General features: G+C 41.3%; 1 protein-coding gene, 1 long non-coding RNA gene and 2 pseudogenes across 2 annotated transcripts; 2 read left to right on the top strand and 2 right to left on the bottom strand.

Moving 5' to 3' along the window:
* Positions 1-9,726: 9,726 nt before the first annotated feature.
* LOC119618785 (KRAB domain-containing protein 5-like) lies at positions 9,727-11,263 on the top strand (annotated as a pseudogene).
* A 33,865-nt stretch (positions 11,264-45,128) lies between these two features.
* On the top strand, positions 45,129-54,581 carry LOC140710538 (uncharacterized; annotated as a pseudogene).
* A 14,135-nt stretch (positions 54,582-68,716) lies between these two features.
* Positions 68,717-101,292, bottom strand: ZNF732 (zinc finger protein 732). The gene is made up of 4 exons (XM_073012613.1): positions 100,605-101,292; positions 92,973-93,099; positions 92,380-92,475; positions 68,717-71,484 (listed from the first exon to the last, which is right to left on the bottom strand). Exons 1-4 carry the CDS (start codon positions 100,605-100,607, stop codon positions 69,953-69,955), a joined length of 1,758 nt encoding a protein of 585 aa, XP_072868714.1. The 5' UTR covers positions 100,608-101,292; the 3' UTR covers positions 68,717-69,952.
* A 4,379-nt stretch (positions 101,293-105,671) lies between these two features.
* LOC140710583 (uncharacterized) lies at positions 105,672-115,632 on the bottom strand. The gene is made up of 3 exons (XR_012091661.1): positions 112,172-115,632; positions 111,681-111,813; positions 105,672-108,272 (listed from the first exon to the last, which is right to left on the bottom strand). It is a non-coding gene; the product is annotated as an uncharacterized lncRNA (long non-coding RNA).
* Between the last annotated feature and the right edge of the window lie 19,032 nt (positions 115,633-134,664).

Raw genomic sequence — 134,664 nt, 5'->3', positions numbered from 1 at the left:
ATGCCAGGATGTTGTTCAGAAGGGATTTTTTCAACTTAGGTGCAGGCACAATAAATCAACCCAAATGTCCTAAACTTGACCCAGCTTATTAGAATGTCATACACATGACATTAGCATTGTTGTTTTAGCACTCCCCTACCCCCCTTTCTCCAAGTTTTTGCTTAGGCACTCATGGGTAATAACCAACATGGAGTCACTGTGGCCAACCCCAGGCATGCACAGATGCAGCACCTTTAGTGGGGAACTTACCCCTCCCATTTGGGCAGAACCCACAGAAGACTTCCTTTTTCTTGCCCCATAAAAGACCCATAACTCAGATGGGTGAGGTGACTTATGCCTGTAATCCCAGCACTTTGAGAGGTAGAGGCAGGCAGATCACCTGAGGTCAGGAATTGAAAACCAGCCTGGCCAACAACATGGTGAAACCCCATCTCTACAAAAATACAAAAAATTAGCTGGGCATATGGTGGGTGCCTGTAATCCTGGCTACTCAGGAGGCTGAGGCTGGAGAATCACTTGAACTGGGGAGGCAGAGGTTGCAGTGAGCTGAGATCAAGCCACTGCACTCCAGCATGGGAAACAGAGCAATACTCCATCTCAAAAAAAAAAAAAGAAAGAAAGAAATCAGGCCCATTTCTGGCAACCTGCTTTCAGGTCCCCTCTTGCTGTAGTAAATCCTACTCTGCCAAACTCACTGTCTGGTGTTGCCATGCTTCATTCTCCTTGGTGGTGGACGAGAGCCCGGACCTGGCTGAACTGAGGAGACCACCGCACCTCTACAAAACAGCATCTGTGAGACCGTGGTCTTCACGTGGACACTCTCAGTTTGCAGCCCCTGCTCTCTCTAGGGGTACTGTTCCACCCACCCTTGAGCCTGAGGAGAAAAGTTGGTAGGCTGTTCCCTCACTTTTAGCAGAAAAGACATGTTCAGGCCCTCACTTCCCTGAGGTCAGAGCCCTCATGCCTGCACTCAATGTGGCAGACACCTGCCATATATAGCTACTGGGTACCTGGAATGTGGCTGGTTTGAAGTAAAATGTGCTGCAAACAAAAAATGCACAGTGAGTTTAGAAGAATTATACCAGTAATATACTTTATTTCTTTTTTATTTTTTTGAGACGAGTCTCGCTCTGTTGCCCAGGATGGAATGCAGTGGTGCAATCTTGGCTCACTGCAAGCTCTGCCTCCCGGGTTCATGCCATTCTTCCTCAGTCTCCTGAGTAGCTGGGACTACAGGCACCCGCCACAACGCCTGCCTAATTTTTTTTTTTTTTTTTTTTTTTTTTTTTTTTTTTTTTTGAGATGGAGTCTTGCTCTGTCGCCCAGGCTGGAGTGCAGTGGCCAGATCTCGGCTCACTGCAAGCTCCGCCTCCCGGGTTCACGCCATTCTCCTGCCTCAGCCTCCCGAGTAGCTGGGACTACAGGCACCCGCCACCTCGCCCGGCTAGTTTTTTTTGTAATATTTAGTAGAGACGGGGTTTCACTGTGTTAGCCAGGATGGTCTCGATCTCCTGACCTCGTGATCCACCCGTCTCCGCCTCCCAAAGTGCTGGGATTACAGGCTTGAGCCACCGCGCCCGGCCATTTTTTTGTATTTTTAGTAGAAACGGGGTTTCACCATGTTAGCCAGGATGGTCTCTATCTCCCGACCTCGTGATCCACCCGCCTCAGCCTTCCAAAGTGCTGGGATTACAGGCGTGAGCCACAGCGCCTGGCAAAATATATTTTATTTCTAATTATGTGTCCGGAGTTGGTTCCTTCCTGTGAGTTCCTCCTCTCGCTGACCAAGAATGAAGCCACGGACCTTCACGGTGAGTGTTACAGCTTTTAAAGATGGCATGGCCCCAAAGAGTGAGCAGTAGCAAGGTTTATTGTGAAGAGGGAAAGAATAAAGCTTCCACAGCATAGAAGGGGACCCCAGTGGTTTGCCACTGCTCCCTGAGATAGCCAGCTTTTATTCCCCCTCCCATTTCCCCTTAATTGTCCCCTCCCATGTTCCGTTTTTGTCCTATCAGAGTGCCCTTTTTTCAATCCTCCCTGCGATTGGCTACTTTTAGTATCCTGCTGATTGGTGCATTTTACAGAGCGCTGATTGGTGCACTTTACAACACCCTTGCTTGCTACAGAGCACTGATTGGTGCATTTTTACAGAGTGTTGATGGGTGCATTTTATAATTCTCTTGTAAGATGGAAAAGTTCTCTAAATCCCCACTTGACCCAGGAAGTCCAGCTGGCTTCACCTCTCAATTCTATATTGATCACATATTAAAACAGTAATATTTTGGAGATAGCAGGCTAAAATTAACACAATTTCACTTATTATTTTTGATGTGGCTAATAAAAAATTGAAAATTCACTAATAGCTGACATTTTAGTTTTTAGAGGATTACTTCCTTCTTAAAAATCTTAGGTGTCCTACACAAAAGACCAGAGGCCAGAAAGGTTATAAAACATTAAAATAATTGTCATTATATTGTTTCCATTTGTGAACATGTGTGTGTGCAAGCATGCATGTGTACCTGTTTGTGAGTACATGGGCGTGTGTGTGCATGCATGTGTGTACAATTTATGTTATAAATGGACTTAACCTTACACACCACAAGGTTAAAAAATGACCACTGGGCTGTGCCAAGCCAAGCACAGAGATAAAACCCAGCCTGGGCCAGGCGCAGTGCCTCACACCTTTAATCCCAGCATTTTGGGAGGCCCAGGCAAACAGATAACCTGGTTTAAGACCAGCCTGGCCAACATGGTGAAACCCTGTCTCTACTAAAAATACAAATATTGGCCAGGTGTGGGGGCGGGCACCTGTAATCCAAGTTACTTGGGAGGCTGAGGCAGGACAATTGCTTAAACCCGGGAGGCAGAGGTTGCAGAAAGCCGACTTCTCGCCACTGCACTCCAGGCTGAGCCAGAAGAGCCAGACTCCCTCTCCAAACACAAAGGCAAAAACCTGCCTCAAAGTGCCTGGAGGCCAGAGCCTGTCACTCTCGCCTCATTTAGTGTAGTGTATGGTTGCAACTTCTGTCACTCAAGGCCTGAGGGCGGGGGACTTACAGCCGCGTCCAATTAGGGCGCTGGATTGACAACTGCCGAATCAGGAGCGCAGCGGAGAGGAGGGGGCGGCATCCGGGATCTGGCGGGGCCTTTGTCCGTAGCTCTAGCCAGAGCTCCGTTAGGGCCTCATCGCTCTGCTTCGGCTCCTTGGGGAGGCCTCCGTGATTCTGCCACAGCCTCAGCCTCTGTCGCTCTCTGACCTGTGGGTATTGCATGATTCATATCTAAGACTCTGGGACACTCCTGAAGTCGGGAAATGGTGAGTGTGCGGGGCAGAGGGCAGGGGGCAGCGCGTCCCGAGGTTGAGGAGGCCTCATCGGAACCGACGGGAAATGGCGGGAAATGGCGGCGGTGGGACTAGGCTGTGAGTGGAGTTCCCGCTCAGCCCTCGGTCCTCAGTCCCCTCCCATGAGGGACCGGGGCTCCTGTCAGTCCCTGCACAGTGGCTCTGCCCAGCCTGCAGCCCTCTTCGTTCAGCTCTGCGCCCGCAGCCCCGCACCTTCCCCGGGCTGTGGGGTGAGGAGCTCACCGGGAAGACGCCGGCGCGGCGTGCGCGGTGCCCGCGTGGGAGGAGCTGTGTTCCGGGGTCCTGTCCCTTCTTTACCCTTTTCGGAATGAGATCGAGGCCCCGTCAAAACACAGAGTTCATGTGAGGAAACGGGGACTCATTAACGGGACAGCGCCCCCGTGGCTCACGGTTTGGGGGCTGCCAGCTGGTCTTGAAGGAAAGGCCTTTGTGAGGTGTGTGAGGAAGGGAAGCCATTCACCCGCCCGCCCCAACTTTCCCACCGGTCCCCTTGCCCTGAGCGCCTCCTCCGCGTGGCTGTTCCTGAGTGGCATCTTTTAGAATAGGCTGGTGGCGTGTGCACAGCGCTTCGCTGAGTTCTGTGAGTGGTTCTGCCACATTATGGAACTTGAGGAAGGTGTGGGCGCCCCTGGTTTGTTGGAGACGTTCAGAAATGAAGACGGGTGTCCAGAGGCAGGGACTGGCGTCTGCAGGGGGGCAGCTGCGGGAAGAGCGCTGAGCTTGTGGGTCTGCGCTGACTCTGGGTGGGGTCGTTAGTGAGTTGCTGGACAGCCCGTTGGGGTTGGAGCATTGACGGGTGTTGAGGAAACTCCGCAGGTTTTCTGTCAGAAGAAAGACTTGGCTGAGCCTGGGCTGGAGGGAGTCGCTGGTGTCTGCGGGAGGCGCGAGTGGGTTCTGCACATGCGCGGTCCTGCTGGGCATTGTCCTGTTTCTCCAGGTCTCCTTGCGGGGAGAGAGGGGACTGAGAACTTGGAGGAAAGGAGTTCTGAGAAACATCCCTTCCCCGCACCCTGCTGCCGTCCGCCACCCGGTGCTAACCCACTCCTGAGCATGCCCACTGGGCATTCGAATGGCCACACTCCTCCCAGGACAGGGTTCTACACTCAGGAATTGTGCTCATGGCAGCTTTGCTCCTACAATTTTCTCCTAAGAACACACACAGTGCCCAGAAGACTCCTGGCTCATGTCAACCCCAGATCTGTAGCAGGAATCTGTTTTCTTCACCCACCTAGGCTTCTGGACCACCTGATCCTAATCTCCTCTGCCTTTATGGACTCAGGAATCAGTCAGAGCTTAGCCCTGCCTGGGCCTGAACTTGTAGCAAAAACCAGTCCTTTCATCAATCCTGCCTTGCCCCCACCCAAGGCTCTTGATAGCACCTTTCTCTCTTATGCTCTTTTCTTCCCCACACATCCTCTTTCCTGTGCACACAGTTTGCTCAAGTGCATCCCTCATGTGCTACAAGAATTCCAACATTAGTGAGTTCAAGACCAGACCTTTAGACCTGCCGGTTGTAGGACCAAATACAAAATAGAAGAGGCTTAATGCTTTCTCTTTAGAATGAGGGAAGAATTTTTGCTCTTCTCCCTTTTCTTAAAGCATTTAGTTTGAAAACTTTTATATTTAAATATTTTCTCTGCTTCTTTGAAAAATATGTAAATCATTTTTGTCAGTTAACTAGGTCATTTGTCTTTTTTGACTCAAAACTGTCTTTAGGACCTGGGAACTATTGCGTTGAAATGCGAATAGCAAGAATATACACCCTATGCCACAGTTTCTGTAGGTGAGTAGGAGGCTGCCTTCAGCAGGTACCTGCCTCCACATTTCAAAACTACGTCCTATCATGAAGATATGGAAAGTGGTTTTTTTGTTTGTTTGTTTTTAATGTTACCAATTAGAAAACCCAGATGACCTCCCAAATTACTAGTTGATGTTATTATAAACTGTGTATGACAAGTGGTGCTGTCATGTCTTGTACTTAAGTACTAATGGCGACGTTTTTTCTGTATTTGCAATCTACTAGATTGCCTGTGATGCACATCATATTTTGGTTTAATTAAATAACAAATCATTATCTTGCTGTTCTGTTATTGTGGAGAGTATCTTAGGATTGGAGATTATTTTGCTTTTAGTTATATTTTCCAAACACTGTCTAGAATTACTGGATGGTATACACAAAGGGCCCACCAGGCTTCTCTTTAGAAAAAACCTTCCTTCTAAGGATTCCAGTCACAATCCACAATTTTGTGGTAAAGTGCACAAAGTGCAGCAAAGTGCTCCACAAATCTGCAAACCAAAAGTTCTATTTGGGATCTACAATCACTTCTAAAGCAGTTAGACTAGATTTGTACAAAAATAACTTTTCAGGACAGCCATCAGTTATTCCACTTCCCTCCATGCTCCTGGCATCTTCAGATCTGATACTGGTTCAGACATCATGGGGCCCATACACCCAACCAGGATCACATATGTGCATTGATTAAACCTGAGAACCTCAATTCTGTCCCTTCTCCCCTTGTCCAAATGCCCACAAATGTCCATAGCTCACCAGCCCTCCAGGACCTAAATGTGTATTCCCAAATTCTGAATTTATGTCCTGGGATTTGAGAGAAAAATGACACTTTTATCTGAGAAATACAAGTTCTTTTAATTATCAGACCCAGAGACTTGTTAAAATGAGACCACAGTCCTACTGTTCCCCTCTTTGAACTATTTGTTTTTTGAAACTCCTTGCTATTGCCATCAGTGGCTATAAAGTAACCTAATAATACCACAGTGGGCACTGTAATCCACACTCTATGGCTTAACAATATACAGCCAGCCACTAACCAGTTTTACTTCTGTAAATCAATAGGAATGTCTAACAACTTTGTATCAGTCCCCTCTCTGCCTTCTTTTTTGCCTTTAAAAATACACTTATAACTGCTTCTAATTGGAGTATATATTCAGGGCAGCTTTATACTGCAAGGTCGCAGTCTTCAAGCTTTGGCCCAAATAAACTCTCTACTTATGTTTACCCCAGCTTTTTCCTTTTAGGTCAAAATATTCTTCAGAATGTGTTGAAGGAGCCTCCATGAAAGGCTGTCTCTGGTTTTACTCTGTTTGCTGTAATCTCCAGGAATGCAGAGGCACATTGATCTCACCTAGAATCGCACATAAAAGCTGGCTTCTGCCTAGGATTCACAAGATAGGGCCAGACTTTGGGTTGAAGACATAGAGAAAACTCACAGAAGGCATTTTCTGCATCATGAGAAGTCAACATAGACTTCTTAAACCCCACTTTCAGCGTGGAGCCCTTTGAGTTTTCCAGGTCTTGTCACCTGCTACAGCTGTGTGAGAAGCTTCCGGTGTGAACAGAATCCTGTGGCAGAATCTGTAAGTGTATAACAAGCACCTTAGCAGTGGGAGGTCAGGGCCACAAAATATCCAGAGCCGTAATCACAACCATAATCACTAGTATGTCATCTTGTATACTGGGGTACTGGAGAACTTTCGTCTTTCATCTTGTCTCAGAGTTAGCTGATCAGGGACAGTGCATATCACATCTGAATCTAGAATCTGCAGCTCTACCTGGGCAGTTCCATTTTCTATTTGTACTCCATGAAGTCAGTCTCAGTCTCTCTTGCCTGGATCACTGTGGGGGCTTCAGCCAGGGTCACTGAGGACACTCAGTGAGTATTTGAGACATTTGAGGATGTCTTGTGCAGACTGGGGTCAGTCTGTCAAGAAAGTCTAATTCTGGTTCCATTTCAGAGAAAGAGAAATGACTTATCCAGGGTTTGTTCCTCCCCTCACAGAAAGAATCTCATTGGTTCATAACCAGATAAGAGTTGTTCCAGTTTTCTGGTTCTGGAGACTCAAACTGATCAATAAGCTAATTGCTTCTATTTTGTATGGTCATTAGAAAAAGAGATGAAGCAGTCACAGTCCCTCCTATGAAGGAACTTGCAGTCTAGAGCACGTGAATAAATGGTTGAATTCAGCATCATGTGTTCAGTACAAAGACGGAAACTGCATGGGAAGCTTAAGCTTAATTTGGGTTACTTCCCTTTTATTGTTTTGAGTTTTGATGCCTCTACCTGAAGGGCTATTCATGGATAGAAGAGAAGTTCTTTTATTTGTATTGTTTTTAGCTTGCTAAGAATAAATATTTAGCTTCTAATATAATTGGTCCAGAAAAACATAAGGGTTTTGGTTAAATTCCTCCTTATTGTATATTGTAATATAGACAGGGAAGTGTCTAAAATAGATTAAAATTACACAAACTCTGGGAATCAAATTTCTCTTGCTCAGGCTTAGAAAAAACAAAACTGAAAATACTTAGTGGCCCAGAGAGCAGAAGCCTAGGGCCCACCTTCTATCCCAACCCTGCCCAGATCCACCCTCTGCTGAATCTTGTCCAGGTCTAATCCACACTGAAATCTCACAGAACTGCTTAGAGGAGATCTGAGTTTGGGGTGGCTACTCCTACTGCCTCTTCAGAGCTGGTGCTTCCAATTTCCTGAAACACAAAAGCAGATAAATGGGCAAAAGCAATATACTTTTGTGCTTTAAATTCTTTTTATAAAATTAAAACCAGTGTTTCTAGAGACATCCAGCAATCTGTTCTCCATCCCAACAGGTTTTTTTTTTTTTTTTTACAATTCTCAAAGTAAATACAAATACAAAAATAAATTCCTCTGAATTGCACTTAACACTTCTATTCTGTTTTTCTCCCATCTGTTTATATTGAACTATTATTCTGAACATTTTAAAAAAAAAATGATAGGGAAACAGAAAAAAAAAAAAAATAGAAATGCTGGACCCTACATTTAAATCCTGGGAATTATGGGACACTTAGTACCCACCTCCCAGGATGTTATGAGAATTAACACACATAATGTGAGCTTCCCAGCACAGTGCTCTGTGACATACTCCTGCACACACAGTACATGCTCCGTAAAGATCACATTAATGCATATGCACATGTTTTTCAAATGCAGACTTATTCAGACATTGCCACCATCTCCAACCTCTGTAACCGTTGAAGGGCTTGCAGAGAATGTCCTGTTTCAGGATGATGACTGGTAGTCTTGTCTTCAGATGAAAAGTATTTGTGTTGGGGTAAGGGACCCTGTGTGCTGTGCCTGCTTACTCTAGCTGAGTGGTACTATAATGGATCTAGGGAGAGGAATATCAGCATCAACAGGAGACTTGCTATAAGAAGCTCCTTTTCATGGACCCTTTTCAAACCTGCAGAATTTTGTTATTTACAGTGAGGCCTAGAATAGCAAATAATTTATATGCACATTGAAGCTTGAAAGCCAGTGCCTAGCTGACTCTCAGCCCAGTCTTCTAATAGGATCACATGGACTGTTTGAAGAGAAAGTCACTTGTTCCCTCCCCACAGAGCCTGTCTGTTGTTCTGGGTGGAAACATCCCTGTTTTTTAAATTAAAACATGATTCTACAGCGAGGCCAGGGTCAAGCATGAGGGTTTCCAGATATTTTAATGAGTGGTGAGTTTACCCTTTGTTCCAGGAAGTCACAGGGCCTACTCTGCTTGGTTTCGGTAGCAGCAGGTCAGTGTAGCCCATATTTCCATTGCAGCAACAATAATTGCTCGCATGCCATCCTTTTTCCTAAGAGTTATAGAATACTTTAGAGAACATTACTGTGTTGAAAGTTATTTTATCAGATAATTACAGTCAGAACTAGCTCCCTTAACTCATTTCTCCTGTGGTCAAATTGAGAACTCTGTCACTGGCCGGGCGCGGTGGCTCACACCTGTAATCCAGCACTTTGGGAGGCCGAGGCAGGCGGATCATGAGGTCAGGAGATCGAGACCATCCTGGCTAACAAGGTGAAACCTCGTCTCTACTAAAAATACAAAAAAAAAAAAATTAGGCATGGTGGCAGGCACCTGTAGTCCCAGCTGCTCGGGAGGCTGAGGCAGGAGAATGGCATGAACTCAAAAAGCGGAGTTTGCAGTGAGCTGAGATGGCGCCACTGCACTCCAGCCTGGGCAACAAAGCAAGACTCTGTCTCAAAAAAAAAAAAAAAAAAGGCCAGGCGCAGTGGCTCAAGCCTGTAATCCCAGCACTTTGGGAGGCCAAGACGGGTGGATCACGAGGTCAGGAGATCGAGACCATCCTGGCTAACACGGTGAAACTCCGTCTCTACTAAAAAAAAAAATACAAAAAATTAGCCGGACACGGTGGTGGGCACCTGTAGTCCCAGCTACTCGGGAGGCTGAGGCAGGAGAATGGCGTAAACCCCGGGGGGCGGAGCTTGCAGTGAGCTGAGATCTAGTCACTGCACTCCAGCCTGGGCGACAGAGCGAGACTCCATCTCAAAAAAAAAAAAAACTCTGTCACTTGATAAATGTGTTTTCAGGAACTCTTAACATTCAGGGATGTGGCCATAGAATTCTCCCCAGAAGAGTGGAAATGTCTAGATCCTGCCCAGCAGAAGGTATATAGAGATGTGATTTTGGAGAACTATAGAAATCTGGTCTCCCTGGGTGAGGATAACTTTCATATGTAATTACTAATATTCCCTCAGAGTTTTATTTTTTCTCTTTATAGAATGTTTCTTGGGAGCTTCTGCTTTGCGTGAATTAGTTTCAGTTTGTTTCTTCATGAAAAAATTGGGAGTTTGCTGGTGTAAAAAAAAATCTTTAAGATATTTCATCTTTACCTAAACCTTCTCTTTTCTTGAGGTAATTTGTGTCCTTCACTCTAGATTACTGGTAATTCTAGAAATTCAATGTTGTAAAATATTGTTTTCCACATCTTAAAATCCAATTTGCACCAGTTTTTTTTTGATTCAGTAGTACTGGGTAGTGGAACTTAGAAACCACAGATTTAAAATACTTAAATATTCTAAAGAACCTATCAGGAAACAATTTTTGGATTAATTTTCTAGAATCTTCCATCATTTGTCTTTTCTTCTGAGCATAGGGCTAGGTTGGTAACTGGCAAATCCTCGGCAATAGTCATGTTACTTTCTTTTTTGTTTTGTTTTTTAGTAAAACAGGTGTTGCTCTCTTTAACTCAGACCTGATCACTTGTTTGGAGCAAAGAAAAGAGCCCTTTAATGGGAAGACACATGAGACAGTAGCCACAGCCCCAGGTAGGTGAGAGTGAATGAAGGAGAGGACACAGGCAAGGGGACCAAAGGCAAAGAAGGAAGCCAGGCCTTAAAATGTAGTTTGGACAGCTCTTCTTCAAGCAAATAATTTTGGAAAGGCTGCATTTTTTTTCTCATGTTCACAAATAGGGGCATCCGCAGCCCCATGCTGTTAAATCTTCTAAGAATTCTCTTTTTTCTTTTTTTTTGAGATGGAGTCTTGCTCTGTCACCCAGGCTGGAGTGCAGTGGTGCGATCTCAGCTCACTGCAGCCTGTGCCTCCCAGGTTCCAGCGATTCTCTTACCTCAGCCTCCTAGGTAACTGGGATTACAGGCATCTGCCAGTACACCTAGCTAATTTTTGTATTTTTAGTAGAGCCAGGGTTTTGCCATGTTGGCCAGACTGGTCTCAAACTCCTGACTTTAGGTGATCCACCTGCCTCGGCCTCCCAAAGTGCTGGGATTACAGGTGTGAGCCACCACACCCAGCCCTCTCTTTTCTTTAGAGATCTCCCTTCAAGTTTACAGGGAAAGCCAGTGTCCACTTTATCACTTATAAGGGGCTGCAAGATCTGACTGCTGTTCCATTGCTTTTGGAGACATAGGAATTCTTGTGTTATTGAGGAGCTCTATGTTAACATATTTTTTTCAAATATTGATTTTGTTTCATGCCTCAATATTTAAGGCAAGTAGTGGACATATTGGAATTTGGTTCAGAAATCCCAGGAACACTAGGGACAGATGTTGCACCTTTTCTGCTTCGTGATTTTTAATCCTATTGCAAATGTAATTCTACAAAAATTCTTTCTTAGCAATTTTATAAGAACGATAAGCATTTTCCTAAATATGAAAAATGTATTGCTGATTGTACTTCAAAATGTTATTGTTTTAGTATAAACTGAGATTTGTAATTTAAACTCTATGTGTAAATTTTCAAATTATAATATAGTTTAAAGCACAGTTTTCCAACATTTTAGCTTCCCTGGGCCACACTGGAAGCAGAATTGTCTTGGGCCATACATAAAATACACTAACACTAATGATACCTGATGAGCTTTACAAAAAAAAAGTTCATGAATAATTTTTATGATATCTACCACAACAGATAAGCAAAATGTTCTTACATTCATAGGATTGAACACCACTTGATTAAAGTATCTACTCACCTTCAAGATTTCTTTTTTTCTTCCCCCTCCCCGAGAGGGAGTCTCACTCTGTCGCCCAGGCAGGAGTGCAGTGGTGCGATCTCAGCTCACGGCAAGCTCCACCTCCCTGGTTGACGCCATTCTCCTGCCTCAAGCCTCCCGAGTAGCTGGGACTACAGGCGCCCGCCACCACGCCCAGCTAATTTTTTTACATTTTTAGTAGAGACGAGGTTTCACCGTGTTAGCCAGGATGATCTCGATCTCCTGACCTCGTGATCCACCTGCCTCTGCCTCCCAAAGTGCTGGGATTACAGGCGTGAGCTGCCACACCCTGCTAAGATTTCTTAAATGCACTGTCATTAACTAGAAGACTGTTAAGTATATATTATTATTTCCTAATAACTATTATCTTATAATTTTAGTAAGAAGCCTACTGGGGACCGGGCACAGTGGCTCACGCCTGTAATCCCAGCACTTTGGGAGGCCAAAGTGGGCAGATCACCTGAGGTCAGGAGTTCGAGACCAACCTGGCCAACATGGTGAAACCCCGTCTCTACTAAAATTACAAAAATTAGCTGGGCATGTTGGCAGGCACCTGTAATCTCAGGTACTCAGGAGGCTGAGGTGGGAGAATTGCTGAACCTGGGAGGCCAAGGCTGCAGTGAGCTGAGATGGCACCATTGCACTCCAGCCTGGGCTACAGAGTGAGACTCTGTCTCAAAAAAAAAAAAAAGCCTACTGGGATTCTGTCATTGAGATCTATCTATATCTATGTAAAAATGTGGGTCTCACACATAGACACACCTATATAAGTTATATATGTGTATTGTAAATTCTCACTTAACATTGTTGATAGTTTCATGGAAACTGTAAGTGAAGCAACATATTGTTTAAGAAAACTATTACTGGCTGGGCACAGTGGCTCACACCTGTAATCCCAGAACTTTGGGAGACTGAGGCGGGTGGATCATGAGGTCAGGAGTTTGAGACCAGCATGGCCAACATGGTGAAACCCCATCTGTACTAAAGATACAAAAAATTAGCTGGCTGTGGTGGCACGCACCTGTAATCCCAGCTACTCAGGAGGCTGAGGCAGGAGAATTGTTTAAACCCAGAGGCTGAATTGCCATAGTTGAATTGATAGAAACAAGGGTTATGTTTGAATGGTATATATAGCAACATTGTTTTATTTAAAGATGCAGTTTTCAAGAACCTATTTTGAACATTGTGTACTTACTGTGACATGGATTTTTCTGATAAATAAAAATAGTATAACTATGTATTTAATGTGTACAATGCAATGATTTGATATGCATATACATTGTGAAACAAAATGCAGTCAAGTTGATGAAGATATCTAGTACCTCAATTTTTTTTTTGTAGTAAGAACACTCAAGATCTACTATTGTAGCAAATTGTAAGCATACATTACAGTATTACTAACTATAAACACAATGCTATTTGGCTAATCTAATGCTAATTTACATTAGATTTCTCAGACTTACTCAACTTCTAGCTAAAAATTTGTACTCTTTGAACATCTCATATTTCTACCCTCAGGCACTAACAACTACCTTTTTTTTTTTTTTTTTTTTTTTTTTTTTTTTTTTTTTTTTTACAACCACCATTTTACACTCTGCTTCTATGAGTTTACTTTTTTAGATTTCTCGTTTAACATGGCTAGATTTCCTTCTCTTCTGGTGGAATAGTATTCTACTGTCTATATATATATATACACACACACACACACACACCATATTTTGGCTATTGTAAACAATACTACAGTGAACAGGGCTGAAGATCTTTCTTCAAGGGACAAATTTTATTCCCTTTGGTAGGATGCTCAGAAGTGGTATTGCTGGATTATATGATATTTCCATTTTTATTCTTTACTGTTTTTTATGATGACTTTATTTACATCTCACCAACAGCATACAGATTTCCCTTATATGTATGGTTTCTCTAGTTTTGAATGGGTTATTATTATTGTTTTGCTTTGAATTGCAGAAGTGTCTTTATACATTTTGAATATTAACTTCTTATTAGATATATGGCTTGCAAATAATTTCCTATGTTGTAGAGTTTAAAAATGTTTCCTTTGCTGTGTGGAAGCTGTTCAATTTGATGCAGTTCCACTTGTTTGTATTTTTTGTTGCTGTGCTTTTCATGTCATATCAAAAAAGTTATTGCCAAGATTAATATTAACGAGGGTTTTTTAAATATATGTTCAGGAGTTTTAAGGTTTTATATCTCACATTTAAGTGTTTCATTTTGAGTTAATTTTGGGGTATGGTGTAAGAAAATGATCTACTTTTATTCTTTCACTTGTGGATACCCAGTTTTTCTGGCACTATGTATTGACAAGACTGTTTTCTGCAGTGGATATTCTTGGTGGCCTTTTCAAAGATTAGTTGACCTTGTATTCTGGTTTTGTTTCTGGGCTCCCTATTCTGTTCCATTGGCTTTTGTATCTGTTTTTATGCATATGCCATACTCTTGATTACTATAACCTTTAAATAAAATGTGAAATTAGAGAGTATGATGCCCCAGCATTGTTCTTTCTCAAGATTGCTCTAGTTATTTAAAGTTTTTTAAGGTTACACTTAAATTTTACAATTGTGTTTTCTATTACTGTGAAAAATGCTACTAAAACTTTGATAGGGATCACATTGAATCTATAGATCATTTTGGATAATATGATACTTTGACAGTGTTATCCTAATGGAATATGTTTCCATTTATTTGTGTCTACTTCAATTTCTGTCATCAATATTATTGTATTTAATGTATAATTTTTTTATTTTATTGGTTAAATTTATTTTTATACTATTGCAAATGGAAATTGTTTCTTTTTTGGAAAATTTGTTGCTACTGTATGGAAAATGCAACAAATATTTGTATGTTGGACCAGGTGCAATGTCTCATTTCTGTAATCCCTGCACTTTCAGAGTCCGAGGCAAGTGAATGGCTTGAGACAGGAGTTTGAGATGAGTCTGGGCAACACAGTGAGACCACGTCTTTAAAAAAAAAACAAAAAACAAAAAAAACAAAACAAAACCACAAGTATTTGTATGTCGATTATGTATCCTGATACTTTAACAAATACATTTATTAATTCAGACAATTTTTCTTGTTTTACTCTAGGGTTTTATATATGTATGCATGATCATATTATCTACAAACAGTAACATTTTTACTTCTTTTCCAAGCTGGAGAGCTTTGTTGTCCTTTTCCTTACCCAATTTTTCTGAAAGAAACTTCCAGGAATATGTTAAGATAGAAACTGTGGCCCTGCAGGCAGGCCTGCATATCTTGGCCTCAGCTGTGGTCTCTGAAGCAGCCCTGTGTCTGTACATTTGAAGGATCTAACAATGATTACAGTTTCTGTAAACTATTTTTGACAGGTAAAGATCTCCCATTTGTTTGGTCCACAGGCTGATGAGATAACCTCTGAGGTTGCAGAGAAGAAGGGTTGTAGCTGGGTTACAAGGATGATGCTGGGTCTGCTGTGGGGTCTGCCTTTGATGGTTGTGTTACCAGAGATTTGGACAGTCATGGATTCTTTCTGGGCCATGGAAACATTAAACATCCTTGAGGACATTAATCTATATGGCAGGCAGTAGGGTAGGGTTTGAAGTTTTTCTGCATGTGTCGGGCCAAATATCAGGTGTATGAATGGGTTTGGCTTCTGCTGACTACCTGGGAACAGTTTTCACAAGTCTCTATGTGGGTCCCTGAGTGTGTACAACTGGCCACAGACTGTGACTGTGAGGGCTAGAACTGAGTCACAGGGCTGCTTCAGGGAGCACAACTGAGGCCAAGATATACAAGGCTGCCTCCAGGGTTATGGCTGGGTGTGTCTCCCTGCAGGTCTCTTAATGGGAAGGACCACTTGTGGACTGTAGCTGAGAGGAGTTTGAGAAAGGTTGTAGAACTGCTTCATAATCTTCAGTAACACCAGGCTTGTGTGCCATTTCCTTGTCTGTAGCCATGTCTATGGGCCCTTGAGTTAGCCACCTGGGTGAGGGCCTGTTTTTTCTAAATAACCCTCCTTGATCTCCGGCTCCACTGAGGCTTCACAACCCTAACCATAGGCAAGCGTGTTTCTACTTCTGTTTCCTAGTTTACTACACAAGATATTGTATAAAAGTGGAATCATACACTGTCACTTTGTTGGTGTCTTATTTCACTTTAAATAATGGCTTTGAGATTTATCCTTATTGTAGCATCTCACAAGATATTTTCATTGGAGGCTAAAGAATATTTCATTGTATGTATAAAGCACATCTTTTTAAATCATTCATCCATTGAATGGTGTTTCAGTTTTTTCAGTTTTTGGGTTTTGAAAATGATATGGTTTGGATCTACGTTTTCATTCAAATCTCATGTCAAATTTCCATCCCTAGTGTTGGAGGTGGGCTTGGTGAGAGGTGGTTGGGTCATAGGGTTGGCTTCTCATGAATGGTTTAGCTTAGCCCCTTTGGTACTGTCTGCCATAGCGAGTGAGTTCTCCTGAGATCTCATTTTTCAAAAGTATGTGGCACCTCTTCTCTCAATCTCTCTTGCTCCTGCTCCCACCATGTAAGATGACTCACCGTCCCTTTGCTTTCTGCTATGATTGGAAGCTTTTTGAGGTCTTCCCAGAAGCAGAAGCTGCTGCACTTTCTGTACAGGCTGTAGAACTATGACCCAGTTAAACCTCCTTTTTAAAATAAATTACCCAGTCTCAGGTATTTCTTTATAGCAATGCCGGAATAAACTAATACAGTGAATATTGCTGCAGTAAACATGAATATGCAAATATTTCAGGTATACTTTGCATATTCTGAATAGATGCTCAGAAGTGGGACCGGGCACCATGGCTCACACCTGTAATCCTAGCACTTTGGGAGGCCAAGGCAGGTGGATCACTTGATGTCAGGAGTTCAAGACCAGCCTGGCCAACATGTTGAAACTCTGTCTCTATTAAAAATACAGAAGTTAGCCAGGAGTGGTAGTGTGCACCTCTAATCCCAGCTACTTGGGAGGCTGAGCCACAATAATCACTTGAACCCAGGAGGCTGAGGTTGCAGTGAACTGAGATCATGCCACTGCACTCCAGTCTGGGCAACAGAGCAAGTCTCTGTCTCAAAAAAAACAAAGAAAGAAAGGAGTGGGATTACTGGGTCATATAATAACTTCATTTTTAATTTTTGGAGGAAACTTTATACATTTTTCAGGTACAGATGACAACATTCGTCATTGTTTGCTTGATATTGGCCATCCTAATTAATGCACAATAATACCTCATTGTGGTTTTGCTTTACATTTTGCTAAAGATTGGAAATTTTTTTTCAGTAATTTACTGTGTGCATTTCATCTTTGGAGAACCATTTTTATCTTGTTCATTTGTTAATCATATTACTTACTATTTGTTGATTTTTTTGAAGTTGTTCTGGATGTTAGCTTCTGTCAAATATATGCTTTTTTATTTGTTTTCTTCTTAGATGGGACTCTTACAAAATGTTTAATATGCAGAGATAAATTTAATGTAGTACCATTTTTCTGAGTTTTTTTAATTTGTTGCTCAGATATTTGATGTTGTATGCAAGGAAACATTGCTGAGACCAAGGTCATAAATTTACTGTATTTTCTTCTAGAGATCGTATAGGTATTTTCTGACATTTAAATATTTAACTCATTCAGGACAGTTTTTGTATATGGTTCGGGGGAAGGACCCAACCTCAGTTTTTCCCATGTAGTTACAAAGTTTTCCAACACCATTTATTGAACAGACTTTTTCTTGTTGTGCGGTCATAGCAACCCTGTTGAAGATCATTTGAGCATATACACAAACATGGTTTGGCTTTAAGTTCTGGGTTCTGTTCCATTGCTATTTGTCATCTTGCAATTACCACACTGTTTTTATTTATGTAGCTTTGTAATCTGTTCTAAACAAAGGAAGCATTGTACCTCTAACTTTGTTCTTGTTTTTTAAGAATGTTCGGGCTATCAGTGGTCCTTTGATATTCCATGTAAAAGTAAGAATTTTAAAAAAGATGTCTTTAAAAAGCATCATTTGGATTTTCATCAGGATTACACTGAATTTGAGTATCACTGTGGGTAGTATTGTCATTTAAAAATATTAAATCTTCTGTTAAGTTTCACATATTTTTGGATTTGGCAATTTTGATTCTGCTTTTGATTTCTAGTTTGATTCCATGTAGTATGAAAGGATGCATTGTGTAATTCAATCTTTAATATATACCAGGCTTAATACCTTGATGACAAAATAATCTGTACAACAAACCTTCGTGACACGTTTACGTATATAACAAACCTGCACATATACCCAGATCTTACAGTTTTAAAAAATAAGAGTTATTTTGTGTTCTAACAGGTTGTCTGTGAAACAACAACTACTCATTTTCTTCTCCACTTAGCCCCTGACACAGTTTAGTCTACTTTCTGTTTCTAGGAGCTTAACTACTTTAGGTATCTTATGTAAGTAGAATTATATAGTATTTATCTTTTTGTGCCTGGCTTCTTGCACATAAATAAAGTCTCAAAAATGCATCCTTAGGCCAGGCGTGGTGGCTCACACCTGTAATCCTAGCACTTTGGGAGGCCTGGGTGGGCAGATCACCTGAGGTCAGGAGTTTGAGACCAGCCTGGCCAACATGGTGAAACCCCGTCTCTACGTAAACCACAAAAATTAGCTGGGCGTGGTGGCAGGCACCTGTAATCCCAGTTACTCAGGAGGCTGAGGCAGGAGAATTGCTTGAACCTGGGAGGTGGAGGTTGCAGTGAGCCGAGATTGTGCCATTGCACTCCATCCTGGGGGACAAGAGCGGGACTTTGTCTCCAAAAAAAAAAAAAAAAAAAATTAATCCTTATTGTGGATATAATAAATTTTTCTGCTTTTAAGAAGCTGCATAATATTTAATTATTAGTACATTCCAAATTGTCTTTATTCATTTATTAAGAAAACTTGGCCAGGCGCTGTGGCTCAAGCCTGTATTCCCAGCAGTTTGGGAGGCCAAGGTGGGTGGATCATGAGGTCAGGAGATCGAGACCATCCTGGCTAACGTGGTGAAACCCTGTCTCTAGTAAAAATACAAAAAATTAGCCGGGCGTGGTGGCAGGTGCCTGTAGTCCCAGCTACTCCTGAGGCTGAGGCAGGAGAATGGCGTCAACCCAGGAGGCGGAGCTTTCAGTGAGCCGAGATCATGCCACTGCACTCCAGTCTGGGCGACAGAGCGAGACTTCGTCTCAAAAAAAAAGAAAAAAGAAAACTTGATTCTTCCCACATATTTGCTTTTGTAGATGATGCTACAATGAATATGGATGATGGATGTGTAAATTATTCTTCATTTGATAATATATGCAAGGGATTATTTATGTACTATATTCTGTTTCACTGGTATTGTCTTTTTTTGATCCGGTTATAAAGTATTTCAATTACCATAACTTTATAATAGGTTTAAAAAATCAGGATGTATGATGCTTCTGATGTTGTTTCTCTTTTTGACAATTTTTGAGCACTTCTGGCCTCCTTCATTCTCATATGTCTTTAGGATTGCTTCTTTCAGTAATGTAAAATATGCACAGCTGCTGTCATCCAAAGTATACCACCTTTTTCTTCAGCACTCTGTGTCAGGGGAGACAAAACCCATCTTTGACAGCCCACCAAAAACCAAAAATGTGTGCAGATATTCTGCATTTATCTTTCTCTCCTGAGGAAGCACAGAGTTGGGAGTTTCTCATTGTTGACCATGCTGTACTGGCAGGAGGTAAGGCTGTGCTGGACATAATAAAATTTTAATAAAATTTTTCTTCTCTTCTACATGTTTTTGGCATTTTGCTAAAGTGAAGTAGTACACATTCTTAACTACGTTTTGGAATTCCCACAAAGGCAATGTGATCAATATGATGTTAAGGTCATATATCTATGAAGAAGTGAGGACCAGTGATTTTTATTTTTAAGCCTTGCAATTTAAATTGATATTTTTATTTATTATTTTAATTTTTAATTTTTGTGACTACACAGTAGCGCTCTCTGTCTCTCTTTCTCTATATATATATGTGTGTGTATATATATATATATATATTTTTTTTTTTTTTTGAGATGGAGTCTTGCTCTGTTGCCCAGGCTGGAGTGCAGTGGCGCAATCTTGGCTCACTGCAAGCTCCACCTTCCGGGTTGACGCCATTCTCCTGCCTCAGCCTCCCAAGTAGCTGGGACTACAGGTGCCCGCCACCATGTCCAGCTAATTTTCTAATTTTTTTTTAGTAGAGATGAGGTTTCACCATATTAGGACGGTCTTGATCTCCTGACCTCGTGATCCACCCGCCTCGGCCTCCCAAAGTGCTGGGATTACAGGCGTGAGCCACTGTGCCTGGCCTCTCTCTCTCTCTCTCTCTCTCTCTCTCTCTCTCTCTCTGGGTTACATGAGATTTTTTAAGCAGGCAAGAAATGCATAAAAATCACATCAAGGTAAATAGGTATTCATTATCTCAACTATTTGTCCTTTGTTTTACAGACGATCTGATTTCATTCTTTTAGTTTTTTAAAAATGTACAACTAAATTGCTTTTGACTATAGTCACTATGTTGTACTAGCAACTACTAAATCTTACTTTACAATTTTTTTGAATCCATTAACTTTCCTCACTTCCTCACAGCCCCCTACTATATTTTCCAACCTCTGTAACAATCCTTCTTCATGAAATTAATTTAATTTTTAGCTCCAGCAAATGTGTGAGAACATGCAAAGTTTTCCTTTATATGCCTGGATTATTTCTCTAAACATGATCTCTAGTTCCATACATGTTGTTGCAAATCACAGAATCTTATTCTTTTTTTACGGTTGAAAAGTACTCCATTGGCCGGACGTGATAGTTCACACCTCTAATCCCAGCACTTTGGGAGGCTGAGGCGGGCAGATCACCTGAAGTCAGGAGTTCGAGACCAGCCTGGCCAACATGGTGAAACCCCGTCTCTACTAAAAATAGAAAAACAAGACCGGGCGTGGTGGCTCACGCCTGTAATCCCAGCACTTTGGGAGGCTGAGGCAGGTGGATCACGAGGTCAGGAGATGGAGACCATCCTGGCTAACATGGTGAAACCCCGTCTCTATTAAAAATACAAAAAATTAACCGGGCGAGGTGGCGGGCGCCTGTAGTCCCAGCTACTCGTGAGGCTGAGGCAGGAGAATGGCGTGAACTCTGGAGGTGGAGCTTGAAGTGAGCAAAAAAAATTAGCTAGGTGTGGTGACCGGTGCCTGTAGTCCCAGCTACTTGGTAGGCTGAGACGGGAGAATGCCCTGAACCCGAGAGGCGGAGCTTGCATTAGCCGAGATCGCCCCACTGCACTCCAGCCTGGGGGAGAGAGAGCGAGACTCCATCTCAAACAAAAAAAAAAAGAAAGAAAGAAGAGTACTCTATTGTGTATATGTACCACATTTGCTTTATCCATTCATGTGTTAATAGACACTTAGGTTGCTTCTAAATCTTGGATAATGTGAACACTGCTGCAATAAAAATGGAGGTACAAATACCTCTTTGATGCCCTGATTCACTTTCTTTTATGTAGCTACTTAGGATTGGGATTGCTGGATAATACAGTAGCTCTATTTTTCATTTATTGAGGAACCTCTAAACTGTTCTCCACAGTGACTGTACTAATTTACATTCCCACCAAGACAGTGCCAGAGTTCACTTTTCTCCACATCCTCATCAGCATTTTTTATTGCCCGACTTGGGTAAGAGCTGTTGTAATTGGAGTAAGATAATATCTCATTGTTATTTGGTTTGCATTTATCTGATGATAAATGATGTTGAGCACCTCGTCATATGCCTTTTTGTCATTTGTAAAAAAAAATTTCTCATTTTTTGAGAAATGTCTATTCAAATTTTTGCCCATTTATAATCAGATTATTCAATTTTATCCTATAGAGCTGTTTGTGAACTTTACGTATGCTCATTAATTTTTTTTTTTCTGATAGGCAGTTTACACATATTTTCTCTCGTTTTATGTGCTCTCTCTTAACTTTGTTAATTGTTTCATTTGCTGTGTAGAAGCCCTTTAACTTGATGTGATTCCATTTCATTTTTGCTTTGGTTGCCTGTGCTTGTGACATCTTTGCCCAGTCTCCTGGGCAAAGCCTGTAGAGCTTCACCAATGTTTTCTTGTAGGAGTTTCATAGTTTGAGGTTTTAGATTTGTCTCTAATCCATTTTGATTTAATTTTTTTATATGGCAAGAGATGGGGTCTAGTTTCATTCTTCTGAATATGGATATTCAGTTTTTGTAGCACAATTTATTGAAGACTCCTTTTCCCAGTATATATTCTTGACACCTTTGTCAAAAATAAGTTGGTTGTAGATACATGGATATGTCTCTGCATTCTCTCTACTGTTTCACGATCAGTTTCATGCTGTTTTAATTACTGTAGCTCGGTAGTATTATTTAAAGTCAAATACTGTGATTCCTCTAGTTTATTTTTTCTTACAATGGCTTTGGGTATTCTGATTCTTTTGGTTCTGTCTACATTGTAGGTTCTGTCTACATTGTAGGATTGTTTTTTCTATTTCTGTGAAGAATGTCATTGATGTTTTTCTAGAGGTTGTATTAAATCTGTAGATTGCTTTGGGTAGTACGGACATTTTTAAAATGTTGATTCTTCCTATTCATGAACATAAAACATCACTCAGTTGTTTGTCTTTTTAAATTTCTTGCATCAGTGTTTTATAGTACTAATTGTAGAGATTTTTCACTTCTTTGCTTAATTCCTAGGTATTTAATTTTAATTTTTGACTATGTTCTCTTGTTTTTACATGGTTCACTGTTAGCATATAGACACACCTTTTTTTTTTTTTTTTTTTTTTTGAGACGGAGTCTCGCTCTGTCACCCAGGCTGGAGTACATTGGTGCAATCTCTGCTCACTGCAACTTCTGCCTTCTAGGTTCAAGCAATTCTTCTGCCTCAGCCTCCCACGTAGCTGGGACTACAGGCATGAGCCACCACACCCAGCTAATTTTTGTAGTTTTTTAGCAGAGACGAGGTTTCCCCATGTTGGCCAGGCTGGTCTCGAACTCCTGACCTCAGGTGATCCGCCCGCCTCAGCCTCCCAAAGTGCTGGGGTTACAGGCATGAGCCACTGCGTCCGACTGACTTTTAATCTTATATCTTGACCAATTCTAGTAGTGTTTTAGTGAAATAGTTTTTCCAAATGTAAGATCACATCATCTGCAAACAAAGGTAATTTGACTTCTTCCTTTCCAATTTGGATGCCTTTTTTTTCCCGCTTTCTCATTGCTCTAGCCAACACTTCTAGTACTATGTTGAATAACACTGGTGAAAGTGTGTATCCTTTGTGCCTCTTCTTTTTTCTTTTGTCTTCTTCAGATGCAGACACCTTATCAGAATGTTTTTGGGTTGAGGTTCCCAACTTTACGAGGTAATTTGTCCTCAGCCATACTGTTGTCTTTTCCTGGTGCTAGGCTTCAGAACTCTCTGGGGAAGATCCCAGATGCCCACGGCAGCCATGTCTTTTAGAGTGGTTAGGGTATAACAGTTACTGCAGCATCTCCTCATAGTGGACGGCCTGAGGGGTGGGGTGGACCCTCTCAGAAGCAGCTGGGTGCCCTGGTGCTCAGAGCACTCTCATGGTTTACGCCTCATTCAAAAAGCCACATCCTTGTGGCATTCTTTTCTTTTCTTTTTTTTTTTTTGTTGAGACAATCTTGCTTTGCTGCCCAGGCTGGAGTGCAGTAGGATGATTTCAGCTCACTGCAACCTCCACCTCCTGGGTTCAAACAATTGCCTTTCCTCAGCCTCCCAAGTAGCTGGGGCTACAAGTATGTGCCACCATGCCCGGCTAATTTTTTGTGTTTTAGTAGAGACGGGGTTTCACCATCTTGGCCAGGATGGTCTTGATCTCCTGACCTCATGATCCACCCGCCTCAGCCTCCCAAAGTACTGGGATTACAGGCGTGAGCCACCATGCCTGGCCAAGATTTTCTTTCTCCCAATCCAGTTTCCGTTTTTTTGGAGACACATTGCTGTTCAGCCAATGGAATTCTGATATTGAGGGGAAAGGCAGAAATAATTTCTATCATCTGGATTTTTTCAGAATTGTGAAGGGAGAAAAAGATAGTATCCCCAAAAACAATGAAAGTCCATTCTAGCAAGACGGTGCACAGACCTGCAAAAATAAATAAATAATAGGCACTCCAGGCACACAGAGGCACACAGTACAGAGGTTCTTGGGAGGGTGGTCATTAAGTATTTCAGTGAGAAGGATGAAAGTGGGAGGATGTACATCATAAGACATTCAGTCCGTTTTGACACTTGAGTCAGACATATCATTATTCCAGCCAGTACTGCTACTCCTTGCGTTTGTCATCTTGAAAAAATGTTTACTTATTTCAACTTCCACTTTTAGTAACTGGACAATGCATTTTATTAGTAGTGTTTGAAAAATAGGAATGTGAATTTTAAAAATGTCTAGTGACATATTTGTTTAAAATTCTTTCATTTTTCCCTTGAGAGTGTGTAATAAGTTTTTGAGATCTGTACATTTTGGGAGTGGTTTCATACAGAACCTCAGGACTTAGTTATGGGAATATTACTGGATAAACAAAAGTAGGAAACATTTCTCTTCCTTTATGGCTATGGAGAAGTGAATACATTTTTAGAAGAAATTTTGGTAGATAAATTGGTGATTTACAGAGATGTGCCAAAATATCAGTTACTCTTTTCTGCATGGTAGAGAATTTGTGATAATGAATAAGTCTGCTCTGTATCTTGTTATCTGGATGTCTGAATTTAATGTTAAATTTTATGGAATCGGACTTGACATTCCTGGTTAATGTTCATGTATGATTACCTATTTGTTATTGTGGAAATACCTGAATGACATGTTTATTGTTTGAAATAGATAGATATTTTGGCTTTTCTTGTTGAAGTATAAAATGTAAGTGCCTTACAATCTCCTTTCCTCCTATAAACATAAGCAATGAGTTTGAGGAATTTTGTTGGATTCTTTAAACACTGAGTTCTTTTATATAAAACTAAGTGAATAACCTTGACTGGGAATCAGAGACCTAAGCCTGTTAACTTCAGGGTAAGGCCAATCTTGACCCTGCCAAAGGAGGTCATCAATAGCCCAGTAGTTTCTTCCTGGGAACATTTTCTGCAGATGTCCCAGCCTGGCTCAAATTAGACATGAAAGGAGCCTTTATACTGAGAAGCCAACAGAGCCCTGGAAAGCTGGGTATCCACAGGCAGATGCAGTGAGAGTTAAGATGGGAGGAGGGTTGTGATGTCCTCTGAGAGGGAGTAATTGTTATTGTCATCAGCCTGTTTCTAGATATCATCAAATAAAATAAATTCTGATGTAAGTAAGAAGTGACTTTATTTTAAGGAGAATTGCAATGGAAAAAGCACCAAGCATAAGATCTGCAAGCATCTCCAAAATGAGGCAGATCAAGGCTATCTGTCATATGGAGGAGCAATCAACATTAGAAAGAAGATGGGAGGGAGAGGGCAGAATGGAGAACAGCAAAATCAGATTCGAGATTAGAGAATGTTTCACCCTGAAGTCAGCCCGTTCTTAGGAGGGGAATCGAGAGGGGTTATATGCTGGCTCAGACTGAAGGTGGAGCATAGTCCAGGGGCCTGGGGGAAGGAGAGAAACTTGGGCAGTTGGTTAACAAGTATTCTGTTCTGAATACTGAAGATAAAATTATTTAATTGTTTATGAGGGAAAAATGAGAATGCAGAGTCTGTGAATGTGTGATAACTAAAGAGGGAGTATCATCAAAGTCATAATGAAAAGGGCATTTCTTTGCAGTAAGCTTTTCTTGCAGAATACAAAAGATTTGAGAGATGTTAGTCATAACTGCCATGATTCACGGCCCACCTCATGCTTCCCTGCTTTCCTTTGTCCTATACATTTTTTCCTCTTGGCTTTTACTGAGTTGTATCCAATATAATAACCTGGTAAACATAGGTAAAGTCTTTTTGCCAAGTTCTGTGAGTAGTTTTATCAAATCCTTTAACTTGAGGGAGGGAGTTATGGAAGCCCATAATTTATAGACAGTTCCTCAGAAGTATAGATGGGTCCCTGGGGCTTGTGACTGGCACGTGGAGTGGAAGCAGTACTGTGGGACTGAGCCCTGAGCTGGTGGGGTCTATGCTGACCCTGGTATTTTCAGAATTGAGTTGTTGGACACCCAGTTTGTGTTGGAGGATTGGTTGGTGTTCAGCAAACTCCATATATTTGGTGTTAGAATAAAGATATGGCCGGGCGCAGTGGCTCATGCCTGTTATCCCAGCACTTTGGGAGGCCGAGGCGGGTGGATCATGAGGTCAGGAGATCGAGACCATCCTGGCTAACACGATGAAACCCCGTCTCTACTAAAAATACAAAAAATTAGCTGGGCGTGGTGGTGGGTGCCTGTAGTCCCAGCTACGTGGGAGACTGAGGCAGGAGAATGGCATGAATCCAGGAGGCAGACTGTGCAGTGAGCCAAGATTGCGCCACTGCACTCCAGCCTGGGTGACAGAGCGAGTCTCAGACTCAAATATATATATATACACACACACATATTACGCTGGGTACAGTGGCTCATGCCTGTAAACCTAGCACTTTGGGAGGCTGAGGAGGGCAGATTGCTTGAGCTCAGGAGTTCAACACCAGCCTGGGCTAATGGTGAAATCCCATCTCTGCCAAAAATCCAAAAAAATTAGTTGGGCACGGTGGCACACACCTGTATTCCCAGCTACCTGGGGGTGTGCTGAGGCAGGAGGATCGCTTGAACCCTGGGTGGTCGATGCTGCCAAGAGCCAAGATCACACCACTGCATTCCAACCTATGTGACGAAGTGAGACCCTTTCTCAAAAAAATTAAGATATCATAGCAGCCTTGGTTGGAGGCAGACACTGGGTCTGTTGTAGAATGGAGAGGCTTTTTTGTTTTGTTGTTGTGGTTTACACACAAGCTGTCACACAGTGAATTGTCCTGTGATTCTAGGTCCCCTCCAGGGGTCGAAGGGGACTGAGGACTTCAAGGGAAAGGGTTCTGAGGGCAGACTCTCCTCTCCACCCTGCTGCTACAATGTGATTTCTGCACATTCACGCACATGCATGCTAAGCAGTGGTACGGCCATGCTTCTCTCATGACAAAGCTTCACTCAGGAATTGTGCTGAGAACACCTCTGCTTCTAGAGTTTTCCACTAGTAGGCCACATAAGTGTCCAGAAGATTCATGGCTTCTTTCTACCTCCCAGATCTTGAATCTGCACCAGTAACCTCTTTCCTGCAGTAGTCTAGGCTTCTGGATCACCTGACCATCTTATCTCCCTGCACGTACACATTTATAAGTCAGAGCTGTCCTGTCTTGGCCAGTATCTGTAGCGCTAACCAGACCTTTCACCAACTGTGCACCAACCCTCACCCATGGGTTCTTGAAAGCACCTTTTCTATTCTGCATTTTCTCCCCCACAAACCCTCTTTCCTGTGAAGACAGTATGCCCAAGGTCACCCTGCAGGTGCCTAAATCCAGGCCATGCTGGAAATCAGATGTTCACGAGTTCAAAGCAGAGTTTTCAGATGTAGTTATTCTTTTTTTTTTTTTTTTTTTTTTTAAGAGAGCCTCACTCTGTCATTCAGGTTGGAGTGCAGTGGTGTGATCTCAGCTCATTGCAACCTCCGCCTTCCAGGTTCAAGCGATTCTCCTGCCTCAGCCTCCTGAGTAGCTGGGATTATAAGCGTCTGCCACCACACCTGGCTAATTTTTTGTATTTTTAGTAGAAACGGGGTTTCACCAGGTTGGCCAGGCTGGTCTCGACTTCCTGACCTCAGGTGATCCACCCACCTTGGCCTCCCAAAGTGCTGGGATTAAAGATGTGAGCCACTGTGCCAGGCCTATGCTACTTCTTTTTTTTAAAAGACTAAATAGCTTTCTGAGATCTTTATTTAATTTTATTTATGTACTTATTTAAGAGACAGGGTCCTGCTATATTGAGCAGACTAGTTTTGAACTCCTGGCCTCAAGCAAAAGTTGCGTCTATGTATAGAAAAATTAAATAATTTTACTCCCTTCAACATAGTATTTATGTCACATTCCACATCTTTTTATATTGTATACCCTTTAACAAATTATTGAAGCTATATGTAGTTTTAATAAATTTTTCTTGTAGCTTTTATACCAGAGTTAAATGTGATTAATTCATTCACCATAATTATAGTTTGTAGCCTTCTAAATTTGACTATGTATATTTGATTTTCCATGAGATTTATATTTTTGTTGTAAGTTAGGATTCCATTACAACTTAAATTCTCATTAGCATTTGTTTTAAGTCAGGTCTAGTGATTAAAATTTCAACTTTTTTTTTAATCAGAGAAGATTTTGAAACTTCATTTCTAAAGAACAACTCTGTCAGGTATAGTCTTCTTAGTTGTCAAGGTTTTTTCTTAATCTCTCTTCATTTGCACTTTAAATATATGGTTTTACTCCTATGTGGCTTGAATGGTTTTTTCTGGGCAAATCTGCTGATAACCTTGTAGGAGTTCCCTTGTATGTGAAGAATCTCTTTTCTCTTGCTTCTTTTAAGAATCTCTCTTTGTCTTTGAATTTTGGCAGTTTAATTATAATGTGTTCTTGGCAATTTTTGTTAGATTCTTCTTGCTATAGACATTTTGAGCTTTTAAATTTAATGTCTAGATTCCTTCTAAGGTTGGGAAGAATTTAAGACATTATATCTTTAAACAATTTTTAAAAAATTTTCTTACTCATGAACCTCCTAAAATATGTACATGCTTACCATTTATTATAAAATATGGGGGCCAAATGCTTTATTCACTCTTACATTCTTTTTTTAAATTCTAAGTAGGAACTTTCAAATAACTTACTTTTACATTTGCTGATTTTTTTTTCCTGTGTAATGGAGTCTCCTGTTAAAGCTTTCTCTTAAATATTTTAGATCTCCTATTGTGTACTTCAGCTCCAGCATATCTAATTGGTTCTGTTTTAATGGTTTCTCTTTCTTTATTATAATTGTGATTTTGTTCATACATTGTTGCAAAAAAATTCAGTAATTTTTTTTTTTTTGCATCTCATTGAGATTCTTTAAGATAATTCTTTTGAATTCTTAGCCATTTTTTAGATCTATGTTTTATTGTAAGTGGTTACTAAAGCATGTTTAGTTTCTTTTGGTGATGTTACATTTGCCTGATCCTTCATAATCTGTGATTCCTTGTTTTTTCAGTCATTTGGGGTGGTAAATATTTTCTCCTATTGGATCTCTGTGCTGATGAGATTTCCAGTGAGTTTGCAGTAAGGTGCATTGGATCCGGATCACAGTGAAGTTCATGCTTGGCAAACCTGTTATTAAGGCATCAAACCATTGTGGATTCTGTCTATTTTCTGGGAAGACTGAACTTTCTTCAGGATCTTGATCAGTAAGACTGGTGCTGAGAAAAAAAAGTCTCCAGTTATATATGCAGATGACAGAGCTGATACAATCCATGTGAGCAGGTGTGGCTTCTGCTGTGTGGCTCTTGCTGGGTTTTTGGAAATCTAACCCAGTCATTAGGTTCCTAGATGAGCAGTACTGACCCTTGAGCACGGCTGAGAGGGTGTGGAACTGATTCACAGGGCTGCTTCAGCATACACCGCTGAGACCAAAGTCTTCAGGTTTGTTTCCAGGTTTATGGCATTTCTCCCTCTAGATTCCTGGGTGAGCAGGACTGCTCCCAGACTTTAGCTGACAGGGACTGGAGATAGGTTTTAAGACAGCTTCAAGATTCACAGTGGGAATAAAGTCAGCCAACAAGCCTAGAGGGGCACATATAGTGTGCTTTTTGACAGGTCCCAGGTTAGCAAAAACTGCTTCTGGACTTTGGTTTCATGAACTTGAAGCCAGGTTATAGTGCCATATCAAGATCCACTATCAAATACTGGCAAGCCTACATCCAGGGGCACAGATGGATGTTTCTGTCTGTGGGTTCCTGCATGTGCAGGATTTCTTCCACACCATGATAGATGTGTGCAAGGGGCTAATTCAGAGATCACAGAGAGGATCAACATCTAAAGTCCTTTCACCTGAGACACAGGACATTATGAATCCTCCTTGGTATCTTGGCAGATGGTGCTAGTGGCATAAACAAAACCAAATGTCCTACAGCTATATTTACAATGAGAATTAATCATATTTTATTTTGTAGCTGGGACTATGATGGGCAAGCATGCCACTCAAGCAAGGTCACGCCCTCTCAATACAGCCCTCCTGTCTTGGGTTTACACCCTTGACCTGGATTCCAAAGTTCCCATAAAGGTTCTTTTTTCCAGGGCATAACTGCTGCATTTTTTTATAACCATAGAGGATTTAGGTAGAGAACCTCCTATTCTGCCATCTTGCTATGTCACTCCCCTTGTATGTTTTACTTTGCTATGTTCTATGTCAAATATTTTTTATTTCAAATTCAAAGTGTCTGAAATAAAATGCTTAAATTTTCAAATTGTGGAATAAATGTAATGAAATGCCTCATTCTCATCACAGCATTTTATTAATTATTGAGATAAATTTTCTTTCACTGCTGTACCTTGAATGCCAAAGATTCAAAATGCCAGCTCTTCATAAGTACATAGTCACAGTTGAAAACTGTGAAAGATTGTTTTTATGATACATCTATATGATATTCAATATTTTAAAGGTCAGAATTTTTTATTCTTGTTTTCGACCCCATTTTAGTGGTTTGTTTTTAATCTTCATATTTGTATGGTAATTTTAAACCCTGTACCTTCACCAGGCACAGTGGCTCATGCCTGTAATCCCAGCACTTTGGGAACCCAAGGCGGGCAGATCATAAGGCCGGGAGTTCAAGACCAGCCTGACCAACGTGGAGAAACCTCTACTAAAAATACAAAATTAGCCAGGCATAGTGGCGCATGCCTGTAATCCCATCTACTTGGGAGGCTGAGGCAGGAGAATCACTTGAACCCGGGAGGCAGAGGTTTCAGTGAGCCGAGATTGTGCCATCACACACGAGCCTGGGCAACAAGAGTGAAACAACGTCTCAAAACAACAACAACCTCTGTACCTTTTATGACCATGTGGTGTTTAATTTGAATAAACATCATTGGGTTTCACCTCGAGCAAATTAAAAAACATATATAAAAATCAGACATTTCTCTTGCCAAGAAAGTTATATATGTGGTATTTGCCTGTATAAATATTGTCCCTATGCTGTTTATAAGTTATTTCTTGGTTGGGCACAGTGGCTCACGCCTCTAATCCCAGCACTTTGGGAGGCCGAGGCGGGCACATCACAAGGTCAGGAGATCAAGACCATCCTGGCTAACACGGCAAAACCCCATTTCTACTAAAAATACAAAAACAAAATTGGCTAGGCGTGATGGCGGGCACCTGTAGTCCCAGCTACTCAGGAGGCTGAAGCAGGAGAATGGCGTGAACCCGGGAGGCAGAGCTTGCAGTGCGCCAAGATCGCGCCACTGCACTCCAGCCTGGGTGACAGAGCAAGACTCCATCTCAAAAAAAAATAAATACTTATTTATTTACTGGCTTTTCATCATTGTTTTCTTGTGTAGGTGAGTAATCAAAGAAACAGTGTAAAATTACAATCTATTTATTGTTTGATTATGTTATTCTGTGAGAGAAACACTTTTCTTACTTGAAGGTGATTTTTAAAGACTGTAATCTTTTTAGGTAGATCTAGATATTAATTGTGATGAAAAACATGAAAATGCCAGGGAAAAGAGAGATCAGACTGTTACTGTGTCTATATAGTAAAGGAAGACATAAGAAACTCCATTTTGATCTGTATTTTGAACAATTGTTTTGCCTTGAGATGCTGTTAATCTGTAACTTTAGCCCCAACCCTGTGCTCACAAAAATATGCTGTATGGAATCAAGGTTTAAGGGATCTCAGGCTGCGCAGGCTGTGCCTTGTTAACAGTATGTTTACACGCCATGTGCTTGGTAAAAATCATCACCATTCTGCATTCTCAATTAACCAAGGGCACAATGCATTGCGGAAAGCTGCAAGGACCTCTGCCCAAGAAAGCCTGGATATTGTTCAAGGTTTCCCCCTACTGAGACAGCCTGAGATATGGCCTCGTGGAAAGGGAAAGACCTGACCATCCCCCAGCCCGACACCCATAAAGGGTCTGTGCTGAGGAGGATTAGTAAAAGAGGAAGGCCTCCGTCTCCTGCATGCCCCGGGAACGGAATGTTTCAGCGTAAAACCCAATCATACATTTGTTCTATTCTGAGATAGGAGAAAACCGCCCTGTGGCTGGAGGCGAGAGATGCTGGCAGCAATGCTGCTCTGTTATTCTTTGCTACACTGAGATGTTTGGGTGGAGAGAAGCATAAATCTGTCCTGTGTGCACATCCAGGCATAGTACCTCCCCTTGAACTTATCTGTGACACAGATTCCTTTGCTCAAATGTTTTCTTGCTGACCTTCTCCCGATTGTCACCCTGTTTTCCTGCCACATTCCCCTCACTGAGATAGTGAAAATAGTAATTTATAAATACTGAGGAAACTCGGAGACCAGTGCCAGTGCAGGTCCTCCGTATGCTGATTGCCGGTCTCCTGGGCCCACTGTTCTTTCTCTATACTTTGTCTTATTTCTTTTCTCAGTCTCTCTTACCACCTGATGAGAAATACCCACAGGTGTGGAGGGGCAGGCCACCCCTTCGCCTGCCGCCCAACATGGGTTCCTTTCTCTAGGGTGAAGGTATGCTAAGAATGTGACCATTGAGGACAAGTCAAGGAGAGATTCCTGAGTACATCCACTGTCAGCCTTGCGGTAAGCTTGTGCGCTCAGGAACCCCGGGTAACAATGGGACAAACTGAAAGTAAATACACGTCTTATCTCAGCTTCATTAAAATTCTTTTAAGAAGAGGGGGAGTTAGAGCTTCTACAGAAAATCTAATTATGCTATTTCAAACAATAGAACAATTCTGCCCATGGTTTCCAGAACAGGGAACTTTAGATCTAAAAGATTGGGGGGGAAAATGGCAAAAAATTAAAACAAGCAAATAGGGAAGGTAAAATCCCGCTTGCAGTATGGAATGATTGGACCATTATTAAAGCAGGTTTAGAACTGTTTCAAACAAGAGAAGATAGCGTTTCAGTTTCTGATGCCCCTGAAAGCTGTGTAATAGATTGTGAAGAAGAGGCACGGACAGAGTTCAAGAAAGGAATGAAAAGTTCACATTGTAAAAATGTAGCAGAGTCTGTAATGGGCCAGTCAATGCAAAATGTTGACTACAGTCAATTACAGGAGGTAATATATCCTGAATCATCAAAACTGGGGGAAGGAGATCCAGAATCATTGGGGCCATCAGACCCTAAACGACAATGGCCATCAACTCCTCCTCCCACGGTTCAGATGTCTGTAACATTACAACCTAAAATGCAGGTTAGACAAGTACAAACTCTAAGAGAATATCAAGTAGAAAAGGATAGAGTCTCTATCCCAGCAATGCCAATCCAGACATGGTATCCACAATATCAGCCAGTAGAAAATAAGACCCAACTGCTGGTAGCTTATCAATATCGGCCGCCAGCCGAGCTTCAGTATTGGCCGCCTCCAGAGGTTCAATACAGACCTCAAGCAGTGTGTCCCATGCCAAATAGCACGGCACCATACCAGCAACCCATGACAGTGGCGCTTGATCCTACAGCACCACCTAGTGGATAATATAGCACACTGCATGAAATCATTGATAAAGCTAGAAAACAGGGACATCTTGAGGCATGGCACTTCCTGGTAAGTTTACAACCAGTACCGGCCGGGGAAGAGACTCAAGTAGGAGCGCCTACCCAAGCTGAGGCTAGATATGAATCTTTCACCATGAAAATGTTTAAAAATATGAAGAAAGGAGTTAAAAACAATATGGACCCAACTCACCTTACATGAGAACATTATTAGATTCCATTGCTCATGGAAATAGATTTATTCCTTATGATTGGGAAATTTTGGCTAAATCTTCCTTTTCACTCTCTCAGTTTCTACAGTTTAAAACCTGGTGGATTGATGGAGTGGAGTACAAGAACAGGTATGAAAAAATCAGGCTACTAATCCCACTGTTAATATAGATGTAGACCAATTGTTAGGAACAGGTCCAAATTGGAGTACCATTAACCAAAAATCAGTAATGCAGAATGAAGCTATTGAACAAGTAAGGGCTATTTGCCTCAGGGCCTGGGAAAAAATTCAGGACCCAGGAACCGCCTGCTCTTCTTTTAATTCAATTAGACAAGAGGAGCCATATCCTGACTTTGTGGCAAGATTGCAAAATGCTGCTCAAAAATCTATTACAGATGATAATGCCCAAAAAGTTACTGTAGAATTAATGGCCTATCAAATGCAAATCCAGAATGTCAATCGGCCATAAAGCCATTAAAAGGAAAAGTTCCAGCAGGAGTTGATGTAATTACAGAATTTGTGAAGGCTTGTGATGGGGTTGGAGAAGCTATGCATAAGGCAATGCTAATGGCTCAAGCAATGACGGGGGTCACTTTAGGAGGACAAGTTAGAACATTTGGGGGAAAATGTTATAATTGTGGTCAAATCGGTCATCTAAAAAAGAATTGCCCAGTCCTAAATGAACAGAATATAGTATGTCAAGCTATTACAGCAAAATATAAAGAGCCACCTGGCCTGTGTCCAAGATGTGGAAAAGAAAAACATTGGGCTAATCAATGACATTCTAAGTTTGATAAAAATCAGCAACCATTGTTGGAAAACAGGAAGAGGGGCCAGTCTCAGGCCCCACAACAAACCGGTGCATTCCCAAATCAGCCATTTGTTCCTCAGGGTTTTCAGGGACAACAACCCCCTGCAGCAAATACCACCACTTCAGGGAGTCAACCAATTACAACAATACAACAGCTGTCCCCTGCCACAGCAGGCAGCACAGCAGTAGATTTATGTTCCACTCAAATGGTCTCTTTACTCCCTGGAGAGCTCCAACGAAAGATTCCTACAGGGGTATATGGCCCACTGCCAGAAGGGACGGTAGACCTTATTTTAGGGAGATTGAGTCTAAATTTGAAGGGAGTCCAAATTCATACTGGGGTAATTGATTCAGATTATAAAGGGGAAATTAAGTTAGTGATCAGCTCCACTCTTCCCTGGAGTGACAATCGAAGTGATAGAATTGCTCAAATACTGCCTTTGCCTTATATTACAATTGGGGAAAAGAAAACAGAAAGAACAGGAGGGTTTAGAAGTATTAACCCTGCCGGAAAAGCTGCTTCTTGGGATAATCCCATCTCAGAGGATAGACCCATGTGTACAGTTGTAGGAACCTAGTGTTTAGATTCCTTCCTGGGCTGGGGTCACCGCGAGAGACCACTCGACACGGAAATCACAGCGGAGAGATTTATTGCTAGCGCGCTAGGGTCCTATGTCCGAAGCTGGCCACAGGACCCCGAATGCTTGTTACAGACAGTTTATAAAGGCAAAAACTACAAAAATTCACAAAGCTTGAGGCGCAAGATGATTGGAGCAGGTTATGGCCTGAGCAAGATGTCTTACTCTAATTGGTTGGTTTGAACCTGGTTTGAACCCGCGTGAGGCATTTCCCGGACTTGTTCTTCTGTTTGAGTTCCAGGAATATGGGTGGGTGTTTTAGATAGCCACACGGACATCAGGCGGGTGCTTTAGATGGCCACCTGGTCGTTGGGTGGGTGCTTTTAGATAGCCACCTGGTGTGGCTTTTCTAAGCTCCTAAGTTTCTAAGTCTCTGAGCTTCTAAGTCTATAAGTTTCTAAGCTTCTAAGTTTCTAAGTTCCTAGGTCTCTAAGTTTCTAAATCTATTTTCATTCCCTCCTCTTTTTGTGACCAAGAGGCTCAATCTTGAGCCTCCTCTTCTGTCCTGAGGGCTCGGTACTGTTGGGTCAGGACCATAGCCTGCACAATGTTTAACTTATCTTTAATAAAGGCGAGCAAGCGGTTAAGTATACACGGCCCGAAAGTCAGGATGAGCATGAGTAGGATAAGGGGGCCTAAGATCGTGGAGACTAAGGTGCTGAACCAAGGAGACTGGTTGTACCAGCTTTCAAACCAATTTTGTTGAGACTCTCTTTCCTTTTTTCGTTTGTCTAATCTTTCTCTTAGTTTTGCCATAGAATCTTTAACCACTCCTGAATGGTCTGCGTAAAAGCAACATTGTTCTTTGAGGGCTGCACAGAGCCCGCCTTCCTTTAAGAAGACAATTTCTAGTCCTCGTCGGTTTTGCAATACAACTTCAGACAGAGAGGTTAGAGATTCTTCAAGTTTTGAAATAGAGTGTTCTATGGCTCTAAGGTCCTCATCCATGGCTGCCCTAAGTTGTTGCAGATGGTAGCTACCACGTACTAAAGCTGCTGTTCCGGTCCCAACTCCAGCTGCTACCCCCACTCCTAGCATTATAGCGAGGGTGAGTGAGACAGGTTCCCTTTTGGGTCTACTATAAGCTTTCTGTTCATACTGGAGGTCAAAGGAGTCTCCAGAGTGATAGTATACTCGGGGAACAACCTGTACTAACACGCAGTAGTCTGTGCTGCGGTTAAACGCTGCTGTGGATACACAGGGAGTGAGTCCAGTGTTGCAAGCCCACCAGTCTGTCCCGGAAGGGACCAAATAGTGATTGGAGCTAGGCACTGTCAGAGTCTTGTCACAGAGATGCTGATGGCTAGTGGGCACCTTTCCTATACAGATTCCTGACCCGGAAACTTCAGCCAAGGTCAGCTTTTTATGCTGATCCCATGCACATCCAGTAGGATTACTGGAGTTGGTGAAATTATTAGTGGAGGCAATGCCCTCATAATAAGGGGGGGCTGTCGCTAGGCACAGCCAACAAGAGGAGGATTCTGGCCTGGTCTGGTTCAAGGCAAAGTAAGAGCCCTTTATGAGATTAAGGAGCCTGTCACCTAAGCCCGGAGAACTCAAGGGCAGGGTAGTGCCTTGAGGGGCCTTTGGCTGAGGGCCTTGAGGGGCCTCCAGCTGAGGGCCCTGAGGGGCCTCCGGCTGGGGGCCCTGAGGGGCCTCCGGCTGAGGAGGCCTTGCTTCTGGTAAAACTGGGTTTTGCCCTATTGAGACAGGAGCTGAGGCAGGGCTGACTGCTAGCCTAATTTGGATGGGGATCCCAAACAGTGGCTTTTGGTGTAAATATAGGCCCCATATTAACCCTGACATCCAGCGGCCATCAGATTTCGCCGCTTTTTTGAATTTGATGCAGACCAGATTACAATCGGCCGAATACCGGGTTCTGGTGCAGGGCTTAACAAAGGACATGGATATGTACCATGGTGTTGTGGCCCATTTCCATTCTCCAGCAGTAGTAGTTACACAAGTCCAGCTAGCACAATACAGGGAAGTTATATCCCCGCAAGTTTGTTTCATTTTTCCTGTCCGGAATCCGGGGCAGGCATAGAACCCATTCCGGCTTATGGACACCCTTCTAGCCTGTTTCCTCCATGCTCCCCCTTCCATGTTATCTACCCCTGCTACTTTATCTAGGTTGAGATAGAGGTCAGGGAACCAAGTTCCCACAGGGGCAATTTGTGAAGTCTCATATAGGACTTCATGGGTATTAAAATTAGTTACTCTCCAGGTTAGGTTAAAAGGTTGGTGGGGGTTTTTGGTGTCAGCGACGCGGGGAAGGAGGGCTAGTAGTGAGTAAAGGGTTAGGTACGAGTGAGTCTTATCTTGAGGGGGTCCTCGGAGCGACGGAGTCTCCATGTCCCAGGTGGTCCGGGCGTCTCTGGAGCAGCCTTGGCGTGGGATGCGTGGATCCAAGTGGCGATTCCGTCAACCTTTATGGCTGTGGGTGTGGTCAGGAGAACAATGTAGGGTCCTTTCCACCGAGGCTCCAGTCCTTGAGAACGGTGTCGTCTAACGTAGACGGAGTCCCCCACCTGGAAGGGGTGGCTGGTCTGCGAATGTCCTGGCCGGTACAGTTCTGCCAAGGGGGCCCAGATTTGGGCCTGTACTGCTTGTAGTCCTTTTAGCCGGGCCTGCAGGTCAGTCTTAGAGTTGGAGGGAGAAAAGGAGTCAAGTAGGGTCGACAAAGGGGGAGGTCCTCCGTAGAGGATTTCATATGGAGTGAGCCCAAAGCAGTTAGGCGTATTCCGGGCTCTTAATAGAGCTAGAGATAGGAGGCGTCTCCAATCTTTTAAGCCAGTCTCTAAGGTCAATTTAGTAAGGGTCTCTTTTATTGTTCTATTCATTCTTTCTACCTGTCCTGAGCTCTGGGGTCTATAAGCACAATGCAATTTCCAATTAATCCCCAGTATCCTGGCTAGCCCCTGACTTACCTGGGAAATGAAGGCCGGCCCGTTGTCTGACCCAATTACCTTGGGAAGTCCAAACCTAGGAAAGATTTCTTCCAGAATCTTCTTGGCTACTATGTGTGCCGTTTCTTGCCGGGTGGGGTAGGCTTCTACCCATCCTGAAAAGGTATCTACAAACACTAGTAAGTACTTATACCCAGCATAGTGAGGTTTTACTTCAGTGAAGTCTACCTCCCAATAAGCCCCCGGGCGGCTGCCACGGGTTCGTATTCCTGCTGGCACTCGAGTAGCCCCAGCGTTCACCTGCTGACAGACCTTGCAGGCAGAAGTCACCTGTTCTATTAGAGTACTTGCCTTAGGAATTAGAAAGTCAGTTTTTTCAATTAACATTTTTAACTTCCGACTACCTAAGTGTGTCCAGGCGTGCATCTGCTGGATCATAGCCACGGCTTCTTTTTGTGGGAGGACTGTCTTTCCTTCTTTTTCCCAGTTCTTGGTGTCCTTGTTTTCTATAGCTCCTATGGCTCTTGCCTCTTCTTGGTCTTCTGGGGTGTAGGTGTGTCCATCCTGGTTGGTTTTGTTGGGTTCTGAGGCTAAGGTTAGTACTTTTGCCATGGCTGCCTGCTTGGCCACGTGGTCCGCCTGTCTGTTTCCCACTGCAACTGGATCCTGTCCTTTCTGATGTCCGGGACAGTGGATTATGGCTACTTCTTGTGGGAGGAAGAGGGCTTTTAATAAGGCAATTATTTCAGCTTTGTTCTTGATTTCTTTCCCCTCTGATGTTAGGAGACCTCTTCTTTCATAAATACTTCCATGGGTATGAGCCGTTGCAAAAGCATATCGGCTATCTGTATAAATATTAGCCTTTTTCCCCTTGGACAGCTCTAGGGCCTTTGTTAGTGCTATTAGCTCAGCCTTTTGTGCAGACGTGCCAGGGGGCAGTGACTGTGCCCAAATGGTGGTGTGGCCATCTACCACTGCAGCTCCCGCCCTCCGGGTACCTGAGTCAAGATAGCTGCTGCCGTCTGTATACCATGTGTGGTCCGCATCTGGGAGTTCTGTGTCCTTGAGGTCCTCCCGCGTTCCGTGGGTTTCTGCCAACACCTGCCGACAGTCGTGAGGGCTCAGTTGGTCTCCTGGTAGCGGCAGCAGCGTTGCAGGGTTCAGGGTGACCGGAGGGCCAAACCGGACGCGGTCTGTGTCCAGTAGGAGGGCCTGGTAGTGGGTCAAGCGTGCATTGGTAATCCACCGGTCCGGGGGCTGTCGCACTATGGCCTCTAGAGCATGTGGAGTAATAACAGTCAATGGCTGCCCAAGGGTTAACTTAGCAGAGTCTTTGACTAACATGGCAGTGGCTGCCATGATGCAGAGACACGGGGGCCAACCGGCTGCTACAGGATCTAGCTTTTTAGACAGATACGCTACCGGTCTCTTCCAGGGCCCTAATTTCTGGGTTAAGACTCCTTTTGCAATTCCTTGCCTCTCATCTAAGAAGAGGGTGAAAGGTTTTGAGGTATCCGGTAACCCAAGGGCTGGGGCAGAGAGGAGTGCTTTCTTTAGAGTCTCAAAAGCCAATTGATGTTCCTCCTGCCAGGTAAAAGGGGTGCTTCCCTTGGTGAGGGTATAAAGGGGGGCAGCCAGTTCAGCGAAACCGGGTATCCACAAGCGACAGAACCCAGCAGTTCCCAGGAATTCACGCACCTCTCTGGGATTCCGGGGCGGTGGAATGCAAGCTACAGTCTCTATGCGCCCAGGGGTGAGCCACCTTTTCCCCTCACTCAGTATGTACCCCAGGTAGGTTACCTTGGTCTGACAAATTTGTGCCTTCTTGGCGGATGCCCGGTATCCTTTTTCACCCAGTTCCTGGAGTAGATGCTTAGTACCTTGCATGCAGGCTTCCTTTGTGGGGGCCGCCAGGAGGAGGTCATCTACATACTGGAGCAAGGTCACTTCTGGATGCTGGGTCCGGAAGTCGGTTAGGTCCCGGTGGAGAGCCTCATCGAAGAGAGTAGGAGAGTTCTTGAACCCTTGGGGAAGTCGGGTCCAGGTCAATTGGCCTGAGATTCCTCTCTCAGGGTCTTTCCACTCGAAGGCAAAGAGTTCCTGGCTTTGGGGGGCCAGGGGTAAACAAAAGAAGGCATCTTTTAAGTCCAGTACTGTATACCAGCTGTAGTCTGGTTTTAAGGTACTGAGCAAGTTGTAAGGATTGGGGACCGTGGGATGGATATCCACAGTTCTTTTGTTAATTTCTCTCAAATCTTGGACGGTCCTGTAATCCTGGGTACCAGGCTTTTTTACTGGCAGAAGAGGAGTATTCCAGGGTGAGCGACAAGGTCGCAAAACTCCAAGTTCTAGAAATTTGATAATGTGCTGCCGAATACCCATATGAGCCTCTAGGCTCATGGGGTATTGTTTGATAGACACAGGCACCGCCGTGGGCTTTAGATCAATTATAATTGGGGCTTGACACTTGGCCCGCCCAAGTCCTCCCGTTTCCCCCCAAGCTTGGGGAAAATCTTGTAACCAAACATCAGGGAGGCTGGTGGTGACTGGGGTGTCAAAAAGCCGGTGTTCATCTTGCAGAGACACAGTCAAAATTTGGATGGGCTGGCCGTCTCGGTCTAACACTTGGGCCCCTGCCTCGGAAAAGTGGATCTGAGCTCCAAGTTTGGTTAGGAGATCTCGTCCCAGAAGGGGGTATGGACATTCGGGTACCACCAAGAAGGAATGTGTCACCATTCCTTGCCCAAGGTTAACTGTCCGGTGGTTAGTCCATTTGTGCATTTTTCCTCCTGTTGCCCCCTGGACCCAAGATGTACGAGAGGACAAGGGCCCGTTTGCCTTGGTCAAAACCGAGTGTTGGGCGCCTGTGTCCACCAAGAAGGTGGTGGGATGCCCCCCTACAGATAGAGTTAGCCGGGGCTCGGGGGGGGGCTCCAGAGCCTTGACACCCCTATTCGCTGTCCTCACCTAAGGTGAGGCAGGAGCAGGTTTCTTCTGGTCTCTAGGACGCTTGGGGCAGTCCTTGATCCAATGCCCTCGTTCTTTGCAGTAGGCGCACTGGTCCTTATCTACTTTAGGCCGCCTCCGCTTTTCCCCCTGTCTCCCTGACCCTTTCTCCGTTACTACTGCTGCCAGGATTTTTGTCAAGTGCTTATCTCTCTTTCGGTCTCTTCGATCCTCCCGTTCCTCTTGTTCCTTTGCTAGCCTGGCCTCCCTTTCCTCGGGGGTTTCTCTCTTATTATACACTTTTTCTGCCTCTCTGACTAATTCCTGTAATTCATAGGTCTGGATCCCATCTAATCTTTGGAGTTTCCCTTTAATATCTGATGCTGCTTCGTCTATGAACGACATGGCCACGGTAGCCTTATGTTCTAGAGCCTCTGGATCAAATGGGGTATACATTTGGAACCCTTCCAGAAGTCTTTCCATAAAGGCTGCCGGGTTTTCGTCCTTTCCCTGAATTATGGTCCTTACCTTGGCCAAATTGGTGGGGCGTTTCCCTGCCCCCTTGAGACTCGCCAACAGAGCCTGGCGATAGATTCGGAGACTCTCCCTACCTGGTGCTGTCTCATAATCCCAGTCCGGGCGGGTGAGGGGAAATCCCTCGTCTATTTCGTTGGGGAGCTGGGTTGGAAGACCTCCTGGCCCCGGCACATTTTTCCGGGCCTCCAGGAGGACTCGTTGCCTTTCTTCGGTGGTCAGAAGGACCTGCAAAAGCTGTTGACAATCATCCCAGGTAGGCTGGTGGGTGAGGAGAATTGATTCTATCAATGAGGTTAAGGCCTGAGGGTCTTGGGAAAAGGGGGGGTTGTGAGTTTTCCAATTGTAGAGGTCGGAGGCAGAAAAGGGCCAGTACTGGATTGCGCGGTTGACCGTGCGAAGGGGGAAAAGGGAAGACTGCCAGGTGGGAGTGCCATCCGGGTCTTCAGTCCGCCGCAAGCAGAGACGAGGTGTTGGTGGCGGCGTTCTAGGGGTTAATTCAGGCGGGGTTGGAGAGGGAGGCGAGGTCGAGGGAGGGACCGATGAGGGGGCTGGAGAAAGAGTAGGGGCCGAGGGAGTAGTGGGAGGGATTGGGGATAGGGTAAGGGACGAGGGTGAAGCGTAAGGTGGAGGCCTCAGGATGGGGTCGTGAGAAGGAGGAGGAGGCGGAGGGTCGAACAGGAGGAGGTCTTGCTGAGTTCCATCAGGGAGGACTGGCTTAGGAGGATCCGGAGTCTGATTCTTTGGGGCTTCCACGGCAAGGAGGGTAGATTGGGACGGGGAGGGGGAATGAAAGAAGGGTTTCACCCAGGAAGGGGGGTTTTGGACCAAATCTTCCCAGGTGATTATGTAGGCCACTTGGTCCTGGTGTCCTTGTGGCCCAGGATTCATCACTTTTGCTTTAACCTGTAAGATAATGGAGAGGTCAAATGTTCCGTCTTGGGGCCACCCAACCTGGAGGGTTGGCCATTCAGATGAACAGAAAGTTTGCCATCGTCCTTTACGGACTTCCACGGAGAGATCGCGGGCTCGCGCCCGGACGTCAGGGAAGTGGGTCAAAGTCAAGGCTAAAGGAGTTGTTAGTGTCTGTCCCATAGTTTCGTCCAGAAAGTCACGCACACACAAGGACAAAATGACAACAATAAACACAGTGACCAAACAAACACAGAGGAGCCGTGCAGCCAGAGAGTGGCGCCACAAGATTACAAAAGATTCAGATGGCAGGGACGACCTGCCTACGGAGTCGTCTGCTTTCCTTCCGAAAACCGCCAGGGCGTCCCCCGGGGCGCAAGGGGGAAGGTGCCGGACACGTCTGTCCCCCTCCCCACTTGATTATTCAGACGGAGTACTCCTCAGAGCTAGCCGGCAAGACAAACAGAGCACAGAGCGAAACGAAAGTACCTGACAGAGTCCGTTCGTCCGGTCAGCAGTCGGTGGCCCGGGCCAATTGAGTCTCCACCGGAGGGGTCGAGGGTCCTCGGGCGACCCCCTTTCCCGGCCAATGCACCAAATGTAGGAACCTAGTGTTTAGATTCCTTCCTGGGCTGGGGTCACCGCGAGAGACCACTCGACACGGAAATCACAGCGGAGAGATTTATTGCTAGCGCGCTAGGGTCCTATGTCCGAAGCTGGCCACAGGACCCCGAATGCTTGTTACAGACAGTTTATAAAGGCAAAAACTACAAAAATTCACAAAGCTTGAGGCACAAGATGATTGGAGCAGGTTATGGCCTGAGCAAGATGTCTTACTCTAATTGGTTGGTTTGAACCTGGTTTGAACCCGCGCGGGGTATTTCCCGGACTTGTTCTTCTGTTTGAGTTCCAGGAATATGGGTGGGTGTTTTAGATAGCCACACGGACATCGGGCGGGTGCTTTAGATGGCCACCTGGTCGTTGGGTGGGTGCTTTTAGATAGCCACCTGGTGTGGCTTTTCTAAGCTCCTAAGTTTCTAAGTCTCTAAGTCTCTGAGCTTCTAAGTCTATAAGTTTCTAAGCTTCTAAGTTTCTAAGTTTCTAAGTTCCTAGGTCTCTAAGTTTCTAAATCTATTTTCATAGTCACTATTCAGGAAAGCAGTTTGAAGGATTAGTGGATACCGGGGCTGATGTCTCTATCATCACCTTAAATCAGTGGATGGCCAAAAAATTGGCCTAAACAAAACCCTGTTACAGGATTCGTTGGCATAGGCACTGAAGGGGTGGCCTGCCCCTCCACACCTGTGGGTGTTTCTCGTTAGGTGGAACAAGAGACTTGAGAAAAGAAATGAGACACAGAGACAAAGTATAGAGAAAGAAAAGGTGGGCCCAGGGGACCAGCACTCAGCATACAGAGGCCCCACGCCAGCACTGGTCTCTTGAGTTCCCTCAGTATTTACTGACCATTATCTTTACCATCTTAGAAAAAGGGAAGTGGCAGGATAATAGGATCATCGTAGGGAGAAGGTCAGCAGTAAGACATATGAATAAAGATCTCTGTGACTTGAGTAAGTTTAAGGAAAAGTGCTGTGCCTTGATATGCATCTGCAAACATCTCCATAAACCTTTTTAGTGCATAAAGAGCAGCATTGCCGCTAGCACATCCCACCTTCAGCCCTAAGGCGGTTTTCTCCTTTCTCAGTAAATAGAACATACAGTCGTCCATCGCCCAGGGACCAGCAGGAGACAGATGCTTTTCTCTATCTCAACTGCCAAGAGGCCTTATCTCCTCTTATACTAGTCCTTCTCAGCACAGACCCTTCACGGGTGTCAGGCTGGGGAATGATCTTTCCCTTCCCACGAGGCCATGTTTCAGACTATCACATGGGGAGAGACCTTGGACAATACCTAGCTTTCCTAGGCAGAGGTCCCTGCGACCTTCTGCAGTGTATGTGTCCCTGGGTAATTGAGATTAAGAGAATGGTGATGACTTTTAACCAGCAAGCTGCCTTCAGGCACTTGTTTAACAAAGCACACCCTGCACAGCCCAAATCTGTTAAACCTTGAGTCACCACAACACATGTCTCTTACAAGGACAAGGTTGGGGGTAGGGTCACAGATTAACAGCATCTCAAATACAGAACAAAATGGAGTCTCTTGTGTCTACTTCTTTCTATATAGACCCAGTAACAGTCTGATCTCTCTTTCTTTTCCCCACAAGGCACCACCTCACAAGTGTATCAAAGTGCCATGATTTTACCTTGTCTAGGACCTGATAATCAAGAAAGTACAGTTCAACCTATGATCACTTCTATTCCGATCAATTTATGGGGCCAAGACTTGTTACAACAATGCCATGCAGAGATTACTATCCCAGTCTCCCTATACAGCCCCGTGAGTCAAAAAATAATGAGTAAAATGGGATATCTCCCTAAAAAGGGACTAGGGAAGCATGGAGACGCTATTAAAGTCCCAATTGAGGCTGAGGGAAATCAAGAAAGAAAAGGAATAGGGTATCATTTTTAGGAGTGGCCGCTGTAGAGCCTCCAAAACCCATTCCATTAACTTGGAAAACAGAAAAACATGTATGGGTAAATCAGTGGCCGCTACCGAAACAAAAGCTGGAGGCTTTACACTTATTAGCAAAGGAACAATTAGAAAAGGGACATATTGAGCCTTCATTTCTGCCTTGGAATTCTCCTGGTTGTAATTTAGAAAAAATCCAGCAGATGGTGCATGCTGACTGACTTAACAGCTGTTAATACTGTAATTCAACCCATGGGGGCTCGCGAACCCAGGTTGCCCTATCCGGCCATGATCCCCAAAGGTTGGCCTTTGGCAAAACAGGATTTTGAAAAATTTGCTTTTACTATACCAACCACAAATAATAAAGAACCAGCCACCAGGTTTCAGTGGAAAGTGTTGCCTCAGGGAATGCTTAATAGTCCAACTATTTGTCAGACTTTTACAGCTCAAGCTCTTCAACCAGTTAGAGACAGGTTTTTAGACTATTATGTCATTCATTATGTTGATGATATTTTGTGTGCTGCAGAAATGAGAGACAAATTAATTGACTGTTACACATTTCTGCAGACAGAGGTTGCCAACCCAGGACTGACAATAGCATCTGGTAAGATTCAAACCTTTATTCCTTTCCATTACTTGGGGATGCAGGTAGAGAAAAGGAAAATTAAACCACAAAAAAAATAGAAATAAGAAAAGATACACTAAAACATTAAAAGGGTTTCCTTTTTTTTTTTTTTTTTTTTTTTTTTTTTTTTTGAGATGGAGTCTTGCTCTTGTCACCCAGGCTGGAGTGCAGTGGCGTGATCTTGGCTCACTGCAAAAACATTAAATGACTTTCAAAAAGTTGCTAGGAGATATTAATTAATTTCGGCCAACTCTAGGCATCCGTACTTATGCCATGTCAAATTTGTTCTCTATCTTAAGAGGGGATCCGAAATTGAATAGTAAAAGAACATTAACTCCAGAGGCAACTTAAAAAATTAGTTGAAGAAAAAATTCAGTCAGCACAAGTAAATAGATCACTTGGCCCCACTCCAACTTTTGATTTTTGCTACTGTACGTTCTCCAACAGACATCATTGTTCAAAATGCAGATCAAAATGGAGTTTCTTATGTCTTCCTTTTCTACATAGACACAGTAATAGTCTTATCTCTCTTACTTTTCCCTACATTAAACATTTTCAAGTGTACAGTCTAGTGGTATTAAGTACATTTACTTTTTTTTGCAATGGATCTCTAGATTAAATATCTTACAAAAGTAAAATTTAATACGTTATAAACAATAAACTGCCCTTTTTTCCTTTTTCTTCAGCTACTGAAGAACACCGTTTTACTTCCTGTTTCTATAATTTTGGCTGATTTCCATATTCTTATTAGTGTAATTATATAATGTCTGTTTCTTTTTGACTGTTTTATATAATGTTATGTTCTCAGGCCTTGTTTTTGTAAAATGTGTCAGAATATCTTTGTTTTAAAATGAAATATTCCATTGTATGTATATGTCACATTTAAAAAATCTAATACTGATCTCTAAAGGGACATTTGTGTTGTTTCCAGGAATTGTCTTGTGTAAATAATAATGAAGAAAATGCATATGTAAATATCTATTTAAAGTCCTGCTTTAAATATTCTTGGAATAGTTTGGATACAGTGATGTAGTACTATGTGTATGTCCATATTTTTGTTTCCTGAGCCTTTGATGTCATATCCAAAAAGCGATTACTAAGAACAGTTGCATGAAACCTTCACCATCTATGTTTTTATTACATTCCACATATGTGTAACATCATGTGGAATTTGTCTCAGTGTATCTGGTTTATTTCTGTAACATATGATCTAGCAATTTGAATTCTTTTTTTCTTACATGGTCATCAACGTTTTATTGTCTTAGAATCAAAAAAATCTTAAATTATGATGTTTATTGCTTAAATATATGGCACCCTGTGATACATTTTTTTCTATAATAGCTGTACTAACTTACAATCTTACCAGCCTTATATGTTAAGTTTTCTGTACATTCTCACTAACCTTTTTTTTTTTTTGCCTTTCTAATTACAGTCATTCTAACTGCACTGAAGTCGTATCTTATTGTGGCTTTGATTTGCATATCTCTGATAATTAGTGATGTTAAGCATCTTTGCATGTTCTTCTTGGCCTTTTGTATTTCTTGTTTTGAAAAATGCCTCTTAGTCCAGGCACAGTGGCTCATGCCTGTAATCCCAGCACTTTGGGAGGCTGAGGTGGGCGGATCACCTGAGGTCAGGAGTTCAAGAGCAGCCTGGCCAACATGGTGAAACCCCTTCTCTACTAGCTATGCATGGTGGCAGGCGCCTGTAATCCCACCTACTCAGGGGGCTGAGGCAGGAGAATCGCTTGTACCCAGGAGGCGGAGGTTGCAGTGAGCTATCGGGGGAACCAGCCCCCAATATTTCAATATAGTTTCTTTTCTGTTTTCCCTAAGTGTCGGCCAGTCTGAGAAATAAAAGTAAAGAGTACAAAAGAGACATTTTAAAGCTGAGTGTCCAGGGGAGACATCACATGTCGGCAGGTTGCGTGATGTCCCCCGCAAGCCGCGAAACTAGCAATATTTTATTAGCGATTTTCAAAGGGGAGGGAATGTACAAATAGGGTGTGGGTCACAGAGATCACATGCTTCAAAAGGTAATAAAATATCACAAGGCAGATGGGCAAGGCAAGGTCACAAGGCCGGGGCAAAACTAGAATTGCTGATGAAGTTTCTTGTCCCACTGTGCACGTGTTGTCATTGATAAACATCTTAACAGGAATCAGGGTTCAAGAGCAGAGAACCAGTCTTGACTAGAATTCGCTGGGCTGGAATTTCCTAATCCTAGCAAGCCTGGGGGTGCTGCGGGAGACCAGGACATGTTTCATCCCTATCTACAACTGCATAAGGCAGACACTCCCAGAGTGGCCATTTTAGAGGCCTCCCCCTGGGAATGCATTCTTTTCCCAGGACTGTTAATTAATATTCCTTACTGGGGAAAGAATTCAGCGATATTTCTCTTGCCCGTTTTCAGCAATAAGAGAAATACGACTCTCATGCCCGGCTCCCAGGCATGGTTATCTCCCTTGTTCCCTGAACATCACTGTTATCCTGTTCTTTTTTCAAGGTGCCCAGATTTCATATTGTTCAAATACACATGCTTTATGAACAATTTGTGCAGTTAACGCAATCATCACAGGGTCCTGAGTCAACACACATCCTCAGCTTACAAAGATGACAGGATTAAAAGATTAAAGACAGGAATAGGAAATTATAGGAGTATTGATTGAGGAAGTGATAAATGTCCATGAAATCTTCACAGTTTATGTTTAGAGACTGCAGTAAAGACGGGAGTAAAAAATTATAAAAGTATTAATTTGGGGAACTAATACATTTCCATGAAATCTTCACAATTTATATTATTCTGCCATGGCTTCAGCCAGTCCCTCCGTTTGGGGTCCCTGACTTTCCTGCAACAGTGAGCCTAGACAGCATCATTGCACTCCAGCCTGGGCAACAAGAGTGAAACTCCATCTCAAAAGAAAAATGTCTCTTACTGTCTCTTCCCTATTTTCAAATTATGTGTTATATTTGTTGTTAAGTTTGTTATATATTCTGTAAGTTTTCCTCTCGTCATGTATATTTTGCAAATATTTTCTTTCATTCTATAGGTTATCTCTTCACTCTGTTAATTGTTTTCTTTGCTGTGCAAAGCATTCTTAGTTTGTTGTAATCCTATTTGCATATTTTTGTGTATGTTTTGAAGTCTTAAAAATTCTTTGTTCTGCAATATGTCATAAAGCATTCCTCTATGTTTACTTCAAATAGCTTTATAGGTTTAGGTTTCCTATTTAAATCTTTATTTGTGATTGAGTTTATATCATAAGAGGTAGGGGCCTAGTGTCTTTTTTTTATATGTAGATAATCAATTTTTCTAGCACCATTTATTGAAAAGACAGTCTTATTCCAAATGTGTGTTCTTGGCATCTTTGTTGAAAATCACGTGGCTCTAGGTTCACGAATTTATTACTGGGCTCACTGGATACTTTGACCTGTTTATCTGTTTTTATGTCAGTATCATCCTGTTTTGCTCATTATAATTTTATAGTATGTTTTGCAGCCAGGTAATGAGATGCTTCCAGCTTTGTTCTTTTTGCTCAGGATTACTTTTGCCATTTGTGGGTCTTTGGTGGTTCCCCATACATTTTAAGCTTTTTTTTTTTTTTTTTTTCCATTTCTGTGAAAAACTCATTGGTATTTTGGTAGAGATTACATAATCTGTAGATCACCTTGGGTAATATAGCCACTTTTATATTTTTTTTCAATTCATAAGCAAAAAAATCTCAATTTCTCATGTCTTTTTCATTTTTTATCGATGTTACAATAATTTTCAGTGTAGAGAGTGTTTACCTTTTTAATTAGGTTTGCTGCTAGACATCTAGATATCTTTATTTTTATTGTGTATGTAGAAGGAGTATTTGGCAAAATTCAACATTCAACATGCCTTTTAGGAACTCAACAAATTAGGTATAGATGGTATGTACCTCAACACAAGAAAGGCCATATATGACAAATCAATGACTGATATCATCCTAAACAGGAAAGAGCAGAGCACTTTTTTTCTGACATCTCAGACAAGACAAGGATGTTTTCATTGTGTATGACAATATTCAGCTGTGTACGCCATAAGACTGGAGCATGGCTGGGCATGGTGGCTCACACTTGTAATCCCAGCACTTTGGAATGCTGCAGTGGGTGGATCACTTGATGTTAGGAGTTCAAGACCAGCCTGGCCAACATGGTGAAACGCTGTCTCTACTAAAAATACAAAAATTAGCCAGGTGTGGTGGTGAACACCTGTAATCCCAGCTAGTCAGGAGGCTGAGGCAGGAGAATAACTTGAACCAAGGAGGCGAAGGTTGCAGTGAGCCAAGATCCTGCCATGGCACTCCAGCCTGGGTGACAGAGCAAGACATTATCTCAAAAAATAAAAATAAAAAATAAAAAGACTATCAAGCACAAGTCAAATATGGATCAGTTATATGTCTGTTTTTATTATAAGAGTCTCTGGGTTTATCTATATGCATATTGTTCCTGTAGTGTTTGAGTTGTATACTTGTTTGGTTTATGTGTATACAATGGTGGTTTTACCCTGCCTAGCTGAGTAGTCCTTGAAATTCTCCTAATTTTACCCTCTATTTATTTGTAAATCTATGTTTTTGTGTATGGGGAAGAAATCCTTGTGATTTGAAGATTCCAAAAACTGTCATACTTCTGTGTCTATTTTAGATATTATTTTAATTGTCAAAACACAAACTTTACCATCTTAAATCTTTTTAAATATTGAGTTCAGTCATATTAATTATATTGACATTGTTATGTACTATATCTTTAGAATATGTTTATCTTGCAAAGCCAACACTCAAAACACATTAAACAACTAACTACATTTTCTGTTTTCTGGTCCTTTACAAAAACAATTCTGTTTTCTATTTTAGAGTCAAACTGCTTTAGATATCTCAAGTGAGTTGATTCACACAGTTTGTGTCTTCATGGCTGACTTATTTCATGTCACACAATGTCATCAAGATTTATCTTTATTACACTTGTTAGAGTTTTTTGCTTTTTACAAACTCAGTAGTATTTCATTATTTTAATGTTACAAATTTATCCATTCATTTGGTGAGAAATTTGCATTGCTTTCATTTATTTGCTTTCAGTAACAGTACTACAATAATTATGTGTACAAATTAGTCTTCATTCAACCATATGTGTGATAGTGTATATTTATGCCAGATTTTATTTTATTAATCTAGCTGTTCAGCTTTATACCCATATCAAATTGTTTTAATTCTTTTGCTTTGTATGTGCTTTGAAATCGTGAGCTGTGGTGCCTCCAACGTTTTTTTTAATTGTTGGGTGCTTTATTGTCCCTTGAAATTCTATATAACTTTGGGGTTGCTGTTTCTATTTCTGCAAGAAATTGATTAGAAATTTGACAGGGATTTCGTTTAATCTGTAGATTACATTGAGCAGTCTAGACATCTTCATAATATTTCAAAATTTGAACAAGAGCATGCTGAAGACTGTATTTTTTAATTTCTATAAATATGTCAGTGTTAGTTTTATTAATTTCTACTCTCATTCCAGTTTGGTCATTAAAAGCTATCTGTAAAATTTCTATTTAAAAACAAATTTTAAGACTTTTTTTGTGGCCTAACAGGTGGTTTATCAAGGAGAACATTGTATGAGCTGTTGAGAAGTGTGTATATCCTGCTGTTGTTGAGGAGTATTCTCTACAGTTCTCTTAGGCATAACTGCCATACACTGCTTCAAGTCTTCTGTTTTCTTATGAATATTCTTTTTTGATTATTCATTACAGAAATTGGGGTATTGAAATATTCTACTACAGGCCAAGCGCGGTGGCTCACACCTGTAATCCCAGCACTCTGGGAGGCCAAGGTGGGCGGATCACGAGGTCAGGAGATTGAGACCATCCTAGCTAACATGGTGAAACTGCATCTCTACTAAAAATACAAAAAATTAGCCAGGCATGTTGGCGGGTGCCTGTAGTGTCAGCTACTCGGGAGGCTGAGGCAGGAGAATGGCGTGAACCCGGGATGCAGAGCTTGCAGTGAGCCAAGATCCTTCTTGGTCTCTTGTGCTTTTAAAGTATATTTTATGAAATATTACAGTTTTGACTTAAGATGTACTTTGCATAAGATAATCTTGACCTCTTTTTTTTGGTTATTTGCATGAAATGTTTTCTTTCATCTTGCCTTTTTCAGTCTCCTTTAATCATTAGATCTCAAGTGATTCTTGTTGAAAAGCAAATTGTATCTTGCTTTTTAATTTTTTAAATCCCTTTATTTGGTGGCATCTATTTTGAATCGAAAGTTTACTTCAAAAATACTTAAATAATTTGCTTAATTAGAAAGACTTAGTCATCTTTTGTTTTACTTGATTATTATACCTTTGTCCCTTATTTCCTTTCTCTGTCTTCCTTTGTGTCTTTTCTATTTTTATATTGATAGGACTTCTTATACTTTTGTGTATCTATACAGATACTTTGTGGTATCTTGGGAATTACATAAAATTTCATAAAGTTAAAATCATATATCTTAAACTGGTAAGAACTTCATTTGCATTTGAACATTCTTCTTCATACATTTGCCCTCAACTTTGTTATTGATGTATCATATTTTATGTTGTATATTAACAGATTATTAAGTTTGATTATTTTTATGCTTTTATCTTTAAAACTTTAGAGAATAATTAAAATGTTTTCTGCAATATTATAATGGTACAGAACCTTATATTTGTGTATGTGCATATCTTTTTCAGAAAGTTATGTATTTTCATATGATCATGTTTTGTTTTCTTGCATTGTTATTTCCAGTGGAAGATACTTTCTTCAGAAATTTTTTTTTAAGGGAGATGTGCTAATATACTTTTTCAGCATTTGGTTATTTTGAAAGGTCTTTACTTTTTTTTCATTTTAAAGACATGGTTGTATTATTCCCACTTAGAAGCTATTTTTCTTTCAGCACTTTTTATCACAATTCCTTCTGGTCTGAAAAAAATTTATTGACAGATTTACTGGTTATCTCATAAGACCACACTTATAAATGACACATCACTTTTATCTCGCAGCTCCTAAGATTCTTTTCCTGTCTTTGACTTTTGAAACTTTGCTTATATATGTGCCTTGCTATAAATCTGTGTGTGTGTATCCTAGTTGAAGTCTGTTGAGCTGCTTAATTTTTTATATCCTTTTTTTACTTCTGAAAATTTCTCAGTCATTATTTTTGTATTTTTCACCTCCATGATGTCTGTTATTTATGTTTTTAATGTTTTCATTGATTCTCATTTTTCTGATTTTATTTAGTTTTATGTATTCCCATTTAGCTCATTGAGAAATTATTCAGGTTAAATTTTAAAAATTTGCACATCTTCATTTTTTATGGTTGTTTTCTGAAAACCTTTAAATTTTTTCATTTGGCCATGTCACCCTAATATTTTGTATGCATTGTAATATTTGCTTATTTGAAGATTAACAAAAAGCCATTTGTCACAATCTTTACAATGTTGCTTTGTCCTGCCATAGTCTGAAACCAATTGTCTTCGATAAAGATTATGGGAGCCGCCCATACATGTTTTAAGGATGTGTCTTGTCTGGAATTTCATGTTTTTCAGTTAAAAGAGTTTGTTCATATTTCTTCTTAACAGTCTGTAATCACTTGCTCTACCTACTTTCTGTATTTAACACTGTAATCTGCTCCTGAAACATTTACAGTTTGTCTCAGCAAACCCAAGCTGTCCTTTCCAAGTATACCACTGTTTCTTTCAGCACTGTATTACTGGAGACAGGAACTAGATTTTGTAAAGACCACCAAAAGCCAGAAGTTAAGAATATGTGCATTAGTATTTTTCTTCTTTTTAAAGACAGAAACCGGTAATTGGCAGTTTACTCCTAAAGACATAATGCTATATTAGGGAGGAGGAAGAGCTGTGTAAATGTAACAAATTTTCCTTTCTGTTCTATGTGGGCTCTTGGCATTGTTCTTACCTGAGGCATTACATAAAATTAACTCATTTAGAGATTTTGCACAAAAGCATTTTGATCAGTAAAGTAAGTATATTCATATGCAAAGTATATTCATATGAATCTAGTAAGTGGGATAATTTGTTATTTTTATTTCTTTCAGGTGTGTGTTCTCATTTTACCCAAGACCTTTGGCCAGCGCAGGGCAAAGAAGATTCATTCACAAATTTATACTGAGAAGATATGAGAAATGTGGACAGAAGAATTTACAATTAAGGAAGGGCTGTAAAAGTGTGAATAAGAGTAAGGTGCAGAAAGGAGGTTATAATGGACTTTACCAATGCTTGTCAACTACCCAGAGCAAAATAATTCAATGTAATACATGTGTCAAAGTTTTTCATAAATTTTCAAATTCAAACAAACATAAGACATATTGGAGATAAATCATTTAAACGTAAAAAATGTAGCAGATAATTTCCCAAGTTCCTCCAACTAAATTAACATAACGGAATACATGCTGGAGGGATACAAATGTGAAGAATGTGGCAAAATCTTTACCTCGCCTCAAACTTTGACAAACATGACAATTCATACCAGAGAGAAACCCTACACATGTGAAGAATGTGGCAAAGCCTTTAATAGGTCCACAACCCTTATTAAACATAAGAGAAATCATACTGGAGAGAAACTCTACACATGTGAACAATGTGGCAAAGCCTTTAGACAGTCTGCAACACTGAACATAAGAAAATTCCTACTGGAGAGAAACCCTACAAATGTAACGAACGTGGCAAAGCCTTTAGATGGTCCACAAGCATGAATGAATATAAGAAAATTCATACTGGAGAGAAATCCTACAAATGTGAAGAATGTGGCAAGGCCTTTTATAGATATTCACACCTTACTAAACATAAGATAATTCATTCTGGGCAAAAACCCTACACATGTGAAGAATGTGGCAAAGCCTTTAGACAGTCCTCTGCACTGAATGAACATGAGAAAACTCATACTGGAGAGAACCCCTACAAATGTAAATATGCAAAGCCTTTAGACGGTCCAGAAGCCTGAATGAACATATGAATATTCATACTGGGGAGAAACCCTACACATATGAAGAATGCGGCAAAGATTTTACTTGGTCCTCAACCCTTACTGTACACTAGAAAATTCATACAGGTGAGAAACATAGTTGATAACATAGTTGAATGACATTTCTAGTAATATGTTTCCTTTGGCTTTAAACAAATAAATTGAAGAATATTGTTCCATGTTCTTTTTATTTAAATTTCTTAAAATTTTTGTAGGCACATAGTATGTGTATATATTTCTGGCATATATCAGTTATTTGAATACAGGCATACACCATGTAATAATCCATCAGAGTAGGCTGGGCATGGTGGCTCATGCCTGTAATCCCAGCACTATGGGAGGCTGAGGCAGGAGGATCACGAGTTCAGGAGATCAACACCATCCTGGCTAGCACGGTGAAACCCCATCTCTACTAAAAATACAAAAAATTAGCTGGGCGTGGTGGTGGACGCCTGTAGTCCCAGCTACTCAGGAGGCTGAGGCAGGAGGATGGCATGAACCCAGGAGGTGGAGCTTGCAGTGAGCCGAGATAGCACCACTGCACTCTAGCCTGGGTGACACAGCAAGACTCTATCTCAAAAAAAAAAAAAAAAAAAAATCCATCAGAGTAAATGAGTTATTAATCACCTTAAGTATTTATCCTTTGTATTACACAGTCCAGTTACACACTTTATTTTTAAATGTACGATTATTTTTTACTACAGATCATTTTATGATTGTAATATATCAAAGTATAATTTATCCATTTCTGAGTCCTGAATGAATACTTTAAAAAATGTCTCATATTTATCTTTGAACATGTAGCGTCTTGTCCTGCAAACACATACGGACTTTTCATTTTTATTTACATCAAGTTAAATATATAAATGTATTGCTCTAAAAATAAACCTTTAGGTATAAAAAAATTATGGAGCAAGCAATAGTGTTTGTGTAAGAGTTTGTACCTATTTTCCAAAGAAAAGATCAATATTGGAACAAAGAAGATTCTAAAGTGGATAATTTACTAGAAATTTAGAAACCTAAAACATTCTGAAATCAAATCTATATTTCTTTGGATTTAATTACTGTAAAATCTAATTGTTGAGACTCTCCCCATGTAAATTGTTTTCATTTGTCTGGTACTCATGTTAGAGCTATAATTTACTTATTTCTTTTGTTTTTACTTCATTATTTATGATGTGAGCTGGTGAGAAATTATAATGATTTTTATAAAATTTAGCAGTGCACAGAAAAGTTTTAGATGCAAGTTCACAATTTGTGTATTGTTTATATTTTATCTGGTTAGAAAATTTCATTTTGTTGCTTTAACTGGAGAACCCTATATGAACTGTTTTCTTTAGTTGTTGCTTTCACTTTTTACTTGACATAAATGAGTTTATGTATTGTGTGCCAATTTGTTCAGGTAAGTGCTGGGAAATCTTTAAGTCATGGAGATGTTTTAATATATAATTGTAGTGAACAAACATAAGAAAGTGCCGAGTGTGTAATAGATGCTCCATAATTAGCCATATTCTTTCTGGAGTCAGTTTGTAGTTGCAAGTAAGAGACTGAATATATCTATAGTGAAGAAATGGCATTAATTCTGCATGTGGAGAGAACATCTGTTCCCAGGCTACAAAACTGAGTCGTTCTGAATTTAAAGAGGGTTTTTTTGTTTTGTTTTGTGTTCATTTAAAAGTAAACTTTAATGTCAAAAATGCAGACTTAGGGAGGGCATAAAGATCACACACAAGGCTGCCACTTCACACTTGAAGGGTTGCACAGCAGCTGGGCAAAGGCTCTCCTCACTTCCCAGACCATGCAGCAGCCAGACAGAGATGATCCTCACTTCCCAGATGGTGGGGCAACCAGGGAGAGGCGCTCCTCACTTTTTAGTGCAGCCGCCAGGCAGAGGCGCGCCTCATATCCAAGGTGTGGCAGCCGGGCAGAGGCGCTCCTCATGTCCAAGACCGTGCAGTGGCCTCGGACGGTGCAGTGGCCGGGCAAAGGCTCTCCTCATTCCCAGAAGGTGCAGGGAGCTAGGCAGAGGCGCTCCTTAAAGAGGATTTCTGTTTTACGTTTATCCATAGCTATGTATGCCTCACAGCTCCTCTCCTTTTGTTGTGGCACAGTTTTCTCACTGTTCTCTTCATGCCATGTAATTTCACAGGGACATTCTAGGTTGTGATAACTTTGAATTTTTTTAATGTGGTAAATTGTTCCTAATTGGACTTTTTGATATTATAGCTTCTTCATGCAGCATTTAGGTCACTTAATTGAGGTAAGTCTTTTAGTGTTCACAGGTAAGAGAATTAAGTTAGCATTGTTTTTCTGCTTATGAAAGAAAATTTTTGAGGTTCTAACACAAACTGTCTTAAGCATAACACTGTTAGAATAGGTAAAGCATTAATATGGGTGGGTTGCATATTGTCAGCACCATATGAAGAAAATATCAGAATTTTGAAATTTCTTCAGAGAAAATATTACCTTAGAGATAAATTTTTTAGGAGACTTAATGGTAAGAGAAGTTTTCTATGACATACTTATACCAAAACTTATTTTTTCATGCAGAATCTTCTATTTTTGAATGTGAATCTTAAGTGTTGGAAAATAATAGAATGCTCTCTGTAGATTCAAAATTTGGAATGATCTTTTTTGTCCAGATTGATACTGCAATCCTGAAGAACTTCTCTTTTCATTCTTAGTCACCTAATTTTAACCAAGTCCTTGGTCACCTTCTCTGGAAAAACTCTGGAGAGTATGGCAGCTGTTAATCTCAGTGATTTTTTATGCAAATTCATTTACTTTGTTCACGGAATGGCCAATTATGGGACCTTTAGCAAGTTACCCTTTTAATGTCTTCCCTATAATTACCGTCAGCATGGCAGGGCGCGGTGGCTCAAGCCTGTAATCCCAGCACTATGGGAGGCCGAGACGGGCAGATCACGAGGTCAGGAGATCGAGACCATCCTGGCGAACACGGTGAAACCCCGTCTCTACTAAAAAATACAAAAACTAGTCGGGCGAGGTGGCCGGCGCCTGTAGTCCCAGCTACTCGGGAGGCTGAGGCAGGAGAATGGCTAAACCCGGGAGGCGGAGTTTGCAGTAAGCTGAGATCCAGCCACTGCACTCCAGCCCAGCCTCCATCTCAAAAAAAAAAAAAAAAAAAAAAAATTACCATCAGTACTAAAAACTCCAGGTGCTTCAAACTTAAAGCAAAAGCCCTAGAGTATATCATCTTGTCTTATGTAGTGTTCTGGGTCTCAAATATGCTGGTAAAAGAGTTTCTGTGGTTATTTTATTACAAAAACAGCACAAAAACTACGTGTTTTTGATAACATTCAAAGACAGACCAGCATTTGAAACGGTATTCTACAATGGTTTTTAAAATGCATTTTTAATTGACAGATAAAATATGTATTTATCTTGTAGAACATGGTGTTTTGAAGTACATAGATGCTGTTAAAGGCTTACTTCTAGGTAATTCACATAGTAATTATTTTTGTGATGAGAGCACATAACATTGACCGTCTTAGCATTTTTCAAAAATACAATTCATTATAGTCACCATGCTGTACAACAGATTTCTTGAACTTATTCCACCTAGACATCTGTAATTATGTATTATTTTACAGACATCTCTCCAAATGCTTTTTTTCTAAATACCCAAATATCTGGTAAGCAGCATTCTATTGTCTGGCTTATTTTCATTTAGTATACTGTCCCCCAATTTGTTCATATTGTTTTAAGCGACAAGATTTCCTCACTTTTAATCCTGAATTGCATTTCCTTGTGTATACCATATTTTGAAAAAATGAATTGAAATATGCATCCATTTATTGGTTGAGCAATTCATGTAATGAAAAGATATTTGTGTTAAAGCATGTATTAATGAAATTCAGCTTTTACACACTTTATTTTTGAGACTGAATCTCGCTCTGTCACCCAGGCTGGAGTGCAATGGTGCAATCTTGGCTCGCTGCAACCTGCACCACCTGGGTTCAAGCAATTCTTCTGCCTCAGCCTCCTGAGTAGCTGGGACTATAGGCGTAAGCCACCAAGCCTAGCTAATTTTTGTATTTTTAGTAGAGACGGGCTTTCACCATATTGACTAGGCTGGTCTCGAACTCCTGACCTCATGATCTGCCCACCTTAGTCTCCCAAAGTGTTAGGATTACAGGTGTGAGCCACCGCCCACCCCCAGCCTACACATTTTACTAATAGTTAATTTGTACTAGACACTAATCGTAACACTATACATGTGTTAATAAATTTAATTCTCACAGTTACTCCATAGCATAGGCATTATTATCCTTATTTTAAAGAGAAACAGAGCCACAGAGAAAAATTACTTGCTCACAACAGTGCAGCCAGTTTTAAAACACAGGCAACTTTGACTCCAGAGAAAACACTCTTTATTATAGTAAACACCCTCTTCAAAGAAAATAAATGACTATCTTCAACACCCATTCTTAGTAAATATTTAATGAAATTAAATCAATTGATACTTTTTTGTTATATGTGGGTGCAAATGTATAAATTATGATACATAAAGGAGAAATATTTCCTCTATTTAACAAAACTATATAAACTCTAGAAATTGCTCTTTGCTACTGACATGTACTTGGGAACAACCTTTCTTTCAACTGTCCTTCCCCACCCCTCCACATTTCAGAATATTTATAGCATGATTTTTACGTAAACCCATAGTCAGCAAATGCTGTAATTAATATTTACTACAAATGCAAGCAGTACACTATGATTTTATTACTTTCTTAATACAAATTTTGAGTTAAATATTTCACTCTACTTTGTGCCTCTTTCTCAGTTTTGCCTAATACTACCAATTATCTTACTTTTAAACTATTTGTTTATAAAACTTTAAATTATCTCTGGGAACCTCAGCTCAGCAGTCAGAGTGCATGGCCCTGACCAGAGCCCTAGAACTAGAAAAGAACCACGGAGTTAGGTACTTTTTATACAGATTCCAAATATGCCATTTTAGTATTCCACAATTATGCTACCATTTGGAAAGAAATGATTGTTGACAACAAAGGATAACCCTATTAAATATAAGTCACAGATTTTTTGCCCTACTCTAGGCTATCCACCTATCACAGAAAGCTGTAGTTCATTGCTGGGGCTGCCAGAAGTGCCAAGATGAGATTACCTAGAGAAACAAGAGGGTTGGCCAAGCAGGAAGGGCCACCACCCTTTCTGGGGAACTCCTTATGGCCTTTATCCCAACTTTGCCTAACAACCTGCCGACCCTGCAATGGGGTATCAAATGTGAGTATACCCTAGGATCTGAAAGAATGTATAACTTGGGAGAGGTTCTTTATTTTCCCCAGGTTCTCCAGCAGAAAGCAATAAGGGCACTCCATAATTCTTGTCTCTTTAGGAGAGACCATCTCCATCAGCTGTAACTAAACAACCAAAAAAACTCCTCTTTTTGACAAGGTTGTAAAGCCTGTCCCTCTGGGTCTATAATAATCCTCCAGGCCCTAAGCCACTCCCCTTAATTCAGCCAGTTCAGCAACAAGAAACCTAGCCAGTGGGAAGAATGGTAGGTAGACTTTAATTAATTGCCAGCCTATTGAGGCTACAAATACCTCCTGATCTTGGGGATGCCTTTACTGCCTGGGTTGAAGCCTCTCATACTAGAATGGAAAAGATTCAGGTAGTTGCCAAGATCATTCTGAAAGAAATTTTCTCTTTGAGCCTGCACAGTCTTCACAAAGTAACAATGGCCTATATTTTATTTCACAAACTACTCAAACAGTAGCAAAAGCCCTAGGGATGAAATACTTCTCACACTCCTCCTGAAAGCCACAATCTCCCAGGAAGGTAGAAAGGACTAATCAAGCTATTAAAAGGACCTTGAGCAAATGATGCCAGGAAACCTCTTTACCATGGCTAGAACTTCTGCCCATGGCAATTCTCCAGATCAGAACAGCCCCTAAATTACATCTATGTCTTAGTTTATTTGAAGTCCTATATTGGAGACCCTTTCTACATGCAAACCTAATATTACACCCAGAGGTCACCAAATAACCCAGTACATAAAATCCCCGACTCAATTTCAAGAGGTCATCCAGGAGTTTGGACAGACGATTCTGAGTCTGACTCCCCACCCCTCCCAAAACCCTTATAACCAGACAGGATAACAAGTCCTCATTAAAGTCTGGAGAGATGGATCTCTCTGATCTCAACTAACCCCCTCACAAAAGAACAATGTTACTATCATACTTTCCACCCCAATAGCTATCAAGTTTCCTGGCATCTCTAGCTGGACATATTACTTTTGAATACAACTGAAAACACATTAAGGAACCAAAGATGGAACCAACACTCAGCTACTATTGTGACCCACAGAAGGACTTACAAATTTCTCTCTAAATGAAGTAATGCTGTCCCTCCTTAAACCTCAAAGTAGGGTAATCCCAATAACGGCAATCTTATTTGTGGTGGTACTATTGATTCATTCTTTCATCCTAACTTGTGCACCACCAGGAGTTCCATTAAGAGCTTGTCTTTTGTTTTGTTTTGTTTTGTTTTGAGATGGGAGCCTCATTCTGTCACCCAGCTTGGAGTACAGTGGCACTATCTCGGCTCACTGCAAGCTCTGCCTCCCAGGTTCACACCATTCTCCTGCCTCAGCCTCCCGAGTAGGTGGGACTACAGGCGCCTGCCACCACACCGAGCTAATTTTTTTGTATTTTTAGTAGAGATGAGTTTCACTGTGTTAGTGAGGATGATCTCGATCTCCTGACCTCATGATCCACCTGCCTCAGACTCCCAAAGTGCTGGGATTACAGGTGTGAGCCACCGCGCCCAGACATCTAATACTAATTTTTTAACCTAATTTATTTTACTTTTGACTGCTTTAGTCCATCAACAATGTTAGTAATATTTTGGTGTTTATATTACAAGTCATAATACTCTTTGCAAATTTACTAATACACTTCTGTTACTGTAAACCAACACCCCCTCCAGGGAAGATTTCCTATGTCCCTCCTACATTTAAACATCAAAGCCATAATCTGAGGAGTGAGTAGTGATCTCTCTAATAGTCATTGTGTTAACAGTCTCTCTTAATCCACAAGCATCCCAATTTCACCCTATTCTGAATCATGCAGCCTAATGTTCTCTGGTCATTACTCATACATTTTTTTTTTCCCCACTCTGCAGGCAACTCCACAACGACTAAACTCTACCAATTCTTCCTATGCCTCAATTAGCAAGTCATGAATTCCTCTTCATTCAGGATAGGAATAGCCTACTTAGCCACAATACAAGAATGGGCAACTTCTCAAGCCCAACTTAGCTTCAACTATCAGAGACCTCTCTATACAAAAACCTTCCCTCTGTTAACATTTTTTTTTTTTTTTTCCTGAGACGGAGTCTCGCTCTGTCGCCCAGGCTGGAGTTGGCTCACTGCAAGCTCCGCCTCCTGGGTTCACGCCATTCTCCTGCCTCAGCCTCCAGAGTAGCTGGGACTACAGGCGCCCGCCACCATGCCCGGCTAATTTATTGTATTTTTAGTAGAGACGGGGTTTCACCGTGTTAGCCAGGATGGTCTCGATCTCCTGACCTCCTGATCCACTCGCCTCGGCCTCCCAAAGTGCTGGGATTGCAGGCGTGAGCCACCGCGCCCGGCAACATAATATTTTTAAAACAATCTAAAACAGCTTTTAAAGATTTTCTTAAACCCACCGCCATTGATTCAAGCCCCTTGTTCTCCCCTGCTACTCTCACTGGCCAGGCACTCCTATGCATCCGTGCTGATGTAAATTCCAGAACCATTGTGGGTGATTTTGACCCAGCACAATGCAACACAACCAGCATCATTATTGATAGTTCTCAAACTCTTTTGTTTCACTAAATATTCTCAATATCAAATGAGATTTTCTGTTCTCCCCCAAATGTTTTAACTGCTGGACGATTCATCCAAAATGATGCCTCCGACTTCTGCGTCAGTCACCCTTCTTGGAGTCAGCCCAGTCCATGGTGTTGACCAAGCTAGTATAAATTATGCAAAAGGTTTCAAGTCTTTAATTTCTTTCAGAAAACTCTTTTCTTTGATACTACTAGAAACATGACCATGTTTAAAAAAAAAAAAAAAAAAAAAAGGACCCATGTCTGGCTCCCCTGGCAGCAGCAACTTTAGTGGCAGGATCTCATATATTGGGTAGCCAACAAGGACTCTGGTCAATGTTTGGACCTGACCTCACCTTCTGCATCCATTTTTATCAACTACAGAACTTTACTTCCTACGTGAAATGCAGGCTTATCTCTCCCTCTCTGGAAACTGGACCAGCACATGCACTCTGGCTTCCTTCACCCCTAAAATTTCCATTGTCCCGGGTGATGCTTCCTTGCAGTTACCCTTTACTGCCTCACACCAGATCGACTGAACAGTTTATCTTCCCGCCCTCCCCCGCCCCCGAATGAGTTTGGCATTTCAAGTGCCACTACAGGAATTGCTGACATAGTTATTGCCTCCTCAACTTAACACAACCTGTCTCTGGAACTGACTCACAAAATAGAAACCACTGCTCAGACTGTTACAGAGTGACAGCAACAAGTTGGTTATTTCGTGGATGCAGTTCAAAATTGTAGAGGTCTTGCCACACCAGCTGCAGCTCAGGAAAGAATCTGCCTTGTGCTAGGAGAAAAATGCTGTTTCTGGGTTAACAGATTAGGAAAAGTCCAGGACCATGTTAGAGATTTTACAAACCAGGCCTCTCACCATCAGAAACATGCCACTGAGAGCTAGTTCTCCTGGGATGCCACCTGGTTCCAATTCTCATGACATCCTTTTTTGGGGGATCCCTAGCTTTTGTCTTCCTTTCTCTCTTTTGTGAGCCTTGCTCACTGAATCTAGTAACCAGGTTTGTTTCCTATCACCCAGAAACTCTCAGACTTAAAATGGTCCTGCAACAGGAATATCGACCTATTTTCCCCGTCTGGACAGCCATATCCCTACACATTCCCTCTGCACACTGCAAATCCAACCTTCTGGGAGAACATGGAGGGAATCTTTTTCTGACAAAGAGCAAGAGAATGAGACACTGATGAATTCTTTATCTCATATTACCAGGAAGTAGTTACAAGAGACCCACAGTGCCCCTAGACTCAAATATTTTAGAGTCTCAATCTATTGAGGAGGGAATGTTAGTCAGACATGAGCAGAAAAAGCCCCTGGGGAAGAAAAACATCATGCTCCAAAGACAACCCAAAATATGTATGCTAAATTTGAGCAGAGAGGACAGGATATACCTATGAAGAAAGAATACTCAGAAACACCCCTTAAGACACCCAGTAATTGCTCGTACTGTGATTAAACTGTCAGAATGTAGCTAGCTATATGCTGATAAAAAGGGGGGAAAGGGCAAAAGGAAACTTCCTAAGAGATATGCTGGCATAGTAAGTACAGATTTGACTGCTATATGATTTTCCTAGGGTAGTGGTAATAAGCAATTCTGCCATTAAGACTCATTGATCACTGGAACTCACACATGTACATCAACTGACAGTAAGGAAGCATCTCATAGACCTAGACAGAAACTCGGTGAGGATAAAAGAAGAGATTTACCAGGAAGCAGGAAACTCCACAAAGACAGAGGCAGACACTTAAGACAGAGGTGGGAATTTTTTTAAAGTCTATGATAATAAAAACTGCAATGTGTAAATCTCAAGGCTGTTTCCAGCTGGGCCAATCCACTCCTCCTTCGGTGTGTTATATTCCTTTAATGAACTCCCTGCTTGCTTCACTAATTGTCTCTGGGCTGAATTGTTTCTCTCAAGAGAACAAGAAACAAGGATCTTATATATGCTGAATTACATTAATGTAATTAATGAATGTTTGAATTCAATAGTTGCCATAATGTCCAAATTTTTTTCAGAGAAGGTGACCAAGAACTTGGATAAAGTTAGATGACTGAAAATAAAAACTGTACCCCATGAACTGCATCCTCTAAAACAAATCTCAAATTCCTCAAGACTGCAATATGAATCTCAACAAAAAAAGATAATTGCAGATTTTGAATCTACACAGATCATTCTAATATTTTTCCAACACTTAACATTTACCCTCAAAAATAGAAGATTTAGCATAAAAAATAAGTTTTGCTAAGTCGTAGAAAACTATATGTAAAATTCTTCTTCTACCATTAAGTCTTTAAAATTTTATTTTGAAGGTATGTTTTAAGAGATTTCAAAATTCTGATGTGTTTCTTCATATGGTGCTTACAATATGCAACCCACTTATATTTATGCTTTAATATATATTAAGGTATGTTACATTTAACACACTTTGTGTTCCAATCTCATACAATTTTTCTTCAACAGAAAAACAATGCTTACTTAATCATCTTACATAAGAACAGTGAATTACTCTTACGTCAATTAAGTGATCTGAATGTTGCATTGATAAGCTATAATCTCAAACACCCCAGTTAAAAACAATTTATTACATTAAAAATTCCAAATATCTCATCAGAGCCTAGAAAGTCCAAGTGAAATTACATGGCATGAAGAGAACACTGGGAAACTGTAGCCATAACACAAAGAAGAGGAGTGAAGCATACATAGCTGGGGATAAACACATGAAGACATCAGAAAACTAAACATAATTAGAAAATAAAAACAGGCCAGGCACAGTGGCTGATGCCTGTAATCCCAGTACTTTTGGAAGCCAAGGTGGGTGGACCACGAGGTCAAGAGATTGAGACCATTCTGGCCAACATGGTGAAACCCTGCCTCTGCTAAAACCACAAAAATTAGCTGGGCATGGTGGTGTGCACTTGTAGTCCCAGCTACTTGGGAGGCTGAGGCAGGAGAATCGCTTGAACCCGGGAGGTGGAGATTGCAGTGAGCCAAGATCGTCCCATTGCACTTCAGCCTGGCGACCAAGTGAGACTCCGTCTCAAAAAAAAAAAAAAAAATTATATATATTTTTATATATATGGAAAATGAAATGTTCCAATAAAATATAACTTTATACACATTGTGAAATTACATCTAAAAAGTATTTTCTGTGCACTAGTTTTTTTAAAAAAATTCTTATAATTTCTGACCAGCTCACATACTTTATGAAGTTTTAAAAAAAAGAATCAGAAACAAGAAAAGTATACCTCTAGCATGAGCACCACATAAAAACAGGGACTTTTCATGAGGAGATTCTCAACAATGATCCATTAGATTTTACAGTAATTACATAAAAATAAGAAAATATAGATTTTAATTCAGCATGTTTTAGGTTTCTAGATTTCTAGTAAATTATCCACAGTATTAATAGAAACTTCTTTGTTCCAATATTGCTATTTTCTTTGGAAAATAGGTACAAACTCTCATGCAAACACAATTGCTTGCTTCATAATTTTCTTACACCCAAGGTTTATCTTTAGAGCACAACATTTATATATTTAACTCCATGTAAATTAAAACTAGAAGTCTGTATGTTTGCAGACATGATGCATGTTCAAAGATAAATAGGAAACATTTTTGAAAACCATTCAGGACTCAGGAATGTATGAATTATAATTATATTCTGATATAACTATTACAATCATAAAATGACCTGTAGTAGAAAAAAATTGTACATTTGAAAATAATTGAAGTGTATAATTAGATTGTAGGTAATATAAAAGATAAATGCTGGAGAAACCCCATCTCTACTAAAAATACAAAATTAGCCAGGCATGGTGGCACATGCCTGTGATCCCAGCTACTCGAGAGGCTGATTTAGGAGAATTGCTTGAACCTGGGAGGCGGAGATTGCAGTGAGCCAAGATTGCGCCACTGCACTCTGGCCTGGGCAACGAGAGCGAAACTTTGTCTCCAAAAAAAAAAAAAAAAAAAAGCTTAAGACAATGAATAACTCATTTACTCTAATATCATTATTACATATTGTATGCCTGTATCAAAATAACCCAATATACCATAAATATATACTTATACTATGTAGCCACAAAAAAATTTAAAAAATTTAAATAAAATAAAAATGCAACATGGGAACAATATTCATTTTACTTGCTGTTTAAAGCCATTGGAAAAAGAGACAGAAATGTCATTCAGCTATGTTACCAGATAGTACATTGTTAGCATCTCTTACCTACACCCTTGAGTAAGGTGGGATAGGTGAAAGTTGCTGGCATAATACATCATTCAAGGCACAATAACTTCTACACATTAACAAATTTATTTAAAAAACTAAGGCTGGGTGCGATGGCTCATGCCTGCAATCCCAGCATGTTGGGAAACTGAAGTGGGTGGATCACAAGGTCAAGAGCTCAAGACCAGCCTGGTTAATATGCTGAAACCCGCTCTCTACTAATAATACAACAATTAGCGGGGCGTGGTGGTGTATGCCTGTAATCCCAGCTACTCGGAAAGCTGAGGCAAGAGAATCACTTGAACCTGGGAGGTGGAGGTTGCAATGAGCCAAGATCATGCCACTGCACTCCAACCTGGGCAATAAGTGAGACTCTGTCACGAAAAAAAATTAAGTTCGCACATGATCTTAAAAGAGAATTTTAAAATTTACAGCATTTTATTAATTTATTACATAAATGTACAATTGGTAAAACAATTTACTACTAAAATTGAGATTGTTTCTCACTATAATGCAAAATGTTACTCTGAACACCTACCTCATGCATATCACTCTAAGTTAATCACAAAAAGCCTCACTGCTTAGATTTTCCTCAGGCATCTTTCATGTCTGTTCTTTCTCTTTCATTTTCATGTAAAAGTTCATGAATACTGCCCACCTAATGGAATTTCTAATATCTCTGATGCAGCAATAATTCATCACATGCTTTCACATAAATGAGAACGTTGAAATACTATAATTTTGGATTTGAATTATTTGCTTTTCAAAAAATCTATATTTTTTCAAGTAAAAAAATACTTTGAATGAAATGTCTTCAAAAATCTTCTTTTCAACTTACATATGCAGATTTTTTTTTTTTTTTTTTTTTTTTTTTTTTAGGTAGAGTCTTCCTCTGTTGCCCAGGCTGGAGTGCGGTGGTGTAATCTCAGCTCACTGCAAGCTCTGCCTCCTGGGTTCAAGTCATTCTCCTGCCTCAGCCTCCTGAGTAGCTGGGACTACAGGCGCCCGCCACCACGCCCAGCTAATTTTTGTATTTTTAGTAGAGATGGGGTTTCACTGTGTTAGCCAGGATGGTCTCGGTCTCCTGACCTCGTGATCCGCCTGCCTCAGCCTCCCAAAGTGCTGGGATTACAGGCATGAGTCACCGCACTCGGCCCACCAAGAAAGTTTCTAACAGGTTCAACTTTGGATTTTTGTACACTTAATATTCTGATTCCTTGTAAAGTGTTAGTTCCTTAGTTCTTTCTCCAGTAAATCCTCTGATGTTTAGTCTTAATTTTAGCCTAAATATTTCTCCACATTTATTGCATCTACAAATTATCTTCTAATATAAACTCTCTAGTGTTTCTTAAGCTGCAGTTTTTGAGCAGATGTTTTTCTACATTTATAGGATTTCGCTCCAATATAAATTCTCTGATGTTGAACAAAGTTTGAGCAACTGCTTCTGTGTCTTCTGCTAGTAAAAAAAAAAAAAAAAAAAAAAATGTATACAGTAAGATCCAAGATACAAGTACAGGCACTACAACCGTCTTTATCTTTGTATTGTCTGTCTGAAGAATACTCTTCTTCGCTTTAATGGCCTATACTTTCTAAAAGGCCTTTCAACAGAAATTATACTTATAATGCTTTTGTTAACTGTAAATTCTGATGTCTGGTAAGATGTGAGTAGACATTAATGGCTTTTGTATTTTTATATTTGTACAATTACTCTCACGTGTAAATGCTATCACATGCAAAAAGATATGAACATTGGTAAAAAGTTCTGCCACATTTTTTGTATTTCTAGTTTTCTTTAGTAGTAATTATACACAGTAAGATGTGATGAGAATTTGAAGTCTGCCGGGCACAGTGGCTCACGCCTGTAATCCCAGCACTTGGTGAGGCCGAGACAGGTGGATCACAAGGTCAGGAGATCGAGACCATCCTGGCTAACATGGTGGAACCTTGTCTCTACTAAAAATACAAAAAATTAGCCTGGTGTGGTGGCAGGCGCTTGTAGTCCAGCTACTCAGGAGGCTGAGGCAGGAGAATGGCATGAACCCAGGAGGCGGAGCTTGCAGTGAGCTGAGATCATGACACTGCACTCCAGCCTGGGGGAGAGAAGGAGACTCCATCTCAAAAAAAAAAAAAAAGCCAGACACGGTGGCTCACGCCTGTAATCCCAGCACTTTGGGAGGCTGGGCAGGTGGATCACGAGGTCAGGAGATCGAGACCATCCTGGCTACACAGTGAAACCCCATCTCTACTACAAATACAAAAAATTAGCCAGGCATGGTGGCGGGTGCCTGTAGTCCCACCTACTCCAGAGGCTAAGGCAGGAGAATAGCGTGAACCCGGGAGGCGGAGCTTGCAGTGAGCCGAGATTGCGCCACAGCACTCCAGCCTGGGCAACAGAGTGAGACCCCATCTCAAAAAAAAAAAAAAGAATTTGAAGTCTTTGCCACATTTTAAATTTTCATATGGCTTCTCACCAATGTCATATATCTTATGTTTAGAACAGAGAGATATGGTTAAAAGCTTTCCCACATTTTTCACATTTGTAGAGTTTCTCTCCATTATGAATTATCTTATGATTAGAAAGGATTGAGGAGCATTTAAAGACTGCCACGTTTTTCATATTGGTAAGACATTCCTCCAGTACGAGTTCTCTTATGTTTAAGAATGCTGGAGTACAGCATAAAGGCTTTTCCACATCCTTTACATTTGTATGATTTCATCTCTAGTATGAATTCTCCTATGTACATAAAGGATTCCGGACTGTCTAAAGGCTTTGCCACATTCTTCACATGTGTAGGATTTCTCTCCAGTATGAATTGTCCTATGTTTAATTAGGGTTGTGAAGCTATTAAAGGTTTTATGACATTCTAAATATTTATATGGTTTCTCGCCAGTATGAATTCTCTTACGTTTAGCAGAGTTTGAGGATGACGTAATGACTTTGCCACATTCCTTACATTTGTAGGGGTTCTCTCCATTATGAATTTTCTCATGTTTATTCATGGGTGAGGGCTGTTTATAGGCTTTCCCACATTCTTTGCATTTGTAGGGTTTGTCTCCCATATGAATTTTGTTATGTTCATTCAGGATTGTGGACCATCCAAAAGCTTTGCCACATTCTTCACATTTGTAGGGTTGCTCTCCAGCATGAATTAACTTATGTTGATTCAGGTATGAGGACTGTTTGAAGGTTTTCCCACATTCTTTACATTTGTAGGTTTTTTCTCCAGTATGAATTCTCTTATTTTCATTCAGGATTGTGGACCATCCAAAAGCTTTGCCACATTCTTCATATTTGTAGAGTTTATTTCCAGTACAAATGTTCTTATGTTCATTCAGGTTTGTGGATCATTCAAAGGCTTTGCCACATTCTTCCTATTTCTAGAGTTTCTCTCCAGTAAAAATTTTATTATGTTGATTAAGATATAAGGGCCACTTAAAGGCTTTACCACATCCTTTACATTTGGGGGTTTTATCTCCAGTATGAATTATCTTACGTTTATTCAGGACTCTGGAATGTCTAAAGGCTTTGCCACACTCTTCACATTTATAAGGTTTCTGTCCAGTATGAATTTTCTTATGTTTACTCAGGTATGTGGACCATCCAAAGGCTTTGCCACACTCTTCACATTTGTAAGGTTTCTCTCCAGTATGAATTGTCTTATGTTTATTCAGGGCTCTGGAACATATAAAGGCTTTGCCACACTCTTCACATTTATAAGGTTTCTCTCCAGTATGAATTTTCTTATGTTTACTCAGGTATGCGGACCATCCAAAGGCTTTGCCACACTCTTCACATTTGTAAGGTTTCTCTCCAGTATGAATTATCTTATGTTTATTCAGGTCTGTGGACCATATAAAGGCTTTGCCACACTCTTCACATTTGTGGGGCTTCTCTCCAGTATGAATTCTCTTATGTTCATTCAGGGTAGTGAACCGACTAAAGGCTTTGCCACATTCTTCACATGGGTAGGGTTTCTCTCCAGTATGAATTCTGTTATGTTTATTAAGGGTTGCAGATTGTCTAAAGGCTTTGCCACATTGTTCACATTTGTAGGGCTTCTCTCCAGTATGAATTCTCTTATGTTCATTCAGAACTGAGGACCTGCTAAAGGCTTTGCCACATTCTTCACATGTGTAGGGTTTCTCTCCAGTATGAATTCTCTTATGTTTAGTAAGGGTTGTGGACCTATTAAAAGCTTTGCCACATTCCTGACATTTGTAGAGTTTCTCTCTGGTATGAATTTTCTTATGTTTCGCAATGTTTGAGGATGAGGTAATGATTTTGCCACATTCTTCACATGTGAAGGGTTTCTCTTCAGCATGAATTCTCTTATGCTTAATAAGGGTTGAGGACCTATTAAAGGCTTTGCCACATTCTTCATATTTGAAAGATTTCTCTTCAGTATGAACTTTATGTTTAGCAAAGTTTGAGAATGTGGTAAAGATGTTGCCACATTGTTCACATATGAAGGGTTTCTCTCCAGTATGAATTACCTTATATTCATTAAAGACTAAATACCATTTAAAGTCTTTGCCACTTTCTTCACATGTGTAGGGTTTCTCTCCAGCCTGAATTCCTTTATGCTGAGTTAGGTCTGAGAACTTCTGAGATGACTTGCCACATTCTTTAAAGTGTTTCTCTCCAGTATGTCTTGTCTTATGTTGGTTTGAATTTGAAAATTTACTAAACACTATGACATGTGCATTACAGTGAAATATTTTGCTCTGGGTAGTTGACAAGCATTGACTAAATTCATTATAACCTGCTTTCTGCACCTTCCTTTTACAGCCTTTTCTTAATTGTAAATTCTCATGTCCACATTTCTCATATCCTCTCAATATAAGTTTGTGGAATGAATCTTCTATCTCCTGCACTGGCAAAAAGTCTTGGGTGAAATGAGAACACATAGCTGAAAGAAATAAAAATAAACTATCCTGCTTACTAGATTCATATGAATATACTTTAAAAATCTAATATGTAAACTTATACAAAGTATATTAGTAAGATGGCATAACAAAATACCACAGGCCATAATTTCTTCATACACATGTAACAAACATATACTGATCAAAATGCCTTTTAGTGAAATCTACAAATGAGTTACATGCAATGCCTCAGGTAAGCACAATGCCAAGAGCCACATAGAACAGGAAGGAAGGTTTGTTACATTTACCAACCACAGTTCTTCCTCCTCTCCAATATAGCACTGTGCCATTAGAAGTAAACTGTCAACTCCTGTCTTCTTACTTAAAAGAGAAGAAAAATACTGACACGTATCCTTACTTCTGGCTTTTGGGGATCTTTCAAAAACTGGTTTCTGCCTCCAATAACAAAAGAGTGCTGAAAGAAATGGTGATATACTTTGGAAGGACAGCTTGGGTCTGCTAAGACCAAATGTACATGTTTCAAGAGCAGACTGAAGTGCTAAATACAGACAACAGAGCAAGTGATTAAAGACTCTTAAGAGGAAACATGAACAAACCCTTTCAGCTAAAAAGTAAACACAAAATTCTAGACAAGACACATCCTTCCAACATGTATGAGAGGTTCCCATAATCTGTATCAAAGACAACTGGCTTCAGACTATGTCAGGACAAAGCAACATTATAAAGGTTGTGATAAATAGCTTTTTGTTAATGTTCAAATAACAAGCAAATATTATAATGTATACAAAATATTAGAACATGGTCTGATTAAACAATTTTAAATTTTTCAGAAAACAACATAAAAACAAAGATATACAAATTTTTTAAATGTAACCTGAATAATGCTGAATAAGCTAAATGGAAACACAACAAAATGTAATCAGAAAAATGAGAACATCAATGTAAACGTTAAAAACACAAAAAACAAATCATGAAGGTGAAAAATGCAAAATAAAGACTAAGAAATTTTCAAGTTAAAAAAAGCATGTAGAAAAGGAAGCTCAACAAACTTCAACTAGGTTACACACAGATTTACAGCAAAGCACATATATAAGCAAAGTTTCAAAAATCAAACTCAAAAAGGGCATCTTAGAAGCTGCAAAATAAAAGTGATGTGTCATTTATAACTGTGGTCTTCATATAACCAGCAAAACTGTCCTAAAAATGAAGAATAAAGACCTTTCAAGATAACCAAATGCTGAAAAAGTACATTAGCACAACACGTCTTACCAAAACAATGCTCAAGAAAGTACTTCCCATGAAAATAACATAATGCAAGAAAACCAAACATAATCATATGAAAATACATAACTTTCTGAAAAAGATACACACATACACAGTTATGTACCACTATAATATTACAGAAAATATTGTAATCTCTAAAATTGTAGAAAGCATAAAAATAATCATAAACTGTTCATCATAATCTGTTAATATATAACAACAATATGATTACTGACATTAATAATGAAGTTGAGGGCAGATGTAATGAGGAAGAATTTTCAAATTCAACTTAAGTTTTTACCAGTTTAAAATATATTATTTTAAAGAAACTTTATGTAATTCTCAAGATACCAGAAAAAAAGTATCTGTATAGATACACCAAAAAATAAGAAGTAAAGGTATAGCAATACAAAAATAAAAAAGACACTAAGGAAGACAGAAAAAGAAAATAATGGACAAAAATAAAATAATCCAGTAAAACAACAAGATGAGTAAGTCTATTTCAGCAAATTATTCAAATATTTATGAAATAAAGTTTCCATTCAAAATACATGCACCAAATAAGGGGATTGATTGCAAAAATTAAAACACAAGATCCAACTTGCTTTTCTACAGGAGTCACTTGAGATGTAATGATTTTAAAAAGACTGAAAAAGGCAAAATGAAAAGATATTTCATGCAAATAACCAAATAAGAGGTCCAAATTATGTAATACAAAGTACATCTTAAGTCAAAACTGTCCTGTTTCGTAAAATATACTTTAAAAAGTCCTAAGGAGGACATTAAACAATAATAAAATAATAAAAAGGTTCATTTACTGGGAACTAATGACAAATATGTGTACACATATGTTAATATGTGTGTGTGTCTCTCCAACATTGAGTTCCAAATATACAAAGTCAACACTGACAGAATTAAAGCAAGACAAAGAGAGCAATATAATTATAGTAGGATATTTAAATACCCCAGTTTCTGTAAGGAATAATGGAATGAGATAAAATATTCATAAGGAAACAGGAGACTTGAAAGCAGTATCAAACAATTATGCCTAACAGAACTGTAGAGTACACGGCTCGGCAACAACTAAATACACACCCTTCTGAATAGCTCATAGAATATTCTCCTTGATAGACTGCATGTCAGGGCACAAAAAAAGTCTTACAGTTTTTAAAATTGAAATTTTACAGATTACTTTTAATGACCAAACTGGAATCAGAGTAGAAATAAAGAAAAGTAAACAATTTACATATTTATAGAATTTAAACAACATACACTTAAGCATGCTCTTGTTCAAAGTTTGAAATAATGAGGTTGCCAGGCGCGGTGGCTCAAGCCTGTAATCCCAGCATTTTGGGAGGTCAAGACGGGCAGATCACGAGGTCAGGAGATTGAGACCATCCTGGCTAAGGCGGTGAAACCCCATCTCTACCAAAAAAATACAAAAAACTAGCTGGGCGAGGTGGCGGGCACCTGTAGTCCCAGCTACTCCGGAGGCTGAGGCAGGAGAATGGCGTAAACCCGGGAAGCGGAGCTTGCAGTGAGCTGAGATCCAGCCACTGCACTCCAGCCTGGGTGACACAGTGAGACTCCGTCTCAAAAAAAAAAAAAAAAAAGAAAGAAATAATGAGGTCTAGACTGCTCAATATAATCTACAGATTAAATGCAATCCCTGGCAAATTTGTAATTAAATTCTTATAATAATAGAAACAGCAACCCCCATATTATATGGAATTAAGAAACAGTGAAGTACCAAACAATCTTCAAAAACAGAAGCAATCTCAGAGGCTTCACAGCTCCTGATTTCAAAACACATGCAAATCTAAAGAATTAAAACAATTTGGGATGGGTATAAAGCTGAACAGCTAGATCAACTAAATAAAATCTGGCAAAAAATATGAACTCTCACACATGGTCATATGAAGAGTAATTTAGACACTCATAATTATTGCAGCATTGTTCCTGAAAGCAAATAAAAGCAATGCAGATTTCTCTCATTAAATTGATAAATATAATTTCAATTATTAAAATAATGAAATATTAGTTTGTAAAAAGCAAAAAATATTCAAACAAGTACAATAAAGATAAATCTTGATGACATTATACCACAAAAAATCACAAAGAGACAAATTGAATCAACTTACATGAGATATCTAAAGCAGTTTGACTTTAAAAATAAAAAATAGAATTGTTTGTATAAAGGGCGAGAAAATAGAAAAAGTACATAATTAAGATATATTGAGTGTTAGCTTTGCAAGATAAACATTCTAAAAATATAGTGCATAAAACTTAATAAAATGTGACTAAGATGAGTATTTAAAAATATACAAAATTTTAAATATTATACATTTTTTAAAACAAAAATATCTAAAAGAGGTATGAGTTTTGGAAATTATCTTCAAATCACAAAAGTGTTTCTCACACACACAAATATAGATTTACAAATAAATAGAGGGTAAAATTAGGAGAATTTCAATGACTACTCACATAGGCAGGGTAAAACCACCATTGTTACACACAAACAAAATAAGTATACAACTTAAAAACAATATAGACATACACATGGTACCACATCACAATATCCAAAATATTCCAAAAATACTCAAGGAAGGACTTTAAATACATATTTACACATGCATGGTAATTACTATTTATAGAAGACAATTCCTGGAAGCAACACAAATGTCCCTTTAGAGATCAATATTTTTAAATGTGACATACATACAATATTTATTTTAAAACAGATATTCTGACACATCTTTGTGGAGGAGAAGTTAAATATTAAATTTGAACTCAACTGAACATGACATAAACAATGGTCACCAAATCCCAGAATGGGTTATGTGAGCCCCTTGAGATGTTCATCCAGCACTGTTTCAAAGGAATTTCTACTTCAATCTATTTCTATGTGTTAGTTATTGAAAAACAATAGACAATCACAAAAACAAATTGACCTTTTTGTGTTCCTTGAGTCCAGTCACAAAGGGCCCTGACTGGGCCTCGTGCCAAACAACTCATTACAAAAAGAGCTAGGGTCCCAGACCACGCCGAAGCAAATGAGACCTCTCTTCATCTGTGCACGGATGGGTGGCGAACTCTGGAGCCCAAGCTGTTGCTTCCTGGTCTGGTGGTGAATCTTCCATAGTCCGAGTATGGTGCCTGACTCTGGAGCCCAGGCTATTGCTTCCTGGTCTAGTGGTGAATCCTCCATAGTCTGGTGAATGTAAATATATGTATCTCCTTTTTCTTCTCCCCTTCCCATTGTAATTTGTTTATTATATCATTTGCTTATATATCTTCATTGCCGTTTACATGGGATAAAGGCTGTTTACCCTTAAAGGTATTGTGTGTGTGTGTGTGTGTGTATGTGTGTGTCTTTTCTTCTCCCCTCACGCATTTCCCACGCAGGACAATCTTACAAAAACAAAGCCTAAGAACATTATCTGAAGTAAAATGAGATAGTGAAAAAAAACAGACATGGGGGCCTGGCACGGAGGCTCACGCTTGTAATCCCAGCATTTTGGGAGGCCAAGGAGGGCGGATCACGAGGTCAGAAGATTGAGACCATCCTGGCTAACATGGTGAAACCCCATCTCTATTAAAGATACAAAAAAAAAAATTAGCAGGGCATGGTGGCAGGTGCCTGTAGTCCCAGCTACTAGGGAGGCTGAGGCAGGAGAATGGCATGAACCCGGGAGGCGGAGCTTGCAGTGAGCCGAGATCACCCCACTGCACTCAAGCCTGGGCAACAGAGCGAGATTCCATCTCAAAAAACAACATAATATAATTACACCAATAAGAATATAAAAATCAGTCAAAATTATAGAAATAGTAAAATGGTGTTTGTCAGGAGCTGAAGAGAAAAAAATGGCAGTTTATTGTCTATAGGGTATTAAACTTTACTTTGATAAAATTAATCTAGAGATCCATTTCAAAATAATGTAAATGTACTTAACTCCACTAGACTGTACACTTGAAAACCTTTAAGCAATGTTATGTTTTTAATCACAACTAAATATTTATATCTACCTAAAAAGGTTATATTTTTGAAAAATCACCTTCAAATAAAAAGTGTTTCTCTCACAGAATAACATATAATCAAACAATAAATAGGTGGTAATTTTTTTTACTGTTTCCTTGACTACTCACCTATAAAAGAAAACAGTGATGACCACCAAAAAAAAAATTTATAAACCAGGTAGGGGCATTATTCACACAGGCAAACACCACATAGATAACTTTTATAGGCTATACAAATGTCTGAATTATACATATATTTTAAATTGCTCCAAGTGAAACCCAATGATTTTTATTTGAATTAAACACCACATGGTCATAAAAGGTACAGAGTTGAAAATTACCATAGAAATATGAAGATGAAAAACAAAAAAAGGAAATAATTGAGGAGAACCTACATGAAAAAAGACTCCCCAGTAAAATAGTTTGAATAAAAAATTCTGACCTATAAAATACAGAATATAATACAGATGTAGATGTAGCATAAAAACAATCCTTTAAACAACTACAGTTTTCAACTGTGACTATGTACTTATGAAGATCCAGCATTTTGAATCTTTGACATGCAATGTACAGCAGTTAAAAAAAAAAAAAATGGATGGTCGCAGTGGCTCACACCTGTAATCCCAGCACTTTGGAAGGCTGAGGCAGGTGGATCACAAGGTCAGGAGTTCAAGACCAGCCTGACCATCTCTACTAAAAATACAAAACAAAAAAATTAGCCGGTGTGGTGGCGCATGCCTGTAATCCCACCTACTCGGGAGGCTGAGGCAGCAGAATTGTTTGAACCCAGGGGGCAGAGGTTGCAGTGAGCTGAGATGGCGCCACTGCACTCCAGCCTGGGCAACAATAGTAAAAAATTCTGCCAAAAGAAAAAAGAAAAAAAGCAGCAGCAGTTATGTCCTGAAAAAGGAAATTTATGGGAGCTTTGGAATCCATGTCAAGGGTTGTGAACCCAAGACTGAGGAGGGCTGTATTGAAAAGGCATGCCCTTGCTTGAGTGGCATTGCTTGCCCATCACGGTCCCAGCTACAGAAAAAAATATGTCCAATTTTCATTGTAGACTTAGCTGTAGACCATTTGGTTTTGTTCCTGCCACTAGCACCATCTGCGAAGACACCTAGGAGAATTTATAATGTCCTATGCCTCAGGTGAAAGGCCTTTAGAAGCTGGTTTTATCTGTGATCTGTGAATTAGCCCCAAATCCACCCTTTGCCCATGTCAGTCATGGTGTGGAAGAAATCCTGCCCAGACACTCACAGACAGAAACATCCATCTGTGGCCCTGGATGTAGGCTTGCCAATAATTATTTGACAGTGGATCTTGACATGGCACTATAACCTGGCTCCAAGTCCATGAAACCAAGTCCAGAAGAAGTTTTTCCTAACCTGGGACCTGCCAAAAAGCACACGTGTATGTGCTCCTTTAGGCATGCTGGCTGACTTTATTCCCACCGTGAATTGTGAAGCAGTCCTATTAACCAAGCTCTGGTGTCTGTCATCTAGAGTCTGGAAGAAGTCCTACCCACCTAGAAATCCAGAGGGAGAAATGCCATGAACCCAGAAACAGACCTGAAGACTTTGGTCTCAGTTATGTATCCTGAAGCAGCCCTATGAATCAGTTTCCCACCCTCTCAGATGTGATCAAGGATCAGTAATGCTCATCTAGGAACCTGTCCATTGACTCAGAGCATTTCCAAACACCTCGCAAGGGCGACACAGCAGGAGCCACACCTGCTCACATTGATTGTATCAGCAACTTAATCTGCAGATATAACTGGAGGGTTTTTTTCCTCAGTGCCAGTCATATTGATCAACATCTTGAAGAAAGTTCAGTCTACTCAAAAAACAGAATCCAGAACTGTCTGATGCCCTGATGACAGATCTGCAAGCAGGAATTTCACTGCAAACCCAGTAGTAGTTATGTCACCGTATTCCAAAGCACTTTATTGCAATCTCAGTGGAAATCTCATCAGCCCAGAAATCCAATAAGAGAAGATATTTACCTCCTCAAACTAGTCTATAATGACTGAAACAGGTATTTACTCCTTCAGATGCAAGAACATCAAAACAAGGCTTCACAAATTATGAAGGATCAGGCAAACATAACAGCATGAAAGGAAACTAAAAATGCTCCAGGAACCACTAACAATAAAACACAGAACTAAAAAATGGCCAGCAGAGAATTTAAAATAATTTTCTTTAAAAATCTCAATAAGATGCAAAAGTACACAGATTACTAAATTTTTTGCAACAATGCATGGAGAAAACCAATTATAATAAAGAAAACCATTAAAAAATAACCAAGAAGATATGCTGGAGCTGCAGTACACAATAGTAGAACTAAAATATTTAACAGAAAGCTTTAACAAGAGACTCGGTTATACAGGGGGAAAAAATCAGCAAACTTAAAAGTCATTTGAAAGTTCCTAATTAGAATTTAAAAAAACACACACACAAAGTGAATAAAGCATAGAGCTTCAATAATTTGTTAATGATATATAATATAAAAAGATGTAAAGTGTGACATAGTGTGTTGAAGGTAGTAAAACTGTTTAATATTTTTATACCTTGAAGTTAACTTTTGCTTGAGGCCAGGAGTTCAAAACCAGCCTCGTCAATATAGCAGGACCCTGTCTCTAAAATAAATACATGAATAAAATCAAATAAAGATTTCAGAAAGCTATTTATTCTTTTTGAAAAAATAAGTAGTTGGGCCTGATAATGCATGCCTGTAAACCTAGCACTTTGGGAGGCCAAGGCAGGTAGATTTCTTGAGCCCAGAAGTTCAAGACCAACCTGAGCAACATGGCAAAACCCTGTCTCTACAAAAAATACCAAAAAAATTAGCTGGACATGGTGGCATGTGCTTGTAATCCCAGCTACTCGGGAGACTGAGATGGGAAAATTGTTTGATATTGGGGAGTTAGAGGCTGCACTGAGCTGTGAATCCACCACTGCACAACATCCTGAGAAACAAAGTAAGATCCTATGTGGGTAAAGAAGAAGTTAGATTGTTACCTTAAGCTAGACTTTTTAAACTATGAGATATTTTATGTCTCTTGGGAATTATGAGAAAAAAATGTTGAAGATACACACACAAAAGAAACCAAAGCATATAACAAGAAAAACGAAACAAACTCAATACCATACAAGGAAGGTCAGCATGAAATAACTGAAAAACAGAAACTACTAAATGGTCAGAAAACAATGAACAAAATGATAGTAATAAGTTCTTATCAATCAGTAATTCCTTTAAATATGAAAAAATTTAGTTATCCAATAAAATCACACTGCTGTGGTTTGAGTTTCCCCTCCAAAATTCATGTTAAAATGTAACTGCCATTGTGAGAAAATTAGTAAGTGAGGCCTTTAAGAAGTTATAAGGTCATGAGAGGATCAGTATCATTATTCCACAAGTGGGTTAGTCATCATGAGTGGGTCTATCATAAAAGTGAGCTCTGGTGTACACCTTCCATCAGACTCAACACTTTGGTCATGTTGTGATGTGGAAATATGATTGTCATCAGATGGGAATGACATGCTCTTGGACTTCTTGGCATCCGAGATTGTGAGCTAAGTAAACTTCTATTCTTTATAAATTACCGATTGTAGGATATTCTGTTATTAATGCAAAAAATTAAAACACTCATGAAATGTCTGAATAGATTTAAAAAATCAACAACATGCTGCGCACAAGCAACTTATTTTAGATGGAAGAAAATACATAGGTTAGTGGTTCAAGGATGAAAAAAAATTCCATGCCAGTAATAACTAAAACAGTGTAGGAGAGGCTATATTTACATCAGACAAAATAGACTTCTAAAAAAAAGTGCTACAAAAAAAAACTTCATGATATAGTCATAAGAGGCTAATCTGTCAGAAGAATGTAACAATTAAAAATATATATGTACCTAATATTGGAGCATATAAATATATAAACATATATTAAAAGAACTGGAGAAACAGAAAAACATTGTACTAGGGGACTATATTGCCCTACTTAATACATCATTCAGACAGAAAGTTAGTAAGAAAACAATTACTTGCATAGCACTATAAAATAACTGCACCAAAAAGACATATATAGAACATTTCATCCAAAAGAATAATTTATATTCTTCTCAAACACACATGGAACATTCTCTAGGATGCATCATAAATCTGGCCCAAAACAAAGACATACAAGTCTTTTTATTTTTTCAGACACTGAAATCATATCAAGTTATTTGTGTTTTTTAGTTTTTTTGAGACGGAGTCTTGCTCTGTTGCCCAGGCTGGAGTGCAGCGGTACGATCTCGACTCACTGCAAGCTCCGCCTCCCGGGTTCACGCCATTCTCCTGCCTCAGCCTCCCGAGTAGCTGGGACTACAGGCACCCGCCACCACGCCTGGCTAATTTTTTGGTATTTTTAGTAGAGACAGGGTTTCACCTTGTTAGCCAGGATGGTCATGATCTCCTAACCTCGTGATCCACCCACCTCAGCCTCCCAAAGTGCTGGGATTACAGGCATCAGCCACCAAGCCCAGCTTGAAATCATATCAAGTTTTTAAAACTACAGTTTTATAAATGAGAAACCAATCGCAGAGTGAACACTGAAAATCTTACAAATATGTATATATTAGACAACATGTTTCTGAACAACCAATGGGTCAAAGAAGAAAAAGAAAAGAAAAATCAAAAAGTATCTTGAGACAAATGAAAATAGAAACAGGACATATCAAAAGTAGAATGTAAAAACAATTCTAAGAAAGAATTTTATAGTAATATATTTTTATATGAAACAAGATCTCAAACACTGTAACTTTAATTCTTAAATAACTTGAAAAAGAATAATCTCAATGTCAGGATAATAAATAAAATAATAAAAAATAGAATAGAAACAAATTAGAGACATAGAAGACAACAAAGGCTAGGCGCAGTGGCTCCTGCCTGTAATCCCAGCTCTTTGGGAGGCTGAGGTGGGCGGATCACAAGATCAGGCAATCGAGACCTGCCTGGCTAACATGGTGAAACCTTGTCTCTACTAAAAATACAAAAATTCACCGGGCGTTGTGGTGGGCACCTGTAATCCCAGCTACTCAGGAGGCTGAGGCAGAAGAATCGCTTGAACCCAGGAGGCAGAGGTTGTGGTGAGCCAAGTTCGTACCACTGCACTCCAGCCTGGGTCACAGAGTGAGACTCTGTCTCAAAAAAAAAAAAAAAGAAGAAGAAGAAACAAACCAAAAACATCAAAAAAGATAAAAGGCAGAGAAATAATTTACATATAAAAGTTTTATAAGTCAAATATTTTAAGAGAAGGAAGGAGTAAATACGTTTCCTTTTTTCCAGCTGGAGGATTAAGTCTGTTTCTGTTTTACATTTATATTTGCAATAACCACATCCAACAATTTTGCCTTGAACTCATGGACATCTGATTTCTAACAGGGCCTGGATTTAGGCACCTGCAGGGTGACCTGGGGCATACTATGTTCACAGGAAAGAGTGTTTGTGAGGGAAAAAATGCAGAATAAGAAAAGATGTTATCAAGAACCCATGAGTGAGGGTCAGTGCACAGTTGGAGAAAGGACTGGTTACTGCTATAGATACTGGACCCAGCAGGGCAGCTCTGACTTATAAATGTGTGCGTGCAAGGAGATAAGATGGTCAGGTGATCCAGAAGCCCAGGCTACTGGATGAAACAGGTTACTGGTGCAGATTAAAGATCTGAGAGGCAGAAAGAACCCGAGTCTTCTGGGCACTTACTTATGTTTCCTATTATTGGAAAACTCTAGAAGCAGAGGTGCTCTCAGCACAATTCCTGAGAATGAAGCTTTGTCATGAGAGAAGTGTGGCCACACCATTGCCTAGCGTGCATGTGTGTAAATGTGCGGAAATCACTTTATAGCAAAAGGGGTCAGAACTCCTTCCCTTTGAGTCCTCCGTCCCCTCTCACCCCTAGAGGATACCTAGAATCACAAGACGATTCACAGTGTGACAGCTTCTGTGCAAAATTTTAAACTCTCCATTCTCCAACAGACCCACAGTCTCCCTCCAACTAAGGCTGCTGTGATATCTTTATGTATTTTTGAGACAATGTCTCACTTTGTCACCCAGGATAGAGTACAGTGGCACAATCTCAGCTCATGCCAGACTTGACCTCCCAGGGTTCAAGCGATCCTCCTGCCTCAGCCTCCAAGTAGCTAGAACTACAGGTGCATGCCACCATGCCCGGCTAATGTTTTTCTATTTTATGGTAGAGATGGGATTTCACCATATTGCTTAGGCATGGTGCAGCCAGGAGGAACTCCCAATTCTATGCTTCTTCCTCTGTGTGAAGATGAGTTTTGTCTCCCCTGACAAAGACTGCTGAAGGAAATGGTGGTATACTTTAAATTACAAAGAAGGAATCCTAAAATTTTATCAGAATTAAAGAGACCAGAAGTGCTCAACAATCGTCAAAAAGAGAAACATCAGAAGCATCATACATCATGACTTCAAAAACTTATTATGAAGCTATAGTTATTGAAATAGTTTATAACTAGATTCAAAAAAGACAGTGCCAGTGAACAGAATAGAGCATGTAAATAATCCCTTGCGTGTATTATCAAAGGAAGAGTAACTTACACATCCATATTCATTGTAGTATTATCTACAAAAGTGAAAAAAACTTTTCTTAATAAATAAATGAGGACAATTTTGAATATACAAATAATTATTATTCAGCTTCTTAAAAGCAGAAGTTTTTCTATATCCACAATAAGGATACATTTTTAAGACTTTATTTATGTGGAGGAAGCCAGGAACAAGAAGATAAGTACTAATTCCACTTATGTAAGATATCTAAAGTAGTTAAACGCTTAGAAACAGACCAAACTGTGACAGGGTTAAGTGGAGAAGAAAATGAGTAGTTGTTTAATGGACAACCTGCTAGAATGCAAAACAACTTTTTTTTTAATTTTAGGATGGGGGTACATGTGCAGGTTTGTTATACAGGTAAACTTGGGTCATGAAGGTTTGTTGTACAGATTATTTGTCATCAAGGTATTAAGCCTGGTATGCATTAAAGATTGAATTATACAATACATCCTTTCAGACCACATGGAATAAAACTAGAAATCAGCAGGGCTCAGTGGCTCACGCCTGTAATCCCAGCACTTTGGGAGGCCAAGGCGGGTGAATCACCAGGTCAGGAGATCAAGACCATCCCGGCTAACACGGTGAAACCCTGCTTCTACTAAAAATACAAAAAATTAGCCAGGCGTGGTGGCGGATGCCTGTAGTCCCAGCTCCTCCCAGCCAAGATGCTGCCACTGCACTCCAGCCTGGGCGACAGAGCAAGACTCTGTCTCAAAACAAAACAAAGCAAAACAAAAACTAGAAATCAAAAGCAGAAGCAAAACTGCCAAATCCAAAAATATATGAAACTTAACTTTTTTTTTTTTTTTGAGATGGACTTTTGCTCTTGTTGCCCAGGTTGGAATGCAATGGAGTGATCTTGGCTCACTGCAACCTCCACCCCCCAGGTTGAGGTGATTCTCCTGCCTCAGCCTCCTGAGTGGCTGGGATTAGAGGCGTGTGCCAACACGTCCAGCTAATTTTTGTATTTTTAGTAGAGACGGGATTTCGCCATGTTGGCCAGGGTAGTCTCGAACTCCTGACCTCTGGTGATCCACCCGCCTCAGCCTCCCAAAGTGCTAGGATTACAGGCGTGAGCCACCGTGCCCAGCCAACACACTCTTGAACATACTCTTCTTTATGTCAGGAGATTTAATATTGTTAAATGACAACACTACCCAGTGATATTCAAATTCAATGTAATCCTGATGAAAACACAAATACTTTTTGAAAAAAAATATATATATATATTTTTTTTTTTGACAGAGTCTCCCTCTGTCACCCCAGGCTGGAGTGCAGTGGTGAAATCTTGGCTCACTGCAAGCTCCGCCTCCCGGGTTCACACCATTCTCCTGCCTCAGCCTCCTGAGTAGCTGGGACTACAGACATCCGCCACCACACACGGCTAATTTTTTTGTATTTTCAGTAGAGACAGGGTTTCACCGTGTTAGCCAGGATGGTCTCGATCTCCTGACCTCATGATCTGCCCACCTCGGCCTCCCAAAGTGCTGGAATTACAGACATGAGTCAAAAACAAACCATCATGTATATGTTCAAATGATCCTCAACAAGGTTGCTATAACCATACAATAAGAAAAAGACAATCTCTTCAATAAATGGTGTTGGAATACTCTGTATCCACATAGGAAAAATTGAGGTTGGATCCTTCCCCTGAACCATGTACAAAAACTCTTTAGTGAGTTAAATATTGAAATATAAGAATTGGCCGGGCGCGGTGACTCAAGCCTGTAATCCCAGCACTTTGGGAGGCCGAGACGGGCGGATCACGAGGTCAGGAGATCGAGACCATCCTGGCTAACACAGTGAAACCCCGTCTCTACTAAAAAATACAAAAAACTAGCCGGGCGAGGTGGTGGGCGCCTGTAGTCCCAGCTACTCGGGAGGCTGAGGCAGGAGAATGGTGTAAACCCGGGAGGCGGAGCTTGCAGTGAGCTGAGATCCGGCCACTGCACTCCAGCCTGGGTGACAGAGTGAGACTCCGTCTCAAAAAATAAAAATAAAATAAATAAATAAATAAAATGAAATATAAGAATTATAACTCTACAATTTTTAGAAGAAAATATAGGAATAACTTACCTATAACATCAAACACATGAGCAACAAATTTAAAACCACAGAAAAATGAGACTACGTTAAATTTATCTCCACACATTAACATAAACACTTAGTAAGAGTCCCATGTAGGAAGCACAAAAGCAAAAAATTAAAAATTATGTATTTGACAAAAGTCAACATTTCAGAATAAACAATTCCAAAAAATCAACAAAGAATAAGTAACATGATTAACAAATAGACAACAGATAAAAATGTTCCTCCAAAGATTAAATACATATAACAATGAATGAGAAAATTTCTAATTTTTAGAATAATGTAAGGCAAAAACACAATAGGTTATTATTGTTCATTAATTAGGATGGCCAATATCAAGCAAAAAAAATGTTGTAATTAATGTAGAGAAACTGAAACTCTTGTGTACTGTTGGCAGGGAAAAAGTGATGCAACCACCTGAAAAAAATGTATGGAGGTTCCTCCAAGAACGAAAAATGAAGTTATTATATGAGCCAGTAATTCTACTCCTGAGCACCTATTCAAAATATCCAAAGTATATCGGAAAGAAATATTTGTACATCCATATTATTGCAACAATATTCACTGTATTAGTTTATCCTCATATTGCTATAAATACTTGACACTGGATAACTTATTTTTAAAAAGAGGTTTAATTGGCTCACGGATCTGCAGGAGGCATAGCAGCTTCTGTTTCTCAGGAGGCCCCAAAAAGCTTCCAATCATGGTAGGAAGCAAAACAAGAGTAAGTCATCTCACACAGTAGGAGCAGAAGCAAGAGAGAGTGTGGAAGAAGGTGCTTTTAGAAAATGAGATCTCTTCAGTTATTAAAAGAAACCTGCAGAACTCTTCATTGGTTTTCCTTTACCTAATGATTTCTGTGAAGTGAGACTTGTGTAGTGGGAAGAAGGAATCAGACACTCTACCTGCCACCCTGCATGTGTGTGCACTTGCACACATGCTGTCTACATGTAATCTACTCCCTTTACTTTCCTTTGAAACTGGTAAGGTTAAAATAGGGGAGAAATCCTACATGTTGCAATGATAGCTTTTTGGAAAATTTAAGAAATCAAACTTTGCAGGCTCTCCATCTTGATTTATGCTTGAGTTGTTATGTGCCATATTTGCTTTGATTACCAGAAGTTTTACTAAAATGTTGAAGAAATAATTCACTTTCATCTGCTTCCTAGATTTTGTGCATCTCAGTTCATAAAGCAACGCCTGTTGATAGCATAGTTTTCTAAATGCTGCAAAGCCATTACCACTACAAAGAAGTTTGAATGAGGGATTTTTTTCTTTGTTAAAATAGTTCATGTTTCTGTAGAAATTTCACTTTTAGATTGAACTGCAATGGATAAGCTATCAAAAATAAAAAGAAAATGATATCTCAGGAATAATTATTCACTATGGCAAAGACAGTACACCAAAGTGGATGGTGCTAAGCGATTCATGAGAAGCCAACCCTATAATCCAATCACCTCCCATCAGGCCCCACCTATATTAGGGCTTACAACTTGATGTGAGATTTGAATGGGGACACAGATCCAAACCACATTATTTACAAAAGCCAAAACATGAAAAAACTCAAACATCCTTCAACAGCTGAATAATTTAAAAGGATGTGGCTTATACATACAATAAAAAATTATTTAGACACAAATGAAAATATCTTGTCAGATGCTACAATATGGATAAATCTTAAAGCCATTATTTTAAGTGAAATAAAACACTAACGAAGTGACAGTTTATGAGGTTCCACTTATGTAAGATATTTTATGTAGTAAACTCCTAGAAAACGTAAGTAGAAAATTGCTTGCCTATAGTTAGGGTTGTGAAACCCCAGTGGAGTCAAAGATCAAGGGGGTTGATTAGGAAAAAGCAGGCCCTCACCAAGTGGCCAACTCAAGAGCCCATAGACATGGCTACAGACAAGGAAATGATGCACGGAGTTTGGTCTTACTGAGGATTCCAAAGCAGTTCTGTAACCTCTCTCAAATTCAGTCTCAGCTATAGTCCAGAAGTGGTCCTTCCCATCAAGAGACCTGCAGGAAGACACAGCCAGCCATGGCCCTGGAGGGAGGCCTGCAGATCCTGGCCTCAACTGTGGTCCCTGAAGCAGCCCTGTGACTCAGTTCTAGCCATATGTAGTCACAGTCTGTGGCCATTCGTACACACTCAGAGGCCCACAGAGAGACCTGTAAAAACTGTTCCCAGGTAGTCAGCAAAAGCCAAACCCATTCATACACCTGGTATTTGGGCCATAATATGCAGACAAACTTCAAAACCCTAGCCTACTGCCTGCCATATAGATTAATGTCCTCAAGGAAATCTAATCTTTCCAGGGCCCAGAAAGAATCCATAACTGTCCAAATCTCTGGCAATACAACCATCAAACGCAGAACGCACAACAGACCCAGCATCACCCTTGTGACCCAACTACAACCCTTCTCTGCAAACCCAGAGGTAATCTCATCAGCCTGGGGACCCAACAAAAGGAGATGTTTACCTGCCAAAAAAATAGATCATAGAAACTGTAAATCATTGTTAAATCCTTAAAATATACAGACACAGGGTTGCTTCAGGGACCACAACTGAGGCCCAGATCTACAAGCATGCTTCTAGGACCACAGCTTCTATCTTAACATATTACCAAAAGTTTGTATCAGAACAATTAGGTAAGGAAAAGGAGAACAAGGCTCTCCTGCTTTCAAAAGAAGTAAAAATGTTACTGTTTGTAGATAATACAATCATGTATATACATGAAATCCTAGAGTAGAATAACAAAAACTGAATAAAGGCATTCATGAAGGTACAAGGATACATAATCAACATACAAATATTTGTATGTTGTATATCAACATACAAACATACAAATATGTAGATAGTTTTTTGGTTTGTGTTTATGAGGCAGGGTCTTACTACAAGGCCCAGGCTCATCTCAAACTCCTGTGCTCAAGTGATCCACATGCCTTGGCCTCTGTAAGTGCTGGAATTACAAAAATGAACAATATACCTGGCCCAACATACAAATATTTGTTTCATGTCCATAAAGTAACAAAATTTCCAAAAACAGAAAAAATTCAATTTGCAATACTATAAAAAGAAATTCAAAATAAATTTAACCAATGAAATAAAAAATTTATACACTAAATACAAGATATAAAATCTAGTTTATAACAATAATTTTAGACACTAAATACAATAATGACAAAACTGAAGCAGACACAAATAAATAAAAACATATTCCATTAGGATAACAGATACTGTCAAAGTATATTATCGAAAGTGATTTGTAGATTCAAATGGATCCCTACCAAATTTTAGTGGTCTTTTTCACAGTAATAGTAAACACAATTGTAAAATTTAAGTGTAACCTTAAACAACTGTAAATAACCTGAGCCATCTTGAGAAAGAACAAAGCTAGAGTCATCATACCTTCTAATTTTAAACTTTATTTAAAAGTTATAGTAAGCAAAAGAGTATGGTATGTGCATAAATACAGATATAAAAACCAAGGGAACAGAATAGACAGCCCAGAAACAAATCTATGCATACAAGGTCAACTAATTTTGGCAAAGGAACCAAGAATATACGATGCAGAAATTATACTCTTGTCAATACATGGTGCCAGAAAAACTGGATATCCACAAGCCAAAGAATAAAAGTAGATCATTTTCTTACACCATACCCCAAAATTAACTCAAAATGAAACATTTAAATGTAAGATAAAAAACCTTAGAACTCCTGAAGAACACATATGGAAAAGCCCTATTGATAGTGGCCTTGGCAGTAACTTTTTTGATATGCCATCAAAAGCACAGCAACAAAAGAAAACACAAGTGGGACTGTATCAAAGTAAACTGCTTCTGCACAGCAAAGAGAAAGAAAACAAAATTTCTAAAAACCCTACAGGATATAAATATTTGCAAGCGATATATCTGATAAAAAATTTGGGAGGCCAAGGCAGGCAGATCACCTGAGGTCAGGAGTTTGAGACCAGCCTGACCAACATGAAGAAACCCCATCTCTATTAAAAATACAAAATTAGCCAGGCATTGTGGGGCATGCCTGTAATCTCAGCTATCTGGGAGGCTGAGGCAGAAAAATCACTTGATCCCAGGAGGCGGAGGTTGCAGTGAGCTGAGATCGTACCACTGTACTCCAGCCTGGGAAACAAAAGTGAAACTCCGTCTCAAAAAAAGAAAAAAAAAAGTTAATATCTATATCCAAAATGTATAAGGAACTTTTACAATTCAAAGCAAAACAATAATGATGATGATAAGCCATTCAAAAATAGGCAAAAGGTTAGATTTTTTTCCCCCAAAGAAGACATACATACAAGGTAAGTGCTATATGCTGTTGGTGAGATGTAAATTGATAAAGTCATCATAAAAAACAGTACAAAGGACGGGCATAGTGGCTCACACCTGTAATCCCAGCACTTCGGGAGGCTGAGATGCGCGGATCACGAGGTCAGGAGATCGAGACCATCCTGGCTAACATGGTGAAACCCCGTCTCTCCAAAAAAAAAAAAAAAAAAAATTAGCTGGGCGTGGTGGTGGGCACCTGTAGACCCAGCTACTTGGGAGGCTGAGGCAGGAGAATGGCGTGAACCCAGGAGGCGGAGGTTGCAGTAAGCCAAGATCACCCCACTGCACTCCAGTCTGGGCAACAGAGCAAGACTCCGACTCAAAAAAAAAAAAAAATAAAACAGTAAAAAGTAAAAATGGAAATATCATATAATCCAGCAATACCACTTCTGGGTATACTACCAAAGAAAATTAGCACCTTGAAGAAATATCTTCAGCCCCATGTTCATTGTAGCATATTTACAATAGCCAAAATATGGGGGGGGGGGTGTGTGTATATATATACACACCCTGTATCTGGAGGTGTGTATGCTGGAGGACATCATGCTAAATTAAATCAGCCAAACACAGACAGACAAAGAAACTGCTGCTGCTTCTCACTTAGACGGGGAATCTAAAAATGTAAACTCATAAAAAGCAGAAAGTAGAATGGTGGTTGTTGGTGCCTAGGGGTGGGACCATAAGGAGATGTTGTTCAAAGAGTACAAATTTTAGTTATAAGTTGAGTAAGTCTGAGAAATCTAATGTACAATAGCATTAGATTAGCAAAATAGCATTGTGTTTATAGTTAGTAATACTATAATGTATGCTTACAATTTGCTACAACAGTAGGCCTTAAGTGTTTTTATTACCAAAAAAAAAATGGTTATCTATGTAGGTAATAGATGTGCTGATCAACTTGACTATATTTTACAATAAAATATATGCATATCAAATTATTACAAAATATGTGCATATCATTACATTGTAAACATTAAATACAGTTACACTATTTTTACCAGAAAAATCCATATCACACATACACAGATGTACAGTAAGTTCTCACTTAATGTAAAAAACAGGTTCTTGAAAACTGCAACTATAAATGAAGCAGTGTTGCTATATACCAAACATAACTCTTGTTTATATCAATTAAACTCTGGTAAAATTTGTTCGTTTGTTTGAGACAGAGTTCTGCTCATGTCATCTAGACTAGAGTGCAATGGCGTGATCTCAGCTCAATGCAACCTCTGCCTCCCAGGTTCAAGTGATTCTCCGGCCCCAGCCTCCCGAGTAGCTGGATTACAGGCGCCCCCTCACCATGCCCAGCTAACTTTTTTTATTTTTAGTAGAGATGGGGTTTTGCCATGTTGGCCAGGCTGGTCTTGAATTCCTAACCTCGTGATCCACCTGCCTCAGCCTCCCAAAGTGCTGGGATTACAGGCATGAGCCAACGCACCCAGCCCGAAGATTCGCTTTCTAAAATGATACGTTGCTTCACTTAGTTTCCAAGAATCTATCAACAATGTTAAGAATTTACTATACACATATATAACTTATTTAGGTATATGTGAGAGAAACGTATTTTTGTATAGCTATAGATAGATACATCTCAATGACAGAATCTCAGGCTTCCCACTAAATAAGACAAAATTATAACCGTTACTAAGAAACAAGGTAACGATTGAATGCTTAATATTAGCAATGTTCTAAGCTGGTTAATGTCATAGTACATTTAAGAAATCTAGAAGGTGAGTAAATATTTTAATCCAGTGGGGGCCAAACCTTTGAATGAGAGGGCTTTTTTGCTTATCTAAGGTGGTGGATATCACAAAAATTATTCACCAACCTTTTTCTTTAAGTTCATCAGCTATCATTAGTATTAATGTATTTTATGTCTGGCTCAAGACAATTCTTCTTCCAGTGTGGCCCAAGGAAGCCAAAAGATTGGAAACCTGTGCTTTATACTAAATTATAATTTGAAAATTTGCACACACAGAGTTTAAATCACAAATCTCAGTTTATACTAAAACAATAACATTCTGAAGTAACATTACATTTTTTTCATATTTAGGAAAATGCTTGTTCTGATAAACCTGCTGAGTAAGAATTTTTGTAGAATTATATTTGCAACCTCTATAGGATTAAAAATCACTAAGCAGAAAAGATACAACGTCTCTCTCTGGTGTTCCTGGGATTTCTGAACCAAATTCCAATATGTCCACTACTCACCTTACACATTTTAGACACGATACAAAAAGAGTATTTGAAAAAAATACATTGACATAGAGCTCAATATACACATATTCCTATGTCTCCAAAAGCAATGGAACAGTAGTCAGATCATGCAGCCCCTTATAAACGATAAAGTAGACATTGGCTCTCCCTGTAAACTTGAAGGGAGATCACTAAAGAAAAAAGAGAGTTCTTAGAAGATTTAACAGCGTGGGACAAAAGATGTACCTATTCGTGAATATGAAAAAAATGCAGCCTTTTCAGAAATTATTTACATTGGAGAAGAGTTTCCCAAACTACGTTTGAAGGCCTGGCTTCCTTCTTGACCTTGTTCCCCTGGCCTATGTCCTCTCCTTCATACACTGTCACCTACCTGGGTGTTTGGCTACTGTCTCATGTATCTTCACATTGTAGGGCTCCTTTCTTTGCTCCAGAAAGGTGACCAGATCTGGGTTAGAGATAGCAACACCTGTTTTATTTTTAAAAATTAACATGACTACTGTTAGGGATTCTCCAATTACCTACCTAATACTATACTAAGCAGAAAAGATAAATTATGGAAGATCCTAGATAATCCAAAAATTGTTTCCTGACAGAATCCTTAAAATATTTAAGTATTTTAAATCTGTGGGTTCTAAGTTCCACTACCAAGTACTACTGAATCAAAATAAGCAGTGCAAATTGTATTTTAAGATGTGGGAAACAATATTTTATGTCATTGAATTTCAAGAATTACCACTAATCTAGAATGGAGGACACAAACTAGCTCAAGAAAAGAGAAGGTTTACATAAAGATAAAACATCTTAACAATATTCTTTTTTACACCAGAAAACTCCCAATAGTTTCTTAAAGAAAGAAACTGAAATTAATTCACACAAAGCAGAAGCTCCCAAGAGACATTCTACAAAAATAGAAAATCAAACTCTGAGGGAGTATTAGGAATTATGTATTGAAGTTATCCTCACCCAGGGAGACCAGGTTTCTGTAGTTCTCCAACATCACATCTCTATATAAATTCTGCTGTGCAGGATCCAGGCATTTCCACTCTTCTGGAGAGAATTCTATGGCCACATCCCTGAATGTTAAGTGTTCCTGAAAATATATATGTATCAAGTGACAGAGGTCTTAATTTGACTACAGGTGAAATGAGGTAAGAACTAGTTCTGACATGTGACTGACTGGGATTATCTGACAAAATAACTTTCAACACAGTAATGTTCTCTAAAGTATTCTATAGCTCCACGGAAAAAGGAAGGCATTCCAACAGTTCCTGTTCCTGCAATAAAAATAATGGGCTACACTGACCTGCCCCTACCAAAACCGAGAGTAGGCCCTGTGACCTCCTGGAAAAAAGATTGAACTCACTTCTCATGAAAGTATCTGGAATACCTCACACTTGACCTTGGCCTCGCTGTAACATGCAAGGAACTCAATTTAAAAATCAGAAATGTTTCCACCCAGAACAACAGACGGGGTCTGTGGGGAGGGCACAAGTGATTTCTCTTCAAATTGTACATGTGATCCTACTGGAAGACTGTGCTGAGAGTCACTTAGCTAAGCACTGCCTCTCAAGCTTCAATGCGCATAATAATTATTTGATATTCTAGGCCTCACTGTAACAAAATTTTGCAGGTTTGAAGAGTTCATGAATTAGCTTCTTATAGCAAGTCTTCTGTTAATGCTGATGTTCCTCCACCTAGACACCTTATATTACCACTCGGCTAGAGAAAGCAGGCACAGCACAGTCCCTTACCCCAACAACCTTATCACAACACAAATACTTTTCATCCCAAGACAAGACCACAAATCATCATCCTGAAGCATTAGCATTCTCTGCCGGATGTTTAAAGTTTACAGAGGCTGGAGATGGTGTCAATGTCTGAGTAAGTCTGCATTTGAAAAACAACATGTGGTCCAGGTGCAGTGGCTCATGCCTGTAAATCCCAGCACTTTGAGAGGCAGAGGCGGGGGGATCACAAGGTCAGGAGTTTGAGACCAGCCTGGCCAATATGGTGAAACCCCGTCTCTACCAAAAACACAAAAATTTGCTGGGCATGGTGGCACATGCCTGTAATCCCAGCTACTCAGGAGGCTGAGGCAGAAGAGTCACTTAAATCCAGGAGGTGGAGGTTGCAGTGAGCCGAGATCACGCCACTGCACTCCACCTGGGCGACACACTGAGACTCCATCTCAAAAAAAAAGAAAGAAAGAAAGAAAAAGAAAAAAGAAAAACGTGCGCCTGCATTAATGCGATATTGATGGAGCACATACTATGTACTCAGGAGTATGTCACAGAGCACTGTGCTGAGACAATCACATTATGTGTTAATTCTCAGGACATCCTGGGAGGTGGGCACTAGGTGTCCAATACTTCCCAGGATTTAAATGCAGGGCCCAAAATTACCATTTCCTTTCCATTTTCCTACCACTGATTTGTTTTTTAAAGGTATAGAATAACCACTCAATATAAATACATCACAAAGAAACAAAGGATGTATTAAATGCAATTCAGAGAAATTTATTTTTGTGTTTGTATTTAAGATTTGTGGGAAAAAAAAAACAAACAAACACTAAAACTGCAGAGATGACAGGTTGCTGGATGAGATGTCTCCAGAAACACTGGCTTTAATTGTATAAAAAAGGTTTTAGCCGGGCGCGGTGGCTCACGCCTGTAATCCCAGCACTTTGGGAGGCCGAGGCAGGCAGATCACAAGGTCAGGTGACCAAGACCACGGTGAAACCCTGTCTCTACTAAAAATACAAAAAATTAGCCGGGCACGGTGGCGGGCGCCTGTAGTCCCAGCTACTCAGGAGGCTGAGGCAGGAGAACCCGGGAGGCGGAGCTTGCAGTGAGCCGAGATCATGCCACTGCACTCCAGCCTGGGCGACAGAGCGAGACTCCGTCTCAAAAAAAAAAAAAAAAAAAAAAAAAAGATTTTAAGGCCCAAAAGTATACAGCTTTTCCCCATTTACCTGCTTTTGTATTTCAGGAAATTGGGAGCACCAGCTCTGGAGAAGCAGTAGGAGTAGTCACTCCAAACTCTGATCTCTTCTAAGCAATTCCGAGAGATTTCAGTGTGGGGTCATACCTGGACAAGGTTTAGCAGAGGGTGGATCTGGGTAGGGTTAGGACAGAGAGTGGGCCCTAGATTTCTGTTCTTATGCCACTAAGTTTTTTCAGTTTTGTCTTTTCTAAGCCTGCCCAAGAGAAATTTGATTCCCAGATTTTATGAAATTTTAATCTATTTTAGCCACATCTCTGTGTCTTTAATAACATACAACAAGGAATTTAACCAAATCTCTTATGTTTCCCTAGAGCAATTATATTAGAAGCTAAATATTTATTCTTAGCAAGGTGAAAACAATACTAACAATAACAACTTCTGTCAATGAATACTCTTTTCAGGTGGTGGCATAAAAACTCACAAAACAATAAAAGGGAAGTAGCGCAAATGAAGCTTAAGTGTCCTGTACAGTTTCCATCTTTGTACTGAACACATGATGCTGAATTCAATCATTTATTCATGTGCTCCAGACTGCAAGTTCCTTGAGGGTAGGGACCACGACCACTTCATCTCTTTTTCTAATGGACCATATAAAATAGAAGCAATTAGCTTATGGATCGGTTTGAGTCTCCAGATCTCACTTTTCACCAAAAAAAAACCTAGAAAACTGGAGTAACTCTTATCTGGGTATAAACCAAGGAGATTCTGTGAGGGGAGGAACAAACCCTGAATGAGTCATTTCTCTTCCTCTAAAATGGGAGCAGAATTAGACCTTGCTGCCATACTGACCCCAGTCTGCACAGGACATCTTCAGATGTCTCAAATACAGATGCTGGTGAGAGTGTCCCCAGTGACCTTGGGCTGATATCCCCATAGTGATCCAGGCAGGAGAGATTCAGGCTCAATTAGTGGGATGCAAACAGAAAATAAAACAGCCCTAGCGAAGCTGCAGATCCTGGATACAGATGTGATAGCCCCTGTCCGTGATCAGCTAACTCTGAGGCGAAGGGAAGGACAAAACTACTCTACTCCAGTAACACAGTTTACAGGGAGGCATAGCTGTGATTTTGGCTCTGAATATTTTGTGGCCCTGAACTCCCACTGCTAAGGTGCTTTTTTACAGGTAACAGATTCTGCCTCAGGATTCTGTTCATACCAGAAGCCTCCCACACAACTATAGCAGGTTACTGGACAAGATCTGGAAAACTCAAAGGGCTCCACCTAGGATGACCTCTCATGATGCAGAAAACGTCTTCTATGAGTTTTCTTTACGTCTTCAGCCCAAAGTCTGGTCCTGTCTTGTGAATCCTAGGCAGAGGTTGGCTTTTATGTGCATATTCTAGGTGGGATCAATGTGCCTCAGCATTCTTAGGGATTATAGCAAGCAGAGCAAAACCAGAGGAAAGATTCTCTCATGGAGGCTCCTTCAACACATTCTAAAGAATATTTTGACCTAAAAGGAAAAACCTGGGGTAAACATAAGTAGAGAGTTTATTTGAGCCAAAGCTTGAAGATGCAACACAGGAATAAAGCTGCCCTGAATATACACTCCAATTAGAAGCAGTTACGAGTATACACATATATATACACACGTATATATATACATACATGTGTATGTATACATGTGTGTATATATACACATACGTGTATATACACGCGTGTATATATGTATAGATACATACATATATAGATACATACATATATATAGATACATACATATATATATATATATATATATATATTTTTTTTTTTTTTAAAGAGACGGAGTTTCGCTCTTGTTGCCCAGGCTGGAGTGCAATGGCATGATATCAGCTGACCGCAACCTCTGGCACCTGGATTCAAACGATTATCTGGCCTCAACCTCCCAAGTAGCTGGGATTACAGGCATATGCCACCGCGCCAGCTAATTTTTTTTTTTTTTTTTTTAGTAGAGATGGGGTTTCACCATATTGGCCAGTCTGGTCTCGAACTCCGGACCTCAGGTGATCCGCCCGCCTCCGCCTCCCTAAGTGCTAGGATTACAGGCGTGAGCCACCATACCCAACTGACGAGTATATTTATAAAGGCAAAAAGGGAGGCAGAGAGGGAACTGATAGAAAGTTGTCAGAAATTCTTAATGACTTATAGAAGTGGTTAGTGATTGGCTATATAAATTAACACATAAGGTGTGGGTTATAGTGTCCAATATGAAATTATTAGGTTAATTTATAGCCATTTGTGGCCAGGCATGGTGACTCACGCCTATAATCCCAGCACTTTGGGAGGCCGAGGTGGAGGGATCAAGAGGTCAGGAGATCAAGACCATCCTGGCTAACACGGTGAAACCCCATCTCTACTAAATAATACAAAAAATTAGCCAGGTATGGTGGTGGGTGCCTGTAGTCCCAGCAACTCAAGAGACTGAGGCAAGAGAATCACTTGAACCCAGGGGGCACAGGTTGCAATAAGTGGACATCGCACCACTGCACCCCAGCCTGGGTGACGGAGACCCCGTCTCAAAAAAAAAAAAAAGAAAGAAAGAAAAAAAAAGTGTATAGCCATTTGTGGCAACAGACCACAATTTCAAAAGACATAGTTCAAAGAGGGGAACAGTACATGACTACGGTCTCATTTTAACATATTATTGGGTCTGATCATTAAAATAACTTGTATTTCTCAGATAAAAGTTGTCCTCTCAAATCCCAAGACATAAATTCAGAATTTGGAACTGCACATTTAAGACTTGGAGGACTGGTGAGCTATGCACATTTGTGGGCATTTGGGCAAAGGGAGAAGGGAGTTGAAGTTCTCAGGTTTAATCAATGCACATGTGGGATCCTGATTGGGATTACGGGCCCCATGACAGAATCAGTGTCAGATTTGAAGATGCCAGGCACACCGACGAAGGAGGAATAACTGATTGCAGTACTCAAAAGTTATTTTTGTAGAAATCCAGTATAACTGTTATAGAAGGGACTGTAGATCTCGAATTGAAGGAGAGACCATACTGTTTCCAGATTTGGGGAGTACTTTGCTGCACTTTGTGCACCTTGCCACCAAATTGTGGGTTGTGAGTGGAATCCTGAGAAAGGTTTTTCTCTAAAGTGAAACCTAGAGGGCACTTGTGTATAATGTCTGGTGATTCTGGACAGTGTGTGGAAAATAGAACTAAAAGCAAAATCATCTCCAATCCTAAAAAACTGTCCACAACAGAGAAGAAAATGTTTTCTTACATAATTAAACCAAAATGTGATGTGCATCATAGGCAATCTACTACAAACATAGAAACTCACCATAATTCTCAAGTAGAAGACATGACAGCACCATTTGTCATATACAGCTTATTGTAATTTTACCTAGTAATCTGAGAACTCATCTGGGTTTTCTAATTGGTAATATTCATAGAAAAAATAAACTTCCAACATCTTCATGGCAAGGAGGTAGATTTGCAATGTGAGGCTAGGTACCTGCTGAAGGCAGCCTCCTACTCGCCTACAGAAACTGGGGGATAGGGTGTATGTTCTTGCTATTTACATTTCAAAGCAATAGTTTCCAGGTCCTAGATAAAGACGTTTGACTCAAAAAAGACGAATGACTTACTTAACTGATAAAAATGATTTATACAAATTTTAAAGAAGCAGAGAAAATACGTAAACATAAAAGTTTTCAAGACGGGTGCAGTGGCTCACGTCTGTAATCCCAGCACTTCAGGAGGCCGAGGCGGACAAATCACTTGAGGTAAGGAGTTCGAGACCAGCCTGGCCAACAAGGTGAAACTCCCTCTCTACTAAAAATACAAAAATTAGCCGGGCGTGATGGTGCAGACCTGTAATCCAGCTACTCAGGAGGCTGAGGCAGGAGAATTGCTTCAACTTGGGAGGCAGAGGTTGCAGTGAGCCGAGATCACAGCACTGCACTCTAGCCTGGGCAACAGAGTGAGACTCCGGCTCAAAAAAAACAAAACAAAAAAAGTTTTCAAACTAAATGCTTTAAGAAAAGGGAGAAGAGCAAAAAATTCTTCCCTCATTCTAAAGAAAGACCATTAAGCCACGTCTAACTTGGGTTTGCTCCTACAGCAGTCAGGTTTAAAGGCATGGTCTTGAACTCACTAATGTCTGAATTCTCGTACGCAAGTGACAGATGGACTTGGGCACACTGTGGGCACAGAAAAGAGGATTTGTGAGGAAGAAAAAAGCAAAAGAGAGAAAGGAGCTATCAAGAGTAATGGCTGCGGGCAGGGCAGGACTGACTAAAGGACTGTGCTACAAGTGCAGGCCCAGGCAGGGCTACCATCTGACTGATTGTCGGGTCTATAAAGGCAGAGATTAGGATCAGGTGGTCCAGAAGCCTGGGTGAGGTAGGGAAACAGGTTCCTGCTACAGATCCAGTGTCTGGGGTTCAAATGAGCCAGGAGTCTTCCGGGCACTGTGTGTGTTCTTGGCAGAACACCCTAGGAGCGAAGCTGTCATGGGCACAATTCCTGAGGGTAGAACCCTGGTCTGGGAGGAGTGGGGCAATGTGAATGCCCAGTGAGCGTCCTGGGTAGTGGGTTAGCATTAAGTGGGGGCTGGCAGCAGGATGAAGGGAAGGGGTGTTTCTCAGAATTCCTTTCCTCTAAGTTCCCAGTCCCTTTTCTCCCCGGCAGGAGACCTGGAGGAATCCGACAGTGCCCAGCAGGACCGCGCATGTGCAGAACCCACTGGCACCTCCCGCAGACCCCAGACATCTCCCTCCAGCCCAGGCTCAGCCATGTCTTTCTTCTGACAGAAAACCTGAGGAGTTTCCTCAACACCCTTCAACACTCCAACCTCAACGGGCCGTCCAGCAACTCACTAACGACCCCACCCAGAGTCAGCGCAGACCCACAAGCTCAGCGCTCTTCCCGCAGCTGCCCCCCTGCAGACGCCAGTCCCTGCCTCTGGACACCCGTCTTCATTTCTGAACGTCTGCAACAAACCAGGGGCGCCCACACCTTCCTCAAGTTCCATAATGTGGCAGAACCACTCACAGAACTCAGCGAAGCGCTGTGCACACGCCACCAGCGTATTCTAAAAGATGCCACTCAGGAACAGCCACGCGGAGGAGGCGCTCAGGGCAAGGGGACCGGTGGGAAAGTTGGGGCGGGCGGGTGAATGGCTTCCCTTCCTCACACACCTCACAAAGGCCTTTCCTTCAAAACCCGCTGGCAGCCTCCAAACCACGAGCCATGGCTGGCGCTGTCCCATTAATGAGTCCTGTTTCCTCACATGAACTCTATGTTTTGACGGGGCCTCGATCTCATTCCGAAAAGGGTAAAGAAGAAACGGGACCCCGGACAACAGCTCTTCCCACGCGGTGCCCCCGCACGCCGCGCCGGCGTCTTCCCGGTGAGCTCCTCACCCCACAGCCCGGGGAAGGTGCGGGGCTGCGGGCGCAGAGCTGAAGAAGGAGGGCTGCAGGCTGGGCAGAGCCGCCGTGCGGGGACCGACAGGAGCCCGGGACCCTCACGGGAGGGGACTGAGGACCAAGGGCTGAGTGGGAACTCCACTCCCAGTCTTGGTCCCGCCGCCGCCATTTCCAGCCGGTTCCGATGAGGCCTCCCCAGCCTCGGGACGCCCTGCCCCGCACACTCACCATTTCCCCACTTCAAGTGTGTCACGGAGTCTCAGCTACGAATCATCCAATAAGCGCAAGTCTCAGAGCGACGGAGCCTGAAGCTATGCCCGAATCACCGAGGCCTCCCTGACCGGTGGAAGCAGGACGGTGAGGCCCTAACCGACCTCAAGCTGGAGCGAGAGGCAAAAGCCGCGCCTAATCCCCGATTCCGCCCCCTCCTCTCCCGCTGCGCGCCTGATTGGGCACTTCTCAGTCCAGCGCTCTGATTGGATACGACACCAAGCTCCACACCCTCAGAATTTGAGTGACATAACTTGCCACCAAACAGTGCACTTAATGAGGCAAGAGTGACAGACTCGTGCTTCCATGTATTTTCAGTCAGGGCTTTCTCTCTGCGGCTACGCTTGGCTCTGTTGGGGGTTCATTTTTAACCTTCTGGTGTGTAATGTTACGTCCATTTACAAATTGTACAGGCACGCGCGCGCCACACACTTGTTCACAAATGGAAACAATATAATGGCAATTATTATATTTCAGATTTCATAACCTCTCTCCTTTGGTCTTTTGAGTAGGACACCTGAGATTTTAAGAGGGACGCAATCCTTTAAAAAATAAAATGTTAGCTATTTGTGAATTTTCCATTTTTTATTAGCCACATCAAAAATAATAAAAAGAAACAAGTGAAATTGTTTATCATAATTTTAACCTATTGTATCCAAAATGTTGTTTTAATATGTGATCAATATATAATTAGAAATAAAGTATATTTCTGATCTCATTCGTCTAAACTCACTGTGTATTTTATGTTTGCGGCACATTTTACTTAAAATCAACCACATTCCAGGTACCCAGTGCCTACATATGGCAGGTGGCTGCCACATTGAGTGCAGCCATGACGGCTCTGACCTCAAGGAGGCGACGGCCTGAACACCTCTCTTCTCCTGCAAGTGAGGGAACAGCCTCTCTACCAACTTTTCTCCTCAGGCTCAAGGATGGGTGGGACAGTGCCCCCAAAGAGAGCCTGGACTGCAAGCTGAGAGTGTCCACGTGAAGATCACTGTCTCCCAGTTGCAGTTTGGTGCCAGTGTGGTGGTCTCCTCAGTTCAGCCAGGCCTGGGCTCTCTTCCCATGACCAGGAAGAATAAGACATACAGACACCAGAGAGTGAGTAAAGCAGAGTAGGATTTATTAAGCAAAAGGAAACCTCTCAGCAGCAAGAGGGGACATGAAAGCAGGTTGCCAGAAATGGGGCTGAGTTCTCGGTCTTTTATGGGGCAAGAACAAGGAAGTCTTCTGTGGGTTCTGCCCAAATGGGAGAGGTAAACTTCCCCTATAATAGTGTTACATCTGAGCATGCCTGGGATTGACCACAATGACTCCATCTTAGTTATTACCCATGAGTGCCCAAGCGAAACCCATAGCAGGTGGAAAGGGTGAAGCTAAAACCAAAATACTTATGTCATGTTAGGTAACATTATAAGGAACTTGGTCAAGTTAGACATTGAGGTTGATTTATTACACCTGGGCCTAAGTTGGGACAGTCCCTTCTGATCAACATCCTGGCATAAGAGGAAGTTCTTAACCACATTTCTTCCCACTAGCTACAGGGGTGGTGCATGTGCGGTCCCGTGGGTGTTTTTCTTCTCGGGAGACCCTCCCTCCCTATCTTCCTAACCAGCTTCTGACTGCCTCCTCTCTCAGGGGTTCCTCTTCCTTTTAAATATCAGACAGTAAACAAGGAATGATGGGGCCACAGGAAGAGAGAGCACCATGTCTTCAGATCTCTTTACAGCCTTGCCCTCCAAAGTTTAGATGTGGAGGGAATAGATTAAAGGCAAACTTCTGGTTTTGCTATTTATCTTTGTACTTAACGGTCAGGCTGTAACTGTGTGTTTTTCTTCTGTGGTGTGGGGCACTGTGTGAGTTTAAGCACCAATCACATGCATCCACATCTACCTGTACTTCTGTTCCCAGAAGGAAGGCCGTGAGTGTGAGTTGTCCAGGTCCTTGACATTTTGAACAAAGCATTGAACAAAATGCAAAATGGAACAAAACACATGAAAGAAACAGCAAAAGCAGGGGTTTATTAAAGCAAGAAATCACTCCACAGGGTGGGTGTGGGACCCAGCAAGCAGCTCAAGGACCTGGTTACAAAGTTTTCTGGGTTTTAAGTACTCCTTTTGATATCCCTATCAGCTACCCCTTATCTGGATGAAAGATTTGGTCCCTGGCTAATCAAAGGCTGAGGTGAATTGGTACCCTATGCTGATGAAGGCATGGCCTGTGCTTGGCCCACAGCCACTCCAAGGCACTCTCCTTTTCTATCAGAGAACTGGTGCCAGGGGGAGGGTTGTAGTGATAGTTGCCTTTGATCCTTTGCTACTTGGGTGTAGATGAGGTTTCTCCTTTTGGTTTAGATGTAGGAAGTTCATAGTAATTGGCATTAGGTTCCTTGCTCCCAGACCTTGGTGTTTTTTCTTTTAGGAAGTCAGCACGAATTGGCCTTAAGTTCCCTGCCTCCAGACCCCATTATCCTGCCTCACTTCTCTATAAGTCAATACCATGTTACAACAAATTTAACTTTAAGTAAAGGAAACACAAAATCAATACTTACAGGGTGCCAAGCATTTGCAGGTTATTTGTAATCAATCTGTCCTGGAATCCTGGAATCCTGTCTTTAATGGGTGTATATAATACTAAGCTATAACTGCATAACAATCAATCCCAAATCATACTAGTTCAGGATTAAGCTGGTTAGAAATTTAGACTGGGCTCAGCTGGGCCATTCTTCTGGGCTCAGTTTGGCTCCTACAGGTGTGAGTGGTCAGCTGCTGGTGAATTAGGTGGCTCTGCTTCTGGGAGTGAGCTGTCTGTAAACTGAGGCACTTTGGCTTTTCCCAGCATGCTATTTCATCCTCCAGAAAATTAAAATGAGCTTGTTCTCATAGAGATGGAAGAATTCTGAATAAGATAACAGAAGCATTTAAGACCTTTTGAACCTGGGCCCCAAACTGGCACACTATCACATGCACAGCTTCGGCCTGTGCAAATAAGTCAAGAGAGATTCAAGTTTGGGAAACAGAATCTGTCTCTTGATGGGAACAACTATAAAAGTCATTTCCAAGAACATGAATAAGAATTTTTTTTAATTGCTGTTTTTGCAATCAATTTTATCATGAGTTTTCTTGTAGATGTGGCTCATATAACTGCCCCACAGCTACCAAGCAGCTGGCTTGGACTCAGGATCGATGCTTCCCTAACTCTGAAGCCCATGCACCTCCATAGACCACACTACTCAGCCAGCTTTTCGTGTCCTTCAAGGGGCTGGAGAGTGACACTTCTGAAATAGAAGCAAGATTTTTTTTTTTTTTTTTTTTTGAGAATCTCATCCCATCCACCCCTTACTCTTCACCATTGGAAATAATTCACTTCAGGGAAAGGTTCTGAAGTCTCTTGGAAAAACGAAATAATTTGAGGAAATTGCTGAGCATTGGGTTTAGGAAAGTAATGCCCAACGTTACATTTTTAATTTATCACAGGAGAAATTTGAAAACACCTATAATGCACTCAACATAGCGGCAAACTCTTTATTTTTTGTATTTGTTGACTATTTATGATTGCTAATATAGACTAAATCAAATTATTGTTCCTGAAACAACTTTTGCTCTGAAGGCAAGTAACATAGCAATATGGCTGCTGATATTTTTCCTGCTGCAATTTAGCCAATTAGCAGAGTATGCTTCGAAGGGCCAAGATGTTTTCTAAGACTCTACATTTAGGAACAGTTATAGGGCAAATGCCCAGAGCACACACAGAAATCACACACAACCAGTGCCTTCGTCACCCAGAATCAATGCTTCTCACCCTTGGATGCATATTAGAATAGCCTGCTGTGCGTGTGGGTGGTGGTTCCTCACCCTGAATCAATGCTGGTCTCCCTTGGATGTATATTAGAATAGCCTGCTGTGCATGTGGGTGGTGGTATTTAAAGTTCCCAAACCCAAGCTGCAAGGGAATAATTAAGCCAGAATCTCTAGAGTGAGACCCAGGCAACGGTGTGATTTAAAGCTCTCCAGGTGATTACAATATGCAACCACACTCCCAAATGTCTACTGTAAACCAACATCTTTCGGAGAACCAGTTGAAAACATTTCTCAAATTAATGTAAAAAGTGTTTGCTGTTGAGTTGTACCCTTTCAGTCTTACCTGTATTATCTACATTCTTTCCTTTGCAAAACTGACCTCTGCTACTTGTTTTCTTCCTGATTCAAACCAGTTCCACAAACACTGAGTGCACACTATGTGCAGCCCAGGGTGCTAGGTGGATATTGTTGTGGAGGAAGGACTTTGCTGTAAGAAATTTACATTCCCCAAAACTAAAACCATGCTACTTACTCAATTGATGTAATAAATGAAAGACTGAGGGGGACTCCCAAAGGTCAAGACATGTATACATACCTTGGAATATTAATATCTATCTCATGATGACTCAGTGTAAATGCTCCACTTCTTTCTTTCTTTTTTTTGATATGCAGTCTCACTCTGTGCCCAGGTTGGAGTGCAGTGGACCACACCCGGCCAATCAATGCCCCACTTTCAAACAAAACAATACAAAACATTGCTACTATTCTGAAATATTAAGTTAGAATTAAATATGTAATATTTACATTTTTATTGATGTATAACATGCATACAGAAATGCATCCACAGTGAAGTATTAATGTAATGCTCAACAATTTACAACAAAGCTAATACATTTGTGTAACTATAGAATAGAACTACCCTTGTTTTTGTGCACAAACCACTTCCTCTTTTCCTTCCCCCCAAATCTAGCCACAATCTTAGAGCTAATGTTATAGATGGTTTGTCTTTTTAGACAAGTCTTTTATTAGAGAATATTTTAAACTTATACACAGTAAGCAAAATAATATAATAGGCTGATGCTCAACCTCAACATCTACTAATTATGTCTCATTTATGTTTAATTTCTACTTCACTCCTTCCCCATCCCTACTTTTTTTTTTTACTTTTTTTTTTTTTTTTTTTTTTTTTTTTTTGAGACGGAGTCTCCCTCTCCTTGCCCTGGCTGGAATGCAGCGGGGTGATCTGGGCTCACTGCAAGCTCCACCTCCTGGGTTCACTCCATTCTCCACCCTCAGCCTCCCAAGTAGCTGGAACTACAGGCACCCACCACCATGCCTGGCTAATTTTTTGTATTTTTAGTAGAGATGGGGTTTCACCATGTTACCCAGGATGGTCTCAATCTCCTGACCTCGTGATCGGCCCACCTCAGCCTCCCAAAGTGCTGGGATTACAGGTGTGAGCCACTGCGCCTGGCCTCCCATCTCCACTTTATTATTGTTTTTAGTTATTTTCTGTAAGATAAGATGTATATGCATTGAAACATACAGTCTTTACTGTACCTTTTTGACAAATCAATACATCCATATAAGCTTTTCTCTTTTAATCATAGAATTACTGCCACTTAGCAATTATTAATGTGCATGTGAATCACCTGAAAATATTTGAAATAGAGATTTTGATACAATACATCTGGGTTTTGTCTGGAAATGTGTATTTCTGACAAAGTACAGATCCATAGAGCACATGGTAACCACAAGGTCTCTTTTGTCTAAAGTGTATAAAACTTGATGAATAAAATTAAGAAAAATTGACCTCGGATAAAGGAACAAATCAAAACGCATGTGCAATACACTATCTGTAGGAGCATTTTGTCAACGATGACTCACAGTCATATGTGACCTTTACTGAACTGCCCAAAATTCAGTGATTTATACCAAGTGCACGTAAATTTCATAGTTTCCTATTAAAATTATATTTAATGCCTTTACAAAATCTAACAGTTTTCTTATAAAATTAGGTAACAATATTTGATATGACATTATAAGTTCCATTTATATTAAACTTAAACTTACTATAATATTAAACTTGATATGACATTATAAGTTCCATTTATATTAAACTTAAACTTAATAATTTTATTAGACAGGGTCTGTGTGTCTTCCACTAGATATCCTTTTGGCTTCCAGCATTTGCACAGGCACCACAGCTGAGAAGCACAGGACAGATTCACTAGACACAGGATGTTCCCTGCATCTTTATCTCTCAGTTCATCAGTCAACCAAGTCAGGTGAGAACTGAGGTCATGTATTTGTTAGCATAAAGTGTCTCATGGACCCTCTCTTTAGAGGGAAAAGAGACTAGAAGTTTATTCTGGGAGCAGTTCCTGGGACACAGGCTAAGCTGCCTAAGGAGTGAGGATTCTGTCCAGCAGGTACAGACTTCTCAGAAGAGAAAGATGAGGCAGCCATTCTGAACCTGGAGCTCCATCGCCCCTTGTCCCATCTCATTAAGACAATTCTGAGGGGTTGTTCTGGAACATGTCTGGATGGTGGCAGTTAAAAGACAGTATGGGCTTTGATGGGACTTGGGTAAGATCTGTCAAGGGAAGGTAGGAGGCCAATGCTCAGCATTTGAGTTTGTGTTCTTGAGGACAATGGGTTGCCATTATAGGCCCAAGTCCATTTTCACTAAAGAGTAGGCTAGAGAGTTTGCATGGCTCCCAGATTCCATTTATGATTATTTCAAGGGTTGGGGTCAGGAAGGGTCTAAGTCTCAATATCTTTGGGAAATTCTGGAAAGTCTGTTTTGGAAACCTGGAAAGAACTCTTGCCTGGTGCCTGAATGCTTGATTTGCTGTTCTGCATTGATATATTCTTGGCAGCCAGATAGCCAGGTTTGCATTCACACCGATAGAGCTGTGAGTCAGAGGCTGAAGTGGCCAGGACAAGTGTCTTGGTGGCAGGCTAGGGTACATTATGATAGCAAACTTCAAGACTGTTTACATGCAGCTTGGCAATCAGGGTTGAGTCCTAGCCCAAGTGCTTAGATGCAGCATGGGGCCTATCAATAAATCCACCACCAATCCTTCAGCTGTCTATGAGGTAAAAGAGAGCCCAGTTCATGTCTTGATGGAGGGGCTCTACCAGGTGTTTAGATGACACCCTGGATTTCTTGACTTCTGATTTACTTATTAGAACAGATTTGGGACAAATTTATTCTTGGATATGTGAACAGTCATTACCCTGCTAGGATAATGTGGGACAGATTGCATTAAAATAGAAGGTGTTGGCCGGGCGCGGTGGCTCAAGCCTGTAATCCCAGCACTTCGGGAGGCCGAGATGGGTGGATCACGAGGTCAGGAGATCGAGACCATCCTGGCTAACACGGTGAAACCCCGTCTCTACTAAAAAAAATACAAAAAACTAGCCGGGCGACATGGCGGGCGCCTGTAGTCCCAGCTACTCCGGAGGCTGAGGCAGCAGAATGGCGTAAACCTGGGAGGTGGAGCTTGCAGTGAGCTGAGATCTGGCCACTGCACTCCAGTCCGGGGCGACAGAGTGAGACTCCGTCTCAAAAAAAAACAAACAAACAAACAAACAAACAAACAAACAATAGAAGGTGTTAGAAACCCCTGACAATAAGGAGAAAAATCACAAATTCAATTAAAAAATACACAGAAGTTATTTTTTAAATTATACATTAAAAGAAGTTGGCCGGTCCGGTGGCTCACGCCTGTAATCCCAGCACTTGGGAGGCCGAGGTGGGTGGATCACAAGGTTGGGAGATCAAGACCATCCTGGCTAACATGGTAAAACCCCGTCTCTATTAAAAAGACAAAAACAAAATTAGCCGGGCGTGGTGGTGGGCACCTGTGGTCCCAGCTGCTTGGGAGGTTGAGGCGGGAAAATGGCGTGAACCTGGGAGGCGGAGCTTGCAGTCAGCCGAGATTGCACCACTGCACTCCAGCCTAAGCAACAGAGCCAGACTCCGTCTCAAGAAAAAAAAAAAGTAAAAATGGCCATTTTGCCAGGCATGGTGGCTCACGCCTGTAATCCCAGCACTTTGGGAGGCTGAGGCGGGCGGATCACCTGAGGTCAGGAGTTCAAGACCAGCCTGGCCAAGATGGAGAAACCTGTCTCTATTAAAAACACAAAATTAGCCAGGCTTTGTGGCACATGCCTATAGTCCCAGCTACTCAGGAGGCTAAGACAGGAGAATCATTTGAACCCCAGAGGTGGAGGTTGCAGTGAACTGAGATCGTGCCATTGCACTCCAGCCTGGGCAACAAGCGGGAAACTCCCTCTCAAAAGAAAAAACCAAACGCCATTTTTCACAAGGCATCCAACTTCAATGGTGGTTAGAAAAAAAGCTCCAAAATACATGAGTTTTGTCTGGCCATCACTTTGGGAAATTAAATGTTTTCTAATATGGTCCCTTTTTATGAGCAGTAGAAACATACTGTTCATACTTGTAAAGTGTACATAAATGGTCAATAACCTTTTGAAAGATAATTTAAAAATATGTATCAAGAGTTGAAAGGAGCCAAGCATGATAGCTCACACCTGTAATTTCAGCACTTTGAGAGGGGAAGGTGAGTGAATTGCCTGAATCCAGGAGTTCAAGATCAGGCTAAGCTACATGGCAAAACCTCGTATGTACAAAAAATGCAAAAAATGGCCGCTCACGCCTATAATCCTAGCACTTTGGGAGACTGAGGCAGTAAGATCACAAGGTCAGGAGTTCGAGACCAGTTTGGCCAACATGGTGAACCCCCGACTCTACTAAAAATACAAAAATTAGTCGGGCGTGGTGGCATGGACCTGTAGTCCTAGTCACTCAGAAGGCTAAGGCAGGAGAATCCCTTGAACCCAGGAGGTGGAGATTGCACTGAGCAGAGATTATACCACTTCACTCCAGCCTGGGTGACAGAACAAGACTCTGTCTCAGAAAAAAAAAAAAAAGCAAAAAATACCTGGGTGTTGTGGTCTGAGCCTGTAGTTCCAGCTACTTGGGAGGCTGAGGTGAGAGAATCAGTTGAGTTTGGGAGGTATAGGTCATAGTGAGCTGAGATTGTGTCATTGCACTTCAGCCTGGGCAATAGAGTAAAACCACATTTAAAAATAAAAAAGAAGTTGAGAGTTACATGTTCTTGCATAAAGGTTTCTACCTGTTGAAAGGCATCTCATAAGAACACTTGAGCATCTGCACAGAGATGCTCACACTAGCATGTTGTTGGTGGGCTTACACATAATCAATAAATAAAAAGAAACAGAAGTGGAAGTAAAAAAAGAAGGAAAAGAAGGAGGAAGAGGAGAAGAAGGAAGAGGAGGGAAAGAAGAAGAAGAGGAAGAAGAAGATGGAGAGGAAGAAGAAGAAGAAGAAGGAGGAGGAGGAGGAAGAGGAGAATCAGCAGCACACACATATATGTGAATTTTTTTTGGTCATGAACACATAGAAAATATCTTTCTTGACATTAGGAAAGAATTGGGAAAGAATTTTTGGCTAAGTTCCCAAAAGCAATTGAAAGAAAAACAAACACTGACAAATGGGACCTAATTAAACTAAAAAGCTTCTGCACAGCAAAAGAAGCTATCCACAGAGTAAACAGAAAATTTATAGAATGAAAGAAGATATTTGAAAACTAGGCATCTGACAGAGGCCTAATTTCCAGAATCCGTAAGAAATGTAAACAACCAAAAAAGCAAAAAAACAAAATAAGCCTATTTTTAAATAAGCGAAAACATGAACAGATACTTACCAAAGGAGAAATTACAGGCACCCAACAAACATGAAAATATGCTCTGCATCACTAATCATCAGAGCAATGCAAACCAAAACCACAGTGAGATAACATCTCACACCAGTCAGAATGGCTATTACTAAAAAGTCAAAAAAAGACAGATGTTGGTGAGGCTATGGAAAAAATGGAACACCTATACACTCCTGGTAAGAATGTAAATCAGTTCAGCCACTGTAGAAAGCAGTATGGAGCTTTCTCAAAGAACTTAGAACTACCATTTAATCTAGCAATCCCATTACTGGGTATTTATTCCAAAGAAACCCAATTTTTTCTACCAAAAAGCTGTCAATGGATCTACAATTCTGGGGTCTGGAGGATGGTGGCTCTCTTCTCACATCTCCACTAGGTGGTGCCCCAGTGGGGACTCTTTATAGGAGCTTCAACCCCATATTTGTCTTCCACACTGCCCTAGCAGAGGTTCTCCACGAGGGCCCTGCCCTTGCAGCAAACTTCTGCCTGGGCATCCAGAAATTTCCATACATTATCTGAAATCCAAACGGAGGTTTCCAAACAACAATTCTCAACTTCTGTGCACCTGCAGGCTCAAAACCAGGTAGAAGATGCCATCCTCTGAAGCAATAGCCCAAGCTATACCTTGGCCCCTTTAAGTCACAGCTGGAGTGGCTAAAACACAGGGCACAAAGTCCCTAGACTGCACACAGCAGAGGTACCCTGAGCCTGGCCCACAAACCATTTTTTTATTCCTAAACCTCCTAGCCTATAATGGGACAAGCTGTCACAAAGGTCTCTGACATGCCCTGGAGAAATTTTCTCCATTGTCTTGGTGATTAACTTTTGGCTTCTCGTTACTTAAGCAAATTTTTGCAGCTGGCTTCAATTTCTCATCAGAAAATGGGATTTTCTTTTCTATCACATTGTCAGGCTGCATATTTTCCAAACTTTTATGCTCTGTTTCCCTTGTAAAACTGAAAGCCTTTAACAGCACCCAAGTCACCTCTTAAATGCTTTGTTGGTTAGAAATTTCTTCCACCAGATACTCTAAATCATCTCTCTCAAGTTCAAAGTTTCACAAATCTCTAGGACAGGGGCAGAATGCTGCCAGTCTCTTAGCTAAAACATAACAAGAGTCATCTTTGCTCCAGTTGCCAACAAGTTCCTCATCTCCATCTGAGACCACCACAGCCTGGATTTTATTGTCCATATCATTTTCGGCATTTTGGTCAAAGCCATTCAACAAGTTTCTGGGAGTTCCAAAACTTTCCCACATTTTTCTGTCTTCTTCTGAGCCCTCCAAGCTGTTCCAACCTCTGCCTGTTACTCAGAACTTCATTTTTGGTTATCTTTTGAGCAGCATCTCACTCTACTGGTACCAATTTACTGTATTAGACCGTTTTCATTTTCATGCTGTTTTGATAAAGACATATCCAAGACTGGGCAATTTACAAAAGAAGGAGGTTTAATGGACTTACAGTTCCACATGGCTAGGGAGCCCTCACAATCATGGCGCAAGTTGAAAGGCACATCTCACATGGCAGCGGACAAGAGAAGAGAGCTTGTGCAGGGAAATTCCCCTTTGTAGGCCATCAGATCTCATGAGACTCACTATCACGAGAAAAGCATGAAAAAGACCTGCCCCCATGATTCAATTACCTCCCACTGGGTCCCTCCCACAACATGTGGGAATTCAAAATGAGATTTGGGTGGGACACAGCCAAACCAAATCAGGCTCCTCCTGGGCTTCTGTTGTTTTCTGGGTGAATGGGTGATCCCTTCCCCTAGAGGGCTCCACCTTAACCCAGCCCTCCCAGTCAGTAATCTCCCCTACTGCTCCCCCAGATGCTAATTATTGCTCACTTGAGTCTTTCTCACCCTAATTGAAAATTAATGTCTGATCCCTCTCTCTCCCCTGCATGACCTCTGTGAAAAATGTCAGATGCCTTACACCCAGGAGGTTTCCTACCTGTATTTCCTTTCCCAGCTCCCTCTCCCAGGCATGTAGACTCCATCAATTCATTCACACATATGCGTCCAGAGCCCATGCAGTTCCAGCCCCTGGGGATACAGCAGTGAACAAAAAAAATGCCCCCATCCTGTGGGAGCTGGAGTTCTAGTTGGGGGAGACAGATAAAAGACAAGATGAATAAATAATATATAAGTGTGGGCCGGGCGCGGTGGCTCAAGCCTGTAATCCCAGCAGTTTGGGAGGCCGAGACGGGCGGATCATGAGGTCAGGAGATCAAGACCATCCTGGCTAACACAGTGAAACCCCGTCTCTACTAAAAAATACAAAAACTAGCCGGGCGAGGTGGCGGGCGCCTGTAGTCCCAGTTACTCTGGAGGCTGAGGCAGGAGAATGGCGTAAACCCAGGAGGCGGAGCTTGCAGTGAGCTGAGATCCGGCCACTGCACTCCAGCCTGGGCGACAGAGTGAGACTCCGTCTCAAAAAAAATAAATAAATAAATAAAAATAATATATTAAGTGTGATCGACAGTGAAAGGAGTGTGAAGAAAAAGAGATTGCAAAGGAAGACAGTAAATCCCCAAGGGAGGCAGTTCTGCAACTTTAGAGGCGGATCAGGGAAGACCTCACTGTGAAGGTGACATTTAGGCAAAGGCTTGAAGGAAGTAAAGGAGGAAGCTGTGCAGCTATCTAAAGGAAGGGCAGTCCAGGCAAAAGGAACAGCAGGTGCAGGGGGCCTGGGGAGCCCATATGTTCCAGGAACAGCACAGGGCCAGGGTGGCTGCAGGGCAGCAAGTGAGAGGAGGTGCGGTGGGAGGTGAGCTCAGCAGGGGTGATGCGCAGGCAACATGGGCCAATTCTCCAGGGTCCTCCAGGTCACCTTAAAACCTTTGGCTTTTACTCTGATGAGACAGGAAGCCAGTCCATGGTTCTGTGCAGAGCACTGATATGATTTCACCTAGTGTTAAGTTGTAAAGGGACTTCAGGGGTCAACAATGGAAGTGGAGACCAGTTAGGGGGAGAGGGATGAAGGGGACTCACACCAGGCAATGAGTAGTCATGGGAGATGAGAAGCAATTGGATTCTTATGTTTTGAAGGTGGGGCCCACAGGAGGTGGGTGTGAGAAAAGAGGTGAGGACAGTGGCCTGGATCACTAACTGGAAGGATGGGGTTTGGGGAGGAGCAGGTCTGGGGAGGAGGATGAAATGTGGGCAGCCTGTATACAGCATTTAGAGCTTTCTCTCCAGCTGTGTGTCAGCGGGTACTTGCCCCTGTGCCTTTGCACATGCTGGCCTCTGTGCCTGGCAGTAATTTCCTGCCCTGGGAGAAGAACTTTAACTGCCTTCTCAAGGGTACCTTCTGTGAATCAGTCCTGTCGGCCCCAAACCCTTCTATCCCTCTCTTTGCTTCATGCACATGCTGGACCTCATGCACATTGCACAGCCTTCACCATATTGTGCCCCGGAAGGTGTCCAAGAAATAAGGACTGCATGCCATTCGTCCCTGAAGCCTGTGTTTCTCAGAGTGTCCACATCTCAGAGTGTCTGCCACACAGCAAAGGCTCAACCAAAGACTGACTGGGGACCTGACTGGGGTCTTGCTCTCCCTTTAACTTTAAGCCTCAATAGGCAGCAATTGCAGAGTTTAGTCCCTCCCTGTGAGCCTGTCTGGGTGTTTATGCTGGATGACATGCACCCCTCTGCCAGGGGTGCAGAGTCTATGGCCTGGCCAGGCAGCCGTGGCAGATGAGAAGAGCTTCAACATCAACTTTATTGTGCTGCTGGGGTTTTTTTTCTGCTGGCTCTCAGCACGTTTCTCATGAGCTATGATCAGCCTCAGGTCTATGGCACCTTCTGCAGCTCTGTCATGGTGACTGGGGACATCATCTGAAGCACGTGCCACTGCTGCCCCAAGACAGGTGTTGGTGGGGCTGGGTGGGCATAGGAGGGTTGGAGACTATGCCTCTATCTCATGCATCAACTCTTCATCCTTCAATCATCTTCTCATTCTCATTTTGACTCTCTGTTTCCTTCTTTCTGGTCTCCTGAGCATTCATCCATCCATCCATGTTTCCATCCACACTTTCATCCATCCATCCATCCATTCATCTAGTCATCCATCACTTAGCAGAAGGGTTGATCAGAAGCCCCCAGGATCTGGAGCCATGAAACAAACACCATGGAGAAGAAATGAAGCACAACACGTTACTCATGTGCTTAAACTAAAAGCCAATGAGCGCTTTAAAGCTGAGGCTCAGAAAGTGAGGTTCCATAGCTGAGTGGCAGAGTTTGGATTGGAGCTCAGATGTGCAAATGTAGGCAACATTCTCTCCTTTGATTTCTCCATTTCAGGGTCCCAGAGCTTTCTGGGACGGGTCAGGTCTAGTTTTGGTGCAATGCATTGAGCAATTCCATTTTTTTTTTTTTTTGAGATGGAGTCTCGCTCTGTTGCCAGGCTAAAGTGCAGTGGCAAAATCTTGACTCACTGCAACCTCTGCCTCCCAGTTACAAGCGATTCTCTTGCCTCAGCCTCCCGAGTAGCTGGGACTACAGGCACACACCACCACACCTGGCTAATTTTTGTGTCTTTAGTAGGGAGGAAGTTTCACCATGTTGGCCACGATGGTCTCGATCTCTTGGCCTCGTGATCCACCTGCTTTGGCCTCCCAAAGTGCTAGGATCACAGGCATGAGCCACTGCACCTGGCCTGAGCAATTTTTTATCTTTTGGAGTCTTAATGTATTCCTAGCCCTAGGAATGATTAAGGATGGAAAAAAGCACTGGTATGAGAGTCTTGTGTTCTAGTGCCAGTTCTGTCGCAAACTTAGTGTGTGATTTTTGTCTTTCTGAGCCTCAGCTTTTTATCTGAAAAATGGGACTCAAGCCTCTGTTTTGCACAGCCTCACAGGATATAAAGATCAGAGAAGAGATTAAAGAGAAGACAATTTTGTAAACTCTACAGTGTTGTATGTAGGTGAAAGGCTGCCAGGTATTGATAACCCTGAGAGAAGGACATGTCAGCTCCAAAATCAAATGTTTTCATTTTTATTTTTAACTTTAGACACAAAAATGTTTCTTTGTTCTTGAAGTACATGCTTAAGAAGCTCTGATAACCAAATTAATGTTTTTCCCTCTTTTTTTTTTTCTTTTTTTCTTTTTTATTTTTTTTGAGACAGAGTCTCGCTCTGTCGCCCAGGCTGGAGTGCAGTGGCCCGATCTCAGCTCACTGCAAGCTCCGCCTCCCGGGTTTATGCCATTCTCCTGCCTCAGCCTCCCAAGTAGCTGGGACTACAGGCGCCCACCACCTCACCCGGCTAGTTTTTTGTATTTTTTTTTTTTAGTAGAGACGGGGTTTCACCGTGTTAGCCAGGATGGTCTCGATCTCCTGACCTCGTGATCTGCCCGTCTCAGCCTCCCAAAGTGCTGGGATTACAGGCTTGAGCCACCGCGCCCGGCCTTTTTTTTTTTTTTTTTTTTTTTGAGATGGAGTCTCACTCTGTCTCCCAGGCTGGAGTGCAATGGTGCAATCTTGGCCCACTGCAACCTCCGTCTCCTGGGTTCAAGCAATTCTCCTGCCTCAGCCTCTCAAGTAGCTGCGACTATAGGCGCATGCTGCCACAACCAGCTAATTTTTTGTATTTTAGTAGAGATAGGGTTTCACCGTATTGCCCAGGCTGGTCTCGAACTCCTGAGCTCAGGCAACACACCTGCTTTGGCCTCCCAAAGTGCTGGGATTACAGGCATGAGCCACTGTGCCTGGCTCTGTTTTTCTTTTGAAAATATTTTAATTTGCTTTTTTTTTGTTGAAGGTATTGCAGGTAAGTATTCATTTCTAGCTTTCAAGATAATTTACCTCAGATTCATTTATATTTCTTTTTCTGGTTTTGGTTCTATGCAGCTGTGGAAATGTTACTTCCATCTTTGTAAATTATTTTTTTTCTCTCACTGATTTATACTGTTTTTTTCTACTCTGGTCTCACGCAGCTTGGCTATTTTTCAGTATTTAATTTATTTATTTTGTTGACACACTGCATTTCTGAATTCAAAGACTTATGTCTGGTTTTTAATTTTAGAAACCATAAGTCACCAAGTCTGAATATCAACTTTAACTTTGAAAATATATTCTGTAGGCCAGGTGTGGTGACTCACGCTCACGCAGTGCTGTAATCCCAGCACTTTGGGAGGCCGAGGTGGGCGGATCACCTGAGGTCAGGAGTTCAAGACCAGCCTGACCAATGTGGTGAAACTCCATCTCTACTAAAAATACAAAAAATTAGCTGGGCATGGTGGCACATGCCTGTAATCCCAGCTACTTGGGAGGCTGAGGCAGGAGAATCACTTGAACCCAGGAGGCGGAGGTTGCAGTGAGCCAAGATGGCACCACTGCACTCCAGCCTGGGTGACAGAGCAAGACTCTGTCTCAAAAAAAAAAAAAAAAAAAAAAGGCTGGGCGCGGTGGCTCACACCTGTAATCCCAGCACTTTGGGAGGCCAAGGCGAGTGGATCACCTGAGGTCAGGAGTTCGAGACCAGCCTGACCAACTGAAGAAACCTCATTTCTACTAAAAATACAAAATTAGTCAGGCACAGTGGTGCATGCCTGTAATCCCAGCTACTCAGAAGGCTAAGGCAGGAGAATCACTTGAACCCGGAAGGCAGAGGTTGCAGTGAGCCAGGATTGCACATTGCACTCCAGCCTGGACAAGAGTGAAACTCCATCTCAAAAAAAAAAGCTATTGTAATTTCGTGAGAATTTTAGCTTTCTACATTTAAAGTTTCTAGAATATATATTTTCCCGAACAGCAAACATATCAACAATGCGTACCTGAGATAAATATTTCATGATTTTTTTTGGCAGACAACAGCATCTCATGAAAAATTTCAAGTTATTTAGAATATATCTTTTCCTCAATATACCATAAAGTAACAATAATTCATAGAGTGTATTTTTAATACAGAAATTTTTTTTCTGTATTTTTTATGTTTTCACAAAATTTTGAAAACTACCCCACTGAAAGGAATAATACCTAAATATGGGCAGAATGCCACTTTCCTCTATGACTAAGATAACACTTACAGGATTATTTACCTAAATTCAGGGTTTTGGCATCAATCACTATGCTTCATCATGAACACTTTTGTGAATCCAAATTCTATTTGAATTTTCTATTTAATCCAGAAATTAATTTTTAAAATCTTATAGAAGTTTTATGTAGATAGATATTACTTGTTGAACTCACTTTAGTAGATGCCTTCGACTGTTATTTACAATGCCTAGAAAATACTACCTGCTGAGTTTCTGCTCTCATAAATTCAATGACATATTTTAGTCCTAAAACCTTTTCATTTAATGAATATTTTTTGTTTACTGGTTAAAAATTCTTCCCATTGGAGTGCCTCTGCCTGGCACCCCCATTGTCTGGGAAGTGAGAAGCGCCTCTCCCTGGCCGCCAGACCGTCTGGGAAGTGAGGAGAGCCTCTGCCCAGCTACTGTGCAACACTCCAAGTGTGAAGCGACAGCCTTGTGTGTGATCTTTCTGTCTTCCCCAGGTTTGCATTTTCAACATTAAAGTTTACTTTTAAGTTAAAAGTAAAAAAAAAAAAAAAAAATTCTTCCCATTTATTTCTATGGCTAATTTGTCAAACTTTCTTATACAGCCATTTAACATTATTTATGTTCATGTAGTTGTTGTATACCAAAACAGTTAATTGATGTAATGGCCTTAATATAACTTAATAGGTCGGGCACGGTGGCTCACACCTGTAATCCCAGCACTTTGGGAGGCCAAGGTGGGCGGATCACGAGGTCAGGAGTTCGAGATCAGCCTGACCAACATGATGAAACCCCGTTTCCATTAAAAATACAAAAATTAGCCAGGCGTGCTGGCTTGCCTGTAATCCCAGCTATTCAGGAGGCTGAGGCAGGAGAATCACTTGAACCTGGGAGGCAGAGGTTGAGTGAGCCAAGATTGCACACTGCACTCCAGTCTGGGTGACAAAGCAAGACTCTGTCTCAAAAAAAGAAAAAAAAATATATATGTTATATATATTAAAAAAAACTTAATCAGAGTGAAAATGTGAGTGGCTAGGAGAGGGGGTGAATGTAGAAAGAGAAATTATACCAAGTTTCACTTAAATGAGAGAATAAGTATTAGTGATTGATTGCACAGAATGGTGACTATAATAAATAATAATGTATTGTATATTTCAAAATTGCTATGGAGATTTCAAAAGTTTTCACCACAAAAAAATCATATGTGAGCTAAATAATTTTTCACTTAGCTCAGTTTAATCATTTTACAGCATAAACATATCAAAATATGACATCATACCCAATATATACAATAATAATATTTCAATTAAAAATATAATTTTTAAAGGTACCAGTTTTTCTTATTCAATAAATGTTTAACATATTCACTTTAAACTCTTAGGTGTTAAGCCTATAAATGTTTAATGGCTTAGAATAATGTCTCACACATTGCATGCACAAAATACTAATGACTATAATGGTCAGATTACCTTATGTTCATAGCTTTCTTTAAAGACAATATTATTTTGTATTTGTTCTTATTAAAATGTATTTTCTTAGTTAAATATTGATAAATATAGAAGGGAGGCTTTGTTCTCCTGCTTTATACATTCCAAAGTCAAATTGCAATTTTATTAACTTCCTTTCTATTCAGTAATTCATTTGTCACCCACAGTAAACATAACTAACACAATTATAGTCATATTCTCCATCTTAATAATGCAGTAAAATTTGTGTCTTTTATTGATTGGGTTATAGCCTTATTTTATATTTTTATCTCATGTTATTTCATGTCAAGTACATAAGATATAAATTTTTATAAAATACAGTGAAATAAAAATAAATGTCTTTTGCTTGAGCTCAGGAGTTCAAGACCAGTCTGGGCTACATGGCAAGACCCCACCTCTACTAAAAGTACAACAGACAGCCAGGAATGATGGTGTATGCCTGTGGTCCCAGCTACTCAGGAGACTAAGCAGGAGGCAGAGGTTGCAGTGAGCCAAGATCATGCCACTGCACTGCAACCTGGGTGACAGAGCAAAAACTTGTCTTGAAAAAAATAAAAACATACATACATAAACGTCTTAATAGGCACAAATTATGATAGCAATGTTATAATTACAATGTCATAGTAATCAAATAATATAGTACTACTGTAGGAATAGAATTATGTAAATTAAAATAATAAAATTGAAGGTATAGTAATAAACACATTAATTTTAGGTAAACATAATTCTATTAATCATGCTAGGAAATCCAAATAGGAGAAATTGTTCAAAACATAATGCTGAGATATCAGTTTTCAACATGTAAAAATAATGGATATACACACATACATATTAAATAAAATAGAGTAAATGAATAGTCATATAACAAGTAAAAAAAGTATTAAATTATTTTCACATAGAAAAGCTCAGTGTCAAATTGCATAAATTCTAAATTTCACCAATATTTAATAAATACATAATTTTTTCACAAAAACTTCAGGCAATAGCAGAGATAACATTTTTCTATTAATCTATTGGCCAGGAGTACTGTGATACCAAGGCCGGGCGCAGTGGCTCATGCCTATAATCCCAGCACTTTGGGAGCCCGAGGTGGGCAGATCACGAGGTCAGGAGATCAAGACCATCCTGGCTAACATGGAAAAACCCCGTCTTTACTAAAAATACAAAAAATTAGCTGGGCATGGTGGTGCGCGCCTGTCATCCCTGCTACTTGGGAGGAGAACTGCTTGAACCAGGAAGTCAGAGGTTGCAGTGACCCAAGATTGCATCACTGCACTCCAGCCTGGGCGACATAGTGAGACTCCGTCTCAAAAAAACAAAACAAAAAAAACAGACAAAACAATCACAAGTAAAGAAGACTATGAACCACAATTCCATATAAATATAGAATTCCTGATGAAATTATTAGAAATGTTAGCAAACTAAATCCAGCAACATGTAAAACTGATTACATACCACTGTGAGGTGACAATGTGCTAGCAGCCCTCTCGGCGCCTCCTCGGCCTCGGTATCCACTCTGGCGGCGCTTGAGGAGCCCTTCAGCCCCCCACTGCACTGTGGGAGCCCCTCTCCGGGCTGGCCGAGGCTGGAGCCGGCTCCCTCCGCTTGTGGGGAGGTGTGGAGGGAGAGGTGCGGGCGGGAACCGGGGCTGCGTGGGCGCTCGCTGGCCAGTGCGAGTTCCGGCGGGGGCGGGCTCGGAAGGCCCCGCACACAGAGCAGCCTGGCCGGCGCCGCGGGCCCAGGGCAGTGAGGGGCCTAGCACCCGGGACAGCAGCTGCAGAGGGTGCACCGGGTCCCCCAGCAGTGCCGGCCGGCCTGCGCTGCGCTCGAATTCTAGCCGAGCCTCGGCTACCTCCCCGCAGGGTAGGGCTCGGACCTGCAGCCCGCCATGTCCGAGCCCCGCCCCGCCCCGCCCCGTACTCCCGCTTGGCCCGAGCCTCCCCTACGGGCATAGGACAGCCCAAGGGCTGAGTAGTGCAGGCGCGGCTCCGGACTGGCGGGCAGCTCCGCCTGCAGCCCCCGTGCGGGATCCTCTGGGTGAGGCCAGCTGGGCTTCTGAGTCCGACGGGGACTTGGGGAACTTTTTTCTTTCTTTCTTTCTTTCTTTTGAGACGGAGTCTTGCTCTGTCGCCCAGGCTGGAGTGCAGTGGTGTGATCTCGGCTCACTGCGAGCTCCGCCTCCTGGGTTCAGGCCATTCTCCCGCCTCAGCCTCCCGAGCAGCTGGGATTACAGGCGCCCACCACACGCCAGGCTAGTTTTTTGTATTTTTAGTAGAGACGGGGTTTCACCGTGTTAGTCAGGATGGTCTCGATCTCCTGACCTTGTGGTCCGCCTGTCTCGGCCTCCCGAAGTGCTGGGATTACAGGCGTGAGCCACCGCGCCGGGCCGACTTGGGGAACTTTTATGTCTAGCTAAGGGATGGTAAACGCCCCAATCAGCACTCTGTGTCTAGCTCAGGGTTTGTAAATACACCAATTGGTACTCTATGTCTAGCTAACCTAGTGGGGACTTGGAGAACTTTTCCATCTATCACTCTGTGTCTAGCTCAAGGATTGTAAACGCACCGATCAGCACTCTGTCAAAACGGACCAATCAGCTCTCTGTAAAATGGACCAATAAGCAGGATGTGTGGGGGGGGCGGGGCAGGTCAGATAACGGAATAAAAGCAGGCTGCCCAAGCCAGCAGTGGCAATCCCTTGGGGTCTTCTTCCACACAGTGGGTGCTTTGTTCTTTGCTCTGCAATAAATCTTGCTGTTGCTGAGTCTGGGTCCATGCTGCCTTTAAGAGCTGCAACACTCAGGGGGAAAGTCTGCAACTTCACTCCTGTCAGCAAGACCACCAACCCACCAGAAGGAAGAAGCTCCAGACACATCTGAACGTCTGAAGGAACAAACTCCGACCCACCGTCTTTAAGAACTGTAACACCAGGAGGGTCTGCAGCTTCATACTTGAAGTCAGCAAGACCAAGAACCCACCAACTCCGGGCACACCATGACCAAGTAATAGTTTGTCATAAATGCAGCGTTGGCTTAATATTTTAAAAATCAGGGCCGGGTGCGGTGGCTCATGCCTGTAATCCCAGCACTCTGGGAGGCCGAGGCAGGCGGATCACAAGGTCAGGAGATCGAGACCATCCTGGCGAGCACGGTGAAACCCTGTCTCTACTAAAAATGCAAAAAAATTAGCCGGGCGTGGTGGCGGGCGCCTATAGTCCCAGCTTCTGGGGAGGCTGAGGCAGGAGAATGGCATGAACCCGGGAGGCGATGGAGCTTGCAGTGAGCGGAGATCGCGCCACTGCACTCCAGCCTGGGCGACAGAGCAAGATTCCGTCTCAAAAAAAAAAAAAAAAAAAATCAACCGACATATTACAAAATGTTACCTGAACAATAGAAAGAGGTGATAATTTAAATAGACATAGAAAGTACGACAGATCCAGCACCCATTCATGATAAAACACTCAGAAATCTACTAGAAAGGAACTTGTAAGACTGGCTAAAAAGCATCTATAAGAAATCAATAGCTAATAGCATACTTAAAATGGTAGATGATTGCAGGATGTATCTGTAAGTTTAAAAATGGAACAAGAATGTACACTTTTTCCACTCTGTTTAACATTGTACTGGAAGTATTAGCCAGAAAACTATACTGGATAAATAAATAAAACCTTCAGATTAGAAAAGAATTAGAATACTGTTTTCTTGCCATAATGTTATATAAAAAACTAATTTATCAAAAACGTACCTGAGTTAATAAACAATTTTATTAATATCACAAAACACAAGATAATAAACAAGGTTAAATAATACTGTTATATAACATAACCAACAGACTGAAAATTAAATTATGAAAATATAACATCAAAACCATTTAGGAATATATTAAAAGCAAGTACACATGCTTTACACTGAAAATTATTCAAAATGCTGAAAGAAATTTTTAAAACTCTTTAAAGATACATCTAGTATTCAAGATTATCAATGAGAAATATTAAGATCAGAATACCCAACAAATGTATCTACAGATTCAATGCAAATTTCAAAGTGAATTCTTTTTCTTTTTCTTTTTTTTTTTTTTTTTTTTTTTGAGACGGAGTCTCGCTCTGTCGCCCAGGCTGGAGTGCAGTGGCCCGATCTCAGCTCACTGCAAGCTCCGCCTCCCGGGTTTACGCCATTCTCCTGCCTCAGCATCCTGAGTAGCTGGGACTACAGGCGCCCGCCACCTAGCCCGGCTAATTTTTTTTTTTTTTTTTGTATTTTTTAGTAGAGACGGGGTTTCACCGGGTTAGCCAGGATGGTCTCAATCTCCTGGCCTCGTGATCCGCCCGTCTTGGCCTCCCAAAGTGCTAGGATTACAGGCTTGAGCCACCGCGCCCGGCCTTCTTTTTTTTTTTTAAGATGGAGTTTCACTCTTGTTGCCCAGGCTGGAGTGCAATGGCGCAATCTAGGCTCACCGCAACCTCTGCCTCCTAGGTTCAAGCAATTCTCCTACCTCAACCTCCTGAGTAGCTGGGATTACAGGCATGCACCACCATTCCTGGCTAATTTTGTATTTTTAGGAGACACAGGGTTTCTCCATGTTGGTCAGGCTAGTCTCGAACTCCCAACCTCAGGTGATCCACCTGCCTCAGCCTCCAAAGTGTTGGGATTACAGGTGTGAGCCACCACACTGGCTAGTTTCATAAAAATTGACAAGCTGCTCTTTCTAAATTCTATATGGACATGCAAAAAAATCAAACACACATGAGAATTTTGAAAATAAAAATGAAATTTATTTCTGATATTAATTTTTACTAAAATGTTATACCAACCAAACAATATGGCATTACCATAAGAATTGATTTTGGGGGCCCACCCAGGATTGATACAGAGCCAAAGGAACTCCCAACCCAGTCAAGAAAAATGGTGAGTGAATGTGCAACCCCAGGAAACCACACTTCTCCCAAAGATCTTTGCAACCCTTGCATCAGGCGATTCCCTTGTGAGCCCACTCCACCCAGGGTCTTGGGTCTCACACACAAAGCCGTGTGGAGTCTCAGTAGAGCAGCTGCTCAGACACACACAGAACACACACAGAGACCCAGGAGCTTTACATACTTCAGCCTTGGGACATCCAACAAAGATGACTGCCACTCAGGCAACGTGGGAGGTTGGTGCATTCCCCTAGGAAGGGAGTTGAATCCATGGGGCTGAGCAGCATCAGTTTGTGGATCCTACTTCCATGGCACTTCACAATAGAAGACCCACTGATTTGGAATTCCAGCCAGTTACTGGTAACAGCGTAGCACCTGCCTGAGATGGGTCAGAGCTTCTGGGTGAGGGGTGGGCTGCCGTATTTGCTATTTGGATGACAAAGCCATTGCAGCCTGTGGGCTTTGGAAAGTCCAAATGATCTGAATGAGGAAGGGACCTCACAGCATGGCACAGCTGCTTTACCAAAATGTTGCCAGACTGCTTCTTTAAATGGGACCCCAATCCATTTCCCTCACTGTGTGAGTTCTCCCCAGCAGGGGCCTCCAGCCACCCCACCCATATTCTATGAACAGAGTTCTGATTTCTCTCTGGGATGGAATGCCTAGGGAGGAGGGGTGTGCTGCCACCTTGGCTATTTGGGAGACTAAGTCATTTAAGCCTGAGGGTTTGGAGATTCCAAGCAGACTTGGGCAGAGCTGGTTCCCCAGCATGCCATGGCTGTTTTGTTGAAGCATAGCTTTACTGCTTCTTTAAGAGGGACCCTTATTCATTCCTCCTTGCTGGGCGGGTCCTCCCAGCCAGGGCCTCCATCTACTTCTGCCCAGGTTCTAAGGCCAATAGAGTTCTAATTTCTCCCTGGGATGGAGTGCCCAGGGGGTGGGGTGGGCCACCATTTTTGCTGTTTGGGCAGGTAAGTTAGTGCAGACTGTGGGCTTTGGATAGCCCAAAGCACTTGAGGGTTGAAGGGATCCACAACACAGCACAGCTGCTCTACCAGAACACAGCCAGACTGCTTCTTTAAGTAGGCCTCTGATCCCATTCCTCCTGATTGGGTGAGACCTCCAAAGCAAAGCCTTCAGCCACCTTCTACAGGGGTGTTCAGGCAAGCAACAGGTCAGTATGCATTCTGGAATGGAGATTCCAGAGAAAGGGGCAGGCTGCCATCTTTGCTGTTTTACAGCCTTAACTGGTGATACTTCCAGATACTGAAAAAACCAAGGTTACTAGGGTCTGGGGCAGACCTCCAGAAAACCACAGCAGCCCTACACAACAGTGGTCAGACTGTTAAAAGAAGAACAAACAACAAAAAATAACCACAATAACCCTATCCAAAGGTCAGCAACCTCAAACATTGAAATAGATAAGCCCACTGTCTTAATTTAATTTAATTTAGGAGAGCTAAATAATTAAACATGAGGCCAAAGTACATAAGAAAGCAGCAGCCTTTTATTGCAAATATGCACACACTCTTGGGCGAGGTTCTCCAGTCCTCAGGTATGGGGTCAGGGAAGTCCTGCCCGTGCTCTCGGGTGAGGTTCTCCGGTCCACGAATGCGGGGGCCGAAGAAGTCACACCGGCTCCTGCCATGGGCAGACTTTTATGCATTGTTACTGGAAGGGGGAGGGCAGTGGGCAGGATAAGGGCGTGATAGGGCCGTCTCTGTAGGCGTGGCCGGGTAAGTTTCGATCTCTTCAGATTGACGTCACCTGGTGCATGCTCCGTTGTCCTGCACTTTCCCGGGCATGGGAAAGTTGGTGATGAAGAACCCGGAAGCAATCGGGACTGTGCCACCTTGTTCACCTTCCTCCGCTTTGTCCCTTCTCCCTCACCCAAACACCCACAAAGATGAGAAATGGCACAAAAATGATGAAAACTCAAAAGTCAGAGTGTGCCCTTTTCTCCAACTAACTGCAACACCTCTCCAGCAAGGGTTCAGAACTGGGCTGAGTCTGAGATGGCTGAAATGAGAGAAGTAGGCTTCGTAATATGAATACAAATAAACTTGGCTGAGCTAAATAGGCACATTGTAACTCCATGCAAGAAAGCTAAGAATCATGATAAAACAACGCAGGAGCTGGCAGCCAAAATAGCCAGTATGAAGAGAAACATAAATGACCTGATACAGCTGCAAAACACACTACAAGACCTTCACAATGTAATCACAAGTATTAATAGCAGAATAGATCAAGTGGAGGAAAAAACATCTCAGAGCTTGAAGACTGTCTTCCTGAAATCAGACAGACAGGCACAAATGAAGAGAAAAAAAGGAATAAATGAAACCTTGGAGACATATGGGATTGTGTAGAGATTGAATATACAACTGATGAGGGTACCTGAAAGAAATGGGGAGAATTGAACCAAGTTGGAGAACATATTTCAGGATGTCATCCAGGAGAACTTCCTCAACCTAGATAGATAGGCCAACATTCAAACGCAGGAAATGCAGAAAGCCCTACTAAGATATTCCATGAGAAGATTACTCCCAAGACATGTAATCATCAGATTCTCCAAGGTCAAAATGAAAGAAAAATATCTTAAGGGCAGCTAGAGAGTAAGGCAAGGCCACCTACAAAGAAAAGCTCATCAGACTAAGAGCAGACCTTGTAGGGGTTCAGACAGACTGGTGGAAAAAGTCTTAGTTGTAATAGCCATAAACCCTCTTGGAAGGCCTGAGGGTTTTGCAAAACTTTGGTAAACGATCTGGCTGAAGGTGGCCTGGTCGCTTTACCTTAAGTTATTAACTTAGGATGCCAATACAAAGGAAAGTAGAGTAGTTTATCTAACTAGCTTATTTACTCATGTAGTCTTAAGACTAACCTTTGATCTACCGTGGTGCCTATATTGCTTTCTATTCGGGAAGTCAGCAATGTCAATTACCTTCTAGTGGTGTTTACTCAAAGTTTTGTTATTCAATCTTTACTGAATAAATGCAAGTTTCGCTGGCTGGTTGGGGCTGCCACTGCTACTCCCTACAGCACCTCTGTTAGTCTGTGAAGCAGCCTGGACCCTCAGCTGCACTGGCAAAGCAGAATATCTGTGTCAGTGTACATTGTTCATCCATTGTTGAATCAGGGTCAGCGGGTTGGACCCCTGCAAGACTTCTCACTGGAAACCCTACAAGCCAGAAGAGACAGAAATAACAGACTGGGTGCAGTGGCTCATGCCTGTAATCCCAGCACTTTGGGAGGCTAAGGCAGGCAGATCACTTGAGGTCAGGAGTTTGAGACCAGCCTGGCCAACATGGTGAAACTCCGTCTATAATAAAACTACAAAAAATTAGCCAAGCATGGTGGTGCATGCCTGTAAACCCAGCTACTTGAGAAGCTGAGGCAGGAGAATCGCTTGAACCTGGGAGGTGGAGATTGTAGTGAGCCAAGATCATGAATTGCACTCCAGCCTGGGCAACAAAAGTGAAACTCTGTTTCAAATACATATATATATATAAAAAATACCTATGTAGGGACCAGCCCCACAGGGTCTGTGGGTTTTTCTCCCCATGTGCGGAGACAAGAGATCATAGAAATAAAGAAATAAAGACACAAGACAAAGAGATAAAAGAAGAGAGCTGGGCGTGGGGGACCACTACCACCAAGATGCAGAGACCGGTAGTGGCCCCGAATGCCTGGCTGTGCTGTTATTTATTGGATACAAAGCAGAAGAATCAGGATAAAGAGTGTGAGTCATCTCTGATGATTGATAAGGTCACGTGAGTCACATGTCCACCGGACAAGGGGCCCTTCCCTATTAGGTAGCCAAGGCAGAGAGAGAGAGGACAGCTTACGTCATTATTTCTTCTATGCTCTTTTCAGAAAGGTCAAATACTTTAATACTTTCACTAATTTTGCTACTGCTATCTAGAGGGCGGAGCCAGGTGTACAGAGTGGAACATGAAAGTGAAACAGGAGGGTGACTGCTGAAGCACAGCATCACAGGGAGATGGTTAGGCCTCCAGATAACCGCAGGCAGGCCTGACTGATGTGAGGCCTTCTACGAGAGGTGGTGGAGCAGAGTCTTCTCTAAACTCCCCCAGGGAAAGGGAGACTCCCTTTCCCGGTCTGCTAAGTAGTGAGTGTTTTCCCTTGGCACTGATGCCACCGCTAGATCACGGTCCGCTTGGTAACAGGCGTCTTCCTAGATGCTGGCGTTACCACTAGACCAAGGAGCCATCTAGTGGCCCTGTCTGGGAGTGGCAGAGGGCTCACACTCTTTTCTGGTCACTTCTCACCATGTCTGTTCAGCTCCTATCTCTGTATGGCCTGGTTTTTCCTAGGTTATAATTGTACAGCAAGGACTATTATAATATTGGAATAAAGAGTAATGCTACAAACTAATGATAAACAATATTCATATATCATCATATCTATAATCCATATCTAGAATAACTCTTGTTATTTTATATATTTTATTATTCTGGAACATCTCGTGCCCTTGGTCTCTTGCCTCAGCACCTGGGTGGCTTGCTGCCCACATACCTAAATGGTTTTTATGATATTATTATTAAATTTGGTTTTTAATTTTCAGTATGTTGATTACTGTTACATAAAAGATGTATTTAAACTTGTCTATTAATCTTGTGTTTTGTGACATTAATAAAATTTTTATTAACTCAAGTATGTTTTTGGTAAATTTATCATAGTTTTTTTTTTTTTTTTTTTTGAGACGGAGTCTTGCTCTGTCGCCCCGGCTGGAGTGCAGTGGCCGGATCTCAGCTCACTGCAAGCTCCGCCTCCCGGGTTTACGCCATTCTCCTGCCTCAGCCTCCCGAGTAGCGGGGACTACAGGCGCCCGCCACCTCGCCCAGCTAGTTTTTTGTGTTTTTAGTAGAGACGGGGTTTCACCGTGTTAGCCAGGATGGTCTCGATCTCCTGACCTCGTGATCCGCCCGTCTCGGCCTCCCAAAGTACTGGGATTACAGGCTTGAGCCACCGCGCCCGGCTATCATAGTTTTTAATCCAATATTGTGGCAAGAAAATAGTATCCTACTTCTTTTCTAATCTGAATATTTTATTTATTTTTCTAGTATACTTTTCTGGTTAATGCTTCCAGGACAGTGTAAAAACAGAGTGGAAAAAGTGTATATTCTTGTTCCATTTTTAAACTTACAGATACACCCTGCAGTTATTTACAATTAAGTATACTGTTAGCTATTGATTTTTTTTTCTTTCTTTCTTTTTTTTTTTTTTTTTTTTTTGAGATGGAGTCTTACTCTGTCGCCTAGGCTAGAGTGCAGTGGCTCAATCTCGGCTCACTGCAACCTCCGCCTCCCGGGTTTAAGCGATTCTCCTGCCTCAGCCTCCTGAGTAACTGGGATTACAGGCACACACCACCACACTCGGCTAATTTTTGTATTTTCAGTAGAGACGAGGTTTCACCATGTTGGTCAGGCTGGTCTCAAACTCCTGACCTCGTGATCCGCCCACCTCTGCCTCCCAAAGTGCTGGGATTACAGACGTGAGCCACCGTGCCCGGCCAGATATTGATTTCTCATAGATGCTTTTTAGCAGGTCTTACACGTTCCTTTCTAATAGATTTCTGAGTGTTTTATCATGAATGGGTGCTGGATTTGTTATACTTTTTTTGTCTATTTACATTGACACTTTTTTCTATTGTTCAAGTAACACTTTGTAATATTTTGGTTGATTTTTAAAATATTAAGCCAACACTGCATTTGTGACAAACTATTAGTTGGTTATGGTATGAAATCAGTTTTACCTGTTGCTAGATTTACTGTGCTAACATGTCTTTTTTTTTTTTTTTTTTTTTTTTTTTTTTTTTTGAGATGGAGTCTTGCTCTGTTGCCCAGACTGGAGTGCAGTGGCACTATCTCAGCTCACTGCAACCTCCATCTCCCAGGTTCATGCGATTCTCCTGCCTCAGCCTCCCAAGTAGCTGGGACTACAGGTGCACGCCACCATACCCAGCTAATTTTTGTATTTTTAGTAGAGACAAGGTTTCACCATGTTGGCCAGGATGGCCTTGATCTCTTGACCTCGTGATCCACCTGCCTCAGACTCCCAAAGTGCTGGGATTACAGGCGTGAGCCACCATGCCCGGCTGTGTGCTAACATTTTTAATCACTTCATCGGGAATTCTGTTTATATGGAATTTTGATCCATAGTCTTCTTTACTTGTGATTCTTTTGTCTGGCTTTGGTATCACCGTACCCCTGGCTAGTGAATTAAAAGAAAAATGTTACCTCTGCTATTGACGAAAGTTTTTGTGAAAAAAATTATATTACATTTTTATTAAATGTTGGTGAAATTTAGAATTAATGCAATCTGACACTGAACTTTTCCGTGGAAAAATAATTTAATTAATACTTTCTCTTTTTATATGGGTATTCACTTACTCTCATTTAATATATGTGGATATATATTCTTCATTTTTGCATGTTGAAAACTGATTTCTCAGCATTATTTGTTGGACAAATTTCCTCCATTGGAATTTCTTGGCATCTTTGACAGAATTATTTTTACCTCAGATTAATACCTTCAACTTTATTATTTTAATTTACATAAATCAATTCCTATAGTAGTACTGTATTCTTTGATACATTGTAACTATAACATTACTATCATAATCTTTGCCTATCAAGAGGTTTTTTTGCTTTTTTTTTTTAAGACAGTGTCTTGCCCTTGTTGCCCAGACTGGAGTGCATTGGCGCAATTTTGGCTCACTGCAACCTCTGCCTCCTAGGTTCAAGTGATTCTCCTGCCTCAGCCTCCCAAGTAGCTGGGATTACAAGTGCCCACCACCACACCCAGCTAATTTTTGTATTTTTAGTAGAGACGGGGTTTCGCCATGTTGGCCAGGCTGGTCTTGAACTCCTGACCTCAGGTGATCTGCCTGCTTTGGCCTCCCAAAGTGCTGGGATTACAGGGGTGAGCCACCTCGCCCGTCTGGATATTTATTTATTTATTTATTTATTTATTTATTTATTTATTTATTGAGATACTGTCTTGCTCTGTCACCCACTCAGCAGAGCAGTGTGATGATCTTGGCTCACTCCAACCTCTGCCTCCTGGGTTCGAGGGATCCTCCTGCCTCAGCCTCCTCAGTAGCAGGGACCACAGGCATGCACCACCACACAGGACTGACTTTTGTAGTTTTGGTAGAGATGGGGTGTTGCCATGTAGCCCAGGCTGGTCTTGAACTCCTGAGCTCAAGCAAAAGACATTTTTAAAAAAATTGTATACTAGTTTACAAACGTTTATATCCTAGGTACTTGACATGAAATAGTATGAAATAAAAATATAAAATAGGCCAGGCACGGTGGCTCATGCCTGTAATCCTAGCACTTTGGGAGGCCAAGGTGGGAGGATCACAAGGTCAGGAGATGAATACCATCCTGGCCAATATGGTGAAACCCTGTCTCTACTAAAAATACAAAAGTTAGTTGGGCATGGTGGCAGGTGCCTGTAATCCCAGCTACTCAGGAGGCTGAGGCAGGAGAATTGCTTGAACCAGGGAGAAGGAGGTTGCAGTGAGCCAAGATCATGCCACTGCACTCCAGCCTGGGCAACACAGCGAGACTCTGTCTCGGGGGAAAAAAAAAAAAAAAAATATATATATATATATATATATATATATATATATATATATATATAAATAAAATAAGGCCTTAACTTAATCAATAAATAACACAAATTTTACTCCATTATTAAGATGGAGAATATGACTATAATCACGTTAGTTAATACTTACGTTTACTGTGGGAGACCAATTAGTTACTGAGTAGAAATGAAGTTAATAATATTGCAATTTGACTTTTGACTTTGGAATGCATAAAGCTAGCAAACCAAGCCTCCCTTCTATATTTATCAACATTTAAGTAAGACAAAATGAATTTTAATAAGGACAGATAAAAAATAATACTATTGTATTTAAAGAAAGCTATGAACAAAAGATAATCTGACCATCACAGTCATTAGTATTTAATTCATACAATATGTAAGACAATATTTTAAGCCATTAAACATTTTTAGATTTAACACCTAAGAGTTTAAAGTGAATATGTTAAATATTTATTGAATAAAAAACTGGTACCTTTAAAAATTAGATTTTAATTGAAATATGATTAACAGGCCAGGCATGGTGGCTCACACCTGTAATCCCAGCACTTCAGAAGGCCAAGGCGGGCAGATCACCTGAGGTCACGGGTTCAAGACCAATCTGACCAAAATGGTGAAATCCGGTCTCTACTAAAAATACAAAAATTAGGCAGATGTGGTGGTGCGTTCCTGTAATCCCAGCTACTTGAGAGGCTGAGGAAGGAGAATCACTTGAACCTGGGAGGCAGAAACTGCAGTGAGCCAAGATCACGCCATTGCACTCCAGTCTGGGCAACAAAGCAAGACCCCATCTCAAACAAACAAACAAACAAAAAGATTATTCACAAAAATGGAAGTAAAATTTCCACAAATGTATAGAGCCAAAACCAGAGAAATAAATACAAATGGAACTGAGAGAAATTGTCCTTAAAACTGGAAATGGGTTCTTACAATACCTTAAACAAAAAAGGGTAAATTATTTTCAAAATAAAAACATTAATTTGGTTATCAATAGGAGCTTCTTAAGTGTGTAGTTCAAGAAAAAAGAAACATTTTTGTGCCTAAAGTTAAAAATAAAAATGAAAGAGTAAGAGACTTGATTTGGGAGCTGACATGTTCTTTTTTCAGGGTTATCAGTACCTGGCAGCCTTTCAACTACATACAACATTCTAGAGTTTACAAAATGTTTTTATATCCCATCTCTTCTCTGATCTTTATATGCTGTTTGGCTGTGCAAAATAGAGGCTAAAGTCTCATTTTGCAGATGAAAAAGCTGAGGCTTGGCCGGGCGCGGCGGCTCAAGCCTGTAATCCCAGCACTTTGGGAGGCCGAGACGGGCAGATCACGAGGTCAGGAGATCGAGACCATCCTGGCTAACCCAGTGAAACCCCGTCTCTACTAAAAATACAAAAAATTAGCCAGGCGTGGTGGCGGGCGCCTGTAGTCCCAGCTACTCGGGAGGCTGAGGCAGGAGAATGGCATGAACCCGAGAAGCGAAGCTTGCAGTGAGCCGAGATTGTGCCACTGCACTCCAGCCTGGGCGACAAAGCGAGACTCTGTCTCAAAAAAAAATAAAAATAAAAATAAAAAATGAAAAAGCTGAGGCTTAGAAAGACAAACATCATACACGAAGTTTGGGTCACAACTGCTATTAGAACACAGGACTCTCAAACCAGCGCTTTCCCATCACTAAATCACTCCTAGGATTAAGAATACATTAAGACTCCAAAATATAGAGAATTGCTCAATGCATTCTACCAGGATTAGACCTGGCCTACCCCAGAAAGCTAAGCCACTCTGGAGCCCTGGGGTGGAGAACTCGAGAAAAAGAATGATGCCTACATTTGCACGTCTGAGCTCCAATCCAAACTCGGCCAGTTATAGAACCTCACTTTCTGAGCCTCAGCTTTTTCTGCTATAAAATGGAACTACAGAAGGCTCCAAAAAGCTCAGGATAAGGGCAGAACTGCACTCTAAATAAATGCAGGAGTGCCTGGCACGTGGAAAGCACTCTGACTTTTAGTTTAAGAACATGAGTAGTATGTTGTGTTTCATTGTGTCTCCTCCATGGTGTCTGTTTCATGGCTCCAGATCCTGAGGGCTTCTGATCAATCCTTCTGCTAAGTGATGGACGAACAGATGAATGGATGGGCGGTTGAAAGGGTGGATGAAATGATGCATAGTTGGATGAATGCTCAGGAGAGCAGAAAGAAGTAAACAGAGAGTCAAAATGAGAATGAGGAGATGACTGAAGGATGAAGAGTTGATTTATGAGATAGAGGCATGGTCTCCAAACCTCCTATCCCCACCGAGCCCCACCAACACCTGCCTTGGGGTGGCAGTGGCACATGCTTCAGATGATGTCCCCAGTCACCATGACAGAGCTGCAGAAGGTGCCACAGACCTCAGACTGATCATGGCTCATGAGAAACGGGCTGAGAGCCAGCAGAAAAAAACCCCCCAGCAGTACAATAAAGTCGATGTTGAAGCTCTTCTCATCTGCCATGGCTGCCTGGCCAGGCCATAGACTATGCACTCCTGGCAGAGGGGGTGCATGTCATCCAGCATAAACATCCAGACAGGCTCACAGGGATCTGCAATTGCTGCCAATTGAGGCTTAAAGTTAGAGGGAGAAAAAGACCCCCTCAGGTCCAGACACAGTGCCTGCGCCCACAAGTTCAGCATGGCAAAAGGCAGCAAACTTCGGTGAACAATTGCACCCACCCACCCACTCACCTTCTCTCCTCACCCTCCTGCCTTTTCTGCAGGCTAACCAGTCCTGCAGCGCATGTATGAACATGAGTGAGAGTGTATGCAGGAAAGAGAGAAAGGAAGGTTACCAGGGCTAGGCCCAGCCAAGGCTTTGACATCACCTTATTTGCCTACTATAGGGATGAACTAGGTGGACAGGTGGCCGTATTATTACACTGTATTTATACAAATACACCTTCCAGCACTGGGAAGCAGCATACAATTCTGCAGCCAAGAGACATTAGAATGCTACTGGAGGATTCCAGAATCTCACAAGCTGGATTTCAGAGTCCTGAATTTTAGACTTTTCAAGGACATGTGCCCATCTGGAGTTCAGGCATAATAGACTATATTTACTGATGGTGACTGTGTGCATGCCACCATAACATGTTACACTATTAACTCACTTAAAGGACTCCATGAGGCAGATACTGCTTTCTTGACTTTACAGAGGACACTGAGCACGGGCAAGTAACTTCCCCATGGTCACACAGCTGGAAATAGCAGAGCAGTTGGAATGTGAACCCAGAGTCTGTGTGCTTAGCCACAGTACGGTCCTGCATAACCGCAAAACAAGCCTAGGTGCGTGAGCATCTATCTGCCCAAGCAGACAAGTGTCAAACTCCGCGAATGCCGTCCGAGCACTGCGTGAGCATACACTTCTCTGAAAGCGTTCTGCTCA

Source organism: Chlorocebus sabaeus, chromosome 27 (genome assembly GCF_047675955.1).
Source record: "Chlorocebus sabaeus isolate Y175 chromosome 27, mChlSab1.0.hap1, whole genome shotgun sequence".
NCBI classification, from domain to species: Eukaryota; Metazoa; Chordata; class Mammalia; order Primates; family Cercopithecidae; genus Chlorocebus; species Chlorocebus sabaeus.
This window is presented reverse-complemented; position numbering and strand designations above follow the sequence as displayed.

Coding starts and splice junctions, on each gene's coding strand:
- ZNF732 (XM_073012613.1), bottom strand. Junction 92,476..92,972: donor CAGAAACCTGGTCTCCCTGG/GTGAGGATAACT, acceptor AAAATAAAACAG/GTGTTGCTATCTCTAACCCA. Junction 71,485..92,379: donor GACAGTAGCCAAACACCCAG/GTAGGTGACAGT, acceptor TATTTCTTTCAG/CTATGTGTTCTCATTTCACC.